Here is a 144,179-nt window from a genome sequence, read left to right on the forward strand (position 1 = left end):
AACTCTACTCAAAAGCTCCTAGACACCATCAATAGCTACAGCAAGGTAGCAGGATATAAAATCCCAGATGGATTGGGAAGACACGGACAAGGTGAGCTAAGTGGTATCATGGTACTCCCACAGATAACCCTGGGCCAGATCAGCATAGCCCCCTGGACAGACTGACCCCCACTCAGGGAAAAAAGAGAAACTGAATAATAAGCAATAAGAACAATAAAGACACATATTACACTTATCCCAAAACCAGGCAAAGACACCTCCAAAAAGGAGAACTATGGGCCAATCTCCTTAATGAACATTGATGCAAAAATCCTCAACAAAATAATGGCAAACCAAATTCAACAACACATCAAAAAGATTATTCACCATGACCAAGTAGGCTTCATCCCAGGAATGCAGGGGTGGTTCAACATATGAAAATCAATAAACATAATAAACCATATTAACAGAAGCAAAGACAAAAACCACTTGATCATCACAATAGATGCAGAAAAAGCCTTTGATAAGATCCAACACCATTTCATGATAAAAGCGCTAAGGAAACTAGGAATAGAAGGAAAGTACCTCAACGTTATAAAAGCTATATATGACAAACCTACAGCCAGCATTATACTTAATGGAGAAAAACTGAAACCGTTCCCTCTAAAATCAGGAACTAGACAAGGTTGCCCACTATCTCCACTCCTATTCAACATAGTACTAGAATTCCTAGCCAGAGCAATTAGGCAAGAAGAAGGAATAAAAGGAATACAAATAGGTAAAGAAACTGTCAAAATATCCCTGTTTGCAGACGATATGATCCTATACCTTAAAGACCCAAAAAAACTCTACCCAAAAACTCCCAGACAACATAAACATAAACAGCTATAGCAAAGTGGCAGGATACAGAATCAACTTACAGAAATCATTAGCTTTTCTATACACCAACAACGAATAAACTGAGAAGGAATATATGGAAACAATTCCATTCACAATAGTCTCAAAAAAAATCAAATACCTAGTAGTAAACTTAACAAAAGATGTGAACTACCTCTGCAAGGAGAACTACAAACCCCTGAAGAAAGATACCAAGGAAGACTACAGAAGATGGATGCTCATGGATTGGTATAATCAACATAGTAAAAATGGCTATACTCCCAAAAGCAATCTACATGTTTAAAGCAATTCCCATCAAAATCCCAATAACTTTCATCACAGAGATTGAAAAATGCACCCTAAAGTTCATTTGGAAACACAAGGGACCACGAATAGCCAAGGCATTACTCAGCAAAAAGAGCAATTCTGGAGGTATCACAACGCCCAACTTCAAACTCTATTACAAAGCAATAGCAATAAAAACAGCATGGTACTGGCACAAAAAGAGACATGAAGACCAGTGGAACAGAATAGAGGACCCAGATGTGAATCCACACAGCTATTCCCACCTCTTTGTGACTAAGGTGCCAAAAATATACGATGAAGAAAAGACAGACTCTTCAACAAATGTTGCTGGGGAAAGTGGTTATCCGTCTGCAAGAAACTGAAACTAAATCCATGTCTATCACTCTGTACTAGTATCAACTCAAAATGGATCAAGGACCTTAATATCAGACCCAAAACTCTGAAATTAGTACAGGAAAGAGCAGGAAACACTGGAAGTAATAGGTATAGGCAAGGACTTCCTCAATAGAACCTCAGCAACTCGGCAACTAAAAGAAACAATGGACAAATGGCCCTTCATAAAATTAAAAAGCTTCTGGATAACAAAAGAAATGTTCTCTAAACTGAAGAGACCACCCACAGAGTTGGAGAAAATATTTGCCAGCTGTACAGCAGACAAAGGACTGATATCCAGGATATACAGGGAGCTCAAAAAACTAAACTCTCCCCAAATCAATGAACCAAAACATGAAAGCATTTGATGTCCCCACTGCAGAGGAACTAATACAGAATTATTAAAGCAATAGAGCTCTACATTAGAAGGGGATCAGGAACCAGTGTAAGATCACTTAGAAATGAATCAACTTGGGTTGTAACACATTTGTACATGACAGCAATGCTAGAAATCTCTCTGTACAGCTATCCTTAACTCAACTAGCAAAAATTCTTTGTCTTCTTCATTATGCTTATGTCTTCTCTTCAACAAAATTAAAGATATGGACAGAACAGGTTCTGCCTGGAAGTGGAGGGGAGGGAAAGGGGGGAGGAGAGGGTGAGGCTGGGGGTGGGGGGAAAAATGGCTCAAACGATTTACGCACATGTGAATAAATGAATAATAAAAATAAATAAATAATAAATGTATAACTAAAGTTTATAATGATGAGACCAAAATATTTAATGTTGGAAAAGGAAAATAGGCAGTTTAGATGGTTGAAAGAAGAGAAGTAAAACTAATCCTCATTTCTAGAAGTTTCCATGTTGTCTACTAATTCAGAACTAAGTAGGTAATTGCAAGTAGGCTTGATGTTGGAAAGTATCTTCTAGAATGTGGTAAAACTAGATGGAAAGACACCACGTGAAAGGATTGAAGAACCTGAGTATGGGCAGAAGAGAATATTGTTCCCCGATATCCCCAATACTACCCAACCCCAACCCAAAGGGGAGTCTGTGCCTATAGGTCAAGAGATAACTGGACCTCTAACTTTTCTGCAACATCACCTTGAGTTAGGGTGGACCAAACAGGATGGGTATGACAATAATAAAGAATAGTTTCTGGAGGAAAGAACATTTATACCAGAGAAAGGGAAGCAGGGCGTGCTGCCTGGACAGTTGACTTTCTCTTTTGAAGTCATTTGCTTCACTCACTTTCAGACCTTCATGACGGAGCCTTACTGCAGATGATAGAGCCTGGTGGGAATGAGCCTCCTGGCCCTTCCTGTGGGAGGAGTTAATGGGAAGAATGAGTATATGACACTGACCACGCCTAGGTGGTATGGGTGCATTACAGACTAGAGGCTAGCCTGCTCACTTTGCAAAAATGACATAAAGCACACATTAATCATCGCAGGAATTTTTCAAGGAATTTTGCCATAAAAACATTGGCAAATATTCTATCTTTCTTGTGAAAATGGGGGTTAATGTAAGAGTCCCTACCCATTTTTAAGAAATTGTAGTGGACTGTGGCGTAGAATCCGCTGGGACAATTCCAGACATTCCTGAAACTTATCTGAGTAAGATTAGCTTCCAGGCACATTGCTACTCTTATCTACTTTCACGGTCCGTGTTCTTCCTCTGTGTAAGAGATTATGGTGACTGTGGGCCAGTCTGCAAGTATGTCAAGGCAGAGAAGGCTCAAAAACACATGCCCAAGGTAAAACTTGAGGCATTACCTTCAACAGAAAGCCATTAACCTCCACACAAAGGAAAAATGTCACAGTTGTAAGATTAGGAAATGAATGCAGGCACAATCAAGAGTCATATAATAATTTCTTATTTCACACAAACATATCTTTTCCATTAATTATATCGCAATTCAAAATATAGTTTGACATTGTGTCTGCAATTGTTTTTATAATCAAGAACTTAATTAAGCTTCATATTTCTGAGGGAGAGGAGAATAATTCAAGCACTGAATTCCAGGGGAAAACAAATTTCTCAAGGAAAGGTAGAGGGAAGTATATCTGGAAAACAGGCAATTGTCATTTGTTCTCCATTAATCCTTTTTTTTTTTTTTGCAGTACTGGGGTTTGAACTCAGGGCCTCACACTTGCGAGGCAAGCACTCTACCACTTGAGCCATTCCGCCAGCCCTGTCATTTGTTCTCAAAAACATGTGCACACACAAGCACATGCCAACAACGTTTTTCTACACAACCTATCTACACAACATTTTTCCCTTTCATTGGGCTTCATACTTTTCCCTCAGCTGGAAGAGAGACAAACTTTTAGGGACTGAGTGGTCTCTAGATTTCATGATGCTTATTTATTAGGGTTGCTTTCTTCCTTATACTGCCAGGATTGATTATGTGTGTGGCTGACTAGGTAGGAGCTTGGGTGGCTCACAAGATATTCCTACCTGTACTTAATAATTAAAGGGCTATGAAACAACAATATCTTCCTCATGTTCCTCATATCATGGGGAACAAAAGATAAAACAAAACTCCTTCTGGTCACTCAGTAGGAATTAAGATATAGATGCAGAGCATGGTACAGCATGTCTGTAGTCCCAACAATCCAGCGATTGAGGAAGGAGGATCAAGAATTCCAGGCCAGCCATGCCAATGAATGAATGAATAAATAAATAAATAGAATCAACATATAAAAAGTCACCAATTTCAGAGCTAGAAAGTCCTGGAGAGATCACCTGGTCAAATTCTGTCATTGTTCAAATGAGAGTCTGATCCATAGAGCAAGGGGACTGGTCCACATTTTTTTTTCAGTTAGTACATCATTGCCTTGTGTCAGCAAGTGAAGAACAGGATCAGGAGGACAGGTGTTCCTGTGACAGACATTTACAGAGATATTCACAGGCTGACCCAAAGGAAAAATGATCCTTCCTCTCACTCATCATCTTACCATCAAGATAGTACCAATGAATGCATCTATAGTATAAAAAATTAGTATAGTCTACCCATTATTAGTGTGTATATCTACTTAATCCTTTTTAATGACTCTTTTTAGTCATCCATACTCTGGGTATGACATGATTTTGTAGGGAAAGAAAAAATAATTTTCCCCCTTTTAAGTTCTTAAGGGGAGGGACTCCTCCGTGACAAAAGACAGACTAACAAGAGAAAACAATGAGAAACTTATTAATATGTATACTTCATGTGTGCAGGGGAGCTATGCAAAGGGGTGAGTAGATCTCAAAGTGGCTTATAATTCAGAAATAAATTCATCTTAAATTAAACACAAGAAAGAAGGAAGGGTATAATCAAGGTTAGTTTATGGGAGGTGACCAAGAAATGCACCAAAAATAAAGGGCAGGTTGCTATAGAGATTTAAGTCAACACTTTCTCCATTAGGAAAAATTTCTAAGTGATTCATTATTACTTTTTCTTGAGAATGTTTTTAGAGTCTTTCTTAGTTTTTGACTTCTTTGTACTTCCTAGTTCACTCATTTCTTCTAGTTGTAACTAGATTTTTATTGTAGTGTGTGCACATGTAACAGGTGTAAGCAAAAATTCCTGAAGTGAGAGAGATAGGCAGTTCATAAAATTCTTCTACTTCCAGATATTAATAGTTTCAAACAGTGATGGGCACTAGAAGTTGGTGCCTTTCCCCCTCAGCTTTACTAAGGTGTAACTGACAAAAACAAGTGCATATATTTACACTATAAAAAGTGATGTTTTGATCATGTTGTAAAATGATTAAACCAAGCTGATGAAAATATTCATCAGCTCACATACTTACCATTTTTGTGTGATGAGAACATTTAAGAGTCTCGATAATTTTCAAGTATATATTATTATCAGCTATAGTCACCATGCCATGCAATAGACCTCCAGAACTGATTCACCATGTCAAATTGAAACTTTGTACTATGACCAGTTTCTGCCTGTTCATACCCACCACCCTGCCCCTCTCTCAGTAACAACTCTCCTATTTTCTACTTTTATGAGTTCAGTGGTTAAAGACTGTATATATTAAGTACAATTAGGCAGCATTTTTCTCTCTGTGTCTGACTTATCTCACTTAGTATGGGCATTTTGACAATATTAATTCTCTTTATTCTTTTTTTGGCAGTAGTTAGGGGTTGAACTCAGGGCCTCATGCTTGCTAGGCAGGTGCTCTACCACTTGAGCCATGCCACCAGCCTTTTTTGCTTTAGTTATATTTGAGGTAGGGTATCACTTTATGCCTTGGCTGGCCTGGATTATGATTCTCCTATTTGTGCTTCTCTACATATCTGGTATGACAGGTGTGTACCAGTGTACTCAATCATTGGTTGAGATGGAGCATCATGAAATTTTTTGCTGGGACTGACCTTGACCTGTGATCCTCCCAATTTCCTCTTCCTGAGTAGGTAGGATTACAGACTTGAGCCATAGAACTCAGCCTCCTGTTTAATCAGTTTTATAGATTTTCATTGAAAAATCTTTCATGTCTTTGGTTGAATTTATTCCAAATATTTTATTTTGTGATGCTATTGTGATTGGGTTGTCATATTGGTTACTTTTTTGGACAATTTCTCCTTAATGTACAGAAATTCTACAGATTTTTGTATTTTTGTTTTGTATCCCAGAACTTCACTGAATTTATTAGTTCTAATAGATAATATTACAACTTTACCAATTTTGATGTCCTTTCTTTCCTTTTCCCTTCCCTTCCTAATTGCTCTGTTTAGGACTTCAAGTACTATATTTATTAGAAGTGACAGAAGTGAGCATCCTTCTTTTGTTCATGATTTTATAGGAAAAGCTTTCAGCATTCCACTATGGAAAATGATGAGTAAATGAACTTTGGCCTTTATTATGTTGAGGCATACTCCTTTTAGACCTATTTTGTTGATAATTTTTTATCATAAAAGGATGTTGAATTTTGCCAAAGATCTTTTCTATATCTATTGAGATGATTGTATGATTTTTATCCTTTATATTGTTAATGTAATATGCTACATTTATTGATTCACATGGGTTAAACCATCCTTGAATTCCAGGGATATATTGCATTTGATTATGGTGTAGGATCGTTTTATGGTGTTATTGAATTTGGTTTGCTAATATTTTATCAATGATATTTTCATCTGTATTAATTAGGGATATTAGCATGCAACTTTCTTTCCTTGTAAAATACTTGCCTGACTTTGGTATCAGGGTAGAGTTGACCTCATAAATGGGCTTCCTGCTCTTCAGTTTTTTTTTTAAGTGTTTGAAAAGATTTGGCATATATTCTTCTTTTATTGTTTTGTAGAATGCATTCATTAAGGAATCTGTCTTGAGCTTTACTTCATTGAAAGGTTTTTAATTAATGATTCAGTCTCCTTATTTGTTACTGTCTACTCAGATTCTCTACTCCTTCACCATTAAGTGCTAGTGCTAACAGATTGAAGTTTAAGGATGGATACAGAGGAAACCTGCAGGAGAGCAGGTTTATTAAAGCAAAGTGAAATATATACATCAGATGGGAGGAAGGCTTAAGAAGAAGTGGCTACCCTGTGGGTTCCAAGATCTCAATCTTTTATTGGGGTCATGGAAGTGGTTATTCTCCCCCAAAATGTTAATGTATCATTAACTCTTGGAGACTTGGTAATGCATTATCAGCTCCTTTCACACATTGCAAGGTTGAGTTCTGGGATTTGTATGGGCTGACAAGGTCATTTATGTTACATAGGTGCAGATCAGCAAGACCCTACTGTGTACCACAACTTTTTCCATTACTGTCAGTAGTCCAGGATGTGATTTTTAAAAATCAACATCCAAACCACCTTTCTCAGTCATCAGGTCTCCTAACTCCCTGCTTAAGTTCTATAAAATTGGTAGGTTGCATGTGTTTAGAAATTTATCTGTTTCTTCCAGGTTTTCTAGTAATTTTGCTTCATGGACTTTTATGATACTTTGTATTTCTTTTATCAGTCATAATGTCTCTTCTTTCATTTTTGATTTTACTTATTTTAAGTATTCTCTCTTTTTATTTATCAAAAATCAACTTAGTTTCATTATCTTTTTTTATCATTTTCTAGTCTATATTTAATTTATTTCTACTCTGATCCTTATTATTTCTTTCCTTGTGGGCTATCCCACAACAAAATAAGGAAAATTTGTTCCTTATTTTCTAGTTTCTTGAGGTATAAAGTTAAATTGTTTATTTGAGATCTTTCTTTTTTTGATTAATGTGTGCATTTATCACTTTCCTCATAGAACTGCTTTGATTGCTTTCTGTTTATTTCAGTATCTTGTGCTCCCCTTTTCATTTGGCTGAAGATGTTTCTTGATTTCCCTTTGTTTTCTTTTCTTTTTTAAAATTTTGACCCATTGGTTGTGTGCGAGTGTAATTTTTAGTGTTTTCATATTTTGAATTTTATCATTTTCTTCTCATTATTGATTTATAGTTTGCTGTTACTGATTTTTAGTGTCATACTATTGTAGAAAGATACTTAGTATAATTTCAATCTTACTAAATTTATTAAGAATTGTTTTATGAAATAACTGTCCTGGAGAATGTTCCCTGTGTACTTGAAAAGAATGCATACCCTGATATTATTGGATATAATATTATCTGTGTATGCATCTGTTTGTGTCTGTGTGTATGTCTGTTATGGTCACTTGTTTTATTTATTTTGTTGTTCAAATTCATTGATTTCCTACAGGTTTTCTGTTCAGAAGATCTATCCATTGTTCAAAGTTAGATATCAAAGTTAATTACTATTATTATATTACTGTAGAATTATACTTTCATTTCTGTTCATATCTGCTTTATAAATTGAAGTGTTACAAAATTGGATGCATATATGTATATTTGTTATATCTTCATGATGAATTGAACCTCATTGCACAATGACCTTTACTTTCTCCTGTAACAATTTTTTCACTTAAAGTTTATTTTGTCTTATATAGGATAGCCACCCCTTATCTCTTTGGTTTTGATTACATGGAATGTATTTTCCCATCCCTTCACTTTAAGCTTAAATGTGTCCTCAAAACAGAAGTAAGTGTCTTGTGGACAACATATAGTTGGATTTTGATTTCTTTTTCTTTCTAAATCCATTCAGCTACTCTGTTTCTTTTGATTGGAGAATTTAACCCACATACATTTAAACCATTGAAAGCTAAGGCAATAGTCCTGCTCTTTTATTAGTTATTGCTGATTTTTAGTTGCTTCATTCATTCTTCCTTCTCCATCTTTCATTGATATTTCACTTTGATTGATATTTCTTTTCTTTCATGCATTCCTTTTCCTTTGTAGCTACTATGAGGGTCACATAAACCATCTTATAGTTGTGATACTTACTTAAACTGATAATAATTCACCTTTGATCATAAGCAAAAATTACTCTCTAACTTCTCTCCCACATTTGTGTTTTTGGTGCCAATTATAGTTTTTATACAATTTGTCTATTAACAAGTTATTGAACTGCAACTAGTTTAATACTCTTGTCCTTGAATGCAAAATTATTTAAGCAGCACCATTACAGAATAATGAGTAAAAAAAAAAAAAGAAAAGAAAAAAAGAGAATTCTATTTTTGGGGGTGGGGCAGGACTGGGGTTTGAATTCAGAGCCTTGGGCTTGCTAGGTAGATACTGTATTCTCTTATCCATGCTCCCAACCCTTTTTGTTTTAGTTATTTTTCTGCTAGGTCTATTTTGCCTAGGATCTGCCTCAGATCATGATCCTCCTGTGTATGTATGCCTCCTTTATAGTTTGGATTATGGATACATGCCAGCACACTTAGCATATTTATTGAGGTAAGGTTTTGCTACCTTTTTGCCTTGGTTAGCCTTGAACCCTGACCTTCCTAATCTCTGCTTCCTAAGTAGCTGGGATTACAGTTATGAACAACTGCATCTGCCCTAGAGTATTTTTTGGTGTGTGATAGTAGGGTTTGAACTCAGGGCCTCGTGCTTGCACTTAGTCAGTCTTAGAGTATAGTTAATTTGACTAAATTCTTACCTTTAAGGTGAGTTGAGTTTTGTTAATGTTCATTCATTTCAACTTGAAGAACTCCCCTTAGCATTTCTTGTAAGGCAGATCTTATATTGGGCTTCGTGTATACAGATATTCATTCCCTTCTCCAAAATTTAGGGAGTTTTTTGGTCTTTATTTCTTTAAATAAACTTTCCACATCATCTCTTTTTCTGCTTCTTCTTGAATTCCTACAAGACACATACTGTTTTACTTGATGGTATTCCATAAGTTCCATAGGCTTTCTGCACTGTACTCCATCCATTTTTATGTTTATTTCTTTAATTTCAAGTGGCCTCTTTCAGCTCACTCAGTTTTCTTCTGTTGATTGAATATGCTGTCAAGTTCTCTATGGAATTTTTCCATTCAATCATTGTGCTCTTTAGCATCAGAATTTCTGTTTGGTTCTTTTCTTTATGATTTCTATCTCTGTTGATTTTCTCATTTTTTGTGTATATGCATCATTTTCCTGATGTAATTTAGTATTCTTTTGAGCTCAATGAATTTCTTTTAACTAATTATTTTGAATTCTTTGTCAAGTACTTCATAGATCTCTATTTCTTTAGTGTCTATAACCAGTGCTTTATTTTGTTTCTTCAGTGATGTCCTGTTCTCTGATTACTATGACCTTTGTTGACTTGTTTTGGATTTGGAGCATATGAAGAAATAGCCACCTATTCTAATTTTTATGGATGGGTTTCGTGGGTGGCCTTGTTGGTAGAGTCCTGACAGGCTGTTAGGTATCTAGGTTAGGAAATGAGTGGGAATGTTCCTTGGTTCCACAGGTGCCTGAGTCTGTGTGGTTAACCCTGAAGCCAGGATGTACTGAGGGTGGGCCTGGAAGCCTGCTTCTGCTGTAGTGGACCTGAGCCCTGAGTTAATGGGTGCTGACTTGTCACTGAAGTTGTGGGGGGGACCCTCAGATATACAGGGAGGTTACCTTCTCTTTGGGGATGGGAGGATGGGATCCAACCTAAAGCCAATGTCTCTGAGGTTTTGCCTGGTGCTGGGATGGGTTTGGTATTTTGGTGCATAGTGATTCTGGAGCTTGACACTACAGGTCCTGGCCTGGAATTGGCTTGAGTCTGTGGGATTGGTTCTATGTACTGGGTCTTCAATGACAGCCTAAAGCCTGTGTCCAAGGTGGACCCAGTAGACTGGATCCTTGAGAGCTAACGAGGAATTATGGTCCACTGGGTTAGCTATAACCTGGGTCTGCTAATACAGTTCTAGCCCCTGAGTCTACTAGGGCCTGGACCCATGGATATAGAATTAGAGTCTGGGTCAGCCTAGAACTAGAGTAGGCCTAAAACCTGAATCTGCAGGGGTCATCCTTGAGTCTGGGTAACAGGGTTGATACTAGAGCTTGAATTCTACAGGCACCAGGCCAACAACATGCTCTTCAGAAGTGGGCCTTGTCCCTGGGTCCACTGGAGTATAGCATTGTGGGGGTCAACATTGCACCCAGTTCCACTGGGGCCAGCTTGATGTCTCAGGCCTCAGTGTTTGGCATGGGACTGGCATTGGGAGGTCTAGTGCTAGAATCCATAGCAATGTCTTATATTCACTTTACTCTTCTTCTGCTATATGGAGGATATCTCTTAACTCAAGCTTGCCAGAAGGGGTCAAGAATAATGTTAATCTGTCCTTCCTATCCTCTTCAATGCATCCTTTTATATTTATTTGCTATACCCAGGTGTTGTAGGAGTATTTCACCTGGATTCCTTAGCTCTTGTAAAGGAATTTTTGTGAATGGGTAACTTGTTCAAAGCCCTCAGAGTCTCTAGTGGCAGAGTCATCCTCTTCTTGGGATGGAGAAGAGAACACCCTTACAAATGCATGGCTGCTTTATAAAGCTACGTGAATTTTCCTTATAATAGAGTAACTTCTACTCTGTTTTCAGAGCTTTTCTTGTGCCTGCAGTTTCCCTCATTAATTAAAGTAATTCTTATAATAAAAAGACCTATATTGGAGTAGTGTATTCTGGTCTTCTATGATTCATTTAGGCTGTTATCATTATTATTGAGATGGGGGGGTTTCCCTGTGTTTCTCTGCCTGGTTTAGAACTTTTGCCTCAGGTGATCCTTCCTCCTCATCATCTTGAGTAGCTGGAACTATAGGTGTATACCACTATGCCTGACTTGATTTAGACAACACAATTATTTAACACTTAGGATATATCTTCTTCCTTTCTTTCTTCTTTCAGTTCTACATATAACACTGGTATGTTTCTAGAAATTAATTATAAGCACTTTTAGTTTTCCCCTAAAAGTATAGATTTATGTGTGAAATGTTTTAATCAAAGCTTGTTAATATTCTCAGGGATTTGATACAATATATTAGCATCTCTTTATGAAAATATGAATGTATTTGCTACCACTCCACCCTAGGAAGACCTGTTCTCAATGATCTATTACTATTTTAAGACACAGCCATTTCCTCAGTAATGGAATAACAAATTCAATGTTCCTTCTGTGCCTCTGTAGGCTAATTGCATTGTTTCTTTTTGATCTTCTTGTTCTGAAAACCCTGAGGGTCATTTGAAGTAGACAGGGATCAGAAAGAACAGAGGAGAGGGAAAAAGATTTAGAATAGAGGAGAGAGCCAATGACCAAGGAATCAACCTTTGGTTGTTATCAGTTCTGTAATCAAAGCAGCACCCACTATCTAAAGGCAAAAGAAAAGGATGCAGTGGGGTATTACTGGAAGAACAGCCAAGTTGGGCAAGTGTAATAATATGTGCCATGACTACCAGAAAGACACCATTTTTTACTAAGAGGGGAAAATCAGAGAGAGAGAGAGAGAGCAGCAATGACTGAGAACTTCCTATTGCCCTATGGGTGTAGATTCCAGTCCATTCCTCTTGAGAAAAATAAGATCTCTTTAAAGCTCAACTAAGCCACAGCTCCAGGGTAACATTTAACAGCTTACACTGTGCCTTGAGTCTCAAGCAAAGGCAAATTTATCATTTTTTCCAGCCATGCCATTCTCAGGAAGCATTTGCTTCTTTTAATTGCTCAGCTAGGGTTCACTGGGCATAATTGAACAGCTACCTGATTAGAAGGCACAGGCTGAGAAGGGCAGGAGCCAGCTGTCATGAGTCTCCTACATTTTGAGTGGGTTCCTCCTACTTGCTTTCTCCCTGCTGAGGGAATGGAACTGAGCCATTTGCTCATACTGCCTCCACTGGGGATGAGGATTGGAAGTCCCTTTCACCCAACCAGCTAGCCAGCAGCAGGAAAATAACTGACCCAGAGTTTCTCTTTCAGTACCAGATGTTAACTGAAAGCTTTGAATTTTGGGGATTTCATTAAATGTGAGAATCACACCTTCTTCTCACCACCTGCAAAGAGCTGCAGCCTCCCTGAGGAAAAAAGGTAGCAAGACTTGCTGGGTGCCTCTTCCCTGACTCCCTGCTGACATCTCTAAATAGGCTGATGCCAGGAAAGGGCATCTAATCCTGAGAATCGGGAAGCATTCACAGGAAGGGGAGAGATGTTTTCTGTGAACATTTGTCTCTGCCATTGCCACAGTTGTACTTCCAGCAACTAAAGTTCATTTGCTTCTGGAATACAATTGCCTTGCAGTGCAAACAGCTGCTCCAGCTCCACTTTGCAGACAGTTTTTAAAACATTACAGATGGAACTTTCCTGGCCCACACAAATTTTCCTTTGTACCACATTTGCTAAAGCCAGTCTTTCAATGTTGTGCATCTTCTACTCTTTGTGTCATGAAATGGTAGAATTTTAGAGCTGAATGGAGTAGGTATGAGAATAGCCTTACTCGCATGGATTTATTCACTTATGATGGAAGTAATAAAAGTATAACCACCCATATGAGATTTAAGATTTCAAAAAGTAAAGCCAATTAAGCATATGTTGTATTTGATTTAGCGCAATATTTCTTTTAACTTCTTTCTAGTATCTTTTCTTTTGCTTTAGGTTATTTTTCAGATAGGGTCTTGCTTTTCTTAACTGGGAAGGCCTGGGATTGCAATCCATCTACTTATGACTTCTATATAGCTGGGATCACAAGGACATACCGCCACATCCAGCTTATTTGATGAGACAGGGTCTTGCTAACTGTTTGCCTAGGCTGGCCTTGAACCATGACCCTACTGATCTCTGCCTCCCAAGTAGCTGGGATTACAGGTGTGAATCATGTTGCCTGGATTCTATCTAGTAATTCTTCACGGTGATTGTAAAGATGGTCCCAAAGCTGGGAGAACAATACAGTTACTCATGGTTTGAGGCTCAGTTTGATGATAGCACTGCTTTTCTACAAATAAGAAAAGCACTTACAGACATTACAGACTCTGTTCTGCAAATGCTTAGTAAAATATTGCCCCCCAAGAACACCCAAACAGGAAACATTTGCTTGTTGCTTCCATAGGCTCAAGCAGCTTTCTAGTGATCCTTTGAGGAATTAAATAGGAAGGGGGAAATTTTTTCTCCAAAGACTAAATGAATCTGGTCATCTGCAATGCGTATTTAGAACCAGCCACCTAATTTGTAGGATCTAATTCCAAATGAAAAGTATGCAGAATTTCAAGATAGTGACAGCAGGATCTAAACGAAGCACAGAGGTGTTCTAAGAATACAGCCCTATGTGATTGTATAGGCTGTACAACTATGATCCTGGTCCTCTTTTGTCCTCTGAAGTTCAGTAGTCTTGATCAATTTAAGTGAACAATTTCCTGTCATAAATGTAGGGAGGAATTTTAGAGACAGATTATGTAGAACTAACATAATGTGTTTGGGTTTTTTTGTTCGTTTTTTGAGACAGTGTCTTTATGTAGTTCTGGCCTGGATCATATTAGTGATTCCCCTTCCTCAGCCTTCTGAGTTCTGGAATTACAGGTTTGAACCACCATGTCTAGCAGAACTGACATAATTTACAAGTACAATTTCATTTGATTTAATTAGTACAGAATGAACTTATTTCATTAAGTGAACCCTCTGTCTTCTCCATATCTTTCTGTTACCAAGAACCATATCCGACGACAAGTTTTGAAGCTATTTTTCTATACTACTAATAGAAATGAAAATTAGTTGTGCATTTTCACTTCTAGATAATCCATGTCTTTTCTTCTCTGTCTCTAGTTTTACCCTCTCTCAAATTTAATTTGGTTCTTTTGATTTTAAGCAGCTTTTCTCCTTTTCAGATTTCTTTTGCTTCGTGTCTACAACAGTGTTTCTTAATATTTTTAGGTCATTTTTTCCTAATTGTACCCCCATGAAATATGAAATTTTAGAACTACAGCTATACTTAATTCTGTTATATATACATATGCACATGACATATATATCATGTATCATATGTACACACACACATATTTTACCCCATCATTTTTTACCCCATTAGATTCAATGTTTGTCCCTTTAAGGGAGATACTTCTTTTGAGAATGCATGTCTTAAGGTCATTTTAACTCTACTCACACATTCTCTCTTTTAAAAAAGAAATAATAAAAAATAAAATGAAAAGTCTAAAACACTAGCCTTTGTGACCCCAAACCTCTTAACGAAGCTCAGAGTTTCACATCACCAACTAAGAAATTAGCCTACAAATATTTGTGCACTTTGATAGGGTGTGCTGTGAATCTATCTGCATTTTAATTAAAATTTCATTTTCTTGACTTCTAAGGTCAATTCTATTCATTGCTACCATTTGAAGGCAATGCTTTTAGAGATATATAATAACAAAATTATAGCAAATTATTGTCTGCAACCATGAAAAGGAAATGATATCATGTAAGTTCTAGAAAAGTGAGCTTGCTTTCAGCTTGTCACCTTGGAAAGAAATTGACTGAGTGATACTCCCTAGATATATAGAGGCATATGATAAAGCCAGCTTCTAACACAGAATGTCTTTTTTGCTATTGTTGTTGCCCAATAAACATAGCAAAGAATACTGATGAAGCAGAGCATCCATGGATCATAGGAACATTATCAGTGGGCTGGAGGAAGATCTGGAACAAAAGTTACTTGTGGTAGAAGGAAAAAAAGCACAAAGTAATGACTCCAACTCTGGTCAGATTTATAGGTAAAGAAAGTATAGTTAAAAAGCAATCCCTCCCTCCTGTCCTCCCTCCCTTTCTCTCTTGCTTGCGTGAGCTCTCCCTCTCTCTTGAAACCATGAGCCAAAATAAACTTTTCCTCCTCAAAAAAAATAGTATAAAACATTAACATGAAGTATCACTTTTCTTAAAGACAAGATAAAACTTTTTCAGATATTTTAAAATAATATTATTCCATTGGTTGATAAATTATCTTTGCTATTACATGACAATATGGCAAAAAGATTAAAGTAAGCACAAAGTATTTACTTCTACATAGCAATTAGTTAACTATGGAATGAAGTTTAACTCAGCTTGGAATAGATAGCATAATTTAAAGAAATTTACTCTCTTGGAATTACATTACTTGGACCAACTTGAAATTATATAGCTAAAGTAGGATAGCTAAAAAAAAAAAAATAAAGATCAGTGACATTATCTTACCTTGTTAGATCATCCTTTAACAAAAACCTACTGGGAAGTTAAGGTTCTCATAAACTCTTTGACTTGGCTGAATAGAACATCATGATTGTGGAGAGATAGAGTTGCAAATCCAGCATCAAAATTACCTTGACTGTCTTAGATCCTTTAGAAAAATATCTGTTTGCTTTTAACCTTTGTATCTGACCTAACATTCTATGACTCTTAGGTAAACCTCACTAGGATATGTTGTCAAGCTCAACAGACCACTGACTTCTACCAACCATACAGCTAAGAATGCTTTAAGACATTTGAATCCTATAGGAAAGATTTCCCTGCTTTATTGTAACCTGTCTACCTAATGCCCTTATTACTGAATTTGTTCAATGTATTGATTTATGACTTTCTTTATTCATTGGCTATAAAAGTTCATGTACCTATTTCACAGAAGAAACATATTATTTAAGGGTAACATGAATCCATGTTCCTGGGCCATGGTTACTCATATTTAGCTCAGAATAAGCTACTTTCTTATGTCCTTCAAGCAGAGTTGTTATTTTATGTCAATCCTACCATAACAACTTCTGAAATAAGGAGAGATACAAGTTTTCTTTTTCCATCTAGGGAGGGACTGCATAACAACCAATTAAATGGCCAAATGATAAAAGGTATAAGAGAAACAAAAAGTAGAGCTTATAGAGAACATGTGCTGGCTAGACAGAAAATCAAGAGACATGTAATTCCTGATGTAGAACCCCATAATATTGTGCATTGCTTATTCTTTTTTTTTTGGAAGTTTTAGCAAGGATTTATTTTAGTATACTAGGATAGCATATAGATAAGGGGGTGGTGGAGAGAGAAACATTTCCTGTTCCCCATGCAGGATATGGGAACAAAGACTCAAAATAGTGGCCCCCATCTGTTAGTCTTATACCAGGGAGCACAGGGGGGATACATGTGGTCAAAGACAATGGATCTGGGTGGCTGAGATGGCTGTTAAAACAGGGAGGGGTTGTCCTGGCCCACCCAAAACATAAGAGACAAGAGGCGTGCTTTAGAAATTCCCTTTTCAGGACAGCGTTATCCTCCACCCATAGAAGTACCTTGCAACTTGTTAACATCACAAAGAGGAAAGCAGAAGCAAGTAGTTCCTTTATGTCTCCCTGCTCCTGTAACTTAGCTTCTAAAAGCTTATTCTTGATTTTATGTCTTAATTCAACAAATGGTCACTGAGCATTTATTGTGTGCAAACAATTAAGCATCCTATGAGAATGAATTTAAGATATGACAGATATTTTCTTCTAATACTGCTGTTAGAAAGTAAGGGCTCACTGTACAATGCACATGCCAATAGTGTGACACAGGTTTTTATAGAAAGAAAAGGCTGTATTGTGTGGCAGACTGGCAAGGAGAGCAGATGCTACAAACTCAAATCTGCCTCCTCATAGGTTGAAGTGGGAGAATTTATAGGAAAAGAGAAGGAAGAAGTTGTTTGTTGGTTGGATGGGGAGAAAGAGAAGCCTTAGGATTCTTTAGTGAAGGTATAGTTAGCATGCCTCCTCACAGGTCACATGTTTTTTGGGGGAAGGAAGTTATCACGTTTTGCTTGGGGAATTTTGAACTTGTATTGTCCAAAGGTCATTGCACAGACAAGCTGAGTTCGTCTGTATTTGGTCGTTCTTGGAAAACTGGTTTCAAACTGTCCTTGAGTAGATTCTACAGGCTTTTCCTGAAAGAAAACTTAAAATGCTTTGTTATTTAAGGAATTTATGTCTGGGCATGTCCAGGCCTCAGCCAATTTCACTGCCTTCTACAATATTTATACCTATTTACAAGGTTTTATCTGTACTACTATAAAGGTACCCTACATCATCCTACTTGTTAGCCTCCACACACACCTTTAAGAATCTTTTATAATTAGCTCAAATGACTCTGAAAAAGGCACATCCAGAAACTTACATAATGATTAACCTTACAAGGTTCATTAATATTCAGCAGTTCAGTATTATTTCTCTAGTCATATTAATCTTAGGTTAGGAGTACGAAAGGAAGCAGGCAAGGTAAAGCTGGACAGTTTAACTGAGAAACATGTCTTTCTCAAAGAGATTCAAGACCTCCTGCTCTTTTTTTAACCCCTTGATGTAAGATCTATGATCTTCACCTTTTGTAGTATAAGTAAGGTCAATTCAGTTTTTATCCAATTAATTGTTTAAACTCTATTTCCTGCTATTACTAATAAATTATTCAGTTCCTTCCTCTCAATGGCTTCCACCACCAGCAAATAATCCCAGAACCTCAATGGGTTTCCTCAGATCACAGTATATTGTGGGAAGGAAGGTTTCACTAACCCATTTATGGTTCCTGGGTTAGAAAATAAAATACACAAGAAAGATTATCAGGTGAAAAATCACACAAATTTATTTGATAAATTTTACGATATATATGGAACCTTCAAACAGAAGTGAAGAAAAAAAGAAATAGAAAAAATCTCTGTATATTCTGTACTAAATCTGATGAATAAGTAGATAGTTGTCGACAATCATGAATGGGCAAGAAATGATCGGATCTAGTAATAATAAACTGGGGGAACTTAGCATGTTTGTTCAAACTCTTTTCTGTGTCTCTATCTTTGGAATCAAGAACTTTTCCTCCTTCTGGGAGTCCTTGTGGAGTGAATATCTAATGAGGAATTTCTGTGTCATGCAGGCTCACTTCAGTGGAGAAAGGAGCAAGGGGAATTGTAGTTCCTATGATCTGCTTCATCGGAAAGGTTGGTGGGAGATCAAAGGCAGTCCTATTCCTGACATTTTCTCATTTTCCTTCAGTTTTAAACTATTCAGCATGTCAAGGTGTTATATTTTGGGATATTGTATTCTGAGCTCCAGTAACCACATTTCTCATTCTGAGACTAGGAGTCTGATGGTTCTAGGTGTCCCTAGTATGTGACCTTCCCTTGTGATCCTAATTAAAATTTCTTTTTTGAGAAATGAAACCATCTGCTCTGATACAATGTCTACCTCATAGATTGGCAAGCTACATCCAGCCTATGACTTGTTTTCTTTATATGACCCATGAGCAAAGAAAACTTATTGTTCATTTTAAAGTATTGTCAATAAAAGCAAAAACATAAAGAATATATGAAAGTCTTTATGTGACCCTCAAAACCAAAACATTTTCTATCTGACCCTTTCAGATAAAGCTTGTCAAACCCTGGTCTACATTAACGTGGATTTACTATGCCACTGTCATTATTAACATAACCAAACTCTTCCAGGAAGATTCTACCCAGGAAAAGAAGTCACAAATAACTTTATCATCAGTTACAAGAATTTACAGAAGTTTTTCTTTAATAGAAAGCAGCATCAGATTATATTCCAAGTCTCTGAATTTCTTATCTCAAAATCTTCCTCTGGCTGTGTCACAAATCCTCAAATATTATATCAAGATCTTTGCCCAATATTAATCACTCTTGCTACCTGCCCCCCTTGAAAGGCATGCCTTAAACAAAACTTTGAGATTTTGATAAATTAGACTTTACTCTTCCTTCCCCACACCCTGTTGAAGTAGTGATTTGTTCCATAACAACCCAGTCTGAGTGTATGAGGACTGATCTCACGGTGCCATGAAACCAAAGAGAAGCAGACAGATCTAGTATTGCACTGAGCGCAATTCGTTTGGGGGCTTACTGAGGGAATTGTAGTCATGAATAGCAGCAAGATAAGGTGGGCTCCTACAATATGGATCACGATACGGTGTAGGACAAACATGACTTAATCTTAATTGGAATTTTAAGCTAGTATCAGTCAGTATATTCCTGGAGCCAGAGTCTAGTTGCAAAGCTCTAAATATCACTCTAATGGTTTTGTCTATTTAGTGTGTTTGGAAACTAAGCAGGGAAAAACACCTAAGGTTACCCTGGGACAATTATGGCAGTTCATTTCAAGATGGTTAAAATTGTGTCAAGCTGAGTCCGTACTTGGTATCTCTTAATGTGATAAACAAAAGATTCAGTCTTGTCTTACTGATAATATTTTTTCAGGTGATATTAGAGGAGCATTAAAAAAAAACATTCTGATATGTGTTAAGGACAATAAGGAAGTCTTTACTCAGGATTATTGGGATAGGTCAACACTATAGAGAGAAAGGGACTCAGCCCCCAACGGAGCAAAAATAGTTGAGGATTTGTAGTCGATGAGAATAGTAAGGGGATGTCTGGATGGAAAATTACTATGTGAGGTAATCAAAGATAGCTGAAATTCTTTTTAAATCTTCTTTATAGGATTCTTGCTAAAAACATGCCAGGGTGACCAAATATGAGGGGTGAGTAATGAATAATCTGATCTGACATCAATAGTGATCAGGTGCTGAGGATGTGGATTTTCTTGACAAGGATGGGGCCAGGTGCAGGCCTCGTCAAGAAGAGGTCTTGAAGAACCCTCAAGTTTGGTCAGGGTAAGAGCCTCTGATGGGAGTCTACATTTTCTAGCTGCTTACTAGACAACTATTCTGCTTCAGTTCCCTCCTTATAGATATCCTATATATATTATAGGAAAATATATTATCTGAAGTCATGTTTTTATTTTATGCCTCTGATACCATAATGTAAGTTCCTTAAGGACAGAGATTATGTCTCTTTTTTTTTCCATTTATTCATATGTGTATACATTGTTTGGGTCATTTCTCCCCACTATCCTCCACCCTTCCCTCTCCCCCACAATCCCCTCACTTCCCTCACTTCCAGGCAGAAACTCTTCTGCCCTTATCTCTAATTTTGTTGAAGAGAGATTATAAACAATAATAAGAAGGACAAAGCATTTTTGCTAGTTGAGATAAGGATAGCTATAAAGGGAGATTCCTTGCATTGCTTCCATGTGCATATGTGCTACATTCTAAATTGATTCTTCTAGAACTGACCTTTTCTCTAGTTTCTGGTCCCCTTCTCCTATTGGCCTCTGTCACTTTAAAGTTTCTGCATTAGTTCCTTTGCATTGAGGACATCAAATGCTATCATGCTTTTTGGGTTTCTTACCTATCTTCATATCTCCCTTGTGTGAGATTATTCTTAGTTTGTTGCTGTATCCCCAGTGCTTGGATAAGATCTCATTGCATTGTGTTATCTTGATTGAGATTTATCAAATTAATCTTTGAGTTGTCTTGAACAGGGCCACAAGATATCACCAAGGAAAACAATCTCTACCCAGTTCTACTCATCCTTGTCTATTGTTGTGCTTCTTTTAATAACCCAAATCCTGTGTAATCTGCAATGGAGGCTCTCACCGAAATTTGTTGAATAGCAGCCATTTCTAAAGTGCTTCCTTTTAAATGAAAATCTAAAAGTCCTCTTATTAGTTTTTTTTTTTTTTAAAGTATGCTGGGATTGCTAAGGTCTGTGGTAAGAAGAAGTCTTCTATTCCTGAAATTGTGAAGAAGGATCATGCTGGTTCAGATCACACACCTCATACTGCTAAAGTCATGACCACAGTGTGTGACAGTTGCTTAGTTAAGATGGAGGAGGTATCCCATTATAGTGTTTGGTGCTACCCAGGGTTTTAGGTATCTCTGGGGGGAGGGTGGTAAGTGGAGACCACTGTAAACTTCATAATGTGGGTTGGCACACATTACTGACTCAATACACTCAAACCTCTCCTTGTCCATACCCATTTCTACACCCTATCCTTCTCCCCACCTTTTACCCCTACTCTGCTCTTATAAAACAAAAATGACATATTACATTTGTTTCTTTAATGTCCTGGAAATTTTGCTTAGTAGGTTATTTTAATTTACTTTTTAAAGATGGTGGTTAATTGAAGGGATTTACCCCATTGGGGTAATGGAAAGAATAAGGTTTCAAGTTCTTTTGGTACTGATACAGAACTACTCTGCCTTAACAACATACTCTCTGGAGTATGTATGAAGTATCTGTGAAGTGTCTCTTTGTATTACTCAAAATATGTATCTTCTTCCTAACACTGCATAAGCAAAGCCACACCTGCCACTTTGCTCTTTATTTGTCCTCTCATTTCTAAGCTTTTATTTTTAACCTTAACAAAAAAACATTCTATGTCTTCACTTCTTAGTAGATACTTGTAGGGATGAATTTGAAGAGATGTTGAGATTTTTGTCAAATGACTTTGTTAAGAAAATAACAGCAATAAATATACAGGCATCTCATCCTTGAACATGGACAGTGGTAAATGTGGTTTTGCCACCTTGCTTAGTTGGTTGCAAAGAATGTTGCCCATGGTAACACTGTGGCATGTCTGAAACCCACACTTAATTTTTTTTTGTTTTGTTTTATTATTCATATGTGCATACAAGGCTTGGGTCATTTCTCCCCCCTGCCCCCACCCCCTCCCTTACCACCCACTCCACCCCCTTCCTCTCCCCCCCTCAATACCCAGCAGAAACTATTTTGCCCTTATCTCTAATTTTGTTGTAGAGAGAGTATAAGCCATAATAGGAAGGAACAAGGGGTTTTGCTGGTTGAGATAAGGATAGCTATACAGGGCATTGACTCACATTGATTTCCTGTGCGTGGGTGTTACCTTCTTGGTTAATTCTTTTTGATCTCACCTTTTCTCTAGTTCCTGGTCCCCTTTTCCTATTGGCCTCAGTTGCTTTTAAGGTATCTGCTTTAGTTTCTCTGTGTTAAGGGCAACAAATGCTAGCTAGTTTTTTAGGTGTCTTACCTATCCTCACCCCTCCCTTGTGTGCTAAAGCTTTTATCATGTGCTCATAGTCCAATCCCCTTGTTGTGTTTGCCCTTGACCTAATGTCCACATATGAGGGAGAACATACGATTTTTGGTCTTTTGGGCCAGGCTAACCTCACTCAGAATGATGTTCTCCAATTCCATCCACTTACCAGCGAATGATAACATTTCGTTCTTCTTCATGGCTGCATAAAATTCCATTGTGTATAGATACCACATTTTCTTAATCCATTCGTCAGTAGTGGGGCATCTTGGCTGTTTCCATAACTTGGCTATTGTGAATAGTGCCGCAATAAACATGGGTGTGCAGGTGCCTCTGGAGTAACCTGTGTCACAGTCTTTTGGGTGTATCCCCAAGAGTGGTATTGCTGGATCAAATGGTAGATCAATGTGAAACCCACACTTTAATTATCATTTTTAGAAATGGGTGTCAGAGAAGGTAAGATTGAAGAAAGATATATAAAAAAAGTACTTATCCAGTATAGTACTATGATAGAATAGCTGGATATTCAAATCTAAAATATGCAGGGTTATTGGAAATCATTGCATTCATATCCTTTCTCCCATTAGCTTACTGAACTAGACATAATGTATATGGGAAGTTTACTTATGTTAAAGTATTTCTTAGGACCAAGGTCCAAACTCCTAGGTTTCATAGGCCAGGTCTGGCCACCAGCCCCAATATACCAGATACAAAAGATGGGTAATGGTGAAGGGCAGAGAAAGAGTTAATTGCATGGAGTGGGCAACTGTGGGAAGAGGAAAGGTACATTTCAACCCATCTTCCCCAAACAGACATTTGTTTTAGGTTTAAATAGGAGGAAGAATTGGGGGCAGGGAAAGAGGTATGAATAATCATTAAACAGTCCCAGTCAGGGGCAGAGGTTATAGGTGGTCTGGCCACCATTGTCTCAGGATTGGTAAGGCAGAGTCATTGTTGTCTGACAGGTGGTCTGTCATCTAGAGGCTCTGCTATTCCTTTTCTTGGGGACAGTTTCCTCCATCTCTTCCTGTAAGGATGTTATCAGTCTGTCCTGTCCTTTCTGAATTCCAAGGTGTCTGCAGGAGGCAATGGCTCAGAACAAAAGACACAGATACATAATGGAGGTCCAGGATGCCTAGCTTTTATCTTGCTTTTATTTAATTTGCGGTCCTAAGCAAGGAGTCAGTGCTCCTCAGCAAAAGCAGTTTAAGTACCTGGCATGCTTATTCTTACTGAAACTCTTTGCCCAACATCTCTCAGCATTAATAATAAAAATCAGGAATTGAAACAATGGGACACTGCAAGGTAGAAAATCTCTTAAGCAGGTCTTAAATTTTAAAATTTCTCTCTCTTTCTCCCTCCACCCCTGAGAATTCACCCCCAGGCCTCATGTATGCTAGGGTAGGCAAGGCAAGCTAAAGTTTCTTATAAAAATAGTAATAATGAAAACAAAAGTCAAATAGATTTGTTAACATTTTGTACAAAAATTAAGTATAGCTGGGTAAGGTAGTAGATGCCTGTAAGTACAGCGCTTGGGAGGCTGAAGGGGGAGGATCTCAAGTTTGAAGTCAGCGTGGGCTACACAGGGAGACCCTTTCTCAACTACCCTCCCTCAAGGGAAAAAGCCAAATATTTATTCCCTGAGGCCAAAGTACATTATGGAGTGTTTAGATGAAGAATCAAATATGCAGACAAATTGTAAGAACTTGCAGGGCAAGTTTCTAAAATAGAAATAGCAGTTCTAGCAAAATTAGGATGGGCAAGGGAGCAATTCTATTAGAGAAAGATTTTCCCATCTTCCTTCCTTCCTTTCTAAACACTGCTCAGAACTAGAAACACTCCTTTGCCCATTCTAAGAGGGACAGTGCTGAACCTTTTGTTGAAAAGAAAGCTCATGGCTGGCATGAACTAAGAAGTTGTCAAAAGCAAGGACAAGAAAGGCTACTGATTTTATATGGCAGTTCTTGTTCAATTATTACTATTATTTAAAATTTTTTGGTAATATTGAAACCAGAATCTTTTTGTGAGATGGGGTCTGCTGCACTGGCTAGGTCATAACTCTTTTTAGCTCAGCAACAGAGGGGTCTGATTCATGCCAAATTCTTTGTCTCATGAAGAATGCATTTCATGTACGATGGAGAGTGAGTATATAGCAAGAAGATTTTTAAGAAAAAGAACACTCCCACATGAGGCAGGGAGGGGTCCTGAACAAGTTGCCAGTGAAGTGACTTTGTCTTGGTTTTTATCCATCTCCTCCAGAGCATTGCTCAATTTCTATGCTAATTAGGTATAAAGAAAGCGACATTATAATTGGCTGTGTCCACAAACTGATTGGTTTAAACTATGGGGATTTTAAATTCCTGTTAGTTTTCATAGTGTCCTCATTCTGATCCATCCTCTTTTTTCCCCCTTACCTTTAAGTTCATAATTTTAGCTAATTATCTAGCCTATTTGCTCAATATTTCAAAAAATTTACAAATGTTTAACTGGGATGACCTGTCATCCCAGTCATGCAGGAGGCAGAGGTAAAAGGATTTACCTTTTGGCCTCTGGTCCAAGGCTAGTCTTGGCAAAAGCAAGACCTATCTGAAAAACAACTAAATCAGAAAGGATATCTGGCTCAAGTGGTAGAGCATGAGCTCAAAGCCTTAAGTTCAGACTCCAGCATTGACAAAAAAAACCCATAGCAAACAAAAAATACAGACAAAATGGCTAGGAGCACTTGCCACATGAGTGATAAACTTGTTTTAATCCCCAGCACCAGAAAACAAACAAACAAACAAACAATATTTTACTAGCAAAAATTTTAAATATACAGAGAACTTTCAAAGAATGGTAGGATGAACATCCATAAACTCTCTACCTAGACTTTACAATTACTCTTTTACGCTATTAATGTTATGCAGTATTACCATTGATCCATCCCTGTAACCATCCATCAGTCCGTCTTCTTTCATCGATACATTTCATGCTAAGTTATAGAACTGAGTGCTTTTCACCACTGCGCATTATAGTGTCTGCGTTATTACTTTGTTAGTTTTTGTTCATTTACAGTTCTGGTTACAAGAAAGCTATGTAAAGAACTTAGGTATTACCAGGTAGATACATAAAAAGTGTTGCTATCCATAGCTTTTGCATATTGATTGATTTATTTACTTATTTATGTTTATTTATTTAGTGTTTTAGGGGCTACTGGGGATTGAATTTAGGAGATTGAACTCATGCTGTCTGTATGCACTCTCCCACTTAGCCACATCACCCACCATCCCTGACTTTTGCAATTACTCATTTACTATCCCCTATTAGGTTATTTAATGCTTATATAATTATATCCTATCATTTCATTAAGCCCAATGAACATACCACAAAACCTGGAAAAGCATGAATTTTTTATTCTAAAGCAGTTCTCACCTTGAGTCCATTTACTCTACAGTCTATCTCCTGCCCAACCACAAGTGATCAATTTTAGACTTACAGCAAACTAACAATCATTTTATATGTAACAACAAAAACACAGCAAGACTTAGAAACCTTGATTTAGTATCTCCATAAATTTAGTTTGAACTTTGGGAATGAAAAAATTAAGAAAGACATTACCAAAAGTCTACTGGAGGATTATGATCCACTGAGCCATTTTAAAATGTAGACTCCCACCATTCACTTTTCATTTTGGAGTTGTGAGATGGATTACTGCTTGATTTCTAAACTGTGTACCTCCCTCTTTCTAAATTCTGTGCTTGCTTCTCTATGTAAGTTTAAATTTATCTATAAGAACATTCTGTTGGAGGAGAGTACACAGGATGGTAATCAAGAGCACAGCCAGCATGGTTGTAGGTGCTGATTCCACCCTTTAATTTGTGATCTTGTGAAAGTTGTTTACCTGTACCTCAGTTTCCTTCATTAGTGAAACAGAATGATAACTGTGCCTCACTCCTCAGTTTTCTACAGGGTGAAATGAAATTGTCCAGAAAACCCTTAGCTCAGGGCCTTTCTAGCTCACAGCAAACTTTCAATGTTAAAAGTAATAATGAGAAGACTGGGGCTGTAGCTCAGTGGTAGAGCACTAAAGCACTTGCCTAGTGTACACAGGGTGCTGCATTCTATCCCTAGTACCTAAAAAAAAACCAAAAAGTAATAATTAGAGACAACTGGAGGGGGTGGATAGGGAATGACTGCTTTATGGAATAAGGTACCGAAGCAACATATGTTAGGAGAGAGAGATGCTCATTCAATAGGCAGGATATTTCTTTCAAGTTTCTGATGGTGATATCTTTGAAGCCATTCATCCTTTAATTTTTCACTCTCCCCAAAATTTAGTATGCTTAACTAGACACTGTGTTTCATGCATAGGGTATTGAGATATGATTTATATTTTCTGTTGTTTTTCTTCCTATCGTTGTTCAATAATGTTACTATTAGGGATCTAATTAATATTTTATTTTATGGCTCTAATATAGACTTTCAGCTAAATTCTCATTGAAAAGAATAAATGGCTATTAGAAATAGTCATTTGATTTACATTCATCTTCTGCTGGTTATGTATAATCATTTGTTTTGATTGAAAACTCTCTAGTTTATTAAAATGATTATCATGAATATAGATTGTTGTATTATGGGTCCAGTCTTGCTCAGTATTATTTATTGAGTTCAGTGTTTTGAAAGGCTCAGAACACTCAAGCAAGAAATAAAATGTACAATAAAATGACTATCATGAGCCCAAATACAATTGTCTTAGACGATCAGCTTTTCTGTTACCAACTTTATACCAGCAGGTTAAATCAGCTTTGTCCTGTTCATTTCTGTATTCCCACAATCACAGCAGCAAATGGAAGGTGTGTGGTAAATATTTATTGAAGTGAATTTAAATAAATTATATCAGTTCTGTTTTTAAGAGAGTGGCCATTATCAAGTACCAAACATTTGAATAAAAGGAAACTATTCCCATTAGAGTAAACATGATTTCTTATCTGCTGTGGGATATTGAGAAAATTTTGAATTGAAAAGTAAGTTGTAAGTTGTTTGGGAGAGGAGAAATTGTTCTAGATTATTAGATTAATATTTAAAAAAAACCCAGGCTATGGTAAAAGGAAAGAATCCAATTTTTTTCTTAAGTAGAAACATTTTAAGAGATTGAAATTCAGTAACAAATATTGCTTAATAAAACATACAAGAAATATTGTGTGAGAAATAGAAAAAGATTGTGTCCTAGTTTATTGCACACATTTTGAGCATGTTGTCATGCTCTTTAAATTTTCCTATCTGTTCATCCATTAGTATTCCTACCCATCTATCTATTCAACTAAAAAGAATTACTGAGTTCTAACAAAGGGCATGAACCAGACTCATCCCAAGTCTTATGAACCTTTCGAGTTGAAATAGGAGCAGACCAAATTAACCATGTGTATGTGAAAATAAGATAGGTGCTTGAAAGGAAAAGAATATGGTATGGCTTGTGGTCAAGGCCCAGTATCAGAAAGAGATACTGAGTAGAAGTCAGTGTGGTTATGAGCTTTTTCCAACAATATGAACAGGAAGAACATACAGACAGGAAGTTGTGAATGTCGAGTTCCTATTGTAGGAGGGAACGGGCACATTTGAGGAATTCCAGGAGAGCTAATGTGGTAGGATTCCAGAGAATGAGGCAAAGAACACATAGAATGGGCCTTCAGAGGTGGGCAGGAGCTTGACAAAACAGTCCTTAAGGACTTTCTGTTTTGCTTATCTTTGGAGAAGATAAACCCTAAACTAAAGGGTTTAGGCAGAAATGGAACTTGAGGACCATAATCAGATTTGTATATTGAAATAATCAATTTTTTAGTTTCATTTTGAAGAATGAGCAATAGTAGATTTGGGGAGACCTAGCAATAGGTTATCACAGTATTCTAGGTAAGACAATTTGGCAGGCAGACTATTTTAGGGACTATGAAGATTGAAAGAAGGGGGATTTAAAGGATATTCATATAATAAGACTTTGATGGGCCTTGACAATATAACACGAGGAAGAGGGAGAGTCACAATTTCCCTAAATTTTCTGTTTATATATGTGGGTGAATAATTTCTCTATTTTACTGACATAAAAGATTGACACTGGACGAGAAATGGATTGCTTTTCCCTGTGCATAGATTAGGGATCATGAAATTGTTTTTTGGTTATGTTGTGTTTAAAGTATATTTGAGGTATACATATAGAGGCATTGAGTAAGCAGTTACACACTTAAGTTAGGAACTAAGAGGGAAGGCCTGGGATAAAGATCATTGGTATATTAATAATATTTAAAAGTTAAAATAATATAAAGTTAAAGCACATGAGATTCTAAAATTTAAGAAAACAAAACATTTAATACCTGTGTAGAGGAAAAATTTTCAAAGAAACTCACAGTGACCAGAGAAATAGGAAGAATAGTAGGATGAGTCTGAAAGGCCAATGGAAGAGCATTTAAAGAAAAAGGGAGGAGTTAATTCTATAAAATGCTGCCAAGAAGTCAAACAACGTGCCTTTCATTGAATATTTCAGTAATATCTTTTTTCATATGGCAACTGGGAATCCTGAAGATATTTTAGTGTACCTAAATGTCAGAGAGAATCTATACAAGATAGAGAGATATTAATATTTAGAATTTTTAAGAGATGGTAAGTGGAATCCAATGGACAGATGGATGAACTGTTAGGCAGAAGAGGAATAGTATCTCTATTTACCAGAGAAAAGAAAGACTGTTTGATGTTCACTATTGTGAGGATGACGACCATTGCCTGGTCATTTTTATTGCTCTTTTAAGACAGGAAATACGTATCAACTCACAGTAAGAAGAGAAGAAGGGGTAAATTAGAAATTTAAGAACAGGGAATAAAGTGTGAAATAGTTGTTGCAGAAATTGGGAGAATGAATTAACTAGATTCATACTGAGAGCCCATTTAATTTTGGCAGTTATATATAGGTGTTCACATAATCTGTACCAAGCAGTGCTGGGCTGTTGGGCCCAGTTGTGGAGAAAGAAGATAACAGAGGTCTTTCAGAGATGGTATTTGACAGAAGGAAGTGATGAAAGAGTGGAATGAAAGCTATTGCCTAAGCAGACCATGGACCTTTAGCTGGATAACGGGGAAAAGTGAAAAAGTAAAAGTCTGGGCGAAGGTAAAAGGTTTAATCCACAAGAATACCAGATTAGTGAAAGCTTGCAATAAGAACGAATGAGAAAAAAATACCCAGTTAAAAGGAGGGAAAGTTGTATTATAGGCTGCCATTTTTTAATTTGTATTTTTGACAGGGAGCAATTTTAAGAAGTGACCAGTTCCTGGTTGTGTCTAAGGAAATAGGTAGCAAAAGTGGGGTGGAAGAGGATGCTATCGGAGGTATGACAAAAAAAGACTGACAGGTTATTGCATGCAATGTTGCAGAGGCTATCCTAGATAGCCTGGGAGAGTGAGGAAGATTGCAGTCAAGTTATAAAATCTTTAATCAGTGGGCCCAAGTGGGATGGCATAATCAAATAGCATAGACTTTAAACACCAGAACTTTCAAGATGGAGAAATAAACATGCATATTGAACTCTGATAGGCCCTAACTATGACAAATACTTTTGTAATGGTCTATAGCACACTGGTTATTATAACAAAACAAAGAGAGCTAACTCTTCTTGGAGGTAGGTCTAAAGATTACTCCCACAGTGAAGAGAAGTTTTAGCTGTTAGTAGTCATTTGAACTATTGAAGTTAATTAGCAATTCCTGTAATAAGACGTGTGCTGCTTCCTATGTTCAGGTGTAATTTCTGTATATTCAAAGTGTAATTTCTTTAACGTAAAAAGATTTTACTATTAGGAAACACATGCTTTCTCTCTTTCTTTCTCTGTCTCTCTCTTGTGTGTGTGGTACTGGGGTTTGAACTCAGGGCCTCATGCTAGGCAGACACTGTACCACTTTAGCCACTCACCAGCCCAACGCATGCCTTCTCTTTTCTCCTGGTCTGTGTCTTTTTTTTTTCTTGCTAAGAATCTTTTCATTGTCATATTTACTGTTGTACTCAAGATACATTGTGACATTTACAAAAGTGCTTACAATATATCCTAGTTGAATTTTACCCTCTCCATTGTTCTCCTTTATCCCTTCCTCCCCCCATTCCTAGAATAGTTTCAACATTTTTCATTTTTCCATTTTCATACACGAGTACATAATATTTCTACTACATTCACTCTCCTACACCCTTTCCTTATATCCTCCCCTTTCCCACTGTTCCCTGGTTTGTATCTTAAATAAACAATATCCCTAACCAGATTCACCATTTTCATGCTCAGTGCAATGTTTTCAATACCATCAAGTAAAATGAAAAAGTCCCCAGAATATAGGACGTCTTTAGGGGATTGCTTGGGGGAACACCTGGGGACCTTGTCCCTGGCCTGCCTATCAGAGAAGAGCTCTGTCTTCATAATTAAATAGGTTTCCCATGCAAGTGCATTTCTATACATTGTCTCTATGGGATGCAAGCACTTAATGAGGAAATGCTTTGCTTGCTGCCTACTTCCTACCGTAGTTGTGGTTTCTGGCAAGTAATTTATTTAGTCACTGTGTTGTTTCTGAGTATTATAGTCTTCTTTACTCACTCCTAATGTGTAAAGTGCTTAAAAAACCTCACAACCATCAAAGTAAAAGATGCAGCTCAGTGATTCACTCTCCAGCATTGCCACAAGGCTCAATAATCTATAGATCATGTAATAATTTCATTTAGCAGTACAATAAAAGTCAAATTAGTTTCCATGAGACAGTTATGTATGATAATCTGGATTACTGTGGCCTCCTATTGACTGTATTAGCATTGTAATGTTATTTCCCCTTCTAGGATTCTGGTGGATTTTTTCTTTCAGTTTATATTTATTGAATCATGAAAACTGAATTCTTAAAGTCTTGAAGAAATGGATATAAAAAAATTAATGTGCAGTGATAATGAGCTCAACTTCCAATGTATCACTTTTTTCTCCTTTAAAGTAGTTATTTTAACTGCCAGATTTTCAAAGGATGGTTGAAAATGTGCCTCTGTCAATTTGCAGCTGAGAACTAACAACTACGATCTGTGTCTTCACCTGTTAGGGCTAGCCTTTGCCAGTCTTTGTTATTTTCTACAACGTCACCATCCACGTATATTGCAATGGAAATTCCCATAGAACGTAGTGTGCGTGTGAAATTTGAGGGTTGGGTGTAAGACGGTGTGTTCTACATGGCAAGTAAAAAAGAAAGTACTTTTTAATGGGATTAATCACTTGTTTCTTAGTGTTTCAAAGCATGGGGCATATACGGCTTTTTAAGGCCTCTAGCAAAGTATAGTTAGCTGTTTATAAGCAGCTCTTCCTTTTTAAGTTTGACACTATTTATAGTGATCTGTTATGGCTAGAGAGGTTGACAACTAGGAGGAAAGAAAGCATTCCACTTTAAGAAAAAGCTCAGTGCTATGGAACTTCAGTATTAGCTACTATAGACTTATTATAAAATCCACATATAAACTATTGACTCATACTCAGCCAAAATGTAGTTACTTTTTAATTTCTAAATAGCAGACATTCTCTCATCTGCTTCAGCTCCTACCTTGGAGCCCCTGCTATGCCAGCTTACTCACCACCATGCTCTGGCACACGCTGAAAGTGGTTTTTCATCCTTCTTACTTGCAACTGCCTCGCTTCAGTTCACAGACAGCATCATCTCAGTACCCTGTTATCTTAGCACGGTCGTGTGTGTCCAACTCAGCGAAGCCAGGCACCACAGAACATCATTTCAGGGCTGCGAGACTGGACTCTGCAGCAGCAACCCACTGAGAAGGATCCTTTGGGGGCATTTTTCATTAGGCAGAGAGGGAAATAAAGAAAAGAAGCAAAATATTCACTGTAAATGCTACTCAAGAGATGTTTATGATAGGAATGAAAGGATGTAGGATGGTAAAACAGGTCCTGACTGGGGGTTGGTACCAGTTAGATGGGGGAGGATATAAGGAAAGGGTGTAGGAGGGTGAATATGGTGAAAATACTATGTACTCATGTATGAAAATGGAAAAATGAGACCTGTTGAAACTATTCTAAGAATGAAGAGGGGAATAAAGGAGAATGATGGAGGTGATGAATGTAACTAAGAAAAATTGTAAGAACTTTTGTAAATGTCACAATGCACCCCCAGCACAACAATAATATGATAATAAGAAAGGAAAAGAAGAAAAGACCTAATAAAGGAAAAGAAGAAAAGATCTAAGAAAGAAAGGAAGAAAAGAGATGAGGGAATCAGAGTGGGAAATAGCAATGGAAGAAGAGGAAACACTAAAAAAAAATTACAGAAGGAAATTTGATTCTGTTCTCTATCTAAAACTTCATCTTCTTGAAGGATTTACCCTTCCAGAAGGAAAACAAAACATGACAATGCCTCACTGATAGTCTGTAAAGATTGTAACTTTTCTGTTCTATGTTCTGTGTAATTGCCAGTTAGATATACCCAATCCAGTATAAATGTTTCTTTTGTTAAAAATGTATACAAATAATAAAAAAAAATTGATTCACAACAAAGATTGAAATCACATTATGAAATTAATAATATTCAGCTTTCAAGCAATTAAACACACATAGAAAGCAAAAGTGAACTATATATTGCATGTAGCATTAATGTAAAATCTTGCCAACTAATAAAATAGTGAAATCTACTGTCATGAGCATATACAGTATATTCTCTTTGCTTTAGTCTATTCCAGACCTTATCCTGGTTCCATTTTGTTTGTTAATTATCTATGCTGTTCTTGATTTTTGTCAAAATGCACTATTTCTATGATTGTGACTTTTAAAATACATGCAGAGAATTCTCAGTCTATCTGCAATTGCCAAAGAATAAGGATTTCAAGGCATTTTTCATCAATTGTAAATTCATAGCCCTCTTTATCTCTTTTCTGATTTCCTATTTTGTGTTAGCGACTGTTTCTTTCAATGCCTTTCCTGTAAAACGCCTGTCGCAGGTGCTTGCTTCCCCTTAAATGACAGCTTTCTCTGCTCTTGACATGGTGGTTAAAATTATACAAACTTCCTCATCTTTTTGTAAGAGGAAAACAATTTTTGACTTGGGTTCTAGTGAAAAAGCCCACCCCATTAAGCAGAAATCAATGGCTTGTTACAACTTTCCCTGCTCTATTGTAAATTAATTCTTCTTTAACATTTCCTCTCTACCTCCAGCAAGCAGCTCTGTTGGTACCAGTGATTTTTCTGTTAAGAATTTTCATGCCTCAAATGTGGGTTATATTATCATGGGACAATGGTTATTTCATGTATAAGGCATGATGCTAAGTGTGATCCCATTGGTCTTCTAGGGGAAATTCAGTTACTCAGAAGTCATAAAATGTGCCATTAATTACCATTAATGGCAATTGAAAATGGGTCCTGGAGATTTTGAGAAATCTATGCAACACTTGCTCAGAACAAAGAAAATACTATCTTTGGTTGCTCTTCCAGATAGCTCAAATTCTATGCTTATATAAAAAAATTTAAATTCAACCTGGATCATGTTCATTTCCCCAAACAATATGGTAAACTAAGGCTAAGTAGCATGTACATCATGGAGAAAATGATTTCTTTGTTTTAAATGAAGTCTGGTGTTTAACATTGCTGTTTGATTTTCCAGAATTCATAAAACATAAACACCTTTGATAAATAAACATTTGAGAGATCAAAACAGTTGTTGCCACCCATAGGCTGGAATTAATATGGTCTTTCATCTGAAAGATATACTTTCCTGGGATTTCATTTTTAGGTATTCATACAATAGGTCCGGGGTTGAGCACAAGAACTCATATATTGGAAAATTGCACACATTGCTCTGAGGATTTTCCTTCCTTTCTCCCTCCCTTCCTCCCTCCCTTTCTTTTTGGTGGTGCTTGGGTTAGAACTCAGGACCTTGCCCTTGGTAGACTGGTGCTCTATTACAAGCTACGCTCCTAGCTACACATTATTCTGATTTGCACACCTCATCAGTCCTTTGCCTAAGATTACTAAGAATAGACTCTGAGCCAGAGACTGGGGATAGTACATTCTAGTAATATTTCTATTATGTCATTGAAAACAATAATATGAACATATGCTTTGAGGATGAGGTATTAAGTCAAAATAAAGACTCATGCACCAGATGAGACAATCAAGACTTGGGAAACTTTAGAAATGGAAGGATTGAATGGGTACAATTTATCATCACTGGTAAATTGAGCAGCTCTGGGAAAGAATGGGCCTAGAAGTGGAAGAATAAGAGTGCAAAAGTCAGAGGAACAGTGAGAGGAAGATTTGAGAACAGTGTTGAAACAGCAGGTAAGACACAGACCTTTCAAGACCAATGATCAGATAGATTCCAGCAAGAATAGGCACAGAAGGGGAAGCCAAGGTAGCAGAAAGACACTACAGGCAGCATCAAAAGATTTAGAAAATCAAAACAGTCAAGCAATGCCCTTATCACAAAATCCATAGAATTGGCATAGCTGCCAAGACTTCTCCCACCGTCTCCCTGTTTTTTAGCAAGGCTCATAGAGCTTCCAACATCAATTTGGAAGCTTGGTCCCAGACCAGAATATTAAGTTAAATGTTCACACATCAAACATCACAGTTGATCTCTCTTACATATCATAAAAGAGCTTAATATTGAGTGAAAATTTGGAACACATGAGAAAACTAATATAAACATTATTTGAGAAAGTATAAAATAAGATTTTAGAGTAGATGGTTCCCAAATTGGTACCTTAATCAGAACACATGCTACCTTCAAGAAGAAAGTAAAATTTTCTAATAGTCAAAAGTAATTTACAAGAGGCCCAGAAATCAAACATTAAAGGAACAGAAATGAAAGAGTAATATCAAAGAGTAGAACCAAACCACTGCAAGTTCAAGCCTAATGTATTCATGGGTAGAAATCTGTCACATCCAACAGCTAGTTTTTCTAAACTAAAATCTCCTCACAGAAAGAGAAGTCATGAATAAACTATTCTGACTCAAGACAAAACCTGTGAATTGATTAAAATTTTCTAAAGAAGTGAAAAGATTGCTGATTTCTTTCTTTCTAGTCACTGGGTGCAGAGTCAAAAGGACAGCCAGTCACTGTACAAAGTCATATTTACCTTATACCAGTCACTTTGTTAGACATTAGGGAACATAATAATAAAATGTCATCAGTGTTTTTGAGGAGCTCAACTCTCAAAGAAGGGACAGAACAGTCAACAATTAACTGTGATACAGTGTGAGAGACAGATTATCGTGTTGTGGAAATAATTAAATGCTGTCTAGGGAGGGGAAGGGAGGGGAAAAGGTGGAGTAGTCCACAGGGAGGAAGTGACAATGGACACTTGGGAAGATGAAGGAGTCTCTCCAAGTTTACACACAGAAGAATGAGGGAGAGAACAATCCCAGGCATAGGAACCAATGATAGGAAAGAGTAGAGTGTAAGGCACATTCCTGGAATAGTGTGTCTTCTAGTGTGCTTACAGAGGGGGTTGTAAGATAGCTTGTGTCCCCAGGTCAGTGATCCTCATTCATGAGTATGCTTTAGGGCAGTATGGGAGAGACAGGGATGAAGGATGGAGGATTCACATCTCTGTCTTTTCTCTCCAGTTAAAGAACATTGTGATCTTTTTCAAATTCCCTCTTCATTTGGGCCTCAGTTTCCTCATCTGTACATTGGGAATGATAAACATAATTCCAGGCTTATTTTTTCTAAAAAAATTCTTTTCATTATGATACATTTGTTGTATAAGGGGGATTTGTTGTGACAATTCCAGGTATGCTTACATTGTACAATAATTCCAGTCTTATGGTATGGTTTTAAGGATCAAATAAAATAATGTATATAAAGAACAGAGGAGTATCTGTCATCTATAAATATACTAAATAATGTTAACTACTATCAATATTATTTTGTAATAAAAACTTAAATTAGTTAGATTTGAATTGGTATAATGAAACATCTAACCCAGGCTACTTAGAATGTAAAAAAAATGGTTTATTTTGGCTAATGGCTCATTTTTCTAGAAGCTCAAGTCCAAAATCTGGCCACCTCATTGGTTTGGGCCTTGCCACGGGCAACATTTCACAGTGGGAGAATGTGTTGAGTGAATGCTCACATCTAGAACCAGGAAATAGAGAGAGACAGGACACGTGGGGTCCCATTATCATTTTTGAGGGCATTCCTCAGTGATGTAAGGATCTACAATTAGACTCCACTTGTTAAAGTTCTGCATTATCTCCCCAAACTGCCAATTCTGAGGACCAAGTCTTACGTAGATTCATATTCAACTCAGGGCAAACTTGGAAGGCAAGATGACATTGCCATTAATGGTATTTATTCTGGAATCAGACAGACTGAAGATGAATTTAAGAATCACTATCCTTAGACACTTGAAAGTGTTACTTATCCGTATCTGTAAGTTGAAGGCAGTAACTATGAAGTCTGGAGTGCAGAATGAAGAGATGCAAAACACATAGCCCCTGCCACATAACATGTCGTCAATAAGGTTAGCTATTAAAGTACAAGTGAGAGTTGTAGGTGTTTGTATGGATTAAGTAGAAAATTAGATATATTTATTGTCTTGTCAAAAGTTATCACAAGAAAGCCAAAATGAGAATAAAATACAAAGAATTTATTTTGGCTTTGGGAAATAAATGGCTAATTCTTTAGTGGTGGTGATGGTATGTGAAAAAAGAATTTTCAAATATTTTAACTAATTTACCCAAAATTTCATAATATGAAAATGGTGGCATCTATTTGTTTTCCATGTTCTCCTGCCTGAACTCTAGCACACCTTACTGCACTCAAAGTAAGGCGGTATTATTTGTGGTGGTGGTAGGCAGAGGTCTAGCTCTTCATGACCAAGACTTAAAAGTAGGCTCTGCCAGCAGAAGGCAGTAAATTAAAGTGTTATTCCACCTTAAATACTCATTTAAATGGTTCACTCTCGTTCTACTGGATAGATGTCTTTATAGAAACATCTCTCAGCTGATGTGTACATTTGTCCTGGAAAATTTGCAAGAAAATTGATCACTTCTCAAAATTGAGGTAATAAAGGCAAGACACAGGCTCATCAAGTGGCATTGAACAGTGTGACATTCTTCTTCTGTCTCATAGTCCTACAACGTCCTCTTAAGAGTGGATTTAGGCTCTCCTGACAGCGAGAAGCATCCTCCCTTGCCATTCTTGAGTTGTTTATGTCACGTCTCAGGGCATTTCTTAAACTCACTTTGATGGTCTCAGTCTCATGGTTAGTCCCATTTCAATGGCTGATCCACAAAATTGTCTAAATTAGAAAAAAAATGAGCTAAAGAAAAGGTGAGCTGATGTTCTAGGTGGATGTAAGTGTAGGGGGCCTAGCAGGTATTGGAGGCAGGAGGGAAAGTATCACGTGGATGAACATGTGTAGTCACTTCTTCAGCTTCTATTTTAGATAGTTCCTCTTCCCTTCATTTCCACGACCCAAAGTTCAGAAACACTGGGGTTGAGAGAAGCCAGAAATTTGGTGGGGTTGGGGGTGTAAGAAATCATACAAAAAGAAGGGAGTATTTCTGCTTCTCATATTTTCAACCTTATGTTATATAACCATCTGTGGAATCATGGGTCAGCCCATGTGTCTCCAGCCTCTTTTGCCTGTCAAAGCTATTTTCTAATGACTTGGTTTGGAATTTTATGTCATCGATGATGGGAAACTCAAGGTTTCCTCTGGGAACTAGGTGCTTTGTGGGTACTTACATTTTCTTTACTCATTTTTTTTCTTCTCACCCCCTATTTTGGATAATTTCACGTTCAATTTTCACTCAGTTTCTCCTACCATACTTCTTAGCTCTTAGCAAAGCCCTATTTTTCTGTTTAGTTTCTTTCTCAGTTCTTTTTTTTGGCAATACCAGAGTTTGAATTTGCTAGGTGAGCACTTTGGCACCTAAGCCATGCCCCCAGTCCCTTTTGCTTTTAATTATTTTTTCGGATAGGGTCTTGTACTTTTGCCCAGGGCTTGTCTCCAACTGTCTGCCCCTAGCTGGGATTACAGATATGTGCTACCACACCCAGGGTCTTGCTAATTTTTTTCCCCAGGCTGCCCTTGAACCTCTACTTCCTGAGTAGATGGAATCACTAGTGTATACCACTGCTCCAGCCTTCAATATCCTTAATTTTTATTTATTTATTCATTCATTTTGGGGATTACTGGGATTTGAACTCAAGGCCTCATGCTTTCTAGGCAGGTTCTCCCTAGCCTATTTTGGTTTAGTTATTTGTTTTGCACGAGGTCTCATGTTTTTGTCAGGAGTTGACTTGGACCATGATCTTTCTACTTTGGCCTCCCCTGTAGCTGGGATTATAGTCATGGGTCATCATGCCCAGCTTTTTTTTTCTTTTTTTTTTTTGAGATGGGGGTCTGGCTAACTTTTTGCCTGGACTGGCCTTGAGCCAAAAGTCTCCCAATATAGGATTACAAGCAGGAGCCACTAAATTCTCTTAACTTTTAACAATCCCAGCTACATAAGGTGGCTGTGTGTAGCAGACTTTTTGACGAAAATCAAGAGTAATGAATTAGGTAACACAGAAGCACAGTAGAGTCAAGAACCTGAAACTAAAGCTTCTCATGCCTTTTCTCATAAACCCTCAGGCATCCTCACAACCTTCCCCTGCTGCCTTAGTGCTTCTGGTCCCTGGCCTCTTGTTGTACAGCCAGCGCTGCCCACATGTCATTTATTTCCATGTCTTTTCTTCTTCCCACCATGAGCTTCCCAGCTCCTGGAAAGCTCCTTTCTTCTCTTATTTTATTATACATAGCAACTTAGCTTTCTCTTCATCTTGTTCCCTCCATTTCTTGAAATTTAAAATCAGAATGGCCTATCAAATCATTTTGGGAAGTGAAAACTAACTCAAAGTGATTTTCCTGCCTTACAGTAACAAATATTTTGGTAGAGTCTTAATTGGGTTAAAATTTAAAAAAAAATTCCAGCCTATGGGGGAGGTCAACCAGTGGGCTAACATATGAAAAATATTTGTCTGTTTTAGGTTTTTCATGTTGTTGTTTGTTTGTTTTTTGGTAATGGAGTTTGAACTCAGAGCCTCATGTTTGGTAGGCAAGTGGTCTACCACTTCAACCATGTCTCCAGCTTTTTTTATTTTGTTATTTCCTTTTTTGCTTTATGTTATTTTTCAGAAAAGGGTCTTGTGCTTTCTGCCCAGCCTAGGCTTGAATTGCAATCCTCCTGCCTAGGCCTACTGAGAAGCTTGGGTTACAGGTGTGTGCCACTATTCCTAGCTTAGTTTGTGAGATAGAATCTCACTGAATTTTTGCCAGGGTTGGCCTCAAACTTCAATCCTTTCTGTCTCTACCTCCCAAGTAACTGAGTAGTTGGGATAACAGGCATGAACTGTTGCACACAGCCTAGTTTTATTTTTTCAGACAATGTAAATCAGGAAGCATGAAAATTTAAAGAAATATTTAAAAGTTCTTCACTCTTGTTTTAAGAACAAAAGGTTCAAAATGCTTCTGAGTGTGTATATTTTGAAAGTTTGTGTTAAATACTTTTCATCCAATTAAATACCTTCTCAGAGTTCAGATGTGACATGGACATGAAAAAAATAGTAGCCACCTTTGCTCTAAATGAATGAAGTGAATGAAAAAGGAGAAATAATAAGAAGGAAGGACCAGGTAAATACGTGGGTCAGTGTATATAGTCAATGAGGAGCAATGGAAAGGTGCTAAGAATTCCTTTTCTAACCTAGAAAAAGAAGGTTCTCCACAAGTTTTTGGAAAAGGTTGGGCAAACAGGAAAACATTGATGTATCTGAGGATGTTGGTTCTTACAGTCAACAAAAAAGGTGGAAAAGAATGACTTTATGTATGCCCCAGAAATATCCTAGAGCTTACCCTGCCCATCTACTCATGATTTACAATTGGAAGGCTTGGAGAGCTCCTCCTTACATTCAGGAAGACTTTGGTTAGTCGAAAGAGCAATTTGTCTGAAGCACACTCCAAAAGCAGAGGAAATCTTGCTATTCCAAGCATGAATGCCCCGTAACCTAATATTTCTATTGAATTTATGGATAGATATTATGAATACATGTTGGGCAGTTGGGCACGTGGCTGGGTTAAGGGTTCTTCCAACTATTGATCTCAGCACAATAAAGAGTATGTGATGCCACTGGAAATTTGATTTTTACGTGATGGAGATATGCTGAATCATCGATTATACTTATACCCCAAGTGTTTCAGGGATATTTATAAAGCTGAGGGGCTAAATCAAATCAGACTTGGAGGACGCAGAGAAAATATTTGCAGCAAGCATCAGGGGGTCATCAAAAATATGACCTAAAGTAGTAACATTCTGGAATACTCCTGGGTAGACCACGAAGAAGCTTAAGACTACTTCCAGTCTGCTTGACTTAATTAAATTCATAGAAATTAAATTCAAAATGAATAATTTTAGCAATGCAATATATAAAAATGTTTTATGAATTCTAAAGCCTATGGATAGCTTTTAAAAAAATCTCAAATACCGGCAAATAGAATACGACTTTTGCATATATATTTACTTGGATATTAAACTTGGAAAGATAAAAAATAACTTGGTAGTTTGAGAATTCTAAAATTCTTGATATAAACTGCATCAAGTAAGAAACTGGCAGATAAATGCTGAGGTATGGAAATCTATAAATGTATGAAATTCTTCAGTAATTCTTCAGATGGTAAGTGTTAGGATTTAGAGATAGAGAAAACTTACCATTAAGATGCAAATATTGATGATATAAACACAATTGTGCTCTCAAGTTCTACCTGAGAACATCCCAGGCTGAATTTCTTTTCTGGAGAAATCTGGCTTTGTTGTAAACATTCTGCTGCAGGTGAGTGAAGGTATGAAATGCATTCACAAGCCTAATCACCCTTTCTGGTTTTATAACCACACTGTTAGGCAGTGTGTTTCCTTTCTGGACCAACTCTTCTGGTCAAGTCACGTAAGAAATCCTTGAGAAATGGATATTATCAGAGTGTAAGGCATTGGACTTTGAACCAAGAAATCCATAGAATAGACTTTACTTGCTGTTACTAGTTGTATGACCTTGGGCAAACCAATACTATTAGGCTAAATAGTATTAATAATTCCAGTTTATTATATGCCAATATTCTGCTAAATATATATTCTTATATCATTAATAACCCCTTGAAGTAAACATACTTTCATTGATATGGGGGAAAAATTGAGGATGAAATTTAGAGATACTAAGAAAATTGCCTCAGGCTGCAGAACTAATAAAAAGCAGAAATAGGATTTTAATTGAGACCTGTTCATTCTGAAAATCTGGAGGTGGGGGAGATTTGGATTTTTTTTTTCTTTTGAAACAGGTTCTCACTACGTAACCCAGGCTGGTCTTGAACTTGTGATCCTCTTGCCTCAGTTTCCCAAAAGCTGAGATTGGAGGCATGCACTTAAAAATCTATGCTTTTAATCATATGCTATACTGCCTTCCAGAAGAAGTGTACATCTTCCAAATCAGCTTAAAAACATACATTAGGACCCAGAGTTTTATTTTTGGTGTTTGCTATTTACTAGCTTTTGTCCTTTCCGTAAGCAACTAATCCTCTGTACATCTCAACAATCCCATCTGCAAAATGGTGATGATAATTGTGCATGCCTCTTGATGGATGTGAAATGTAAGTGACACACTAGAAGAATTTGAATACCTAGGAAGTAAAATGCCAGTATTAACTATTAGTTTCGCTGGCACATAATTTATATATATAGCCTGAGAAAGGTGTGAAAAATAGAACTTGATCATTGAACAAATATGTAGCACATTAATATCTAAACATATTATACAAACTGCACAAGGTTTTAGGAAAGAAAGTCAACATTAAGAACATTTGCAAAATTCTCTGTTCTAAACAATACTAATTTTACAGAGCAAAAATACTTGCCTTCCTGGAACCTTTCTTTAAAACATTAATGGTCATTAGGAATTTGAACTCCAAAGGGGAGCAAAACTCTACTGAAAGTTGGTTTTTACTTAGCAAAAGTGATGACTATCAGATTGTACTGTCTTGTGTCTTATCAGAGTGACTCTCTTGTGTTTTTTTTTTAATCATGTGTAAGTATGGCATCAGGTAAAGCATATTTTTTTCTATTTTGGGTAAAAATATTAAATGATGAATTACTTGTAGTTCAGTTTCTGATTATTGTCTTTTTAAGTGTGTTCCAATGGCTTTAAAGATATTGTGAGTCTATTCATTATGACTTTTTTCCTTGTGGCCAAGAGAGACTGTATTAATACTTCATGAGAACTTATTTATATTTATAAATTCTCAAACAACATGAAGCTTCAAAGCCAAGAGTTTGAGTTTTAGACTTTTATGTGATTCCACAATTGGTGCTAGAAATGTTGGAAAGTTAACCATCCTCCCTTAAGTGGGAAGTAATTTTTATTTAAAATCAATAAATTAGTAATTTAACAAGTAATATTTTCCATATAACTATTGCTGAGATCCAGTTAGAAGGTAAAATTTGAAAATACTTGGACAAACTTACATAGTATATGTGTCACAGAATCCCAGATTATTTTCTGATACTAATGTAGTATCTGAAACTTAACTGCAAGATAAAATCAAGAGAAGCAATTCTAAATTTGCCCAAGGTCATAGTCTGAAACAGATATAAAATCTGGAAATTCCAACTGGATCAAAGCCTAGTAACCACTAAAATCCAATAGTGAATCACACATTGTATATACTATATGTCTGAAAATAAATTCAGTAGTTTAACAAATATTTACTGATACGTGGAGGCATTTCCTTCCCTGCTTGTCCTAAGATCCCTGAAGATTATTGCTACTTTTAACTTGCAGAACATAAGCCCTATTGGTCTTTGGATTGAGCAGATAGACACTCTACTCTTTATCCTACTCTAGGTGGAGTATACTGTTTCAATTCATTGATGGTGGGCTTTGCCATGGACTTGATTTGGTTAAAAAGTGTTGTCAGATATGATCCAAGCAGTCTTGAAACGTTCTTCTGCATCACAGCCAGCTCTCTTTTGCTGCCATGAGAACAATGTGACTCTAGCAGACCATTTATCCCAGAACAACAAAAGACATTTCAAGCAGAGCTATCCTTGGTGATCATCCCTTGAAACCTTGGTAACTGAACCAACTTAGACAACTTTCAGACTGGCAGCTAAAACCAGAGCCACCAAGTTTACTAAAATATTCAAAGCATAATAACGAAAATTCGTTGTTGAATGCCAATGAGTTTTGAGGTGTTGCACTATGCAGCAAGAATTGACAGATAAAATTATGTTGACCAAACACACATAGTTAATAATCAGGGAAAGATGATATTTGCTTATATATTGCTTACAAATCTAGTTAGAAAACCAGAGACATAAACAGCTGATAATCTAGATTGTACAGTTTAGAAAATTTATTCTCTTAAAATTTCCACAAAGAAAAGATTCGTGAGAATTGTCATGTAAATACAGCATTTACAATGATAAAATAACCCAGTTTCTTCACTGAAGGCAGTGGGATTGATACTTTAAACATAGGTGAGGCAGCTCTGAATCAGTGATGGGCAGATATGTGGGGCAATTGCCATCACTAGTAAATTCAAGGAGAAGGGACCCAAAGCAATTATGCTACCCTTCCTCCCAACAGTACCTGGAGGAAATCGCAGACTTCTGAAAGCAATACTCAAGGGAGTGATAGCCAATTGATTACAGTTGGATGATGAGCTCAAATCTACATGTCTCTCTTCATCTTTGTAGAAAATTTATCAAGAGATATTAATTCTTTCCCTTTGTTTAGGACACTAGGTTGAAAAACATTTTATATTAGCTAGAGATATGAGAAATCATTCATTTTTCTGAGAAGAGAAAAATGGCTCCTTTTACAAAAGGACAACCTACTTCACCTGAAAGATTTCATTAATTAGTAATTTAGTCAATAAACATTTATTGAAAATCTCCATTTGCTAAATACTGAAGACCAAAAGATGAATGACATACAGTCTCTGTCTTTGAGATGCTTAAAATTTAAAGGCAGTTGAATATACAAAGAAAAACAAAAACAACTTTGACAAATAATGAGAGTATACTAAAGCAATGTTTTTTTTTATTTTTAAAAAAACTCAGGGAAGCATTTGGTAGTGAAAGTGATGAAATGACTGTCTTCAAGCAGTTTCTGGGCTTTCTAGAATCCATAAAACACATTTGGTGGCTTTCTCTGGCAGGAAACAACCAAGTACAATAGTCACCCATTTTCCATGGTTTCACTTTTCCTGGTCTCAGTTACCCAAGCATCATCATGGATTAATGATTCCTGTCCTGATGTATATCTGAGGGCCAATGGGTAGCCTAATACTACATCACAAGCCAACCTCATTTTCTTCCTACATTTCAGCATGTAGGCATTGTTTCATCTCATATTATCTCAAGAGGAAGGGTGAGTACAGTATCAGAGTTTTTAGAGAGAAAGAGATCCATATTCATGCAACTTTAATTATAATGTATTGTTATAATTGCTCTTTTTGATTATTAGTTGTTAATTTTTTTACTATGCTTAATTTATGAATTAAAATTTATCACAGTATGATTGTTAGATTTCTTTTGCTGTGTTAAAAAGAAACCTGAGATAATCACTCTGTAAGAAGAGTCTTGGCTTCTGGTTGAAAGTTTTCAGTCTATGGCCCCACTTCTTCTGGACCTGTGGAATGGCAGAACATTATGGTGGAGAACACAGAGTACAGCAAAGATGTTCACCTCAAGGTAGCCAGGCAGCAAGAGAAAAGAGGGGCTAGAGTCTCAATATCACCTTCCCAGGCACACTGATAGCATAACTCCTTCCCATTAGGCCCTCCTTCCTAAATGTTCCACTGCCTTCTAGAAGCACCATGGGCTAGTGACCAAACCTTTAACCCATATCTTCAGGGGATATTTTAGATCCAAACCACAGCATTCCTCTACCCCAGCCTCCAAAAAGGGTCATGGCCATTTCATAATGCAAAATACATTTAGTTCATAATCAAGAGTTCTCAAAATCTCAACAGTTCCAGCAATTGCAAAAGGAAAAAGCAGGAAAATATGAAGAAGGAATCAGATCAAAGCAAGTCTGAAACCCATCAAGGCAAACATTAAACCCTGTAGTTTCATGTTGGCCTTCCTTCCATCACTTTTAAAGTCAGCCTTCCTCAAAGTCTCAAGGCATGGGCAAAATGTAGTCAAGTTCTTTGTCAGAACATAATATGAATGGCCTCTAGTCCAATTCCCATTAAAATCTTCATTCCTATCTGAAACTTCATGAGTGCAGCCCCTACTGTCCACATTTCTATCAGCATTCTTACTAGAGTTCCAGAATAACCCATTACTCTCTGCTTACAATGTTCTAAGCTTTCTCTTGTCTGCTTTTCCAAACGTTTCCATTCTCTTCTTGTGAACCAATTCCAAATAACATATTTCCGGTGATGTGACAAAATACTTGAGAAAATCATTTATAAAGAGGAGATGTTCATTTTGGTTCATGTTTCAGAAGTTTCAGTACATAATTGCTTGGCTCCACTATTTCTGGAACTGTGGTGATGCAAACATCATGACAAGGAGAACATGATAGAGCAAAGCTGCCCACTTCATGGTGGCTTGGAAGGAAAGAGAGGGTAGAGGGAACTATGGTCAAGGGTATACCCTCAATGATCTAACTTCCTCCCATTAGGCCATACCCCCTACAAATTCCATTACCTCCCAACAGCACCACAAGCTGGTGACCAAGTTTGTAATACTTGGCTTTAGGGGATATTTAATTTCTAAAGCATAATACATAGCTATGCATATATGGGAAAAGAAGAGTGTGGATATAAGGTTAATGCTATGCACATTTCCAGGCATCCACTGGTGGTCTTGGGATTTATCCTCCTTGCATTAGTTGTATTTGTATGTCATAGATACTGGCAAAGATTCCCTAGTTCAGAATGGCTATTATGAAAGTTAGATTCAAGAGATTGAGGGAAATAACAGTCCTATGAGCACCATTCCTAGAAGTTCTTATAAGCCACTTCTGGTTAATTGGGAAAAACTTCCTAACATCTTCAAAGTAGTTTCTTTCTTCTTTCCCTATTCTCAAGAACTTTTTGCTTTAAAAGAAATGTGACTATCCCTTAAGTTTATTGATTTTTTGTGATCTTAATTGAAGGCACCCTTTCTCCCTCTCTCTTAACACTTATTTAAGATCACAGGTATGGTTTGTATAACTTTGATCACTATTACTTCTACAAAATCATTCTTTCATAATGTCCTGCTTCTATGAGTCTCATGCCATGGGTTTTTCTAACTTCTAATGCTACCTCTTATTGTTACCACTGGATGTGTCATCCAATAAGGATATGCTTCCTTATGGTTCAAATTTCCCCTTGTGATGCCAAGTCTTGTCATCATCCTCGGAACCTAAATGTCCAACATACTTTAAACTGTTAAGCTTTGCATCATATGCACGGTTCTACTTTACTTCTCTATGGCTTTTCTTTCCCTGAGAATATTTTTTACCTTGTGCAGAACTGTTTTTAACTCACTAAACTGTTTTTTAACTCACTAAATGCTCTATAGTACTCCCTTGCTATCATGCTTTTCAAGCAGGTTCAAGAGATCCTTGCCTCTTATTTGGACAATTGCTGCAGCCCCTCATAAGCCTCTCACATTTCATCCTTTTCTCTTCCTAGTCATCCTCTATGTTGCTTTCAGAGTGAGCCTTTTAACAGTAAGAATATGGTGACCTTATTCTTCTAACTTAAAAGCCTTCTACAGCTTTCCATTGCTCTTGGGATGCAGCCTACGTTTATTAAGTTGTTTTTATAAACAGAGCTCCTACTTATTTTTACAGTTTCTTATGGTGCTTCATGAACTCTTACATTCTATGCATTATCTGTTTTGTAGTTCATTTAAACATTACAATGTGCTATACTTTCTCATCTCAGGGTGCCTGAACACATTTCTTGAAGTTCTAATATTTATTTCTTTATCCAGTTCCTTGAGTTAGTATAACCTAAGCCTTATTGTCCTCAGGCTGACATTACTCACCAAAGGAGTCACTATTTTAATTTTTCTAATAGCTCCACGTATACTTTTTATATAGCATTTCTCAGGATTTGTTGTAATTATTTAATTATGTCTCATTTCTACTAGACTAAGTTCATACAGAAATGATTGTGAATGTCTTATTGATTCCTGTATTTCCAGAATGTAGCCTAATACCTGAAACAAGATGAAGGAAATAAATATGCAACAAACAAATGATTACATGATTTTTATTCTTGCTTACTTTTAGTGCAATAGACCTGTAACTCAGTGCTTCTAAAAGGGGTTAAATTGATTCATTCTGAGTCATAAGTCCATAGGAAATGTTGGTAGTCAGGAAACTAGGAAGATAATTTGGGCATAGTTGAGAGACCTGAAGTCCTATAGTAGTTACCGTAAGCAATAAAGGTGATGCCCCTTATAGTATACCTTTTCTCAAGTACTTTGACCTGAGTGCCCTCTTCTCAACTCATTGTCAACTTTCTATCAAGGTAAGTAAGGACAGCTGGCAAATGCCTCAGCTAAATCACCCAGATACAGCATATCATCTGCAATTACACTGGCAGCAAAATAGCAACAATTGAGGGAAGATTTTACATAAACAGAATAAAAGAAACCCTGATGTGTCCACGGATGCATATTCTATTGTACTTAAAAATAAAGTATTCATTACTATCAAACACAAAAGAAATGGCAGAAATTCATGTTGAAAGTGGAAGGTTAGAATTTGATGGGCTGAGTCTTCTGTTATTACAAACACCTTTGTAATAACAGAAAACTAAAGGGGTTTCAACGTGTGCATCTCCTTTCTTAGTGAAGAGTGAGAGAACAAAAAATCTGTTTCATTCTTATTTCAAATTAAAGGTGTACTATGTTGACACCTAAACACACATGGAGAAATGCTCTTAAAATCTGATCTCTAAAATGACGTACAACTGTTAGGATAAAATCAAGTCTTTTATAGATAAATAGAAGGAAGTGACCTTGAGGACAGAATGTACTGATTCATGCATCGAAGAGCAAGATTTAAACAGCTTTTATGTAAGGGATGTTATGTTTTACATTTTAAAAACAGTATATCACTATGAAGTTTCTTTCCCATTGTCACTTAGTGACTCTAGTTACAAATAGAGAAAGGGAAATGGAAAAATACAGACTACACTGATAAAATAATTAAATAGGCATCTGGGATGTTACTGAGCTCCATCTGCCAAACAGCATATTCATGATTCATGTAGCTGCTGCTATTGCCAGGATGAAGCATCCCACACAGCAGATATGGACTTTGGCCTCAACAAAAGAATGAAAGATCCCTTCAGCTGCCTCTCAGGTATACAGAGAGTGTTCTTTGTGGCCAATGATGGGACTACTATCATATTTCCTATCCACACAAATATGAGTTAAAAAACGAGTGAGTGACCAAACACAGCGAGAGAGAGAGAGAGAGAGAGAGAGAGACAGAGAGAGAGACAGAGAGAGAGAGAGAGAGAGAGAGACAGAGAGAGAGAGAGAGAGACAGAGACAGAGAGAGAGAAAGAGATTAAGAAGATTTGTTCTGAAAAAGGTCTAATACTCTGATGCTCAGTGACTTTCTCATATGGGCTTCCCTTTCTCTTGGCCCTACAGAGTCCTCTCTTAATACATTTCTTTAAAGCTTCTCTTTAACAGATCTCTCTGTTTGTTCTCAATTTCAACCAGCAAAATTTACTTTTTCTTAATTCCACAATGTTAGCCATCTAAAGGGAGGAAATTGCTCTGCTGCATATAAACATCCCTAAATGAGGTTCTGGATCCCCTTCCTTTAAATAGTAATGGAGCATTTATTACAAGCACATAATTCTGGGTCTCACCCCCAATTGATTATGAAAGAATGTCTGCAGGTATATTTCCAGTCTCCCTCTGTGGTTCTGAGGCTCACCATAGTTTGAGAGTGCTATATTTTGATGATGAGAGAGACAAGATAGTTTGTGTACCTTAGCTGAGATTGGGTTTGTCACTTGAGGAAGAGTTGTATTAATTCATAAGTGTGCCTCATATTATAGATATAATAATGACTAACAGTTAACATTTATTGAGTGCTTAACATTTGTCAGGTACTGCACTAAATATGTGTTGTTCTATTTATTCTTTACAATGTAACTAAGAGAAAGGTGCTGTCATCAGCCCTACTCAATGAATAAGAATACTTTCTGGGAAAAAGATGTTAAATAACTTGGGTGAAGTCAAGCACTACTGTAATCTGGCTCCCCAAATCATTTTATCTAATCATTTCACTGTATTTTCTCCTAGAAAGAAATAAGCAAAGATTTTGTATCTGTGGGTCAGGTCCAATGAGATTATATAATCCTTGCTCTTGTTAAGTCATATGAAGAAAACAAGATTGATAGCCCCCCAAAGGGAATTGTAACCTAATAACTTTTCTAGATCATCTCTTAACCTTAGGTCTGATTCATTTTATATGCTCTAAATAAAACACCACAGTTTAAAATTTCCTTCTTTGAAGTATCTTCTTTTTTCTCTATAATATTATACTTCCCTATTTCCCCTCTCTATGATAGCTTTTTTTATACAATTCATTTATAGAAAGAGTATTTCTTGAATATTTACTATGTACCAGACACTATAGTAATATTAGGAATGCAGTAAGGTAGCACAGTTTTAACTTATGACTTCAAATAAATAAGAAAACAGAAATACTTCCATATGATGCTATGTGTGAAGATGTAAACACAAGGAGTTGAGATAGAAAGTCCCTGGAGGAATGAATTTTAATTAATATGCATTAAGAAGTTTTGAGGAGGTGACATATATGCCAGACCTGAAGAAATTGAATCGAGGGTAATGATCGCATAGAGAAAGACAATTAAGCCAACTAAAAGGTTTTGATAAAACTTTGAATTCCAGAGAAAACTTTATAGAAAACACATGGGGCTGATGTTTAGTGAGAAATGGTGAAATGGTATATTCTGCAGGGGGGATTAAATAAACTACAGTTTCTTTTGAGTTGGAAGGGAAGCCACTCAAAGGTTTCATGTAGGGGAATGACATTATTTAATTTACCCCTTAAAAGGATCTCTGTTGTTCATATGTGGAGAAGAGATTAGAGAAAAGTGAGTCTCTGAGAGATCAGCTGGTAAGCAATTTTAGTAGTCCAGATAAAGGATGGTGATGGCCTGACTAAGGGGATAATTTTGGAAATAGAGGAAGTGGATGACTCAGAAATATAATGAATATCTGTAATTATCAGGATATGAACATGGATTGAACAGAGGGCAAAGGAAGAGAAAAGAATTCATTTAATACCTTTGAGAATGCTGAGATGGAAAATTTAGAAATAAGGAGTCTTCCTGGGGATAGATGGGGGAAGAATGTGAAAACAGGATTCATTATAAGAATACTTTATTTTAATGAAACTTGAAGTCTCTCTGAAAAAATCAAGTGCACATGGCTATTGGATATGTAATTCTATAATTCTATAATAGAAATACAATTTTTGGAACAATCAGCATAAATATTCTATACAAGTCCACAGAAGTGAATGAGATCATCTAGTTACACAGATGTATTTAAGATGGAGCCCTGAGGGACTCCAGCATTCAGCAGTAAAATGGAAGAAGTTGATACCAGATAAATTTAAGAAAGAATGGCCCTAGAGGTAAGAAGAAAACAAATAGAAGGTGTTGTCATGGACGCCAACATAGGAGTGTGTTAGCTAAAAGAGGATGTGGTCAAGTACATTGAATGCAGGTCAAGTAAAACAAAGACAAATGATTTGTACATTCGATTTAGCACTATGGTTATCATCAGTGACCTTGACAAAAGCAGTTCCAGTAAAGTAGGAGAGAGTACAACTAGATTCAGTGGGTCAAAGAGTAATAGAAACAGAGGTTGGTTTCAGGAAACTACCTTAATCCAATGCATTGAGTCCAAAAATTTCAATTGTATAAAATGTGAATTGTTGTTATTTCAAGGTTAATTAAATGACCTGTGTGACTCTCATGCTGGTAGTTCGAAAGGTCTGTCTGTGTGATCCATATCCACCCAAATCCTGGCTGCATTTTGCCACCACCTAGAATTTGCCCACTCCTATTCAAATGCAGACAGAGATGATACTAGTCCCTCTAGCTGTTTGGACTCTCAGGACATCTCTTGATATCAGGCTGATTAAAGCTGTGATGACAGAATATTGAGAATGTGGTGTCTGCCTCCCACCATCTTAATACAATCCTACCATTTCTCAGTCTAGATACTCCTGCCACTCTCCATTTCAAATAAGAAACTCTGGAGATTGAAGACTTGTCAGAAAACAGAATCAAATTGCCAGTTGCTTTATATCAAAATCTGAGTTGCAAATTTTTAGTGTACATAAAAAATCTTTTTTGCTACAAGAGAAAGTAAAGAAAGGGTGAGAGTTGGAAGTGGAGTTAAGAGTTTTTTTTTTTTGGTTGATTTATTTTGTTGTTTAAAATGATTTATTTTGTCGTTTCACATTAGCATGTGAAATGCTAATGGAAAAGGTTCAGTGGATGGTCCTTCCATAGGAATGCAAAACTGCTGATATCAAGGAAGATAGTAAGAATCAGCTGTAGAAATCAGGGTAACAATCAACTTATCTTGGTTTGGTTCAGGATATCAGATCCAGAAAGGGCAGAATCAGAAGGAGGTAAAATTGCTGATCTGGCAAAATATGGGAATCCTGCAATCAACTAGCGCAAGGGCTTAAAATTCTGAAATTCCTTATTCTTTTATACATGTTTTTCCTCCAACAATTATCACAATGTTCTTATTGTCTATTTGACAATTAATGATAGATAAGGTCCAACAGTATTATTTCTTGACTCTTTCCAGTTCTGCTCTCCTGTACTAGACATCACTCAGCACTCTTTCCAGTTCCGCTCTCCTGTATTAGACATCACTCAGCACTCTTTCCAGTTCTGCTCTCCTGTATTAGACATCACTCAGCACTCTTTCCAGTTCTGCTCTCCTGTATTAGACATCACTCAGCACTATACTGTCTAGAACAAGGCCCAGGTGGACAAGGGCTCCATCAGTTGTTGTATTTCATTTGTGAATTTTATGTATAAAAGATCTTCTGCCTGCCCACAAATAAAGGGTTTCATGATCTCTCTCACTCTCTTTATACAGATGGTTTTTGGCTGTCCTTCTGGGAGTCATTTTCTCTTTTAAGAAAAAAGTACTTTTTGATTTTTCATAGAAAGAGGAAAGAGGAAAAGGAAAGAAAAAGAGGAAATTTATTTTGTACCCTCCCACACCTAACTGAAGTAATGAACCATCAAATATTTTTATACTTTTATGCTTTTTTTTAAAAAAAGAGTATTATCCAATTTCAAGATCAACTTTAAAGTCAACAAAAACATTTTTGATGCTTCTGCTTCAACAAAAACCTGGGTTAGTTGAAATTTGCCTGGACAATCTTCATAGGAGATAAGCTAATTCTTCATTTATTGTTCATCCATTCATTGTAAATTTATGGGACACTACTAAGTGCTAAGGACAATTGTTACCATTTAGGTATAAAGATGAAGAAACCACTTCCCTTCATGGATATTGAAGACACATATTAATAAAGTCATCTTATAAGCAAATGCGAAGTTGAGATAACTGTGGTTGCCCAAATGAGGAGACTTGGTTCTGGTAATGGAGCACAAAGAAACTTTCCTTAGGCTAAGTAGGGATTACCTAGGTAAACATGTAGGCATTTTCTAAGCAGAGGAAATAGCATGTGTAAAAGTCACTGATGGAACAGAACATGAAAACTATGGCGAACCAAAAGATTGGTGGCACTGTTTGGAAAGACTGTTGAGACAAGCAAAGAATAAGAAGAAGCACAAGAAATTAGTGCCTATGAAGAGCTTTGCCTATTCTGACAAGGCAATAGCTATTATTCCAAGATCGTGAACTATTTTAACTGTACACCCCATGGAGAAGAAAAACATAATTTGATTTTTATTTTCAAAAAGGTCACTACAACCGCAAAATCACAAAAAAGAGGAAGGGTATTGGGGGTAAGTGCCATAATTTAGGTAAGAAGAGACTGTGACAGGATAAGAGAGTAAGGTTTGATTTGTAGATAGAGGAACTAGCAATATTTTTGGTGGACTAATTAATAAGAAGGAGTTATGTGAAAACATTACCTAGTTTCCTACTTGTATTGGAGGATGGTAGTTTATAGCTCTCACTAAAGGAGAAACTTTGGAAGAAAACCATATATGGCACCAGAGAAAGAACATACGTCATGTTATAAACATACAGTGTTTGAGGTACCTTGGATTGAGTCAAGAGAATAAATAAAACATGTAATTGTGACGAGCACTGGAGGTTTATGCCTGTAATCCTAGCTACTTGGGAGGTTATGATTGGAAGGATACACAGTTCAAGGTCAGTCCAGACAAATAGTTCTTGAGACCTTTAGATCAAAATGGACTAGAGGAGATGTGGCTCAAGCAGTAGAACATCTGCTTTATAAGCATGAAGCTCTGAGTTCAAACCCCAGTCCCACTTAAAAAAAAAGAATGTAATTAGACATACAATAAAATGATAGTTTATATGTATATAGACAGTATTTAACATGTTGCAGGTTTTTAATCCTAAGGAATTGAATATTTCAACTCAAATGTGTTCTGGAAATTCAAGGACAGGGCTTAGCTAAAAGTAAGAATTTGTGAACTACATGCATTTCAATAGAAAATCTATTTGTGGTTTGGATAAAATTCTCTAGGAAGAGAATATCAAATGAAAAAAGAAGTGATTAGGGATGATTCTTGAGGAGCTCTGATGCTGAATGCCCTGTTGATGAAAAGGAATTGCCAGAAAGGTAAAAGGAAAAACAGAATTCTGTTGTTATACAAAAACTAAGGGAAAACATTTTTTCAAAAAAAGGAAAAAGTTATCATTTATACCAAATGAAACTAAGGAATCAAGAAAGATAAGAATTGAAAAATATCTGTTGATCATTATGTTAGTGTGACAAAATAGCTGAGATAATTAACTTTAAAAAAGGAAACATTTATTTTGGTTCATTGTTTCAGAGATTTCAGTCCATGGACAGTTGGCCAGTTATTTTTGAGCCTGGGGTGGCACAGTACATCATTGTGACAGTAACTCTGTGTGGCAAAGGAAGCTATTCACCTCAGAATGGACAGAAAGCGAAAAAAAAGAGAGGAAAGGGCCAGGGTGCCAACATCCCCTTCAAGGGCATGTCCCCAGTGATCTCAAACTTCCTCTAACCTCTTAAAGGTTCTACCACCAATACCAATACCACCAGGGGATGGGGACCACACCTTTAACACATGGGATTTTGGAGGACATTTCAGATCCAAACTACAATCATAGTGACATGCAGTCAATGTGTCCTTAGTAAGAGCTCTTTCAGAGGGATGAAGCATTAGATTCCACCTTGGAGGGTGGAGATGTGAGAGAAAAGTAAGAAATGAGAATATAAGAACAAGACAACTCATTCAAGAATTTGGTTCCAAAGATTGCAGGTGTGGCTCCAATGGTAAAGCGCCTGCTTAGCAAGCATGAGGCCCTGAGTTCAAACCCCGGCACTACCCCCCAAAAATAAGAAAAAGAAAAAAAAAAAGAAGGAAGAATTGACTCCAAACTAATTGAGGTAGGTAAAGTGGTAGTTACAGGAATGGGAATTTTAGTGAGCATGTTCTTTTTAAAAGGGAAAACATTTGAATGCATGAAACAGCAGCAACAGTAATCATGTAAAAACCAAAAACAATGGATAGGATTTTCTAGAGACTGACAGGCAAGGTATAAAATAGAGAAACAAATCAACAGTGCAATTGTTCTTGAGAAGTTAATTGGAGTTATTAGTTTTTTATAGAAGAGTGACAGATATGGAAGTTTTGTTTGGTATCTTGAAAATGAAGAATTTTCTGTGTAATAGATTACATTTTATTGGTAAATTAGAATGCTTGGAGAAGGGAATGAACAGTGAAGAGACTATAAAAAGATCAGATAGCCTTGGAGGGTTATGGAATGGGTTGAAGAGAGAAATGTGGTAGGTAGTGCTGAAGGATGATCTGATGTTGTCATACACTTACAGTGGATGCCATCATCTGTGTTCCTTGTCTCTTATCAGCATGAGTAACAGCTGCTCAGAGATAGGCATGGAGAGAGTGGACAATTGGTATATTAGGTATAATTAGGTTTGATCATGAGTAATCAAAAATCTATACACCCTCAAAAAAAAAAAAAACCCAATGACAGTATTGCAAGTAGCTTAAGGAGAAGAACCTTTCTCTCTCTGAACATTCAGTAAGTTTGGGAGTGGCTCATCTTTGACTGTTACTGAACTCATTTCATCCTTTCTGGGTCTGCTGCGTGCAGTTTTCTTTCCACAAGAGGGTTTCTGCACTCCAGTTGTTATCCTAAATTTTAGTGAGCTAGAAGAGGAAGGATGAAAACAGCATAGACCCTTCCTCCAAATGCACTTCCTGAAATTGCACACTTCAGTCATGTGATACGCACTTGTAAAGAATATGTTAAAAAATTTGAAATTTATTCCAAATATCCATATGTAAAGACAGTATTCAAGTTTTCTGTTACTATGTAAGAATGCAAGATTAGGTATTGGAGGGAACTTAGAGGACTTTCTCAGGATAATCCAGGAAGAGAATTTTTTAAGGCTGGTGGTAGTGGTCATGGCAAAAGAAGGAAAGCTGGATAAAGACAAAGGCTGTAGTGGAAGTGAGATTTACACTGGAGTTTGAGAGGTGCAGCAGTTATGAATTATGTAATAGCTGAGGCATGGGGACAATGTCGTTGTCAGTGAATGAAGAACTTAGATGCATGTTTGTGTGAGTCAGGTAAACTGATGTTAGTGTTTCCAAGAAGAGCAGGAGTGAGGAAGGAAGCATGTGCCAAGTACTGAAGTTTTTGATGAATGAGAAGTTATCAGAAGCATGATAAATGATAGGAGAGAATAGAAAAGGACAATATAGCTGAATGCTATGAGTCTTAAAAACAAAGGTTTTAAAAATTACATTGGTGTATTAATGATGTGAAAGCAGCAATGAGTAGCAAGGATGATTCTAGACCCAACTAGAGAGATATGGAAAAAGAAAAAAAACCAAAACACCAAACCTGTAAGTTCACAGGATATGAAAGAATCACTAGTCTGGCATCAGTTAAGGTAATGAGAAAAGAAATTAAAATTGGAAAAATATTTGTTGATGAGTGTGTTTCTTGGTCATTGAGCCATAATTTTCTTAGGGAGAAAGTGAAGGGGCAGAGGCTAGGATAAAGGAGGATTTCAAAAAAAATATGGAGATGGCCATGGGGAGAGGATTAACAGAACTGTCTCGTAAGAGCAGGGAGAAGAAGAAGGTACATGCTCTTTCTATAGTCACCTTGCTGTGGAAGAACTCAGAGCCCTAGTGGCCAGTGGACTTCTTATTCTGAAGTGACAGCAGATCCAAATAGCAAAAGACAGAGATTCTGCATGCTTCAGAGTCCAGATGAAGGTGGAATCATAGCTGAAGTCTCACTGGTTGCTTGGCCTGGGAGTTGGTAATTCCAGGCATTGTTCACTACCAGTTGATTGACATATTAGACACATTCAAACCAACCCTCACCAAAATACTCATTTTAAAAATAAATTTAAAAGTCTTATTACTAAAGTAATATATTATTATTATATAAAATGCAGACATGTATCAAAAAATTTAATCACTAGTATTAAAATATAGTACATGTTAACATTAATGTTTCTTGATTTTTTTGTTTTTTGGTCAGTACCAGGGGTTGAACCCAGGGCCTTGCACTTGCTAGGTAAGTGCTACTTGAGCTACTCCCCCAGCCCTTTTTGCATTGGTAATTTTTGATATAGGTTCTTGCGTTATGCCTTGGTCTGTCTACATGAGAATTCTCCTATTTGTGTTTGTCTGTGAAGTTGAGATGACAAAGCATCCAGTCATTGATTGAGATAGGCTCTCCTGAACTTTTTGTCCTGTCTGACCTTGGACTACAATCCTTCTTATCTCTGCCTCCTGAGTAGCTAGGATTGCAGACATAGCCACTGTGTCTAGTGTTTTGGTTTTAAAGTAATGAAATTTATTAGAAGTTTGCACACTTTATATTCTTTTTTAGTTCTGCAGAGCTGTGAATATTGTACATTTACACTTCAGTCATTGTGCTCTAAGTTAACGATTATCAAAGATTAGGGTGAGCTTTTGCCAGGCTATCCATCACAGACATGATCTGTTTTATATAAAATTAATGATGAGGAATCATCATCCAGTGGTGACATTTTCTTCACAAAGGTTGACATTGTGATACAGTTTCACAGCATCATAAAAAGTCAAAGCTGAAGGTAAAATTGGAAATTGTTGCCTAAAACCTTTCTTCATTCATAGGAAAACCGAACCTGGAGCAGAACTGGGTCCTGTTCTCAGCCATTGAACTAGCTTATGGCAAGAGATTTCTCTTGTATATGAAGACAGAGCTCCTTCTTCAGTTCTTCACTTCTATACCATCTCCTGTCACCTCTGAGCACTGATCTGAGGTCTGTCACGAGTCAGGAAGGCAGCAACCCTCTGTATCAACTAGTGACATCTTTGTTTCTCCATTTAATCATTCCTGTGTATAAAGTTATCCTCCCTCTTATGACTCATCTTCAGCACAAGTTCCTTACAGGTCGTGTTCTGACCTGGTTCACTTGTTGCAGACAGAGTAGATCTTTAGTAATTAGTGCTGAATGAGCGTAGTATGAAATAAATCTGTTCCCTTCCCTCAGGTGGAGTGTGATCAGAATCTTAAAGCAACATGTATTATTTGACTTTGCAGAGCAGTGAACAAGAAGCATCTGAGTTTGGAGGACTGCTATTCAATTAGAGGCACAGGACTAGTGGCCTAAATGGTGGCAATGCCTAGGAAAGTGGGCTGTTTAGGACAAGGTATGGTGGTCAGCCAGAAGGGGCCTGGGGAGACTGAGGCCAGTTCAGGAAAGACTCCTGTTCTTTATAAAGCTGAAACACACAGGTTAGTTTGACATATCTTTGGCTGTTTTTATTATCTCTGTAAACCAAAGTTCTGAAGTGTATCAGGGCTCAAAGCCAGACTTTCACTATGAATAATGAACTTAAATGAGGCCTTTTGTGTGCTTATCTGATGATTCATTCTAATGTAGCAGTCTTTTGGGGCTATACAGAGAAAAACACAGGGTGTGTTCAGGTGGCATTTTTGATTCATGGCCTTTCTTTTATGATTTATTATTCTGACATACCCAATTTAAAAAGCAAATAGTTTGACTCCCAGTGATAGATTATTTTTCTCCTGTGAAGGAAACCATGTTGACTATCCTGGAAGAGGTACTATCAGTGAGAAGGGAGAGATTTCTTTCCTCATGAGCCATCCGAAAGTGGGTAGACTCTAAAAATTAGAGGCATTTTTATAGGTAAAAGAACTTTTTCTGGAAGCTTTATTCATTTCAGAAATAACTTTGCATACCAGCCTAAGTTAATGTCTAACCTTTGACTAAACCCAATGGATAGGCAATAAGCAAAAAGCAACCCTGAGTTCTTATGCAGCGCTAACATGTTACCAGAAATGACTCACGAACAGCGCAAAGGCCTTGTAAACAAATGCACAGTAAAGTCAAGCAACAATGTGCGAAGAAGAGTGAGAAAGGGATCACAGTGGAATGGAATTTATCAAGGAAACGGCTTCAGAGGAAAAGGATGAGGCATTGGACCTGATCTGGATTCTAGCATGCAGAGAGTCAGTCCCTAGGAGATCAGGTGTATAGGTGCAGTTGCAGAAGCTCTAGTGTTTTGAGTTTACTTTCAGAATTCTAAAGAGAATAGGGAAGAGAAGAGAATTATAAAATGTTACTAAGAGTTTTTTTTTATTTCGTGGAGAATACTGTGATAATACGAATTCTACCCAAGTTTATCTATATATTCAATTCAATTCCAAGCAACTACAAAAAGCCTTTCTAATAACTAACATTTACTGTGTATATTTAAAGCATACAATGTGATGTTATGGGATTTATGTACAGAGAAAAAATCCATAGCAGTTTTTGTCTATCATCTTACCCAGTTACCTATTTTGTAGTAAGAAGAGCTAAAATCTACTCATTTAGTATGGATCCCATAAATGATAGATTTTATTTCCTATAATACTTCTGTTCCACATTTGATCTTCAAACTTGCTCATGACACATATTTGCTACTTTGTATTCTCAGACCTGAACCTCACCATTTCTTCCTGGCCTCCTCCCCCAGGACCCATTGTAACCATTTTTTAAATTTTGCTATCGCTATATATTTGATTTTAAAAAAATTTAGATTCCATGTATAAGTGAGCTTATGTAGTATTTTTATTTCTGTGTCTGGCTTGTTTCACTTAGTATAATAGTCTCCAGGCTGAGCCTTGTAAATGCAAGATCTTAGTCTACTCCATTGTGTACATGTACCAGAGATTTTTTTATCCATTCAACTGCAATGAACACATTGTTTCTAAATCTTGGTGACTGAGAAATGCTAGGACCAACATAAGGGTGCAGATATTTTTACAAGGTGATTATTACCTTTCTTTGAGTACATGTCCAGAAGGGAGATTGCTGTCATATAGGAAATTTATATTTCATTTCTTTTTTTTTTTTATGGATAGTTTTTTTTTCTTTTATTATTCATATGTACATACAAGGCTTGGGTCATTTGTCCCCCCTGCCCCCACCTCCTCCCTTACCACCCACTCCGCTCCCTCCCTCTCCCCCCCACCCCCTCAATACCCAGCAGAAACTATTTTGCCTTTATATATTTCATTTCTTTATAAACCTCTATACTGTTTACCATGATTGTACCAGTCTACATTTCCACCAAAAATGTACAAGAGCTTTCTTGCTCCACATTGTTGCCAACATTTACATTTTGCCTTTTTGATTATAAATGTTCTAATGGATATAAGATGATATCTCATAGTGGTTTTGACTTACGTTTTCCTGATGATTGATGATATTGAGTACCTTTTTGAATACCCATTGGTCATTTTTATTCCTACTTTGGAGAAATGTTTACTCAGGTCTTTTGCATATTTTCAGTAAGTACTATGGTTTGGATGCATGCCCCTCCTCCAGTGTTTATGTGTTAAAGGTGTGGACCCTAGGATGGCACTATTGGTAGGTGCTAAAGAACAATTGGGAAGTGGGACTTATGGGAGGTCCTTAGGTCAATGAGGGTGTGCCCTCAAGTGGATTGTGAGACCCTGATCAATCCTTTTTCTGCTTCTGGGATCATGTGGTGAATGGTTGACTCCACCAAGTATTCCCACCATGAGTGTTCCCACCAGAGGCCCAAGATAGGGTTACTTGATCTTGGACTGGAACCATGAGAAAATAAACAATTTTCTCTTTATAATTTAATTACCTCAAGTTTTTCACTGTAGTGATAGAAATCTTACTAGCATAATCAGGATTTTCCCCCATAATTGAGTTGTATGACTTCTCTATAAATAATTTTTGAATATTCACCCCCTATTAAATCTATGGTTTGCAATTGTTTTTCACAATCCATAGGCTGTCATTTCATTTTGCTGATTCTTTCCTTTAAAGACTTGATAATTGGATTATAAACTTTAGAAGAAGAATGGGCCAATAATAGCCAAGAATTTCTGAAGAAGAAGCAGAGAAGGGTTTTTGCTTTACAGGTAATATGACTTTTTATGAATTTATAGTGTCAAAGTAATGTTGTGATTCTTGAGATAAGTGAATTAAGCACAGGTATTTAATTGAAAGCTGAGATCCCATTGCTGTCTTTCTGTGTCTATGTTGGAGATAGAATATAAGGCTAATCTGATGTCAAATACCAACTTTAATAGAAGTTGTAAGTACTTAGTTGGTGAACTGGATTGGTTTCATACTCTCCAAAAGCAAATACACATTCAATTAGCTGCCATTTCTTTAAAAATATACCTATAATTTTTAATTTTAATGTTTAATTATTTCCTCATTTGACTTAAAACACATAATTTGGAATTTAGATAAAGTCATGGAATGTCCTTACTTAGACATTTTGAATGCCAGTTCCCTAGAGAACTTAGTCAACTCCCTATGACAAAATCAGCTGCTATATTCTTTGAATTCCCAGCTATCTGCACAAATATTCATAATATATTTCTTTCTTTTTTTCTATATCTGTCTTCCCTTCTAGAGAGTAAACTCATAAAGAGAAGAGACATTATCTTTTCAACTTTGTGTCACCTGGGCTGGACAGTGTATTTGATTTACAGTAAGCATTCAATAAATATTTATTGAAAGAATGAATGGGTCTCTCTGAGATGCTTTACATAAACTGCTTTCTGACTGCAGGGACAGGTCCTGGAACATTACTTAGGGAATCATTTCCAGCTCTGTTTTAAAATTCAGTGATGAAATGGGAGTTGGGGATGTTCAAGATCAGACAAGTAAAAACAAATAAAAATCCAATTCATCCAGAAAACATTTCCTTTTCAATTGAAAGCATTTTAAAGATACACCATTCATTCTTAGTACTAAGCTAGTCATTTCAGAACAGCAAGAAAACAGTTACATTTTATGTTACTGCCTTAGCACAAAACACATTAATTATATTTGTGTGAGCAGGAAAAAAGGTACCTTGAAATTTCAAACAAAGTGATTTCTCAATGACAATAGGTGAGCCAATTAAAATCAGACAGTGGAAAGAAAAGTTGGCCAATTCAATTGCTTTGTGATAGACATTTCTGAGAGGGCTGCAGGTAAAATAATTGTATGTGTGCATCCTCTGTTTCAACTTAAACAAGGCTAGGAGAACAGGAGCCCTGACAAGAATATTGCATGAATCAAGTCATCAACTGGCCCAATGCATTGGCTGGGATATACCTATGGGGCTCCGTCCCTCTTCCCATGGCTAATCACCAGTTTAGTCATTTGTCCATATATGCTCCTCTCTATGCCACTACATGTTTTCATTAATGGAGTTCAATAACTTTCAGCACGTTTTTAATTTTAATGCTCACTTTTCCTTACTAGAAACCTCTACTAGGTAGGATTTTACATGTTGTAAAATTAGTAAATGATGTTTATAATTCAAAATTGAACTCTGAACATCTTTTAAGTCATTAATTTAGGTAACTGGTATACTTATAAAGATATTGTACAATGGTACTTATTTGGTATATTCTACTTTCTATTAGCAAAAGCATGTCTATCATGAGAACATACTGTTTAATAACCATTCTGGATAGCACAGACTTCCAAAGCTAAGTAGGTCTGTGTAGGGGTGATGAACAGAGACTTTGGAATTAGATTATCTGGCTTTGAATTCTACCAAGTCACTTACCAACTTCCTGTGTTGGGCCCAATGCTTAACCCTTCTGTGCCTTTGTATCCTCATCTGTAAAAACGGTGAGGTTGGTAATCAGAGTGCCTACTCACCAAGTTATTTCAAGATTTGAACAATTTACTTTACGCTAAGGCATTTAGAATAGAGCCTAACACATAGGAAGTTTGTGTGTGTTTCTTTATTATTGTTATTATTTTAGTTTCATTATAGGCTTTCGCAAGATACTATATTGTCTTAACCAAAGTATTCTCCAATTTACACACTACTTGGGAGATTCCCAAATACAGAAAGTGGAGAACCAGGGTGGAGTCAAACATGTACAGACTTGACATTGTAATGTATTTGAAAATAAAGCAGGCCTATCTATGAGTCACAGAAGCATGTTAGAAAATGCCTTTTCTACTTCTTTCTTGGTATTACTACCCCTATAAGCAATGAAGAATATTTTTTGTGTTCTACTTTTGCTAATCAATTAAGAGCAGTGGTCAGCAATTTTTTTTCCTAAGAGTCAAGAGATTATGAATGCTCAGCTTTCTTGGCCTTGAGTCTCTGTACTCATCTGATAATGTATATGAGAGCAGCCATAAAGAATAGGCTTTTAAAAGTGTGGGTGTGTTCAAATAAAACTCTATTTATACAAATAGGCATTTGCTGAATTTGGCTGATAGGTTATAGTTTGATGACCCCTGACTTAACAGCTACATAGGTCCAAATTCCAGTTTTCAGCCATTCTGTTAACTGTGCTTATTTTGATTTGGTGCAAAGTGAAGGGCCACTGATGACAGCCTTTGTCTCTTCTTTCCTGATGGTAAATTTTCTGGCTGTTTAGTCATATAGGATCAATAGATGAGCCACAATTCTAGGGTTGGATCTTTGAGAGCTCCACCTCCTTTTGCCCCTCCAGATCCACTCATCATACATCTATGATCATTTTGAGTGGCAGGGTAATAATGGTAAGGATGACTGCTGGCCAGTGATGACAAGAAGAGTGAATTTCCATATTCTCTGGCTTTTAGGTCTGTTCATGAATGGAGGATTCCAGTTAAGAGACCAAAGGAAGAAGTTGGTCACTCATGCCTGAAATCCTAGCTACTAAGGAGGCTGAGATCCAAGGATCACAGTTGGAGGCCAACAACTGTGGCAAATAGTTCATGTGACCCCATCTCTAAAATAATGACAGCAAAATAGATTAGAGGTGTTGCTTAAGCACCTGCTTTGCAAGAATGATGCTCTGAGTTCAAATCCTGGTCCCACTGAAAAACAAAACACAACAAAAAAAAGTGGGAAAGAAGATGTTATGTGGTGGTTTGAAGTGTTGTGGGCTGGTGCCGAGCATCCTTGCCTTCACAGGCCAGGGAACTGGCTCATGAGGCAGCTGAATGATGAGCGAAAGCTGGTATACAAAGTAGGATTTATTAGAGAGAAAGGAAAAGCTATAGCTAGAGCAGTGCAGTGGAGCCCAGAAACCAGTAGCTTGCTGCTCAGGTGAAGATGAAGGTTTTTATGGGTGTTTTAACTCTGGATTAGATGGGTTCTTTTCATTGGCCATGGATTCGCGGGCTTTCTTATGTGTGAACTGGTGTGTTTGCCCCTTACTGGGGGAGGGGAACAATCTTGAGAGCATTTTGCTCATCAGCCCTGTGGCAGATCTATCAGAACCTGTACCTCCTCTTCAGGGTACAGAAATGCAGATTAACACCTTCCTCTCAGGATGCAGGAATGTAGGTTTATAACTCCTCAGGATGAAGGAATGCAGTGCTCTCCATGGGGGGGATTGGCTACTCACTCATCTGCCTTAGGTCTCCAGACCCAACAAAGGGAAGAGATGGAGGTTAGGGTGTTTTGTAGTTACATCCCCTAATTCCTTTCCTGAGATTACCCTAGGGCTGCTGTATTTCTCCATGGAAATGCTACTTCTCTCAAGAAAGGCAACAATACTATCGCACTCTTTCCTTCTTGGTTTCAGAAACTCTGTGCTTACCTCATACCTTTGGGTTTGTGAGAGATAAGCCCTAGAATATTAAACTCCAGCTAATAATTCTCATAACCCTACACTTGAAGGTAGTGACTTTGAGAACAAATCCCATTGAATTTTCTTCATCTCAATGTACCATTGCTTTTCTGTTGGGATCTTAGTCAACAAGACTATCTTCCAGAGCCAATCCCAGAAGAGCAGAACTGATATAAGTAGGATCAGCAGCAATATCTCCTGGTTCTTGGCATTTATTTTGTTACTGGTCATCCTTGAGACTTGGGATTGGCGTTGACTCTAAAGGGAAGTCAGTGTGTACTATCCCAGTCTATGAGTTAAATAACATGCTGGAAAAGGTTTTGGAAGAATTACTGAGAGGGGGAATTAACAGAAAACTAGCATCAGTGCAGAGGAGTGAGGGCAGAAATGAAGTCCCTGGGGAACACAAATATCTAATCAAGGGTTGATACAAAAAGAATTACCTTAGTTTTAGGCCAGGCATCCTATGAAGATTAATTTTAACTGGAAAATAGAAAGAAAACACAACTTTAGCACCAATACAGAGTCATGAGTTTGTGTAGCTGGGTCAATGAAGTAGTGCACAGATCAGTGCTTCGTCCTTGCCTTAAGTGTGGTTCTAAAGTATACCTGTATAAAATTGCCTTCTTCTATGCCATTAGAAAAGATTCAATCCCTGTCCACAATATCCAACAGATAATATGCTAGCCCTCTCTAGGACTCTGCCCCACAGTGTTGAATTGTAATTCTTAATAGTGTAACAGGTACTTAGAAACTCCTTTTGTTAAAACGCACTGCATCCTTACTTGGGCCCATAAATGAACTAAAAGCAGGAGAAAAGCTTGGCATCCCTGCCTTCATTTTATATTTGTGTTTGCTCTGATCCATTCACTTTGCATCCACTGTGGAATCCAGGAAGGACAGGACAGATGGATAACCTTCGTATAATGAGTGATGGAGGAAACTGCTCCCAAGAAAAGGAATAGCAGAGCCTCTGCAGGACGGACCACCCTCCAGACAACAATGACTTGCCTATCCTAACCAGACTGCTTCCCTCAAGTGATGGTAGCAATAACAACTTCCTTGGAATTCCCCCAAAACCAGGAACAAAATGATGGTCAATCAGGCCATACATTGACCAGGACTGTTTAATAATTTTGTATATCTTTAACCTCCTTCCTCCAATTTTTTTCTCTATTTTAACCTAAAGCTCATGTCTGTACCCTGAAGACAAGCTGAAGTATCTACTTTCCCTCTTTCTGTGGCATGCCCATGCCATGTAATAAACCTCCTTTCTCTGCTCTTCAGCAGCTCTTTATTTGGCGTATTGGGGGCCTGACATGTGGAACCCCTGGAGTTTGAGTATGAGACCTAAAACTCTAGTTTTGACATGTCCTGCTACTGGCTGGAGTGCAGTCATTTTCCAGTACCAAAGAACTAAGAGTCAACAACCCCTGTGTATTGGTCAGAGTTCCCCAGAAAAACAGAACCAAGCATAATTGGCTTATGTGATTATGTAGGCTGAAAAGTTGTACAATGACATCTGCAAGCTGGAGGAAAAGGAAAGTCAGTGAAATTCCAGCTGAAATCCAAAAGCTTAAAACCTATAGTCCCAATGGTATAAATTCCAGTCCAAGGGCTGAAGAAAATCACTGTCCCAGGAAAAGGAGGCAAATGGAAAGCAAAAGGGGCCATTTCCTCTTTCCTGTGCCTTTTGATCTACTCAAATCCACAATGAATTGGAATATGGTCACCAACCTTGAGGGGAGAAATCTACTTTACTGAGTCCATTGATTTAAATGTTAATCTCATTTAGAAACACTCTCATAGACACACCCAGAAATTATATTTAGCTGCTAAAGTGGCTTAAGTGGTAGAAAGCCTGACTTGCAAGTGTGAAACCCTGAGTTCAAACCCCAGTAAGAGGGTGAATATGGTGAAAATATTATGTACTCATGCATGAAAATAGAAACATGAGACCTGTTGAAACTATTCCAGGACTTGGAGGAGAGGGAATAAAGGAGAATGATGGAGGGGGTGTATTCAACTATGATATATTGTAAGAACTTTGGTAAATTCACAATGTATCTCTAGTACAACAATACTTTTTAAAAAAAATACTATAAAAAAGAGAAATGATATTTATTTTGAATATACCATGGCGCAGTCAAGTAACATAGAATACTCTCTTTTGCAAATTCTTACCTTCTATTTGAGATCAATTGCTACTGTGTTCTTTCATCTAAATTGGACCTCTTGGAATTAACCCACAGCCTCCAGGCTGTACTTGCCTTGAGCAACCTCTGTAACCAGCTTACTTATCTCAGAGTCACATCCTACAAATCAAGGAATGGCTGGGCATTGTGACTTAAACCTGTAATTCTAGTTACTTGGACAATGGAGATTGGGAGGATCACTATTGAAGGTCAGCCTAGGCAAAATGTTCCTAAGACTCCATCTCAATCAATGGCTTGGTGCAGTGGTGTATACCTATAATCCCAGCTGCACAGTGAAGCACAAATAGGAGGATCGTGGTCCAGGCTGTCCCAGGCATAAGCAAGACCTTATCTCAAAAATAACCAAAGCAAAAAGGGTTGGTGGAGTGGCTTAAGTAGGAGAGAACCTGTCTGGCAAGCATAAGGCCCCAAATTTAACACAAGAAGGCGGGGGAGCCAAGCCTTCAGTAACAGGTTTCACCTTGATTCACTGTATGTTGCCCATGATAACTACTTCCCACTCTATTTTTTATTTTGTATTTGATTTGTCTGAAAATGCACTTTGCATCTTGACTTTGAAAAATCCATATATTATACAAGTAAACACCTACAGACACACAGAAACATATAGAATGTAAAATGCCCCTTGAGTTCTAACAATATTTTGATAAAAACAACAAAACTGAAGTTTGAAGTGTCTAGGAGTCAGAAAAAAAGCATTACTGAGAGTCAGAATACAGAGCTAGTTGTGGTTTTAGTCTCTACAAGAGAAATGCCTGGCCAAAAGTAATATATGGAGAGTGAGAAAAGTACAAACTAATGGGTGGCTGGTTAAATTCATCTTCAATAATTCATTTAGAAATGAGTTGCAGAGTAAAGCCTGAGATATCTGAAAATGTCAAGAAGAGGGACCTATTAAATGACTTTCCAACCATTACCTTAGGTCAAGGAGAAACATCAGCTTGAACCATGAAAGTCCTGGCTCTTAGTTTTCAATTTTAACAACAGGATGATATGCCTTGTTCTTTAAGGTACAGTCCCCATTCTTAGAGGAATAAAAAAGAAGCAAACCCAGAGATAAACAAATTTAATCCAGATTACTTTGGCTTTACCTGTTAAAAGGCATTCGCTTAGTAGAATTCACAGTAGGTGTGAATTATTTAATGCCCATATCCTTCCCAACTTTAAGGATTTTTTTAAAGCTAGGTATCAAGACCATTAATAAGTGATAAAGCATTTGTAAACCCTTAGCAAATGAACAGTCAAGGGACACATTAATAAAACATCTTTAAAAATCTCTGTCTCTGGACTGATTCTCGTCATGGTGTCCCAAAGCAGATAAGTAGAGCCAGCTGCTCATCTTCTTGCTCTTTGCATTACCCAGCATGTCTTTAGCAAGGTGAGCCAGAGGGCAGAGGCCAATGCCTTTTAGGAAGTTAATGCCATCTTTCACACAGTTGTATGCACCCCTCCAGCCCATTCAAAGCTTAGAAGCATTTCCAAAATAAACAAGTCCTTAGCTTAAATATTTCTGCTGGGTCACTAAATATAAATTTATAGATGGACCTTTTGACATTTCTATTTGCAAAGCAAAACATTCAAGATCTTAGGAGAATCAAAGGGTGAAGCATTTAGGAAGGGCCAAAGAAAATCTTCACCTTCAGGTCATAGTTCATAACCAGCCAAGGCTAAAGGAGCAGTCAGGGTCACTGAACACCACAGCTTTGAGGCAGTTAAGTGGCTTGACTCATCTTTTCTTACTGTATAATGCAAAAGATGTAAAAACATTTTTTCCTGACATAGCATCTTTCGTCTTAGCAATGAAGAATAATACAGGCACAAGAAGGAACCAACTATTAGCATAGCAACCTGTCACTGCCCTTGGGGAGTCAGTTGTCAAGAAATATCAGTGTAAATAAGACCAACAGGCAAGGTCAGGATTCAGGAGCTGCAGGGCACTTGCTACAATCCTCAGAGAGAGCTTATCCATGTGTTGTGGCATGTGGTTTGAGATAACCTGGTAAGGATTTCTTCATCCAACAATTTCCCTATATGTCATGGTACAGAGTGATCATTTTAGGGATGCAAATAATTGTGTCATTAGTAATATCCCCATACATGTATAGAACACCAGCTACATGCATGAACTTGGAGGTATAACATATGCTTACATCTGCTTTTGCTGAGGAATGCTGACAACTTACTTGGGACCATGAATTACTAAAGGCAAAATAAAAGCTTGATACCCCAGCCTCCACTTTACATCTGTTCTTTTCTCTGAGATTTTCTCTCCTGCAGTCACTTTGTTGCCATCTTGGAATCCAGGAAGAACAGAATTACTTGCCAGGTGTCAATGACTCTTATTATAACAAGGCCCCACCTGAATAATCCTGGCACAATGAGCTTCCAAACCACCTATGGCTGCCTCCTGCCACCCATGACCAAAGTAGAATAGCTGGGAATAACTTAAAATGCTAAGTTTCCTCTTCACACAGCTGCCTGTGTCATGCATCTAATAAATTTCCTTTCTCTGCCCATCACCATTACCTACCTCTTGTATTTGGCGTGTTGGGGTGAGTGGCTGAACCTGATCTATTTAACCCAGGAGTTTGGGCCTGGGACCTAAATCATCCTGTAACAGAAGCACTGAGTGGATAATAATATTATAGGACCCAGTCTGTGCTTCCCTTAAGATTTTGAGGCAGACTAGTAACAGGTAACTAGTAAACAGTAACTAGTAAAACTCCCACAGGACTCCACTCTCCTCAGCAAATGTTCACTCTATGCTGAACAACTTGTCCCCATCCAGTGCCATCTCATCTTTGACTGGACATCCTCTCAGTTATAAATTCCTTTTCAATTATAAACTCCTCAGCAGACATAAAGTCCCCAAAAGAGAAGGGATTCTCTTGGCCCCTTCAAACCAGAAAATGGCACATGGCTGGTAAAGGGAAATCTGTCCTCAATTTGACCTCTCGGGTAGAGCCCTCTCCCTAAGACCTTATGGCTATTGGTCACATGTCATACATCCAGTTAGAAGACTTGGGAATCAGCATAAGTGCATGCACAGAATGCCTCATTTTATATAACAAGACCATGTCAATCAAACCTGTCAATCACCCTAGCCCCTCCTACAAAGACTGCCCAGATTCCCACCCCCATTTGCTCTTACAACTTTTTGAACAAAGATCTAGGCTTTTGTGCCATCTGGCCAGAGCCCACCACTCTGTCTTTTGCGGCACCTATAGTTTCCTTTTCCTTTCAATTTAACTTTACTACTTTTTTGCAATCTGTGTCTCTGTCAAATGCTTTGTTCCCAGATGCAAGGACCTGAGATCTTTTCTACCACACTCATTTGAGACCTCCCTCCTATAACAATTTCACTCTATTTGTGGAGGAAAAATTCATAGATTAAACAAAGAAAGAAATGTATTCTTTGTTTAAAGTGGCATAACACTTCGGATAGAAAATAATCATATTAAGAGAAGGAGATCCAAGATGGTGACAGCATGAGCTCCATGACTCCAAAACCTTGCTGAGATGCTGGAGCCACACTTGGCAGAAATAAAGCAGTGAGGAGAATCAAAACTTCAACACCCTGAACCCCCAGCCTGTGGAAAGTTTCTCCACACAAGATTACATTGAGAAAACAGGAGGGCTGCTGTGCCACCAAATGCTGGCTCCAAACCTCCTTGGAAGACATTTAGCAGACCAACAGGTGAGCACCAAGAGTCATGCAGTATTCCCCCAGCTATCCCTGGGATAAACCAGCATAACCCCTTGGGCAGACTGACCTCCCTCCTTGGCCAAAACATACACACACACACACACACACACACACACACACACACACACACACAAAACTGAACAATAAACAAGGAACTGAAAACTAACATACAGCAGAGGGATGGAGTTGCTGAAAGTGCACCATAGAAGGGGGAAAGAGCAAGGAGCTGATCTCCATGTGAACTTTTCAGTAAACAAAGGCTAGATAGGCAGAAAGGCTGACAGCAGGCAGGTGATAAGCTGCTGCCTGAAATAGGGCAGCTATCGGTCCACAAAGCTCATCTCCTGAGCCAGTGAGCAACATCCAAAGTCAAACAACACTGCAAAATTGAAAAATAATCAGCAAATTATCACAACATGCTGACAGCAGGGGGCTGGCTGATGGATCACTGGCCTTGCCCCAGAGAAAGGGGGCAAGGAAAAGAAACAAGCCCCCAGTAATCAAGCACAGTGAAAACCCAGCTTCAAAGCAAGACAGCTGGTGGGCTACAGAGCTGATGCTGGAACCTGAGGACAACACACAAACTTTAATTACCACACCTCACTAAGGGAGGAGCTGACCAAGCAGCTGCCTATAAAAGACAGAAATAAAAAAAACAAAAAAAGCACTATCCAACCACCTGGCAAGACTATGACAGACAGAGCTTTTGTTTAAATACCAACACCAGGACTAAATGCTGGAGGAGTAACACCAGAACTTAAAATAAGACTAAAGTTCTGTTGTTCCTTAACCTAGAATTTTTGTTTATTTGTTCATTTTTCTGTTTGTTCTGTTTATTGTTTGTTTGTGTTTGTTCATCTCTCCATGTTGATTTCTTTGGGTTTTTTTTGTTGTTGTTGTTGTTAGTTTTACTATTTTGAATTAGCAAATAGGAAATTACACCCACCAAAGACAGAAATAACACACACACACTTAGTTACAAACTCAATACAGCCACAAAATAAAATTAACCAAGGGAAAGAAAACAGATGACTGAACCCACCAACTAGCCTATCAAGCACATAGTTGTACAGTACCAAGTGGAGCAATGGGAAGGCAAAAAAAGGATGGAAACCATTCTCCCTCCAAAAATAATTTAATATGGGATTCAGAGGGAAATGAAGAAAACAGATACCCAGTTCCAGACTCCAACAAAACAAAGATAAATGACACTAAGGAGCCCAATGATGCCCACAAGAACAATCTCAAAGAAGAAATCCTGCAAGTAATCACTGAGAATTTCATGGAGATATTACTAGGATATGGTTAACCAAAACATACAAGAGGCACTCAAGAAATTTCAAGACACCAAAAATAAAGAACATGAGAAGACACAGAAACAAATAAATGAACTCAAAGAGCCCTAAACAAACACCAAAGTGAAACAGTCAAAACTATAAATAGAGAGATAAATGAAGTAAAGATGAAAATAGACAATATTAAAGAGGAAGTGACCCATGATATGGAAAACCTCAGAAAAAAGATTGAAACAGAAACACAAAACACAATGGAAGGGCACTCCAGCAAACTAGAACAAGAGGAAGACAGAATCTCAGAACTTGAAGATAACATGGAAATTAAAGGAAAAACTGAAGAGCTATTAGTAAAACAACTCAAGACCTGTGAAAGGAATATGTAAGAACTCACCACTCCATCCAAAGACCAAACCTGAGAATCATGGGCATTGAAGAAGGAGAAGAGGTCCAAGCAAAAGGGATTCATAATATATTCAACAAAATAATAACAGAATATTTTCCAAACCTAGAGAAAGCTATGCCCATTCAGGTACAGGAAGCCTCCAGGACACCAAACAGACTTGACCAAAACAGAACTATCCCAAAACATATTATCATTGTAACAACAAGCACAGTGAATAGAGAAAGAATATTGAAGGGTATAAGAAGAAAAAACAAATAACATACAAAGGTAAATTCATCAGATTTCTCAACAGAAAACTTACAAGCAAGAAGAACATGGAGTGAGATCTTCTGGGCACTGAATGAAAACAACTTCAATCCTAGGCTACTATACCCAGCAAAACTATCATTCAAAATAGATGGAGCAATAAACATCTTCCATGATAAGCAGAAACTACAACAATATATGACCACCAAGCCACCGCTACAAAAGGTTCTCCAAGAAATTCTGCACACAGAAAATGAAAGCAAACAAACCATGAGAAAACAGGCAGCACCAAACTACAGGAGAAGAAAAGACAAGGATTCAGAGAGTAACATTAATTCAGCTGTACACAATCAAACCTTTAAACAACAACAACTAAATGACAGGAATCACCACATACCTATCAATATTAACACTAATATTGATAATGATATTGGACTTAACTCCCCAATCAAAAGACATCATCTGGCAAACTGTATTAAAAAGGAAGATCCAATACGCTGTTGTTTACAGGAGACCCATCTCATTGACAAAAACAAGCACTGGTTTAGGATGAAAAGCTGGAAGAAGATTTACCAAGCCCATGGCCCCTGAAAACAGGCAGGAGTAGCAATACTTATCTCAGACAAAGTAGACTTCAAACTTACATTGGTCAAATGAGATAAAGAAGGACACTCCATACTAATAAAAGGGGAAATAAACCAAAAGGAAATCGCAATCATCAACGTATATGCACCCAACATCAATGCACCCAATTTCATCAAACATACTCTGAAGGACCTAAAAGTATACATACACTCCAACATGTGGTAGTGGTAGACTTTAATACCCTCTATCACCAACTAATAAGTCATACAAACAAAAAATCAATAAAGAAATTCTAGAACTAAATCACACCACAGATCAAATGGACATAGATGATATCTACAGATTATTTTATCCAACTTCTGCACAGTATACATATGTCTCAGCAGCCTATTGAACTTTCTCCAAAATTGATCATATTTTAGGGCACAAAGAAAGCCTCAGCAAATATAAGAAGATAGAAATAATCTTATGCATTCTATCTGATTGCAATGCATTAAAACTAAAAATCAACAACAAAAACAACAGTAGAAAACATGCAAACAATTGGAAGCTAAGCAACACATTGCTTAATGATGAATGGGTCATTGATGAAATAAAAGAGGAAATTGAAAGGTTCCTGGAAGTTAATGAAAATGAAAACACGACCTACCAGAACCTATGCAACACAGCAAAAGCAGTCCTAAGAGGAGCGTTTATAGCCATGAGTGCATATATTAAAAGGACAGAAAGAGCTCAAATCAATGACCTAATACTACATCTCAAACTCCTAGAAAAACAAGAACAAGCAAATCCCAAAACAAATAGAAGGAGAGAAATAATAAATATAAGGTCTAATATTAGTGAAACAGAAACAAACAAACAAACAAACAAAAAACAATACAAAGAATCAATGAAACAAAAAGCTGATTCTTTGAAAAAATAAATAAGATTGACAGACCACTGGCAAACCTGACTAAAATGGGGAAAGAGAAAACCCAAATCAGTAAAATCAGAAATGCAAAAAGGAAGATAACAACAAACACCACAGAAATCCAGGGAATCATCAGAGCCTACTTTGAGAACCCATATTCCAATAAATTTGAAAATCTTGAAGAAATAGACAAATTTCTAGATACTTATGACCACTGAAAATTGAACCAAGATCATATTAATCACCTGAATAGGTCTATAACAAGAAATGAAATTGAAGCATCAATAAAGATTCTCCCAAAAAAGAAAAGTCAATGACCTGATGGATTCTCTGCTGAATTCTATCAGACCTTTAAAGAAGAACTAATAAAATCTCTCCTAAACTTTTCCATGAAATAGAAAGGGAAGGAACACTGCCTAATTCATTCTATTTAGCCAGTTTTACACTTATCCCAAAATCAGACAAAGACCTCTACAAAAAAGAGAACTATAGGCCAATCTCCTTAATGAACATCGATGCAAAAACCCTCAATAAAATAATGGCAAACAGAATCCAACAATGTATCAGAAATATCATTCACCATGACCAAGTTGGCTTGATCCCAGGGATGCAGGGGTGGTTGAACATACACAAATCTATAAATGTAATGCAGCACATTAATAGAAGCAAAGACAAAAACCACTTGATCACCTCAATAGATGCCAAAAAAGCCTTTGATAAGATCCAACACCACTTCATGATAAAAGCTCTAAGAAAACTAGAAATAGAAGGAATATACCTCAATATTGTAAAGGATATATATGACAAACCTATAGCCAACATCATACTTATGGAGAAAAACTGAAACCACTCCCCTAAAATCAGGAAAGAGACAAGGGTGCCCACTATCCTATTCAAAATAGTCCTGGAATTCCTTGCCAGAGAAATTAGGCAAGAAGAAGAAATAAATGGAATACAAGTAGGTAAAGAAAGTGTCAAAATATCCCTATTTGCAGATGACATGATTTTATATCCTAATGATCCAAAAAACTACCCAAAAACTCCTAGACACCATAAATAGGTATAGCAAGGTGGCAGGATACAAAATCTTCTTACAAAATCATTAGCCTTTCTATACACCAAAAACGAACAAATTGAGAAAGAATACATGGAAACAATTTCATTCACAATAGCCTAAAAAAAAAGTCAAATACCTAGGAGTAAACTTAACAAAAGATGTAAATGAGCTGTACAAGGAGAACTACAAACTCCTGAAGAAAGAGACGGAGGAAGCCTACAGAAGGTGGAAAGATCTCCCATGCTCATGTATTGGTAGAATCAACATAGTAAAAATGGCTATACTACCAAAAGCCACCTACATGTTTAATGCAATTCCCATCAAAATCCCAATGGCATCCATCACAGAGATTGAAAAACTACCTTAAGTTCCTTTGGAAACACAAGTGACAGCTAATAGCCAAGGCAATACTCAGCAAAAAAGAGCAATACTGGAGGTATCACAATACCTGACTTCAAACTATATTATAAAGCAATAGCAATAAAAACAGCATGGTACTGGCACAAAAACAGATATGAAGACCAGTGGAACAGAATAGAGGACCTAGATATGAATCCACTTAGCTATGCCTACCTTATTTTTGACAAAGGTGCCAAAAATATATGATGGACAGAGAAAAGACAGCCTCTTCAACTAATGTTGCTGAGAAAAGTGTGTATCTGCCTGCAAAAAACTGAAACTAGATCAATGTTTATCACCGTGTACTAGCATCAACTCAAAATAATATCAGACTCAAAACTCCTGAAGTTAGTACAGGAAAGAGCAGGGAATATTCTGGAAACAATAGGTATAGGCAAGGACTTCCTCAATAGAATCCCAGCAGCTCAGCAACTAAGAGAAAGGATGGACAAATGGGACTACATAAAATTAAAAAGCTTCTGCACAACAAAAGAAATGGTCTCTAAACTGAAGAGACCACCCACAGAGTGGGAGAAAACATTTGCCAGCTATACAACAGACAATGGACTGATAACCAGGATATACAGGGAGCTCAAAAACTAAACTCTTGAAATCAATGAACCAATAAAGAAATGGGCAACTGAACTAAACAGAACTTTTTCAAAAGAACAAATTCAAATGGTCAAAAAACACATGAAAAAATGCTCACCATCTCTGTCAATAAAGGAAATGCAAATCGAAGAATTCTACCTTACCCCTGTTAGAATAGCTATCATCAAAAACACCACCAACAACAGGTGTTTGTGAGGATGTGGGGAAAATGGGATCCTCATACTGTGCTGGTGGGAATGTAAACTATGCAACCACTCTGGAAATCAATATGGAGGCTTCTTAAAAATCTAAACATAGATTTGCCATATGATCCAGCAATCCCACTCCTAGGAGTATATCCAAAGGAATTTGACTCAGATTACTCCAGAGGCACCTGCACACCCATGTTTATTGTAGCACTATTCACAATAGCCAAGTTATGGAAATAGTCAAGATGCCGCACTACTGACGAATGGATCAAGAAAATGTGGTATTTATACACAACGGAATTTTACTCAGCCATGAAGAAGATTGAAATCATGTCATTCTCAAGTAAATGGATGGAACTCAAGAACATCATTCTGAGTGAGGTTAGCCTGGTTCAAAAGACCAAAATTCGTATGGTCTCCCTCATATGCAGACTTTAGATCTAGGGCAAATGCAGCAATGTTGTTGGACTTGGGTCATATGCTAAGGGGAGAGCACATACGGGAGGAATGGGGATAGGTAGGAAACCCCAAACTTGAAAGTGTCTGATGTCCCCACTGCAGAGGAGCTAATACAGTAACCTTAAACGACAGAGGTCACTATGGGAAGGTGACCGGGACGTAGTGAGGAGGTCAGGTAGAGATGAATCAATTTGGGTTGTAATATACTTGTGCATGGAAGCAATGCTAGGAATCTCTCTGTATAGCTATCCTTATCTCAACTAGCAAAAATGCTTTGTCGTTCTTATTATTGCTTATGTCTTCTCTTCAACAAAATTGGAGAAAAGGGCAGAACAGGTTCTGCCTCGAAGCGAGGGATTGGGGGGAGCGTGGAGCAGGGACAGGGGGAAGAAATGTCCCAAACAATATATGCACATGTGAATAAATGAAAAAGAAAAAAGAAAGAGCAAAAAATGAGTACTGAAATGGGTATTTCAAAGGTTTACAATTGATAATCTTGAAGGCATCATATGAAAATAAGAAATAGATTATCTTGATTTTTTTTTTTCATTTTTCTTTTATTATTCATATGTGCATACAAGGCTTGGTTCATTTCTCCCCCCTGCCCCCACCCCCTCCCTTACCACCCACTCCGCCCCCTCCCTCTCCCCCCCAATACCCAGCAGAAACTATTTTGCTCTTAAGAAATAGATTATCTTGATTCTTATTTACTTTGTCCTAATTTGTTTAATACAACATCTATAGCAAATTCCATTTCCTGGTAAAATTCTGCTCAGGTCAATAGAGGGAGATCAGAGAACTGCTCATTCACATGAGTGCTGTTTGAGACATACAGTTTATGCCCTCTCTGAATGAACTTCAGAGAATCTGGTCCATGTCTAACAAGTACATCCTTATTAAAATTATATTAAAAGGGCCATGAGAGAATGAGGCCTTTTCCCACTCTTAACTTCTCCTGTTGATCCCTTTCATTTGTGGTAGGGCTTGGGTTAGGATTAGAGTTAGTGTTGACCCTGATTGTTTTATTTATAAGAGGAAATTTCCCAATGGATATATATATGTATCATCAAACCAGGAAGTCTTTCACTTTGCCTCATTTGGTCAGTGCTATAATTTGAATCTGAAGTGTCCCCAAACCTTCTCAGCTTGGCACTATGGAGAGGGGGTAGATACTTTAAAAGGTAGAGCCGAATGGGAGGTCTTCCATTCATTGTGCCTTTGAAGGGGATGGTGGCATCCAAGTCTCTTCCTTTTTTCTCTCTATGTTGCCCTGGCCATAAGGAAAAGGTTTCACTCCAAGCTGCTCCCACGATATGCTGCCTTGCCATGGGCCCAAAGCAACAGGCAACTTGGTTATGGACTAAAGTCTCCCAAATTGTGAGCAAAAATAAGCCCTTTATGATTGGTCACACTCCCTCAAAAAGTCTCCCTTTTCTTTGTGCCTTGCAAGCTCATGAGTGTTTAAGGGGCTTGCTCTTGGTTTCTTTTCCCTAAAACACTCGGATCACAGATATTTGAACTTTCATTCCTTTCCTTTCATCAGCCTCAGCTTGAACACCAGAAAAGCCTTTCTCCTTTATTCAACCCATGACTGTCTACCTCCACTACCTCCTCCTTTCACATACCCACACCACTTTCTGTCACTCTCTACCATGTCATGGTTTTCTTTTCTCAGAAATGATTACTATGTGTTAATATGTTTATTTGCTTTGTTTTTCTATCTTCATTACCTCACTTCCAACTAGAAATAAATTCCAAGAGAGCAGGACCCTGTTGAATAAATGTGAAAATTTATATGACAATGAACTTGAGATAGTCCCTACTTTAAAGAAATAGGTATAATAAAGAAAAGAAAACTTTCTTTCTTTTTTTTTTTTTTGGACAAGGTCTGACCATGAAGTACAAGCTGGCTTTGAACTTTTGATCTTCCTGCCTCAGTTCCCCAAGTGCTGGGATTACAGGCATTCATCATCTCACCTGGCCACCAAAATAGCTATTAATAAAAATGTGCAAAAGTATTGTCAGCAACATTGAGCTACCAGTTAAAGGAGTTCAAGGAAAAATAATTTCTGGCTAGAATGAGTAAGGACACTATATGATGGAAGTGATCCTTCGGCTAAGTGATGAAAGATCAGAGATTGGGGAGTGATTCTAGAGGAACACTAACCTCAGGTAAATATTTTTCAAGACACATAGATGATTAGTCTCAAAATTCCATCACCTGAATTAAGGAATAGAAACTAGGCAAGACATCCCTGACTTCTTGTGGGGGTAGGAGGGTGTTCCATTATTTCCTTCATGATGAGACAAAAATCTTCCTCATTATTCCAATGAAGAAATTCAAGGAACTTTTGTTTGGGAATTTCAAAATATTAAGTAACTTATCTTAAGGAAGTGTATCCTTCTATAAAAGGGAAAGTGTGCATAGCTTGCATATATCTTGTAATAAAACACTTGGCTACCTATGATAAAACAATGGGTTATTTCCCATGCATAGGAGATTGCCTCAAATAACATTAGGGATAATTTCAATGAATTTTAAATCTTATATTTCTTCTATTCAGTTATTATCTCCTCAACAACACATATACACTTTATATAAAGTCACTCACCAAAGAAAAGAAACAGCCAGCTGTGACTATAGATATAAAAGGCCTGGAAATTGTTCTTTGTTGCACATAAAGTTACAAAAAAGTTACTCTCTCTTCTCAGATAATATTTAAGCCCTGCTGGCATTCCAATCACTCACTTCTCATCCCTCGCCCAGCTATTTGCTCTTGTAATAATCTTGTTCTTCTTGTAGCAACACAATTCTCTCCAACAGCCTCCTATATCCTTGTAGGCAATGGGCTGTGTCTGTCCCTAGCTGCACAATGGAAGCAATGAAAAAGATCCTGAGGTATAGCATGCAGTGCAGAGACCAGGACAGAGGTTTTGACATATCCTCAATTACTTATGCACACTGTCAGATAAATCTTCCTGTAAAACCCCAACTACATTTTGCTTCTGTGCTGCCATAGTCTGATTTTTTTTCAAGGCAAAGTCCACCAAGTCATTAAAATAAATAAGGAGACCATTACTGCCTTACTTTCTCCTCTCTGAAAAACAAGTTAAGAACATAAACAACACACACACACACACACACACACACACACACAAAGAAAGACCAGTGGCACTGAAGATATCATCAGCGCCGGACAGAAAGATATTTAATTAGCGCTCCTATCTGTCTCTCCCTGCATGATACAAACAAATCAAGGAGCTTTGGAAGAATAATTAATTCAGATGTAAAAGCAGCATCAGTCTTTAAAAAGAGAGAAAAGAAAACAAAAGTTCCACCCAAATCAAACTAAAACAACAACAAAAACCAAAACCCAACAAAAACCAAAACCAAACAAGAAATAAAAAAAGAAGGAGGTGGTAGGTGCCTGGAGTGTTGGATTAACACGAGTTAGGCGCTTCAGAAATGTGTTCTGACCTCAGGATTCAGTTGGTTCTGATCCAGGGTCCTAATGTAGTTATCACATTAGGGGATGAAACATGGAAAAATGGGTGCATTCAAAGTATTAAAATAGCTTTCCCGTCTCACCTTTGGAAGCATGAGTGTTGGGAGTTCTTTTCCCAACGGTGAAGGTGGGTTTGCAATAGAAAAAAGTTATTTCCCACTGTAAATCAATGCATGCAGAGGGTCCCTAACCTCTCTACCTATCTTTAATCACTCCTTTCCATGGAAGAGAAGTACAACACTGACATGAGTTTGGAAGAAGCATCTGAGAGTGTTTAGCTCCATCTTTAGTCTTCTCCACTTGAGCACTGATTTTTGGCCGCAGGAAGTTTCTATTTTTTTCAACTACACGGATCCCTACAAGAGACTCCTTTGACTTTCATATTTCTTTCGTGAGGGTGATGGAGCATTAACAGCACCAATGTTAAGGCAGGCATTGTGGCTCAAACCTATAGTCCTACCTACTCAGAGGTGGAAATTAGGAGGATGGCAAGTCTAGACCGGTCTGGGCAAAAAGTTTGTGATCAGAGACTCAGTGCAAAGGTGCCTCCTGTCAAATAGGAGGACCATGATTCAGGTCAACCAGGGCATAAAGTGAGACCCTATCTTAAAAATAAACAACACAAAAAAGGGCTAGCATAGTGGCTCAAGGGGGAGAGCAGCTGCCTAGAAAGTGCAAGGTCCTTAGTTCAAATTCTAGTATCACCAAAGAAAGGTCATTGTATTATAAATATTAAATCACATTATCTGGATTTTAAAATATGCTTTGGATTTTAGTAATACAACCATATTTTGTTCTGCATTTCTTTGATGTCTCTTTCAAGTATTTGAATAGGGAAGATGGATGTATTGATTGATACCTCTTTGACCTTGCTGAAGAAATGTTTAGACACAATATAGATAATATAATGATTTTTTCTTTTATTACATTAATGGACTCTTAACATCTTTTTGACTTAAGGCAAACTAGGATAAAATTAAAAGCAATAGTCACAAAATCAGAAATTATTCTTTTAATATGTACTCATTTGAAGTTATAAAAATTGCAGAATTGTCTTAGGGAAGAATTCTAAAATAAAGAGAGGTAGGTCAGGAAGCCCTAGATGCATTTACAAGAAATGTCAAACAGAACATGCTATCATTTTACTTCCTGTGGCCTCCATCTGTTACATTTTCATCAATGATAGTTTGGAGAAATTTACATTTTTTCAAAAAGAAGCAACTTTTGCCAGGCCTTCTGCAATGGAAGACATTTGTTTCCTTTCTGAGAATTTTAAGTATAGTTTATTATCCATGTACTGAATAGGATTCCACTCACTGAGGCTGCAGGATCTTTCTTCTGACTGAATTTCCTCTCCCCAAACCTTTTACTCCAACTGGCTTTGCAGATGCTCTGTGTCAAATGAAGTTCAGCATTGTACTGTCTGCCCATTAGACTTGGTGCTTCAGGTCATCTTCTGATTTCCAAGTTCTTTCTACATGGTTGCTTTCTTTTTCTTTCTATCTATACACCTGAAGCCAATTATAACCTCCTCCTAAAATTGGTACTACAAACACATTTCCATGAGAGCTAGGCTGTCTACACATTTGGAAGGACTGATGACTACTGTGCACCAAAACCTTAAAAAATATTACAATATATACCAAACAACACAAAAGTACATATACATAAAGTTATTAATTGTAGTCTTCTTTGTAAATGCAAAGTTTTAGAAATAACCCAAGTGCCATGTATGGCAGCAGGATCGAATAAAATATGGTGTATCCACACAGTAGAGATCTAAACAGCTATTTAAAAAAAAAGAATGAGATCTCAATAAAATGAAATCGAAGAATTTATTAGTTAAATAAAAAAATGGTGCATACAATATTTATAATATGCTACATTTTTATAAGAAAAGGAAGGATATAAGAAAATACACATGAATTTAATAAGTTATGCAAAAATAAATATAGGAAAGAAGTAATGAGATTGGTTACTTCAAAGGGAAAGATAGAATTGGGGTAAAATATGGGAAAAATGAGAAAATGAGAATGGGAAAGGATTGGAGGGAGTCCTGTTCTTTGAGAATAACTTTAGTTAGCATTCTGACCTTTAGAGAATACTCAAAAGTGAATAAATAAATAAATTCAACATATTGCCACAGATATCCCAAATGGAATATAAGCAGTAACAAATGAACCCAAGTGTATCACAAAGAAATGTTATAAGTGCATTGAAATGTGAGGGAAGAAAATAGCCAATTCAAATAACTTTGAACAATATGATTATATATTCTTTAAGGCTAAAGACAAACATGAACTGTATGCAAATATCATCATCCTTTAGTAAATTTGGTTTTCAAAGAGTATGGATGAGTAATTCTGAAACTTTGTGTGTATACTAGAACCAAAACAACATGCTAATATTTTACGACTAACAAGAGCCACCTTTCTTCATGTTGGAGAGAAGGAGTTACAAAATAAGGAAAAGAGAAAGATTAGATTGAACTTTGTGGGATTAGACTGGAATTCCTACTCTAGAGGACAACAGGAATCAATACAAATTGTTTTTTGACATATATACACATATATGTAAATATATATACCTATAAATGGATAAATATAAAAATATACATGTAAGTGTATGTTCGTGTGTGTGTGTGTGTGTGTGTGTGTGTGTGTGTGTGTGTGTGCATATTTCCTGGCCCTGTCTGTTGAAAGCATCTAGGAGCAATGATATCTCAGGAGGTTAGCATACTTATCATAAAGAGTTGGACTTCTAAATGCATTTCTCCCATAAAAGAAACCAAGACTATAGAAATAGCTGGCTCAAGGATTGGAGAAGTAATAAAGCAAGTTGTGACTGAAATATTTTGTGGAATAAGAAAGCAAAAATGCTTGAAAAATGATGTGAGCATATTCATATAGCTAAGGAGCCAACCTGATAAAACTGTTAATGGCCAGCCACATATAGGAAATTTGATGCAAAAAATAATGGATTATAACCCAAAGAATACATTAAATATATATGATTCCATACTGACCTGAGTAAATATTTGAGGAAACAAATAAGTAAGGGAGGAAGAATAGTTCTTTTGTAGCACAAAAATCAATTAGTAACTGAAAATAACAGTTTAGTAGCACAGTGGAAAGTGTTGGAGACAAGACTCATTGGCAGATGATAAAATTAGTAGACAAATGTATAATGAGAATGAAAACATTTGCATAGTTGCAACATATCTCAACATAAGATATTCATTGCAAAGGGAAAGTGGTTAATCAACAACAGTAAAATCTGGCCACCCTATCTCTACTAAGTGATCAAAATTAACACCACCAATAACTAGTCATTCTCACATCATATACCCCCTATAATGATGCATTGGGAAGGTTTCATCACTTGTGCAATATTCCTGCCAAAGATGTGTGACCTCAACATAATCAAGAGAAAATATCCAACAAGCCCATGGGAAGGGAGAGTCTAAAACATAACTGGCTAGCAATACTCAAAAGTGTCAAAGTCATGAATAACAAAGGAATACTAAGAAACTATCACAGAATGGAGGTCACTAAACAGATTTGAATGTTAAAAGTAATGCCAAATGCTGAATTTGATCCTGGACCAGAAAAAGAACCTTGGTGGAAAAATTGATGAAATTTGAATAGTGTATGTATATTAGTCAAAAATCTCTGATTTTGAGTAATATCAACATTAATTTATGAGTTTTGATAATTAGACTATTGCTATGTAAGGTGTTAATATTATGTGAAGCTGCATGAAAGAACTGCATTGTTTTTACAATTTCCTCATGAGTCTAATGTTATTTCAAATTAAAAAATTAAAAATGCTATGCTTGATCTGCTTATTAATACTATTATGTAGGTACTAGTATTCTTACTTAATAAATGAAGAAATTGAGAGCCAAAGAGAAAGTGCACACATTAAAATTGCTAAACAAGTGAGATGGTAGATGCAAGTTTATTTTACTACTGTGAATAAGTTTTTACAATATTGGAAAACCTGCCAAATCTTTCCCTTGTTATTGAATTCTAAAGTTGAGTGGACTAAGTATCATTTCTATCTTTTTTTTTCATGGCCCAACATGCAACAAATAACAGTAATAACATAGTCCTACTTTAGAGAAACAGTAGAGGGCAAGAATAATTGCATGACATTACAACACATAAGATACTTATTGCATACATTAACACTTCTAAATTTACATATAATCAAAATCAGCTTACCAAATTCACCAAAGACAAGGGATGTCTCTAGCATCTTTATGTCCTGCATTAAGTGCCCAATTCTTGTAGTGCAAAGGCAGTGGTATGTCAAGGTTGTCTTGAACAGCTAACATTTTTTTTTGATGAGGGGAGTGTACTTCATCCCAGACTCTGCCAAGTGCTTTATACACAATATTGTATTTCATTTCCACAATTCTCTGTGGAGTTGTACCCAGTACAATCTCCATAATCATAGCAGCTATGTGATAGGTAGGAACTTTGTCCTATGGGAAATCTGAATCCAGGGTTTCTCTCTGACTACAGATCCTATGCTCTTCCCAACTGCACAAAAATGGTCTCTGCAAATGAAGATTAGTGCATTTGACTGTAATATGCTACCCTTTCTCTTCTTCCTCTGGTCTCTTTAGAAACTCTGTGTACTTCTAGTATATAATTATGACTGCTGGTTTCTTGAAAAGGTCAAGCAATGCCCCTCAAGGTGCATTTTCCATCACACACCATGCAAGCTTATCTCTTCCAGCTCTGTCATTTATTGTTATAGATTTCCTATATTTTCAATTATGTTCTTTTTGGGGAAGGTTAAATGAGATTGGAGGGCACCGAAGGGTTAATGAAATGATCTTAATGTAATTATTCATTATAAAACATCTCCCTTTTAGTTGGGGCCTTAGGTGATTTTATTTGGGAAAAAAACTCCTGGAGCTGCAGTGACAGAGCAAGCTGATAAAAGAAGGGAGAGAAGCCTATTTTTTAGTGATTTTGATCACAAGTGGAAAAAGCATGTTACTTGTCAAAGAGCTATTAGGAAACTCACTGAGAAATGAGGAATGGGGGAAAAAGCAACCAAAAAGAAAAACCAAGCCAAAAACAAAAATCCTAGCAACCTGTTTTGCTTTTTCCATTGTTCAGGAATGTTGGCATTTGCTTGTTTGAAATGACAGTTTGAAACAGAAGATGGAAAATACCTGGCTGATACTAGCTTTTGTTTTCTACCATGAGTCTGTGCATATGCACATATTTTGTACATAGCATCCTTGCCAAATCTCCCTCTCTCTCCCTCCAAAGAGGCTTGGTAATGACATGATTAGAACCCTTGGAACTCAAACAAAGTTGTGTCTTAATTGAAAGAAAAAAAAGTAAGGCAGAAGGAAGACAACAATAATGAATATGTGGGGCTTTCTTTTACCTACAGCCAAATGAATTTGCTCTATACTTAATCTTTATTACACAGCCATTGTGTTTCTACACAATGTGTTCTGCTTTGTCTTTGTTGTTCTGGGGCAAAATACATTTATATAACTCAAGCTGTTAAAGTCAAGAATAGAAACACAAGATTTCTTGGGATTATTTTTCCTCCAATGTGGAGGCATGGTACATCACCCTCCTTGAGCACACATCCCCTTTTCTACAGATGAATTGATGCTGAATAACCCAGAATAAAAAGCAAAGATCAAGGCAGAAATCTCTGTAAATGAGGGCACATGATATTTCTGATTGCTTTCTACTTAAAACCACCAAGGAGTGGATAGTCGGTAAATAAAGTTTTGGGTTCTAGTTGTAGTTATTTACATCTTTGCCCTGAGCCAGCTAGAACTCTTTATTTTTAAATTTTTGATTAATGCATATTGACTGCATGTATTAATTGGCTTCTGTGTTATATTTCCAGACATGTATACATCATGTGCTAATCAAATGCAGCCTCCCTTTAACCACCCTCTCTCCAGATGCACAATTTTCCCAATCTCTAATAGTCACTATTCTATGTTCAGGTAGACATATTTTTTTAGTTTTCACATATGAGAGGGAACATGCAGTAATTTTCTTTCTATGTCTGGCTTATTTTACTTAGTATAGTCTTCAGTTCCATCCTTTTTTTTTAAATGACAGGATTTCATTCTTCTTTATGGCTGAATAATATCCCATTGTGCATCTATACCATAATTTCCTTATCCATTCATTTGTTGATGGATACCTATGCTGATTCGATATCTTAGCTCTTTTAAATAGTGTTGCAATAAATATGGCATGCAGGTATGTCTTTATTATGCAGGTTTCATTATGCCCCAAAATGAGATAACTGGATCACATGGCAGATGTATTTTTAGTTTAGAGGGGCACTTCCATACTGTTCTCCATAATAGTTGTACAAATTTTCCTACCAACAATGAATGTGAATTTTTTTCTCATCAGCAACTATTACTTTTTTTTCCCTTTAATTTTTGACCAGTGACATGGGGTAGTTTTTGGTTTGCTTTTTTTTCCTTGATACTACTGATGTTGATCATATTTTGGTGATTGAAAAATAGTTCTGGGATTAAAACTCTCCTCTTTTGTATAATATGTTCTGTACAATGCTTGCTTTGGAGGCTAATCCTACCTACACGATTAACAGTATATTCTCAGTGCTTTTATGATGACACTTACATTTTATAAATAAAAAACTGGGACTGTGAGATTACCAGCATTACAAAGAAAGAACCTCACAAACTAAAGCAAACCAAACATGAAACAAAACAAAACAAAACAGTTTAAGTGATTTTTTTAACTGGGTGCAGGATCCAAATTTTAGGATTTAGATCACAAGTTTGAGATTGTGAGTTACAGAGTGAGATCCTGTCTCAAAACAAACAAATAAACAACAATCACCCAAACAAAAGCCCAAACAACAACAACAAAAATTCAGAATGGAACAAAATAAATAAATGGGACTAGGGCCTGACAAGTAAGAACATGTTAGTGAGATAAAGTAACAGAATGTTTTTGATCAGTTGTAGCAACTAGACTGTACCTACAAGACTCAGACAAACACTTCATCAAGTGATGAGAGTCATGGCAGATGTCCATCCTCAAATGTCGCTTTCTGGGAAATGTGCTCAGTGAAAAGAACTTCTTTGCCAATTTCATGATTCTTGCTGGCAGTAAACTTCAATCAATGGTAGGTTGATGTGGTTAAGAAAAGTAAGGGATATAAAGACGGTGCCCTTTGCCTCAAGTGAGATGCTTTTGAAGGTCCATGTGGGCATTAGACTCCTTGTGAGATCACTATTTCAGGAAAATGCTCCTGCCTAATCATACATTCAGTCAGGTGTTGATGTTGATGGTACCCTTTATTATTTATCTTGTGGATAAATCTCTATCCCAAAGTCAATTTCCCTTTGGGATTATACATAAGACACGAAGACTGGTCTAGAAAATAATTTTGTGTACCTTCTGCACTTTTCCATATGGTAACCATTAGTCAGATATGGTTACAAGCCACACTTCAAAGACTCAGCTAAATGTGACTAGTGACTAGAATACTGAGCAGCGGCTATAGAAAATTTTCAGCACTACCAAAATTTCTGTTGGAGTCTTAGTCTTCTTGGGCTGCCACAGCAAAATACTTCTTTATTTATTTATTTTTGCTTAATAGAAATTTACTTCTCACAATTTTGTAGGCCAAGAAATCCAAGATCAAAGTACCAGCATGGTCAGTTTCTGGTGAGAGCTTCCTCCCTGATTTGTAAGCACCACCTTTTCACTGTACCCTTACATAGAGAAGAAAGATAGAGATAGGGATGGAGAGGAGAGTGAGTGAGAGAGAGGGGTAGAGGAGGAGGGGAGAAAGAGAGAGCGAGAGAGAGAGAGAGAGAGAGAGAGAGAGAGAGAGAGAGAAAGAGAATAGACTTCAGATATTCAGATTCAGGATATTCTTTGTACCTTAAGCAAATAGTATTCTGGGAGTCCTCCTCCAGCTGCCAGTCAGAAAGGAATGCTGCTGTCTGTGGCTTGGCCGTGGATGAACAATCATTGACTTCTTTGTTGGGCATCTTTTTTCAGGATCAGCTCCTACTTTTATAGACATCCTCCTAAGTTCTTCATGGCATGATGCTTGTGAAAAACAACTGGTGAAATGCTAGAAAGTTCTGAGGAGATAGAAAGGAAAGGAACTTACTGAAAAGCCATTGTGCTAGTTAGTGTTTTGTCACTGGAACAAAATACCTTAGAAAATCAACTTTTTTTTTTTGGCTTCTTTGTCACAAAATACTTATTTTGTGATCAATCATTTGTTTTCCTCCACTGCACATATTTCCCCAGGAAACTTTGCATTTCTTTTTTTTTTTTTTTATGGGTATGGCCACTTTTTTTTTCTTTTTCTTTTTTTATTATATTCATATGTGCATACAAAGTTTGGGTCATTTCTCACCCCTTACCCCTCTGCTCCCACCCTTATCCCCCCAACCTCTCGCTACCAGGCAGAAACTATTTTGCCTTTATCTATAGTTTTGTTGAAGAGAGAGTATAAGCCATAATAGGAAGGAACAAGGGTTTTTGCTAGTTGAGATAAGGATAGCTATACAGGGAGTTTACTCACATTGCTTTCCTGTATATGTGTGTAACCTTCTAGGTTAATTCTTCTTGATCTAACCTTTTCTCTAGTTAATGGTCCCCTTCTCCTATTGCCTCAGTTGCTTTAAAGTATCTGCTTTAGTTTCTCTGCATTGAGGGGAACAAATACTATCTAGTTTTTTGGGCGTTTTACCTGTCCTCATACCTTCGTTGTGTGTTCTCACTTTATCATGTGATCAAAGTCCAATCCCCTTGTTGTGTTTGCCCTTGATCTAATGTCCGCATATGAGGGAGAACATATGATTTTTGTCTTTTGGGCCAGGCTAACCTCACTCAGAATGATGTTCTCCAGTTCCATCCATTTACCTGCAAATGATAACATTTCATTCTTCTTCATGGCCACATAAAATTCCATTGTGTATAAATACCACATTTTCTTGATCCATTTGTCAGCAGTGGGGCATCTTGGCTGTTTCCATAACTTGGCTATTGTGAATAGTACTGCAATAAACATGGGTGTGCAGGTGCCTCTGGAATAACCTGTGTCACATTCTTTTGGGTATATCCCCAAGAGTGGGATTGCTGGATCATACGGTAGATCTATGTTTAGATTTTTAAGAAGCCTCCAAATTTTTTTCCAGAGTGGTTGTACTAGTTTACATTCCCACCAGCAGTGTAAGAGGGTTCCTTTTTCCCTGCATCCTCACCAACACCTGTTGTTGGTGGTGTTGCTAATGATGGCTATTCTAACAGGGGTGAGGTGGAATCTTAGTGTGGTTTTAATTTGCATATCCTTTATTGCTAGGGATGGTGAGCATTTTTTCATGTGTTTTTTGGCCATTTGAATTTCTTCTTTTGAGAAAGTTCTGTTTAGTTCACTTGCCCATTTCTTTATTGGTTCATTAATTTTGGGAGAATTTATTTTTTGAGTTCCCTATATATTCTGGTTATCAGTCCTTTGTCTGATGTGTAGCTGGCAAATATTTTCTCCCACTCTGTGGGTGGTCTCTTCAGTTTAGAGATCATGAGAAAAATCAACTTAAAGGACAAAGGATTTATTATGGCTCATGGTTTCTAAGATTTTAGCTTATGATTGTCTGACTTCATTGCTTTCAGGCCTGTGGCAAGGCAGATACATTATGGCAGAAGGGCATGGTAAGGAAAGATGCTCATCTCACTGCTGTCAGGAAACAAGAGATGAAGAAGCCAGGGCCAAAATGTGCCCTTCCAGAATACATCTCCAGTGACCTACTTCTTCTAACTAGGCCCCATATCCTGGTTACCACATTACCATTAATGCTATCAATGAGTGCATTAATGCTAATAAATCCATGAATGGATTAATCCACTGATGAGGTTTGAGCCCTCATGATCTAGTCATTTCCCCAAAGCCATCAACTGGCAACCAAGCCTTTAGTACATGAGCCTATGGAGACATTTCAACATTCAAACCATAATGAATGGAGATAAGAAGAAGAATAGATTAAGTTGCTTTTAAAGACAGAGCTTTTCAACTATGTTAGGGAAAACTGAAAAGTAAGCAATATGAAGTTCTTTATTTGAATCCTATCTATGTCATTTATAATAACATAGACATATAAATGTAAGTAAATTTCTTAATTTCTTTGAGCCTCAGTGCCTTGTCTTTAAAACAGAACTAAGATGCAATTTGAAAATAAAATGAGAAAACGAAAGTTTAATTTAGCCTTATACCTAATACAATGTAGTCTGGCACCAAATATTTGTTCACTATTTCTACATTTTATTCCATACAGCTGCATAGGAAATAATTTTCTTAGCCATTCTCTTTAGATGTTGTCTTACTTTCATTTATATTTATTCAAATGTATAAATAATGATTTATATACTATCAGGGCACTAAATTAGAGAATAATGTAGTATACCAAAACAGTTTTGAATTTAGGCTCTGAAGTCAGATAGATGTATTCTTACTTTATTTGTAATATTTGCAAATTAGACTTTTACATGTAATCTTCAGTTTCTTCATCCCTAGAGAAAAGATAATTGTATCAATTCTCTTCAGGATGCTGCTAGAATGAAATGTAATACTGCTTATTTAGTGCTTAGATCAGTGTCAGGTAGTTTCCTTAGGTCTAGTAAGTATTAGTGGCTGTGATAAGAAAAAGGAGAAGGGGGAAGGAGAGAATAACGAGAGAAGATGAGTGTTTGAAAGTCATAGAAAACTTCATACTGAAACTATTTCTAGACCTTCAAACTTCATTTGATCCCTCTTCTGGTTGTAGCAATGTGAGGCTTGTGCACAGTTGGAGGACCCCTGGTTCTGGAGGTTGTATTAGTTCCTGGAGCAGCTGGGTGGCTTAATATAGTAGAATTTTACTCTCTTACTACCATTTTGTTCTGCTTTGACACCACTGATGCTGAATTAAGGACCTACCCTGCTTTAGTATGACCTTGTCTCAACCAACTAGTCTGCAAGGAACACATCTCCATAAAGGTCACATTCCCAGGTTCTAGGGGCTAGAATGTCAAGTTATCTTTGGATGGTAAGGGGAGAGAGATCCAAAAAACACAATCTAACCCATAACAGTGTTCAAATACTTGGGTGTTTACCAGATTCACCACCATCTTCACTATGTATTTAGACTAGTGATGCTAACTGAATCTCCCTTCTTTCTTCACAACATTGAGCATCAGAATGCCCATTTAACAGACTTATTGTAATGAGTAAATGAATTGCCTTATTTGGTGTGTGGTATATAGCAAATATTCAAAAATTTTGATGAACACAAAGTGTGTTCATTTTTTATAGCCCTTTCTTAACTAGTACACAAAAAAGAGAAAGAATTAACATCAGTTAAGATTCACATTACACTGCTCCATTTAAGAAACTACAATTTATTTCATCTTCTCACAATGTTTAGAAACACAGATATATGGCTACCAATTTATACTCCTCACAATTCATTTTTAAACAGATAATACTCATATGAGTATGAACACATAAACATACACTCATGTAATCATTCACACACATAAACCCATATATCCTACATGCATTTCTCTATATATAGTTAGAAGTACTAGACTAAAAATAGTTTTATACACTATTTTTATATTCTAATTTTCTTCCATGTGAATTGCTTTAGGAATTATATAGACTGCTCTATTCATATTGTTTCACTAAGACATTAAAACCAAAGGAACAAAACCCTCAGACTCTGGTTTGATTCATGGTTCAATAGAACAATTAAGTCAAAATAAAGCAAAGTAAAAATTCTACAAGCTCGGTTTTGGATTTAGAACATCTGTGCTGTGTGTTATGCGTCTTAGTTCACAATTCAGCCCCATGTAATGATTACAGTATTTTTGGTTTGTGTAAAGGATGGGTGGTTTTCCTGTTAGAGAATGATTATTTATTTGCTCTATTACTTAGAAAGACTTGTGGGTGTAGCAGCAAATTGGAATCAAAATGACAATTTGAAATGTCCTCTTTGTTGTTGATTCATCTTTGACTTTCAATGAACTGTGACAAGCACTGCAAACCCACCCGTGCCTCCTACAAGTGTGTATGTCCTCACAAGAGATAAATGACTCTGCATTCAACTGGATGCTTATAAATTGGCTCTCTGTGCCATTGTTAAGTGAGAAGGTGGGGACATAATATAGCTTAAGATAAGAGCAGACTTGTACTAGATACCTGAATGAAGCTGGAACAGTAACAGTTCTGCCCTGCTTTCAGTTAGATATGTGTGCATTGTATATATAGCATTTTTTAAAGCAAATGATCTCTGATGAAAGATGGTGTATTTCAGAGAGCAAATAGCACAAGTGGAAGGAAAACAAACCTGCCTGAAGTACTAATATCTATTTCCCCCTTTAGGGCATAAGAAGAATGTTATGGTTGCTGAGTTTCGGACCAATGAGAGCTTGGTTTCTATACTAAATTTTTGATATGGCAACTTTTTAAAAGATTCAAAATTAGCTTTATTTCTAATTTTCCTATACTTGCATTATGTAATCAGTTCAAAATATTATGAAAACATGTTTCTCATTTACCTTTCTCAGTCCCCTTTTTACAGCTCTCTGCAGCAATTTGTGCCATGTTCAGTAATTCCCTGACTTTTAAGTCCCTTGGTGCCTTAATTTTGGAATTTCATATTCATCAGTCTAGGTTTCTCATACTATAGACAACAATCTCTTTCCTCATGCTTTTAACTCACTATTTCAACCTGGATCCCTTATCAATTTCTATATTAGCATCACATGTTCTTTCTTTTTTTTTTTCTTAATGCTTATGTATTCTTTAATGCTTGAGGACACCTCGTATTCTGCAGCCCAGCTTCTCATCAAGTCTCTTGGCAACTCTGAGAGGGCAGAGGATGCTAAGCAAACTAGCAACATACATTTAAAAAGAAATAAATATTTGAAAAAAAGGAGTCATGGCATTTGTTCAGAAAAACAAAGTGAAGCATGTATTAAAAATTTATAAAGGGAGTACAGTGACTCACATCTATAATCCCAGCTACTTAGGAAGTGAAAGTTTGGAGGACCAAGGTTCAAGGCCTGCTAAGACAAAACCTTAGCAACACCCCATCTCAACCAATAGCCAGGTATGATGGTGTGTGCCTGTCATTCCTGCTACACAGGAAACATTATCAGAAGGATCACAGTCCAGGCTGACCTGAGCAAAAGTACAAGACCCTATCCAGAAAATAACCAAAGCAAAAAGAGCTGTGGGGTGTGGCCCAAGTGTTAGAGTGCCTGCCCAGTAAGCGTGAGGCGCTGAATTCAAACTTCAGTACCGTCTAAAATTTTCAGGGGCATGAAAGGAGTAAAACATGAAACATTGTGGCACAGGGGCACCACGCTTAGCATCACATTTTCAATGGTTAGATTCCAAAAATCCCCTCTGATGCTTATGGTGAGTCACACTACTAAGAGTATAGGGGAATTCCCATAAATAATGTTAGCATAAAATTAAATAAATATGACAGGTGATCATCTGAGATTCTGGATTGTTCTGCTCTTGTCCAGGACAAACACCTTTTGATCAGGTGATAAGAAAGACTGTCTCATAATTGCCCAGATATTAGAGAAAGATCTTAATAGAAAGGTGTGGGAGGGTGTGGAGAGCTTAAGCCCCTCAGGTGAAGAACCACTTGGTGAACTGAAATCATAAGTGAGGGGAGTAGCATGAGGTTAGTTTATGGCGGGAGGTGTGTCATGCTGGTTCTCCAGACTATTAGTAGAAATTTGGAATCTATGTACGGCATACTTGGAAATTATTTAAAGAGCTTAGATAGAAGAATAGTCTTATGCAATTCATTGCACTTAAAAAATATTTCTTCAGAGTATCATAAGAATAATGGATGGAGAGGGGATAGCAAGGACAGAAACTAGAAGACAGATGGTCAGAGAAAATTAAGTTTCTTGAGCAAAATGAAAAAGAAAATATTCATGAGTATTTTGTGAGCATTTAAATATTTTGTGAGCATTTGTAAAATGCTTTCAAATCACAAAGCAAAAGTATGAGATGGATGTGTCTAAGTAATTTTTTTCTTAGAAGGACTGCTTTTGAGGAAGAGGTAGACATCTCCAGGAAAGCCATGAAGTCACACACAATCGTGTTGGTTGTGATATAATTATATCACTTTTTAGCCAAGTTATGGAAACAGCCAAGATGCCCCAGCACAGATGAATGGATTAAGAAAATGTGGTATCTATACACAATGGAATTCTATGCAGCCATGAAGAAGAACGAAATGTTATCATTCGCTGGTAAATGGATGGAACTGGAGAACATCATTCTGAGTGAGGTTAGCCTGGCCCAAAAGACCAAAAATCGTATGTTCTCCCTCATATGTGGACATTAGATCAAGGGCAAACACAACAAGGGGATTGGACTATGAGCACATGATAAAAGCGAGAGCACACAAGGGAGGGGTGAGGATAGGTAAGACACCTAAAAAACTAGCTAGCATTTGTTGCCCTTAACGCAGAGAAACTAAAGCAGGTACCTTAAAAGCAACTGAGGCCAATAGGAAAAGGGGAACAGGTACTAGAGAAAAGGTTAGATCAAAAAGAATTAACCTAGAAGGTAACACCCACGCACAGGAAATCAATGTGAGTCAATGCCCTGTATAGCCATCCTTATCTCAACCAGCAAAACCCCTTGTTCCTTCCTATTAATGCTTATACTGTCTCTACAACAAAATTAGAAATAAGGGTAAAAGAGTTTCTGCTGGGTATTGGGGGGGGGAGCGGGAGGGGGTGGAGTGGGTGGTAAGGGAGGGGGTGGGGGCAGGGGGGAGAAATGAACCAAGCCTTGTATGCACATATGAATAATAAAAGAAAAAAAATAAATAATTATATCACTTTTATACTCTCCAAGGCTTAGGGTCCTATAGTAATTTGAGTTATATGGGTCTTACTCACAAAACTTCATCTAGATTCTCAATTTCAGGACTTGTTATTTTATTAACTGCGGTGTCTTTGTGTTTTAGACTCACTTATTTAGTGCTGCTATATTATCACATTGGCTTTGACAACATATGACTTCCCCTGTTGTACTAATGAGGCCTCCTCCTCAACTTCCATACTTCTTTGTGGAAGCTCCCCAAGTTTCACTGCCCCTGGGATGCTTCTCTCATTCCCATTATAAACTTATCCTGGCTTTAGTCTAATAACACTTAGTGAATTTCCCTCACTGTTACTGCAGTTTTGTTCTCCTGGAAATAGTAGTCCAAACCATTCTTTATGGGTTTTTAAAATGGGAAAACTAAGAGTATCAGTTGCAAAGCAGCCAACATTTGGGGTGTACAATGCAAAAGTATCTAATATACTGGTAGAAGGTAAGACCTTTGCTGTTTATTTAGGCAAATCATTCAATTCTTTACAGGTGTGCATTCACTCATTATTTCTGTTTATTTATGCTTCCTGCTATGATTTGGCTTTTTTTCCCCTTATCTTTCCATTGGACCCCAACCATAGTTCTATATGAAAACAAAAGATAATTGTGAATAACTGTCTTCCCCAGGTGAAATTATTTCATTTCACTGAAAATTTCTACAAGTACCAATTTGTATCCCATTTGTGTCCTCCATGATTTTTCTGCATTTTATTGTTGCTTATTAGCTTTTGATTAGCCTAAGAAGACATCAGAGAAAAAGGTTTAGAGAGATTTTTTCATCTCAGTTTCTGATGTATGATATTTTTGACGTGTTTCCAAACGCTGTTCTGTGTCTTCTCTGCAATGTTGTAAATTCAATATTATTCAATTACCTGTTTCTCTTGTTTGTTTGGTTTTTTTTTCTTTTGAGAAGAACAGCAGGTATAAATCTCATGTTCCATCACCATCGATGTTGACATTTCTGTCCATCTGTCTAATTGCTATTGACAATGGAAAAGTAGTTTTTGATTGAGGCACAATGTAAAGTAATATCGATTATAGTAAATGAACTTTTCAGTGGTTGCTTGAATCAATTAAGGAAAAAAATATCTAGAGTAACAAAGCCCATGTAACAAAGCCCAATTTCATGTTACTGATTTTAGTAGCCCTGGTCCCATGGCCTATGCTTAGATGGTTGAAGTCAATCCCTTCTTTTGTTTAATAGCAAATCCCATTGCTCTGAGCAGAAGGATAGTAAAAATGAGTATGCACTCCTGCTGTTCAAATAGAACAGAAGGAAATTAGAACAAAACCAGATTTTACTTTTAATCCTTCAAAATAAGAAGCTTTTCTGCATGCATTTTTTTTATCAAAGCAATATACATTTTATTCTAGGTTAACAATCAAGAAATCCTTATCAAGAGGATATCAGCAGTTTGCAGCTGCTGTCAACCCTGGAAGGAGGCTCAGCTCTGATTTTTCTGAGATGACTGATAATGATAGCATTGTGGGTGGATGAAGCACCTTTCACCCCAAAATGCTTTATGGAAATCACTCAGGCCAGCTTGACTGCTGATGCTGAGGCATCTGGGGACTTAAATGCAGCAACAGAAATGCCACATGGAGGGGAAATGGAAAGAAGGCAGAAGGCCACAGGGTAGGCAAGACCTTGTGGGTACAGATCCATTGAGGATAAAGAGGGTTGTTCTGAAGGCACACAATACCTCTGAGACTTGAACATGGGGATCTGAGGTCTGTTGTGCTAACCACGCTATGGGAATTTACACTGGGCTTTGATCTCAGGCACTCTGTCTCTGGCGTGTAACAGGAAAAGTTAACAGGTTCAAGAAAATTATTAATATAGCTCTTATCCAATTTAATTTCTGTTATATTTTCATAGCCATTTAGTTGTGAAAATAAAAAATAAGTAGGTTGGAATGTTAACATGCGTTTGAGTGCTCAATGCTTTGCCAATCAGTATATTTCTATTATCTAAAATTCATAGCTCACTTCTAATTATGCATTGTAGTTTGCAATATTATATCATGTAGTTCTTCATTTGAGCTTTGACCTTTCATGTGTCATGGGAAGGCAAGTTGTTGTTGCATCATCTCTGTGCTATAGATGTAGAAATTAAGGCTTATAGATTTGATTGACATATAAAACTATGAAGGCACCAATTGATTGTGCCACATCTATCTCATCCAGAGATGCCTTAGTCTAGAAAAATATCCTCAAATGATGATGGAAGTCTGTTACACTTTTTTGACATATGCCTCCAAAATATTTCCCAATAATAAGCTTCCACTGCTATGCCAGTGAGTCTGAAACTCCTAATCCTCTTTTCAAATATGAATTTTCTTCACAATCTTTATATATATGACTATTATAATTTAATTTGTTAAGAGTTTTAGAATTTGTTTCAGAATTAGAATTTCTGTTGTACAACTTGAGTGATTCATACTGGTTTTAATGGCAAGTTTCTTTCTACACCAGCAATAGGTAAGCGTGCATTTCAAAAAAAAAATTACTTACTGTGTCTAGGAACTAGAGAAAAGGTTAGATCAAAAAGAATTAACCTAGAAGGTAACACACACCCACAGGAAATCAATGTGAGTCAATGCCCTGTATAGCTATCCTTATCTCAACCAGCAAAAACCCTTGTTCCTTCCTATTATTGCTTATACTCTCTCTACAACAAAATTAGAAATAAGGGCAATATAGTTTCTGCTGGGTATTGAGGGGGTGGGGGGAGAGGGAGGGGGCGGAGTGGGTGGTAAGGGAGGGGGTGGGGGCAGGGGGGAGAAATGACCCAAGCCTTGTATGCACATATGAATAATAAAAGAAAAAAAAATACTTACTGTGTCTATATTATAGATTGCATAATAAATTTCAATCTTCTGTTTCCCAAAAGTACTGAACATCTTTATTACAAAATTTGATTTCTCCTAATATAAGACAATAGTTAGTGTAATTATATTATCCTACTGAATAACTCATCCACTCATTCTCTGCCCTGTCTTTCTGCAAATAAAATACTTGCCACAGTTCTAATGTGAGAGTGATCAAGGCATTTGTCAAGGTGATACGTCACATAATCTCTAGCATATGGATGATATTGATTTAAATAAAAACTTCCCGCTCACCTCCCTTAGCTCTATAACTCTTCATGACCACAAGAAAGGGCTGTGCTTATTGTGTTGTAGCCCTTGGTGATTGCCTGCAGATGGTTGAGCAAGTTGTACATTGTGCAACCCTACTTGATAATCTTGCATCTACACTGATGACAGTAGTCATGTCATTCAGAAACTGAGAGGCTATTTTGTACCTTTTGCTAAACAACTGTAATATTGTTATACAAGATGACCTAAGTATTTGTTTTCATAGAACAAGTATTTTATTAAGCATATTGTGTGATAGGCAGTACACGTAATTAAATAAAGTATATTAGGTAGTCACGTGATGAGAATAAAATAAAATGGGATGCTGTGATTGACCCAAAGACTCTTTTAGACTAGGTGGTAGGGTGGGCATCTCTGAAGATGTGACATTTGAGCTAAGTTCTGCAAGAAGGACCCAGTCAAACAGTGATCTGGGAAAGAGCATCTCAGGCAGAAGGAATAGGAAGTTCCAAAGGAACATGAGGGGAACAGGTATAGCTGGAGTTTAGTAAGCAAAGGGAAAGTACAGTGATAAAGCAGACAGTGGAGGAGCAGACTATGTTGTTACTAAATGACAAGAGCAAAGAGTTCAGATTTCATTTTAAATGCAATGTGAAGGGGGTGGAGAATTTTGAGCAGTGGAATGACATTTTGGGGATAAGTGTTTTAAAAAGATGCCTCTGGGTATGTAGTGTCAAATAAAGGGCAGGCAGCAGGGAAACCAGTTAGGAGTTTCTTCTCTTTTCTAAGTGAGAAGTAAAGATGGCGTGGCTGAATATGGTTGTTACGGCTCTTCTCAGGATATATTTGGAAGGAAAAGCAAACAGGATAACAAAAAAGATCTACTGATCTTTTATGTGTAAGAAAGTGAGACATTAAAAATAATGCTTGAGTTTCTATCTTGAGCAAGTAATAGAACTATGTTGCCATTTACTGAGATGTGGAAGTCTGGAGGCAAAACAGGTTTGTGTTTTTGAGTGGGCAGAATAAAGAGATTTTGTGGATATACTAAGCTTATAAGTCTTTTTACAGAGTCAATGAAATGCTGAGTACATTGCTTGAAATTCGTGTTTGAGAAACAAGGAAAGTGAATGTGAGAAGCATTCTTTGAATTATTGATTATTAGCTATGTAAAAATTCATAAGAAACTTACTGAGCATCTATTGATGTCAGTCACTGTGACAATGATTAAAATAGAGATAGAAATACCCACTCTTACTGATTGAAGTAACACATGATAGTAGAAAATAGAAAATCTGAGCAAAATAATCTGTGTAATAGAATAAGTATGTAAAAGATGTTGCGAGTATTATGAAGTCCAAGATAGTGGAAGAATTTCTAAAAGAGGTCAAGAATGAACTGAGTCTTAAGAAAAAGGTGATAGCTAGCTAGTTGAAGTAGGCAGGATAAGGGCAACCCATGAACGATAACATGAAAAGGAATGAGAACCTCATTTGTTAAAGAAGCATAGATTGACCATTTGATTTTAGCAGGTGTGACATATTTCAGTAAGGCCTGGGACACGGCACTATTTAAATCTTTTTAAAATATTCTTCTAAAGTTATTTGGAAGCAAGTAATGACCACAACACAATTTCCTTTTTAGAAAGAATTTTCTGGAAGCAGCTGAAAAGGTAGATTAGAGGAGACGATAGAGAGATTTTATAAACATGGCATTAGTTTTCTATTAATTAATAAGAAATCATTGCAAATGTAGTGGTTTAAGACATCCATTCATTACTGACAGTTCTTCAGATCATAAATGTGAATGGGTTTGAGTGACTCAGTTGCTAGGGTCCCACAAAGTTGAAAGCAAGTGTTGACTAGGATGTGTTTTTATCTAGAGGCTCTGGGAACATATCCAAAGCTGTGTCTCTCTGAGGAGCAACATCAGAAGTTTAATAGGATAGGAGGAGAATATATGTCACTAAGCTAATATAACCAGCCATCAGAGAAATAAACTCTGATACCAAAACTAGACTGGAAAATAAAGAAATATCACAAGAGAAAAATCTACAGATCCATATTGTTTATAAATATGAACACAAAAATCCTCAACAAAATAGAGGCAAACTGAACCCAGAAACATAAAAAGAATTATCCCCCATGACAAAGTGATTTTATCCCTAGAGTGCCAGGTTGCTTTAACATCCACAAATCAGTTAATCAATTAATGAGCCATACAAATAAAATAAAGAGAAAAATCCCACATGATATTCTTAATAGATATAAAAATTACTAGAAGTCAAAGGGAAATTCTTCAACTTGGGAAAGGCTAGATAAGAACAACTCACAAATAACATTGTAGTTAGTGGTGGAAGACTGGATACTTTCTCCTTAACTCTCTAAAATAAGATGACATAATTTTTTTTCCTGGCAGTACCAGATTTGAACTCAGGGTCTCATGCTTGCTATGCAGGCACTCTACACTTGAGCCACTCCACCAACCTAAGGTGACGTAATCTTATATGCAAGTAAAATTTAAGGAATACACTAAAAGTATATTAGAAATACTATATGTATATGCAATGAAAAATCTGAAGATAAAATTTTAAAAATTGCATTTATAATGCTATCAAAAATACTTAGGAGTAAAATTAACAAACAAGCAAAACATGGACTCTGAAAACTACAAAACATTGTTGAAAGTAATTAAACATCTATAGGAATAAATCATACAATATTCCTGAGTGAAAAGATTTCATATTGCTAAGATGGAAATACTCCTTATATTGACCTATGGACTCACTGCAGTCCCTGTGAGAACAAGTGATAAATGATGAAAGCACTATAAAATTTATTGAGGTAATAGCTGCACAACTCTATGAATGCATTTAAAAACCATGAATTGTTTACTTTATATGGATGAATGTGGTATAGCAAGTGAATTATATCTGAACGAAGATGTTAAGGGAAAACATACTTACAACAAAAGGATGGAAGAGGGTTAAAACTGCTTCTTAAAATTATACCAAAATATACTTAAAAAAATAGTAATCATTCAAGCCAAGCACCTGTGGCTCACAACTGTGATCCCAGCTACCTGGGAGGCTAAGACCAGGGGGATCATGGTTTTAGGCCAGCCTGGGCAAAAAAGTTCAGAAGATCCCATTTCAATCAGAAGCTGGGTGCAGTGGTGCATGCCTGTCATCCCAGGCTACATGGGGGACTGAGATCAGGACAATTGTGTTTCTTGGCCAGCCTGGGCAAAAAAAGTTTGAGACCTGATCTCAATGGAAAAGAAGCTAGGTGTCCCAGTCACAGCAGAGGCCTAAAATAGGAGGATCACAGTCTGGGTGAACATGGGAAAAGACCGTATCTCCAAAATAACCAGAGAGAAACAAAAGGGCTGGAGGCATGTCTCCAGTGGTAGAGTGCCTGCCTAGTAAGCGTGAAGCCTTGAGTTCAAACCCTAAAACCACTCTCCCCCCAATCATAATAATTCAAAATATGAAGGTAACCATAATTTCATCCAAATGTTCTTTTTCTTATAGTGTTGCTTTGAATTTTCCCACTATTCTGATATTCCATTTTTAAGTTATTTTAATTGCCCATACTTATAGGGTGCAGTGTGATAATCAATATATATGTACAATATATATAATGATCAAATTGAAGTAGTTAGCACTTCCATCTTCCTAAACATTTAACAAATTTTTGATTAACACATAATAATTGTACATACTTATGAGGCACAGTGTTACGTTTCCATACTTGTATAAATGTACACTGATCAAATGACATTAATATTTCCATCTCTTTATCATTACTTTGTGCATGGAGCCATCAATATCTTCTTTTCTAGTTATTCATAACACATGTAGTAAATTGTTCTATTTTAATTGGCCTCCAGATTATCACTCTAAAGAGGTGGTTCTCCAAAGGGAATATATAGCCCAGAGTGGAGTAGGTCCTCCTCTCCTTTTCCTAGATAGTCTCCTTGTACAGATACTGCTTAATATCTTATTAAATCCTGCTTCTCCTTCTGAATGCTCACAAAACACAACTTCATAAGTGATTTCTAAACCATGTACCAAAATCGATAGCAAACTCACCTTTACTAATTTGAATAATTCACCTTTTCCCACTTCTTGAAAGTTGTGTCATATGTCTCCCAATCTTCATACATTTCTAAAGTTCCTTATTCATAATTCAGAGATCTTAGTACCTCAAGCTCATTGAGAACACAGTTTTCTCTCTAAAACTTTTCACCCTCTAGTACTCCAACTCCTTCCTAACAGAATTCATTCTGTTGTGTCTACCTATTTGTTTGTTTATCTTAAAGCTTATTTTTTTCAAAAGCTAAGGAGTTCATGAATCTGTGTTTACAACTTTCTTTCTCTATCATTGTCATCAATACCAACTGAAGATCTTTCTTTTATCTTTTCCTTCAGAAAATAGCCTTGAAAGTCTCCTTTGTGTTGAATTTTGCCTCAGTTTTAAAAAAATTTGAGTCACTGGGAGATTTTTCTTTCTTATTCCATATTAAAATAACAATATAACCTTATTTCCATCCTATTATTTTGGAAACTATGAGTCTCCAAAACCCTCTTGTATGATTTCTCCCTCTTTTATTTTATTTAAAAAAAATTTTTGGTGGTCCTGGGGTTTGAACTCAAGGCTTCATACTTGCTAGGCAAGTGCTCTAACACTTGAGCCATACTCCCAACCTTAATTTTCTTCTCTTTTGTTTTTATTTCCTAAGATTTGATCTTTGTCAGATTAACCTCTTTCACTGCAAGGGACCTTTACACTCATCTTTGGCTGTGGAATGGATCCTGACAGTGCTAGCCATCATTTATTTAAGGTTTCTTATGTATCAGCTTCTTTCCATCAGCTTTACATGGATTATCATATCTAATCGTTATATTATAGGCCTATTATGGGATCTCCACTCTTCAGAGACAAAACCGAAGAGGGGGGGTGTTACATAACTTGCCTACTCTTACCTGGCTGGAGAATGGTAGAATTAGGATTGAATTCAGGGAGTCAGACTGGAGAGCTGATGCCCTGGTTCATGTCATTACACACCTTGCTTCCCCTCAATCCAGAGCTCCGTCCCTTATTCCAGAGGCCAGAGGAGTCCTGTGATTTTTTTTCCCCCATGTGGTTTTCTTATATATACAGTACATTGAGCACCATCCTTTGTTAGTATCCATTACATCAGGTGACCTTTTGCCTCTGCACCATCCTTACTGCTCCAGGTTACTCTAAGCTATATTAAAATAAAAATGAATGATCTTTAGAATTAGGAAGACTTGACCAGCTGAGTTTTGTAAAATGAGTTCAATTCCATGGGGAAGATCATTCCCAGAAGAAGGAATAGACTATGCAAAAGCTCTACTAGTGGTTTGGTAGGAAGGAGTTTAGGACATCTGAGTGCTGGACAGGTATATAGGGGAGAAAGATTTTGAATATGAAGGAGAAGTAAGTTATGAAAAAGAGCTTGTGATGCTACCTTTAAGCTTATTAAGAGGGGGTTGACCAAATCATTTGAAATTTTGAGAAATATTTCTAATTTTAATTTCTACTTATTTTTAGAAAGAGAAAAGGTATGCAGTGAATAGGGCTACATATAAATATTTAGGATATTTTCTTGCTGACAAAAGCAACAATAAATACATGTGAGTGAAACATATATATTTAAAATAGTCTATCATTAAAGTAAAAACAATAGGCTGGGAATGTTGGCTCAGTGGTGGAGTGCTTGCTTAGCATATGCAATGCCTTGGCTTCAATCCCCACTATAAAATGATGGTGGTGATGATAATAATATCATTATGTAAAAGTGAGGGGAAAAATAAAAGTAGGAAGATTAGAAGACAGATATCTTGGTAATAACAGTGGAAGGAAGAAAAAAGAAAAATAAAGGAAGAGAGAGAGGGAAGAAAAATAAAGAAAGAGAGAGAAGGAAGGCAGGAAAGGGAACAAAGGAAAGAACTTAAGTAGGAAAAGTAACAGAAGTAATGAGCAATGGATTGGATGGGGCCAAAACCAAGAGGGAGGAGTGAATGTCTAATGGAGAGCCTGGGCAGATTAATGTCCCATTCACAAGATTGGAAATAGGCATTTAGAGAGGGCCAAATTTAGGAGGAAATGGTGATTGCAAATTTATTCATATTGAAGTTGAATTGACAAATGGAGATGTCAAATATTCAGATCCCAGGATATGTGGGCTAAAATGGAAAGCTGGCATTTCTCTCATTTAGATCCATGATTTTAGATAATAGCTGAGGATGTGGGAGTGGGTGATATGGCCATGAAAGAGTGTTGGATAAGTGGAGAAAAGTGAGCACAAACTGTGGGAATATGAAATTTAAGAGATGAGAAGAAGGTATCCATTCACTTCAGACTATGTGAAGAGAAGGTAATGTTTTTTATGGCAATGGCTACATAGTTTACCTAAAGGTGGGAATGAAGACCTTTTCTTCAGTCTTGAAACCTCTTCTCTCACTCTCCCTCAGTTATTGCTGTCTACCTTCCTGCCAGGGGGCTGACACAAGGCATGTCTGTAAGTGTTCCTGCACTCACTGATTGTCCATTTTCCATTACTTACGTCACTGTTCAGATGTGACATTCCTCCTAATTTGGCTGGAATAGTTAAAATTCCAGGATTTTTCTTTTAACCACTTTTCTTACATATTTTTCCATTCCCATGGTATAAAAGCATGCTCCATTTAGGCTGTGTTAGATGCTGACCATACTTCTATATGGAAAGAATTCACTTATTTAATTCTATTTGCTTAGAGTTAGTGCTTTGTGATTGCAAAATGAAGACTGATAATGTAACAAGCAACTTTGTCTGCTACATTATATTGTTAAGGACAACAGCATTAAAACTAAAACTAAAATTGCATGCTCTCAGCCCTCATTTCGGTCTTTCTAGTTATTCCAGACATAAATCAGACAAATGAACTAAGAGTGTCTTTGAGATTCTTTCTTGGTGACCTTTTCACCAAGCATGAAGTTGTCTGGTGATGGCTGCTACGTTGATCACTTTGGTTGAGCTTACTGCATTTATTGTTGGCAATAAACAACTGCTAGGTTATAAATTTGTTCCAGTCTCTCATTACTCTATGATGCCATTGTCCCTATGCTTTCTATAATAATTTACTAATTACTTTTAGTGTTTATATATTCTTTCAATAAGTAGTGTGAGGTCTTCTAGGAGGAGTAATCATGTTTTATACTTCTCTTGAAAGCTGCCACTTTTTGACATAATGCTGGTTTTAAGGAAGGCATTCAATAAAACTTTTTGATTTATCAATTGAGGTACTGATTCTTTTCCACCATTATTATAAAAGCATAGTAGACAAAATAGGAACACTAATGCTATGTTTGCCTGTCACATATGGATTTTGTGAGGATCAAAGCTAGTATGAGAAAGGAAATTACTGTGGGACAGTCCTATTAGTGAGCTGTGTGAGATTAATGAGAGAAATTCAATTGAAACTGTTCTTTATTTTCTAAGATGCTTTCTTGCCTCCTGCGTTGGAGTTTCAGCTAAACAGAGGGAAAATAAGCAAGAAAACAAATTATGAATATACACTGAATTGTTTGGATCTGGTAAATTGACTTTGGAGTTATACTCCAGAAATAAGCTAACTCAAATCCCTTAGTAACTCCACAGGTTACTTAGGGAATTCTTGTGAAACTTAAAAGATTTTTGCTTGTTTTGCAAAATTTAATATAGAGGGAAACTAGTTTTGATTTTGTTTTGTGGGTTTAAACCCTCTTTCTTTATCATCATTAATAAGCACTTATACTTAAGACAAAAGCAAGGGCTTTGAGCTGTGTATCCCAAATCCTCTGCTGAGGTGCTTACAGAAAGTCTGGCTGCAATTCATTTGAGGACATGTATCTTTGTGAAGCTGAAGATGGGTTAGTTGTTGTGATAAAAAGCAAACATGGGGTAAGAACTAATGTGGAACAGGAATGAAGATGGCAGCATGCAACCTGGTTATGCAGTGCCCAATAGGTGCACACATCCCAATCCCAGTGCCCAATAGGTGCACACATCCCAATCCCAAGTACTGAGATAAAGAATGAAATAAGCATATTTGTATCTTTCATTTTATGTGTGTTACATTGTTCATGTTTAGTTAGTTAAGTTGTTAAGATATAAGTATTCACTAGGTTGTTTGGACCTATTCTTTTAATAAACTGAACTGTTAGATTTTTTTTGTTGTTGTTGTTCTGAAAAATTACTAACACATCAAAGGCACTGGAAACCAGGAATGATTGGAGACTTCTGGCATAATGCCATAATAAAATGTTTGACTTTTCTATATAGTCAAGTAATCTATGGCCACTTAATTGTTTATGCTAATTCCTTCGCTCTCCTATGAAGTTTTTATGAGACATTTTCTTATACAGTCTATCTTATTTAAATTCAGTCTCTTCTATGCATTTCTCATAGACCACCTGATAGGAAGCAATTTTGATATATGACTATTAGATGTTGGATTAAGAATACCATCATCACCTCTTTTGGCTTCAATCTCCCACTGTCTATGCAGTTAGAGTGTGGATTATATATGATATGCTCATACCGTTTCTAATCTACTAGTCTATAATGCTAGAAACATATAAGTCTTAATATATAATGAGAGCCATTCTGGTTATGTAATCAGGAGAGCCCCTGCCCCATGGTTAGAAGGGAGACAGTAAGTCTCCTTTCTGGAACTGATGCTGTATAGCATTTTATGTAAGGGGCTGCCCTGATTTAGGCACTATTGAAAATATAGGGTACCTTTGGAAGACCTTGGGTAAACAGGTGTCAGCACTAAAGGGACTCGACACAGTCATGAGTGGACAGTGTAGAGCAGACAATTCTTTATACTTTATACTTTTGTTTCGATATTAGAGTTGGAGGATGGGTACAGTGGAAGAAAATCACCACATTGTTTATAGCAATACACTTAGAACTCAGTCCTGTTCATTCAGTGTCCTACAATTCATGTCATATATATGAAGTAAAAGTCCAAAGCCATTTTCCTTTGATACTGAAATGCAAAATCCCACATTCCCTCCTTCAAACAGGTAGACATTGTAGCAAAATTGTGCATACAGACTGTCAGAGTTTGATCTCTAGATATTTACAGTGACATAAGATTCCCCAAAGTGACTTTTCTAATATTGCAATGACTGCCTTTATGCACGAATAAACTCTTAATTACAATTTAAAAATACTTTTATCATCCTGCCAATGCTATTTAAAGCAATATTGAGTGCTTTCTCAATAGATTATTAAAAAATAATAAAAGAGCATTGCCTAGCTGTGGTGTGCATTTTCTTTCACACTCATCACCCCCTTCACTCTTTTATGCTTTGAATAGTTCCCATGCCCTCCATGTATTGTATTAATATCTGTCACTTACTGGCCCTTTTTATTCTTTTTCATCTCCATCTTCTTGGTTCCTCTGTGGGCTGAACTTTAAATTATTTTTCTTCTTCTACTTTACTCACTCTGGGGTTTCTCTCTGATGTTTCCTCTCAGCACTTTTATATCTGTAACGTATTTATTGTTCCTTGCAGAGCCCTTCATTTTACCATGCTCGTTTATTTCCCAGAAACATTTATTAGATCTTTTACTTTATAAATTTTTCAATTTTTAATCCCTTTTTATGCAAATTGTATCTTTTAAAATTTGGCTCCTTTCATTGGCCTCATTTCTGATCTTCCTTTGGCAATGTTATTACAGCTTTCTCTCATGACTTTAGTTTCCTTTTTGCTTGATGACTCTGAAACGTGATCTTCACACTTCGTTTCACTATTTCCAAGATTCTACTCTGTCCTCCATCTCTATTCTTGACTTGATAATTTCAGGTAATTCATCCTCCTGTTTCACCTCTTTTCCTCTCCTACCTTCTTTTGTTTGGAATTGGTCCACTCCAAAGGAATTGGTCACTGAGAATGGCTCTCTTCATTATTTAAGGAAGATCAAGCTGGTATTCCTGAACACCTAATGCTTTACAATAAACAAGTTCTAAGAGGTAACAAATTCAGGGAGAAGGTGCAGGTCACCTTTGTGTGCTGAAAGAAGAGGTGCATGTCAGGTCATCATTTCATAGGTGATTTGTACTATACACATTCTATGGTTTTCTATAATCTCAGAAACCATTCATAGGAGGAGGTTTCCTAGTATTTATTATTTTCTCTCTCCACTGGAAAGTGAAGTCCAAATATCTGACTCAGACATTATGCCTAAACATAAAATGAAAATAGTCTTTTCTCTGATCTCAGTATGAGCTAACTTGGTATGGAGAAAAATATGGGAATAGAAAACCTGTTATATTCGAAGATATTTTCCATCTACATTTTAAAGGCATGCCTATTTCTTATTTAACAGTAGTCGACTCGTGAGTATTCTTCAATGTGGGCATTACCATTTTCCTTAGCACTGGTCAAGTGTTGATTTAGTACACTCTTCTCTGAGGTGATAATCTCTTGGGTCTTAGGGTCAGAAAGCAGATCCAGCTGCTGTTAGAGATGAGCCCTAGAGAAATCTTTGTTGCTGGTAGTGACAGGGCACTGTGGAGTCTTCCCATACAGTGCATGGCACGTTAGGCACAGCGTCCTACTATTGAGTGAAATAATCTGAGCTCCTGCATGAGTTATGGACCTTGGGCTGCTGGGCGACACCTGTCATTTCCCTCTCTAAGTTTTCTCATTCATAAGACAAATTGGTTGTACTCAGTGAAATCTAAAATTCCTTTAAGCTCTTTCTCCCTTGTCATAATGCTTCAAATACCACCATTAAACATTGATTTCTTTTGGTTTTTAAGGCTTTTAGGTTTTCAAGTATTCCTATTGAAATGTGTGCCTTAGGGGAGGAATAACACTTGAGAGTGTTTTTAACCCACACGTTTGGGGAGGTTTTGACTGATATTCTAAGGGACAGATCAGTTGGAAATATGATATGTGGTGATCACCAAACAAAGGGGGTTACTAGAGCAACAAGACACACAAATGAGGGGACAGAGGAGCCAACTATAGACAAAAATAAATCCCATAAATGCTAGGTCATTTTACTTAAAGTTTCTCAATTCCTGCAGAAAGCATAAGTAAATGACTCCTGGAACAGTTATTAATAGACCTATTTTCAAAGATATGAATTGACATACTTATATTGACATAGAGAAGAGGAGTGAACATGGGAACCAGTGATGTAGGAAATCAGAGTCCATACCCATTTCCTGGTTTCACACTATAGCCAGTTGCTTTTGCTTATTGGTTATTATTGTTTGCAAAGTTTGCTAAAGTGAATATTGTAAAATAATGCATTTCTAATGGATGGTCACTTTCATTCCTCAGCAATAATGTCATTACTTTTTCCAGTTTTCAGAGGAAGATCCTGAAATTTAAACACTCAGTATTGTGTCTCAGAACTAATATGATAGGTGTTTATAAATGTACATGGGAAAGATGTTTGTAACTTATGACAAAGCTGTGGTTTACAGCACTTTAAATCATGACTGCACAAGTACCTCCTTATTTCCTGTCTATTGATTTCCTATCACCTTACTGTTTTCTAATAATGTAATATTTAAGAACTTGATTTTGCTAATTGCTCTTCTTGTGTAGAATAACAGCACAGAATAATATGGCTCTCTTTCTTATCCTTACATTTCATCAGCAAACTATTTTCTGTGGGCCTCTTTCAGTTTCAGGTCAAACTGCCCCAATCTTTGATCTGAAAGTCAGGTTAAGAAATCTAGTTTGTTCACTTTGAATTTTAGCATTTCAAAACCTAAAGAGGCAATATTTCAAGTACCACATGTCACATTTTAACTAACACCCTAAATAGTTGAGCATGGTGGTGCATGCCTGTGAATCCCCGGAGACAGGAAGATCATTGAATTACAGGCCAGTCTATACTACATAGAGAGATCCTGTCTCAAAAAAATTCCCATATTTATTAATTTGTTATTCATTAAGCTATCTCTGGACTGAATCTTACAAAGTTTGTTTGCTTTCAATATCTCTGGCTGGTATTGGATAAATGATGTCACTTTTCTGACACCAATTTTCTGTAACCATGAAACAAAGGAGTTGAATTAGATAGAGTTTAAGATACCCTTTAGCTGCAACATGGCGGGCTTCTTTGGATGCCAAAACCTCCCTTAATTTGTTTTAAAAACATGGAGACCGATACTATGCCAAACACTGTGTAAGACATTGTAAATACAATCATGAATTAGCCCAGTACTAAGAAGTTGAGAAGCTGATAGAATGCTCATGAGAGTAGAAAAGCATCTATTTATGTTTGTTGCTTCATCTATTTTTACTGTACCTTGTCTACACACCTTCCCTTTTGTCTCATACTACCCACAAACACAGACATGCAATGCTGGCTAATTCTACATCTGTCTGTGGTTCAAGTTTCTTCAGCTTCCACTTCGATGCATGAAACCATAGTTAGAGGTACACTGAATGCTTGGCTTCCTGACATGGTTCAAGGGGGCTTTATGGTTGAATTTTATTTTTATTGTTTTCATAGTGCTTTAAGAAGTACAGAGATAATAGAGGTTTTGGGTTAGAAAAAGAAAAAGTAGGGGGAAATGAACAGACAATAGAACAGTGAGAAATGGGATGCTTTGGTGTGATGGATATGTCCATTCATGGTTTTCAGGCTGCTCCAATTCTTTCCCAGCCCATCATGCTTTTGAACCATTGAGTCTGAGAGCCATAAATTGGGATACAGTTGTCAGCTAACCTAGAAATCTATTAGCACCTTGATATTTGTAGTTTGTCATTACTTCATGGAACATTTATCTACTTAGCTTCCTTGAAACAGGCTCTGCTGGCTCTTACCACCTCTTACTCCTTACTCATCTCTCCTTATTGGTTTTCTTTGATAGATTCCTCCCGTCTTCTTGAAAGTTCTCATGACTCAGGATATGTTGATAATCCTACACTTATCTCACCAGCACCCTTTCTAAACCTCATACTCAAATATCAAACTGCCTACTTAACTTCATTACCTGGTGCTTGGTATAAATCTCATATCAATATCTGAACATCCATCCCTTGAAACTCCTTCACCCCATCCTTCACTCATTTTTCCCATCTCAGTTATGATCCCATCAATAGAATCACTTGAGCAAAAATCTGCAAGTCATTCTTGTTTCTAAATTTTTCTACTTCATTGACCATATGAAACATATCAACAAATACTATTGTCTCTACCACACTATGAATATTATAAATTCTTATCTTAACCTCATCCAAACCATCCTCATCTCTACCATGGATCATGACCATGGTCTTGTAAGTGGTTTATCTATTTAGAAGCAACTTTTTTTGCATTATAGTTCAAGTACTCTTTTAAAAATATACTACTGGGGCTGAGGGAATAAATCAATGGTAGGTGTGTATTTAGCTTGAGTGACAAATTCAGTATCTAGAATCATTCTGTGTGTGTGTGATTATGCTGTGTTTCCTCTTAATTAGAATCTTCCCACATTTTTCCACCTTTCTTGGACTAAAGACCTCTAAGGCCACATGTGATCTTGCCTGAAACACCTCCTCTTCCTCATCGCTCATCATTTTCCCTATGAAAGTGAAGGTTGGCTTAACCCTGACCTCACTGGTTCTTTTATTGTTCTTTTCACAGTATGCCATCCCCCCATTGTGACTCTGTGTGTCAGCCTGGCTAGGCTACTCCTCAGCTCTCTAATCAAACACTTAATCTAGATGTTGTTGTAGAGATATTTTGTAAACATGCTTTACATTTACAGTCAGTTGACTTTAAGGAAAGGGGATTAGCCTTAATAATCTGGGTGGGTGGGCCTCATCCAGTCAGTTGAAAGGCCTTAAGGGAAAAATTGAGATTTCCCTGAGGAGAGGAAAATTCAACCTGTAAACTTCTGCCTACACTCCCCTTAAAGAGTTTCCCTACAATCTTGTAAGCCAATTCTTTGACATAAATCCCTCCTCTCCACGTACATGTAGAATAGATAGTTTTGGTTCTCTGGTAGAACTTGATACACCCACCCCACTCCATTCCTTTCTCAGAGCTTTTGCTTTGCTGCTTTATCTTTATAGGAGGGTCTTTCCCAGATATTTTCATGGCTCGTGTCCTTACGCTTTTCATGACTTTGATTGTTACCTCCTTGCAAGAGACTTCCCTAATCACTGTTAGAAGGGACCCATGTGAATCCACACTAATCATTTTGTTTCATTCCCTGCTGTATTTTTGTAACATTTCTACCACCTAAAACTACATATTTCTTTATTTACTTGATCATTGTGCTACCCCCTCACTAGCTGTATCCCCAACTGGAACAATACCAGGCACCAGAGTATATAATGCATATTTGCTAAATGGTGAGGGAATAAGGCACTGTATGGGTTTACTGGAATTAAACTCAGAAGGAGGAAGTAGCTGAGAGAGTAGAGTGAAAACTACTACTACTTTTGCCAAGTTTCCAATCTTGTATTCTCTGCCCCTTAAAATACCAGAAATAGACTCAAGCTGGGAATGGTTATTCAAGCCAAAATAACCAATCACAAAAGAGAAACTCTCAAGGGAAGTGACTTTGAGCTAAGATGCAGTGACATCAGCTTGGCAAAGAGTAGGGGAACAGACCCAGCTAAAGAAAAGAACTTACACAGAAGCCTGGAAATGAGAAAGAACACACTGGTTGAAGGAGTAAGCTCAGGTTGCAAAAGTGTAGATTTTTAGAGTGTGTGTCATACATTTTAAATTTTGTCTATGGAAGACAAGAACATAGTGGAAGAGCTAAGTAAGAGACTAATATGTCAAAACAGGAATGGTGGCACATGCATGTAATCCCAGATTCTTGGGAGGTAGAGATAAAGAATATGTCAGTTTAAGGCTAGCCCATGTAAAAAGTAGGTGAGACCTCCCCATCTCAATGAATAAGCCACCACTCGATGGTGCGAGCTGTAATCTCAACTATGCAGGAGGCATAAGTAGTAAGATCACAGTTCCAGGTTGGCCCCAGGCAAAAAAACACAAGACCATATTCAAAAAGTAATTAAAACAAGGGCAGGAAGCATAGCTCAAATAGTAGAGTGCTTGCTTAACAATGATGAAGACTTGAGTTTAAACTCCAGCATACAAAAAAAAAAGGAGAGAGAGACATTAATTTTATAACCCAAGAAGACACTTTGAACAGAAGAGCAGAGATTGTAGAATGTCATGGTCCACAAGTGCCTTTCTTTCAACCTTCCCTAGAAATGATGTTGAGCAATTTGTCCCATATGTTTTAACCTTAGATATTGCAAAGAACAAAACCAATTTCAAAAAGTGACAAAACAATAAAAACAACAGCAAAACTTACCCAGTAACAACCAACAGAAATAAAGAAGGTAGGCTCATTTCACTCAGCTAGATTTGTCACTGCCAAAATTCATTCTGTCTTGAGGTAATATAGCATATTTATATCTAAAACATAAATAGGGTTTGGAATTAAAATATCTGTCTTCAAATCCCAACTCTGTCATGTACTGGCAGAGCTGCTTGACTTTCTGAAGGTCCTACGTCTCCTGTTTTAGATGAAGCTAATGAGAATAACTTTCTCACAAGATAACTCTGTGAATTTAATGTACAGAAGTCAACTAACAAAACACCAAAGTCCAGTTAAGTGAGTTATAGTGATCTGCACCGTGTGAGTTTATATGACATTTGCTGTCATGTGATCACCTTCTCATTGGAAACTATAGCCATGGGGTGGCTGGAGGTCACTTGTTATCACACAGGAGAGCAAAATAGAGGATCCAAGCAGGAAATGAGGTTACCTGACCAAAGAAGTGTAAAATGTCAGTCATCACCATAGGAAGAAAATGTTGATCCTTCAGAGAGGATATGACAGTCACAGGGGAACATATTGAAAAAAAAGAATATTCAAGTTATAGATGAGAGAGATATAAAACTCCATTCACACTACCAGTATTTTGGTGATTACATTATCTCCTTCCATCCAAATCAAGTTTAAAAGATGTAGGTCTTAAGGAATTGATCTTGAAACAACCGAATAATTTCATTGGTAGAGGCCTGGATATATAAAAAAAAAAAGTCACTCACTGAACAGTAAGAAAAAGAGGCTAAAAGAAAGAACCAGTGATGAAAATTCAGACCAAGTCAGATCGATTGCTTTTGTCACCATGATTGTATGACTATGCTGAACTAGTAAGAAGGATTGTGAAAGTGACATCAAAATAAACAAACAAAACAAAAGCCAGCATTATCTTCACTTCATATTATTTCCTTCTATATTCCCAGGACTGAATGTGAGATTATTCATTTCTTATGTAGTTCTGTTAACTTTGTGATAGTATTTGGTAAATAATCTCCCCAGGAGAAGAAGCTGCAGAGTCAATGAGAATAATGAAAACATGTGCTTTTAAGGGGATGGTGATTATATAATTATATACATATGTAAAAATGAGTCAAACTGTATGTATGTTTAGGATTTGTACATTTAGTAGAACTCAAGAGAGTTTTAAAGCAAGAGAGCTCCCTCTAAGTATTAAATGCAGAGCTACTTAGTTTGTCTTTTTTTGTGCATGTGCAGTGCTGGGGATTGAACTCAGGACTTTGTGTATGTTAGATGAGCTCTCTACTATTGAGCTATGTCCCCAACCACAATGAACCTTGGAGAACATACTTGTTAGAGTCAAGATTCTGGTGCTTAAATGAGCTAAACCTCTAACGCCCACTTGAGTGCATGATGGTTCTTGCTGTAAAAGCTTGTTTCTGTCTGTGTGTGTGATATTACTCCATAAAATTAAGATCCCTGTTATAGCCTTTCCATAGGCCCAGGCTTTCAGCATTTATTGAGAGTGGAGAGCACTCTTTTTGAGCATCTCATAAGTCCTCCTCCTTTCACCAGTGGGCGATATTCTGCATCTCTCTTGATCTTGGCCCACGCAAGAGAATGCACACTTATCCGTATTATTAAGTTGCTGCTGTACATAAACCTTCAAATGCTAAAAAGTACAGGTAGCCTCTAGGGCCCTTGTGTCATACTACAAAATCCTTCACACTCCACGATAGGTCTGGTGCTTTCCTAGAAGTTCTTTTCTCTCTTTTTAGCTCTGTTGAGGTCAGCTCAAGCAGAGCATTGTGTGGTGTGTGCTAATGACAGATTGGACTGAGAGAGAAGATGAGAAGGAGGAACAGTGAAGAAGATAAACTAAGTTCCAAAACAGTGACTTTTAATTGCTTTTGCCTGTCAAAATACGGTCGTATGGAAGGACAGCTAGGGTAAAAATGAACAGAGCACTATGTATTACTGAGACCAGCCCAGCAGCTGATAATAATGAAATCTTTCATGATTTGAAGTATTTCAAATTCTTCCATGGACTCCCCAAGTTATAACTTTACACTGCTTAAGTGTTTATTTGAGGTTTTATCATGATTAATGACTAGCATTTATATTGTACCTATAACACCAAAGGGTCCTTAGGCAATTCCAGAATGATGCATACACTCTAATATATAAACTAATTAGAGCAAACCCTCTGTCCCAACCAGATCTAGGGAAGGAATAAAAATGCACAGTAAATGCATCAAACTTAGTATAGTTGGTAAGAGAAGGCATAAATGCAATAAAATACCAATACTCATAGTGGTGTGCTGGAAAAAAACTATAATATTCCCCTTTCTATGGGATGTAAATGGAATTTTTAGGATGTGGTGGCAGATGTAGAAGTCACTGCGGACAAAACCCATCAGGTGTAATAGGGTAGGAAGGTTCAGGTTCTTTCTGCCAAAAAGTCCCTAAGTGGTCATGAAACTGAATTTAGGCTCAGCTGCTTTTTCCAGTGTTTTTGACTCAACCACTGAATTTAGAAATATCATCTAGGTCTTTGCATCTTGGCTTCCACATATGTGAAACCGATTTGATAATACTTGTGTTAAAGGTTGTATGGAAATCTTGTAGTAGTCAATAACTAGTAGTTTCATTCTTCCTTTCCCCTACTAGACCTTTGTGCAAATTCATAGTATACCAAATATACTTCTCTTACTGTACTTTTCGTATGTTTTTCTAATTGATGATATTATTTCCTTTTATATTCTAGATTGAGCTCATTGAGGATGAGGGCTTTGTTAAAGGAATGTTTGTCACTTCTTTGGTTAGTTTATTGCCTGCTTCATGCTAAGTAATTTGAGAATACTGAATGAAGAAAACTATTTAATGCCAGTGTCAATCAGATTTCAATAAGTAAAGCAAATCACCTGAGATAATCAACTTATAAAGAGACAAGGTTTATTTTGACTCACTGTTTTGGAGGATTCAGTCCATGATTAATTGGCCCTGTTGCTGTAGGGCAACAGGGTAGGAGTGCACGGTGGAGCAAGCTGCTTATCTCATGGTAAAGAAGTGGAAGAGAAAAAGAGCAAAGCGTGGTGTCCCATTATCCCCTTTACAGGCATATCCTCAGTGACTAGTAGACCTCCCTTTAGGCCCTATATTTCAGGTTGGGAGGTTCTACCATCTCCCAATGGCAGCAAGGTAGAGACCAACCTTTAACACAGGGAGTTTTGGGGAGCATTCTAGATTCAACAACAGCAATGCCTAAATTATTTTAAATAAGTTGCTCATTCAGTTAGTCATTTTTTCAGTTAAAAGGAATTAAGGTAATAGAATATTCAAGTGACTAAGATTTTATTTTAAGAGTAGATAAGGCTATAAGGTTGATTGGAAAGCTTCTCCATTGAGGATGAGATAGCTGGGCCTGAGGGAGAAGTGGTACACTCTTCAGAGCACCCCACAGTCATGATCACAGTCATGATCACATCATTTTCTCTGGAGATCTGGTCCTCCTGACTCTGGATGTGACAGGAACTTGAAAAGTCACATCCAGAATGACAGACCTCTAATGTCAGGATGAAATTATTTTCAGGGTGCAACATTTCCTAAGCTGAGACTGTCATAGACAGTAAGTTACAGAACTACAAACCAAATCTAGGTTCGGCAGATGTCAAACTGCATGCATACACTTCTTTCCATATACTTTTATTTGTTTGGTTTTGAGACAGGGTTTCCCTATGTAGCCTAGGCTGGTCTTCAACTCTTAATGATTCTCCTGCCTCCACCACCTGAGTGTTGGGGTTGCATGTGTGTACAATGTCCCACCTTTTCTCCGTCTCTTCTTGCGTCTGAGGGCAAATCCTTAGGGCAACAATTCTCATGGAACAAGTTACCACTGAAATGAATATTAAAATCTCATTCATCAAACCCAGGAATGCCATTTTACTTTTATATAATCCAGTACACTATGCTGGGGCTAAGGAACTCCATGGGGATTGCTACAATTCAAGGGATATCTGGAGACAAAGGAAGGAGTCCTCTGCTCACTGAGATCCCTCAAATCTTTTCAGAATTACAGTCATTTTCATCCACATAGTGGGGACATGGCTCCATATACAAAAAGGCAAAGATGGCAGATCTGAAGTAAAGCAGATAACCTAGGTCTTTCTGAGTACATGGCTTTGATGTGTCCATCTAGACATAGAAAAGAGAGGAGTATGGGGATAGTTGAGACACTGGTGACAAATGACATAGTGACCTCATTAGGTTCCTATCACCATGTACCAGGAGTTGTAACCTCTCCCAAATCACCAGTTCTTAAGCAGGAAAACTGACTTGTGATTGGCTAAATCTGATAGGAGCACAGTCATTCAACACAGCTTATTCCCTGGATATGGAGGATACACTCACCATCATGGTTGACTTTGACATCCAGGGCCTCATCATAATGCAGAACATGTTTCAAAATAGCCCAGGAAGGATATAAGACTTGGGGGGAGTGGCTGACATTCTCCCTTGAGCATAGTGGTCTGAGGTATTATTGGGACCATCTTTCCTTTGCTTGTGGAGTGTGAATTGAGATGAGGGAGTTTACTTCTTAAAATAAAGTTATCCATTTTAGGAAGATAGTCTAGAATAACACATCCTAAAGAACACTTCTGCTTCTTCTCACCTAAGACCAAAGGGTGGAGATGTTTCATTCTAACTTTGAACAAAGGATGTGTTTGATGACCAATACAACTAATAGTCATTTCACATCAAATACACTCATACACTGCTTCTCAGAGGGTTTGCAGTAAGGGAAACTACCTTACTCTTTTCTTCCTGCCTAAATCCTAAGCCTATTAAGTTTTTGTCTTTAAATTTGTATGTTTTGGTCATTTCTTTAATTCATTCTGCACACATTTTGAATTTTTGTTTTGTCCTTGGAAATTGTTCTTATTACTATGAAATGAGTGAGGGACAAAAAAAGAGGATTATTGCTTTCATAAAATTAATGTACTGGTAAAAAAGAAATAGTCATTAAGCAAATAAATAAAAAGATAATTTCAATGATAACAGGTGTTGAGAAGAAAATAGACCTAGAGTTTGGGATAGAATATGAGGGAGACTGTGACGTATTTCTTCATATAGAATAGGCTTGGAACTCTTCAATAGTCACTGTTTTTATACATAAGTCTTCAGTAAATAACAAGTTTACATCCCAGAGGCCCTTTGGAAATATTATGGAAACATTAATAGGTTCCACCTCTCCCTGGACTCATTTTCCTTATTTAAAAAGCACCATCAAATACTCATCTATGATTCATTTCCTGACATTTAATTATTGTTCACTAAATCATTTACCTGAAAAAAGGGAAATGATGCAAGGGGATTTTAGAATTATTTTCTTTTTTTTTTTTCATTTTTCTTTTATTATTCATATGTGCATACAAGGCTTGGTTCATTTCTCCCCCCTGCCCCCACCCCCTCCCTTACCACCCACTCCGCCCCCTCCCTCTCCCCCCGCAATACCCAGCAGAAACTATTTTGCCCTTATTTCTAATTTTGTTGTAGAGAGAGTATAAGCAATAATAGGAAGGAAAAAGGGTTTTTGCTGGTTGAGATAAGGATAGCTATACAGGGCATTGACTCACATTGATTTCCTGTGCGTGGGTGTTACCTTCTAGGTTAATTCTTTTTGATCTAACCTTTTCTCTAGTACCTGTTCCCCTTTTCCTATTGGCCTCAGTTGCTTTAAGGTATCTGCTTTAGTTTCTCTGCGTTAAGGGCAACAAATGCTAGCTAGTTTTTTAGGTGGCTTACCTATCCTCACCCCTCCCTTGTGTGCTCTCGCTTTTATCATGTGCTCATAGTCCAATCCCCTTGTTGTGTTTGCCCTTGATCTAATGTCCACATATGAGGGAGAACATACGATTTTTGGTCTTTTGAGCCAGGCTAACCTCACTCAGAATGATGTTCTCCAATTCCATCCATTTACCAGCGAATGATAACATTTCGTTCTTCTTCATGGCTGCATAAAATTCCATTGTGTATAGATACCACATTTTCTTAATCCATTCGTCAGTGCTGGGGCATCTTGGCTGTTTCCATAACTTGGCTATTGTGAATAGTGCCGCAATAAACATGGATGTGCAGGTGCCTCTGGAGTAACAGTCTTTTGGGTATATCCCCAAGAGTGGTATTGCTGGATCAAATGGTAGATCGATGTCCAGCTTTTTAAGTAGCCTCCAAATATTTTTCCAGAGTGGTTGTACTAGTCTACATTCCCACCAACAGTGTAAGAGGGTTCCTTTTTCCCCGCATCCTTGCCAACACCTGTTGTTGGTGGTGTTGCTGATGATGGCTATTCTAACAGGGGTGAGGTGGAATCTTAGCGTGGTTTTAATTTGCATTTCCTTTATTGCTAGAGATGGTGAGCATTTTTTCATGGGTTTTCTGGCCATTTGAATTTCTTCTTTTGAGAAAGTTCTGTTTAGTTCACTTGCCCATTTCTTTATTGGTTCATTAGTTTTGGGAGAATTTAGTTTTTTAAGTTCTCTGTATATTCTGGTTATCAGTCCTTTGTCTGATGTATAATTGGCAAATATTTTCTCCCACTCTGTGGGTGTTCTCTTCAGTTTAGAGACCATTTCTTTTGATGAACAGAAGCTTTTTAGTTTTATGAGGTCCCATTTCTCTATGCTATCTCTTAGTTGCATAGGGGTTTCATTGAGAAAGTTCTTACCTACACCTACTAACTCCAGAGTATTTCCTACTCTTTCTTGTATCAACTTAAGAATTTGGGGTCTGATATTAAGATCCTTGATCCATTTTGAGTTAATCTTGGTATAGGGTGATATACATGGATCTAGTTTCAGTTTTTTGCAGACTGCTAACCAGTTTTCCCAGCAGTTTTTGTTGAAGAGGCTGCTATTTCTCCATCGTATATTTTTAGCTCCTTTGTCAAAGATAAGTTGCTTATAGTTGTGTGGCTTCATATCTGGGTCCTCTATTCTGTTCCACTGGTCTTCATGTCTTTTTTTGTGCCAGTACCATGCTGTTTTTATTGTTATTGCTTTGTAATATAGTTTGAAGTCAGGTATTGTGATACCTCCTGCATTGTTCTTTTGACTGAGTATTGCCTTGGCTATTCGTGGCCTCTTGTGTTTCCATATAAATTTAACAGTAGATTTTTCCATCTCTTTAATGAATGTCAATGGAATTTTGATGGGAATTGCATTAAACATGTAGATTACTTTGGGGAGTATCGACATTTTTACTATGTTGATTCTACCAATCCATGAGCATGGGAGATCTCTCCACTTTCTATAGTCTTCCTCAATCTCTTTCTTCAGAAGTTTATAGTTTTCCTTGTAGAGGTCTTTCACATCTTTTATTAGGTTTACACTTAGGTATTTGATTTTTTTTGAGGCTATTGTAAATGGAATTGTTTTCATACATTCTTTTTCCATTTGCTCATTGTTAGTGTATAGAAATGCTAATGATTTTTCTATGTTGATTTTATATCCTGCTACCTTGCTATAGCTATTGATGACGTCTAGAAGCTTCTGAGTAGTTTTTTGGGTCTTTAAGGTATAGGATCATGTCATCTGCAAATAGGGATATTTTGACAGTTTCTTTACCTATTTGTATTCCTTTTATTCCTTCTTCTTGCCTAATTGCTCTGGCTAGGAATTCCAGTACTATGTTGAATAGGAGTGGAGATAGTGGGCATCCTTGTCTGGTTCCTGATTTTAGAGGGAATGGTTTTAGTTTTTCTCTGTTAAGTATAATGCTGGCTGTAGGTTTGTCATATATAGCTTTTATAATGTTGAGGAACTTTCCTTCTATTCCTAGTTTTCTTAGAGCTTTTATCATGAAATGATGTTGGATCTTATTAAAGGCTTTTTCTGCATCTATTGAGATGATCAAGTGGTTTTTGTCTTTGCTTCTGTTAATGTGGTATATTACGTTTATTGATTTTCGTATGTTGAACCACCCCTGCATCCCTGGGATGAAGCCTACTTGGTCGTGGTGAATAATCTTTTTGATGTGTTGCTGAATTCAGTTTGCCATTATTTTGTTGAGGATTTTTGCATCAATGTTCATTTGGAGATGTCTTTGCCTGGTTTTGGGATAAGTGTAATACTGGCTTCATAAAATGTGTTTGGCAGTTTTCCTTCCCTTTCTATTTCATGGAACAGTTTAAGGAGGGTTGGTATTAGTTCTTCTTTAAAGGTCTGATAGAATTCAGCAGAGAATCCATCAGGTCCTGGACATTTCTTTTTGGGGAGATTCTTGATTGCTGCTTCAATTTCATTTTGTGTTATAGGTCTATTCAGGTGATTAATTTCCTCTTGGTTCAGTTTTGGATGATCATATGTATCTAGAAATCTGTCCATTTCTTTTAGATTTTCAAATTTATTTGAATATAGGTTCTCAAAGTAGTCTCTGATGATTTCCTGGACTTCCATGGTGTTTGTTGTTATCTCCCCTTTTGCGTTCCTAATTCTACTAATTTGGGTTTTTTCTCTCCTCATTTTAGTCAGGTTTGCCAGGGGTCTATCGATCTTGTTTATTTTTTCAAAGAACAAACTTTTTGTTTCATTAATTCTTTGTATGGTTTTTTTGGTTTCTATTGCGTTGATTTCAGCTCTTATTTTTATTATTTCTCTCCTTCTATTTGTTTTGGGATTTGCTTGTTCTTGTTTTTCTAGGAGTTTGAGATGTACCATTAGGTCATTGATTTGGGATCTTTCAATCTTTTTAATATATGCACTCATGGCTATAAACTTTCCTCTCAAGACTGCCTTAGCTGTGTCCCATAGGTTCCAGTAGGTTGTGTTTTCATTTTCATTGACTTCCAGGAACTTTTTAATTTCCTCTTTTATTGCATCGATGATCCACTCTTCATTAAGTAATGAGTTATTTAGTTTCCAGCTGTTTGCATGTTTTTTGTCTTTACTATTGTTGTTGAGTTCTGCTTTTACTGCATTGTGGTCAGATAGTATGCACGGTATTATTTCTATTTTCTTATATTTGCTGAGGCTTGCTTTGTGCCCTAGGATATGATCTATTTTGGAGAAGGTTCCATGGGCTGCTGAGAAGAATGTATATTGTGTAGAGGTTGGATGAAATGTTCTGTAGACATCTACTAGGTCCACTTGATCTATTGCATATTTTAGATCTTGGATTTCTTTATTGAGTTTTTGTTTGGATGACCTATCTATTGATGATAATGGGGTGTTAAAGTCTCCCACAACCACTGTGTTGCCGTTTATATATGCTTTTAGGTCTTTCAGGGTATGTTTGATGAAATTGGGTGCGTTGACATTGGGTGCATACAGATTGATGATTATTATTTCCTTTTGGTCTATTTCCCCTTTTATTAGTATGGAATGTCCTTCTTTATCTCATTTGATCAATGTAGGTTTGAAGTCTACTTTGTCAGAGATAAGTATTGGTACTCCTGCCTGTTTTTGGGGGCCATTGGCTTGGTAAATCTTCTTCCAGCCTTTCATCCTAAGCATATGCTTATTTCTGTCGGTGAGATGAGTCTCCTGTAAGCAACAAATTGTTGGATCTTCTTTTTTAATCCGTTTTGTCAAACGGTGTCTTTTGATGGGTGAATTAAGTCTATTAACATTAAGCATTAGTACTGATAGGTATGTGGTGATTCCTGCCATTTAGTTGTCTTAGTTGTTTGAAGGTTTGATTGTGTGTACCTAACTTGATGTTACTCTCTACTGTCTTGCTTTTTCTTATCCTGTGGTTTGTGCTGCCTGCCTTTTCATGGTTAAGTTGGGTGTCACTTTCTGTGTGCAGGATCCCTTGCAGAATCTTTTGTAATGGTGGCTTTGTGGTCACATATTGTTTTAGTTTCTGCTTATCATGGAAGACTTTTATTGCTCCATCTATTTTGAATGATAGCTTTGCTGGGTAGAGTATCCTGGGGTTGAAGTTATTTTCATTCAGTGCCCAGAAGATCTCACCCCACGCTCTTCTTGCTTTTAATGTTTCTGTTGAGAAGTCTGCTGTGATTTTGATGGGTTTACCTTTGTATGTTACTTGTTTTTTCTCTCTTACAGCCTTCAATATTCTTTCCTTAGTTTCTGAACTTGTTGTTTTAATGATGATATGTTGTGGAGTAGTTCTATTTTGATCTGGTCTGTTTGGTGTCCTGGAGGCCTCTTGCATCTGTATGGGAATATCTTTCTCTAGATTTGGGAAATTTTCCATTATTATTTTGTTGAATATATTATGCATTCCCTTCGCTTGCACCTCTTCTCCTTCTTCAATGCCCATGATTCTCAAGTTTGGTCTTTTGATGGAGTCAGTGAGTTCTTGCATTTTCTTTTCACAGGTCTTGAGTTGTTTAATTAATAGTTCTTTGGTTTTTCCTTTAATTACCATTTCATCTTCACGTTCTGAGATTCTGTCTTCTGTTTGTTCTATTCTTCTGGATTGGCCTTCCGTTTTGTTTTGCAGTTCTGTTTCGTTCTTTTTTCTGAGGTTATCCATATCCTGGCAGTTTTCTTCTTTATTGTTGTCTATTTTTGTCCTGAGTTCATTTATCCATTTATTCATTGTGTTCTCTCTTTCACTTTGGTGTTTATACAGTGCTTCTATGGTTTCCTTTATTTCTTCTTTTGCTTTTTCAAATTGTCTATTTTTATTGTCTTGGAATTTCTTGAGTGTCTCCTGTACATTTTGGTTGACCCTATCCAGTATCATCTCTATAAAATTCTCATTGAGTACTTGTAGTATGTCTTCTTTTAAATTATTCTTGTGGGGTTCATTGGGTCCTTTGGCATAGTTTATCTTCATTTTGTTGGAGTCTGGATCTGAGTTTCTGTTCTCTTCATTCCCCTCTGGTTCCTGTACTAATTTTTTGCTGTGCGGAAACTGGTTTCCCTGTTTTTTCTGTCTTCCCGTCATTGTCCTTGGTGTTGTTACTGTCCCTGTACTGTGTGTAATTAAGTATTTTCTAGCTTGTAATAATAACAATGGTAATATTGAGAATGGAAGAGTGAGCTGAGATGGAAAGCAAGAAGTTAAAGAAAAGGGGAAAACAAATATACAGACAAGAGGGAGAAAGCAGAACAAGGTATCAGACAAGAGAGTTTCAAAGGTATAAACAGGGAGTGTTAGTGTACTAATCGACAGTAAGCTGAACAGACATTAGAGAGACAGAGAGAGGATTGAAAATCAAAGATAAAAAAATAAAAAATAAGTAAATGAAAGTAATATCTATATATAAAAATGAATTAAAATAAAATGGAAAATAGAAAATTAAAAAAAAAAAACCAAAAAACTTCCAAGTTTATATGCAATGCAGTTTCAGTCTTAGTAATTTCGGTGTCCGTCTCAATCTCCAGTCCTGGAGTTGGTGCCTCAGATGTTGTTCTGTAGTTGTGTCATCAAAGGGGATGCATAAAGTAGAACAAAACTACACACTCACACACACACACACACACACACACAAAAAGCCCCACCAAGTGTCCCCAGTTCAAATGCAATACAGTTTCAGTAAGTTTTTCGGCTTGCAGGTGTAATTCAGTTGTTCTTTCATCAAAGGTAGGGAGAAAAAGAAAAAAAAGCGTCTGGAGGCAGTTCTGAGAGTGGTATCTGCAACTGTGGCTTGCCTGCCTGCTGCTCTCAGCCCGTAGCTGGCGGCGTTATTTATGCAGATGTCTGGGGTGAGCTAGCACTCACCTGGTCCCACAGGCTTTGCTTGCTCAGAGTTCTCCTGTGCGGGAGCCTCTGCTACAGGCTTTCCCCTTTCCAAGCACTGGGAAAGGTGACCCTGCCCCCGCGTTGTCAGGCCTGCGTGTTTATTTACAGTTCATGTGGGAGGTGGGTCTTCCCCCCTCTCTTCTGAAGTTTTCCTCCCACTGCCACTTTCACAAGCTTTCCTGCTCCTGCTTACTGGGCGGTGCTGCTGCTCCTGCCGGCCGCCATGTTTGTTTACAGTTCACTTGGGAAGTGGGTCTTCCCTCCTCTCACCAGCTTTCCTGCTCCTGGTTGCTGGGTGTGTGCTCCGCTCCTGCCAGAGGCTCTCTGGCCTGCCCGGCTTATTTATTTACAGTCCCAGGAAGGATTCCCTTCCCCCAATCTTCAGCACTCAGGGCACCCCACCCTCTTTCCAGCGTGTCTTAACTGTTCTTATTGCTTATTGCTCAGTTTCTCTTTTTTTTTCCCCCGGGTGGAGGTCAGTCCGTCCAGGGGGCTATGCTGCTCTGGCCCAGGCTTGTCTGTGGGGCTACCGCGGTACCGTGAAGCTCACCTGGTCCGCGTCTTCCCGAGCCGTATGGGCGCCGGCCACTGGCGGCCCCGGGGGCCCTCCTTGTTTCTCCGTTTAATGTGAAGTGGAGATTCTCTGCACCAGCTGGAGATGTGGAGGGGTCAAAGTTATGCCTTTTCTCAGTGATTATGCCTGCAAAGTGTGTCTCCAGCGTCTCTCCAAGATTTCATTATAGGAGGGTCGCTTTCTGCTTCCTACCTCTAGCCGCCATCTTGGAATTCCCTAGAATTATTTTCTGATGATACAATTATTTCATCGGTAATAACCCAAAGTCCCTATGTAAATAAAGGAAAAAGGAAAAACAACAAAAAATTGTGACTACAACTTACTTATCAGCCATTAAAGTCAAGCCCTTTTTTGAACATACGTAAGTGCACATATGTGTGTGTATTTCTAAATTGCATAATTAACTTGTCAAAAAGGCGTTATGCATATTTCATAGCTGAGGAAATTGAATTTCAGCAGTTTTGTGGTTTGTCTAGGTCCATATAATAGGGTGGTTGTGAATTTTTTTCTTCTTGATTGCTAAAAAATATGTGAAATTCTTTCCAATGCCAACAATGGGTTCTCCAATTCTCTGACTTCCATAAATTCAGTTCAATTTTGAAATTAACTATCCTAAGTTAGCCCAGACCATGCAAATTAAGGACTTAGTCACACAAGATTTCCCTTACTTTAGACACCTGTTGTAGATAGTGTGCCCAGGCTACTCACATTCTGTCGGACTGACCACACTTGAGTTCTCACAGATTCAACAATTTCATTGAACACTTACTATCAGCACTTTATTATAAAGGATACAACTCAAAAACTGCCAAATGATGAGATGCCTGGGGGAAGGGATATGGAGCTTCCCAACCCTCTTAGGTATGTTGCCATCCCAGCACCTCAATGAGTTTAAGAACTCAGAAGCTGAGCTTATTTGTGTAGTTTTTTGTCTTGTTTTGTTTGAAGCTTCTTTACAGGGGCATTACTAATTAATTCAGTGGCTGTTGGTGATTGAGCTCAATCTCCATCTCTTCTCCCAGAGGTCCAAAGGTGAGGTTAAACATTCCGATCTTCTAATCAAGGCTTGGTCTTTCTGGCAATTGCCCCACCTAGAAGCCCACCAAAATCAACTAATTAGCATAAACTCAGATATAGTCAAAAGGGCTTGCAATGAATAAAAAAAGATGTTCCTATTATTTTTGACTCTCAGGAAATTCTAAAGGTTTCAGGAGCTTTGTTCCAGAAATGAAGGACAAAGACTAAATTTATGTTTTCCATTATAACACAGCGTTGAGGTGGGACTTACAACCAAATATATCTTCCACTTTCTCTCCCCTTAACAAATGAATTTTGGAAGGCTGGGAAAAAACAAAAACAAAAAACCACCTTTTATATAAAACTTTTGTTTTGTCTTACTTAAGTGACAAAGATTGAAAAAGATTTCACTGGGCTCTGAAGTCAGAATCTCTTTCCATGTTCACTCACATGCTTGATGCAGTTGGACTATGGCTGAGGGCTAGAGGCCATTCTTACTTTTTTGATGTGTGAGCCCCTCTAAAGTGGCTCACATGTGGCATCTTTCTTCATCAGAGCAAGCAGTGAGAAGAGCCAGTGAAAGTGTATAAGCAAACTGAAGTCACAATCTTTTTTAACCCAATCTTGGAAAAGACAACCCATCACTTCTCTTAAATTGTATTTGTTTGAATAAAGTCACTAAGTCCAGTCTAGACTCACTATGAGAGTTCATTGAGGTAGCCTGTCTACCATATTGTCCAACATATTGCCAGTAACTCTGTGGAGCTTGATGTACCAATCTCATTTCCAGATTTAGAAACAAAGCTATGTTGAGAGACAGTTTTGGAAAGGTGAACACCAGTAAGTTAGATCCCAGGATGCAACCTGCCTTTTCTGATGCCTAAGTGGAACTGCTAATCAGGCAACAGAAATCCAGCAATGCTAAGCTGACTGAATACATGTGAAATCTTTTCCTGTTTGGAGGTTCTGCCAAGGAGCCCAGCTACTCCTATATCTTTGACTAAAGAACACTCCTTCTCTGTCTGGGAAGGTCATTTTCTTGCACTGAGTGAGCAGCTTTGGAAGGAATGCAAATGGCATAATGAGGAAAAAAGGGGACATTTGCAGAGCCAGCCAGGTTCAGATGGCATGGTAAGAAAAGGGGACACTCGCATAGCCAGCCAGATCAGTCAAATGAACCCTGGTGATCAGTGGGGTCGTGGGTCACAGCCACATTCCTCTGACATGATAAGTAGATGAGGCATTGCACATGGTAATTAGATCAGTTAAGCCAGACCACAAAATGTGTTCATATTTTAAAACAACATGTAGAACACAATGAATATATACAATTTTATACTAAAAAGAAATCTTTTCTTTAGCTCTTCAGGTGAATTGAAAGAAGGAAAACCTGGAAAAATGCTCCTAGTATCTTAAAAATCATAGTTTCTATGGTCCTCTGTTATGACTGTACATTTTTGCATCATATTTGATGTGTGTCCACATTATACTAAGGTTTAAGATATTAACAAGAAGTTTCATTTCAAGTTTTTGTCCCTCTTTTCAGAACCAACTGAATTCTTTTTATTACTGCCTAAACAACATGAACATTTTTCCAGCATTTGATGGCTACCCTCTGATTACTCCAAGGTTAGAAAAGAAAAATGTCAGAGCCTTTCTTTCCATCCAATAAGCAAATGTCTTCCGGTTGATGTAATTATACCCTTGTCTGCCTGACTTTGACCTTTGCCCCTCCATTATTCCTATCCTGAGCCCCGAAAATAACCACCTGACATAGATGCTACTTTTTTTTTTTAATGTTAGGAGATGATTCTACACAGTTCTAAGCCTGTTTTATTTCTCCTTCAGGGATATAGCATGGTAATTACATCTAGAAATCTATTAAGAGATAAAGAAAAGGAAAATAATACAGGAAGAAAATCCTGAGAGGATATAAATTAATTGTCATATGTTTCATTAAAGTCTCTTAAGGTTTTCCAAAAAATTTCTGTTACTAACCAAATTCACAAGACAATCTAAAGAAACAGAAGCACCTGAGACCATTCATTCATCGATTAATTTTTCACACTTATTGAGTCCCTATACCAAGCCAGTCATTCTATGGGTATTAGAGAGAGGGTATTGACTAGGACGCATCTCTGAAGTCTTGGAGTTTCATATCAATAGGGGAGATTTTGGGAAACAGCAAGTACAATAAATATAAGAATAACTTTCTATGTTTTAATCACCTGATCAAGTGATTGATTGAATCCATCCATTTATCCAAGAATATATGCATATATCTGTCATACAGTCTGTTATATTTTCCTGTTCCATCTTCACTAAAAACTGATTAAGCAGTACTCTTATTATCCACAGTTTGAACATAAGAAAAGACTGATTTAAGTTCAGTTACTTACCATAATCACATCATAAATGAAAGAACAGCTTGAGATACTTTAACTTCACTTTTCTCATTCTATTTATTCCTTCCATTGTGTGATAAAACTCCTGAGGAAAATAAACTGTAAAGGTTGAAGTTATAAAAAAAAGCGAAAAAAGGAAGAAGAGAGAAAAAAATAGACAATGGCAAATAAAAGGGAATGGTTTCCAAAAATTATATTGTTTCACCACCACTGTTTTCTAATTATATTCTTCATTTTCTTACCCAGAAAGGAGCTTGTGAAACTTATCCCCAGCATTTCATTAAAAAAGAAAGAGAAAGGACTACATACAGGATCAGTCATCAGAATAAGTGCAGAACATTTTATACCTCACATCCTTATCTAACTGCTTGTTTTTGTTGAGACCACACGGAGACATTTACTAAGTGTGGATTTAATGATATAAGGAAGCTAAACAGAAATGTCCTATGCAAAAACATATTTTCTTTGAAGAAAGGCTCTGCTGGGTCAGCCCAGTTGGAAAGTTTACATCTTCCAAGCCCCAGATGAGCTAATTGTCTTTGGAGTCATGAAAGGTTGTTCAAGCCACAGCTGCACTCACTTTCAGAGGACCCATGCTGGAGGCTATCTTCTAAATGAAGAATTCATACTGTTAAATAACTTTTCTTCTTGTCCATTAGTGATCTGAACATGGCAGCAATTAAAAATTCTAGGTAATGTCTCCCAGCATCTGAACCCCACAACAGAAAGAAGCAAGAGAGAAATCCAGGAGAACTTTAAAATCATTCTATGAATGATATCTGTAGAGATATGGCAAGCTGAGAGAGGAACATCAGTTGCCTCTGCTGTGGAAGATAGTTAAAGTAATAATGCTTTGGCCAAGCAAAACATGAAAGAACTTGCTTTTGTGTTGGTACTAGGAGCAAATAGGCTTCATAGCCAAGAGAGTAGGCCTCTGATCCACAGAACCAGTTTTACATATTAACTCATAGAATACCAATGCTTCAGAGCTAGAAGAACTCTTGGTGACCACATAAGCTATCCATCTCTTTTTTTAAAACAAAACTCTGTCTTGATTTTTTTTAGTACTTTATAGCTATCAGTTGAGCATCTAGTTTTTGGCAACATTATTTCATATGCAAGATATATCCATGTGAAAAAGTAGGCAAAGAAGCTCACTTCTGACATGAAGCATATACTCTAGTAAATGTATGTAGGTGATAAGTAAAGGACAGTAAATATAATATACAAAATAACACTAGATGATGGGTAAAAAATGTAGTGTAATATAAGTGTGACAGGGCCACATTGGAACAGGTGATGTGTTGAGCTTTAAATAAGGTGCTCAAGGTAGACCTCATTGAAATAATCATGAAATGTTAACAAAGAAAATGCTATCAAAGACTTTCAAAAAGAGAGGGGCCTAGTCCAGTAATACATGGGGGGAGAACATTACAAACATTGGAAAGGCCCTGAGGCAGGAGCAAGTCCATCTGGCTCAAAGAATAACCTGGAGGCCAGTGCAGCAGGAGCTAAATGAAGACTATGATTAAAGAGGGAGAAGAAGCCATTGGGTAAAGCCCACACCCTATATGCAGCACAGATCATCACAATTTTTTATTTCATGGTATTGAGTTTATCTTTTATTCTGAGTGAAATGAGGAACTACTGAGAGATTGTGAATAAGGAATCTGGCTGCTGTGTTAAAAATAGACTGTAAGCTCAAAGGTAAAGCAGGGAAGAGAGGCTACTTACATAATCTACCTGAGAGATAAGGTGGCAGCCTCTGAGGAGATGCTGCGACATAGGATAACAATGGATGCCTGTATCTACAGGCAACATAATATCCTGAAAAATCCAATGTGGATTGTAAGGAAGAGAGAGGAATAAGGATGATTTCTTGGGTTTTATATGTGAGCTGTTAGATGAGTGGAATTACCATCAGCTGAGATGCAGAAAGAGACAAATTGAAGTAAAGATCAGAGTTGAGATTTGGATTTAATTATCTATTAGACATTGTGTGAACATGTCAAGTAGAAAGTCTTTTCCATGGAGAGCTCATGAAAACTGAATAAGTAAAAGATCTGAAAGAGAAGCTGCAGTGGTTGAAGCATGAGGAGTTAGTGGACAAAAGTTCTTTGAATGTGTGCTCACCTCCTTCCTTCCATGGTTCTAGAGCTAACTGTGAACATCCCAAAACCTTCATAACAAGTCTTGAAAAACAATTAACTTCACTTTCTTAATTAATTAATTAATTTATTTTTCTCATTTATTCATATGTGCATACATTGTTTGGGCCATTTCTCCCCTCCTCTGCTCCCTCTCACTTTCAGGCAGAATCTGTTCTGCCCTTATCTCTAATTTCGTTGAAGAGAGAGTATAAACAGTAATAAGAAAGACAAAGCATTTTTGCTAGTTGAGATAAGGATAGCTATATAGGGAGATTCCTAGCATTGCTTCCATATATAAATGTGTTACATTCTAAGATGATTCTTCTCGAACTGACCTTTTCTCTAGTTCCTGATCCCTTTCTCATATTGACCTCTCACTTTCCTCATTTATAAATGTAGAAAGTTGGGTTTTCCTTAGTTGCTCAAAGTACTTTGCAGACAACCACGTATTCCATTAATGAGAATCAGTTTGTACTCTGGCCTGTTGCCTCCAAATCCATTGTTTTTCTAGTAACTCTCAATGGTTTCATGCTGTGTTCTGTAGAACTCTCCTGTTCCCAGACTTAGGCTTTTATAGGCCAGTGAAATTTCAACTCTCCTTTTAAATTCCATAGGTGTGTTGTTAAATTTTAATATGTCCAAGTTAGAATCTGAAACAAAGAAACCCAAACTAACACAAACAATAACTAAAACCAAAAAGCAAAGATATAAACCACTAAAGTTATAACAGAAAACTATTGTCATCCTCGTTTCCTGTATAACAGGAAAAATTAATCGGAAGGAAGGCTAGCTGTTGTTAGGAAAGGATGATTGCCAGTTGATAGGTATGCCCTATTTACACCTGTGCTTGCATGTCCATTATCTTCATTAATTCCCTGTATTTCTGCAAGGTCACGAAAACTTCATCACAGAAAGTTCTACCTGCAGGGTTTCGTAAGCCATAAGTTTTTCTGAGGGGCATGTGGGACAAGTGACATGGTCAGAAAATAGATGCTCACCTTCTTATGGATGCTTCTGCTGTCATCTTTCCCATTCATCTTCCTCTGATAGATTCAACTTATTTTCACTTTGAAAAGGGAGCAACTGTGCCTGTTGGCAGACAGGTGGCTGCTGAGGAGAGAACATTTCTCCTGGAGGAAGGAGGGAGCAATGCTCCATTCCTCTGTTGATTTCAAAGGGCACATTGCCATCCTTCGCATTCACCAGATTTTAAAATTTCTCCTAAGCTCTTATACTCAATAGGCATGACTACCTCTTAGCTTTCAGCTCAATTTAATTCAGTTGTTCATAAGATTGTATTGAATGCATTTTGTATATTTATATATGTACTTATTTATTTGTATTGTGGTGCTGGGATTGAACCCAGGACCTCATACATGCTAGACAAATGCCCTACCACTAATGTACAGCCCCAACCCTGGGTTCAGAAAAGTTCAAACACCACTTGTTGCATGGAAGCCATGTGTCAGATACTATATAAGACACCATGGATTGAAACATATATGCCTTCTGGAAACATATCTTCTATTATAGTAAACCATGCAATGTACTAAAAGCCATCAGAGAAGTATACATGGAGTGTGTTGAGAGCATAGAAAGAAAATAGTTCATGTTTGTGTGGGGCAATGGGAAGCTTAATATCAGGGATAGCTACAGGGAAGACAGTAGAGTGGAGTTGGAATTTAATAGATAAGAGCATTTACTAGACAGAAATACCTGTCAGGATAAAGAAAAAGCATGAGCAAAAATGGAGAGAACAGAAATGCTCATATTAGAGAAAAGAATAATCTGTTATATTGGGAAATGCCTAGAAATAACACTGTCCTGATTGTGAAGGCATGTGTCAGATTATAAAAAGAATTTTCAGCCTTGTGGAGTTTAAAGTAAGAGAGTGATGGAAACATATCACTTTAGAAAATTGGCTGTGGTGGCAAAGAGCATGTTGGACTTTGGGGGAGCCAGATTGATGGCTCAAAGAATAGCTAGAATACTGTTAAAGCAATTTGGATGAAGATATATTGTGGTTCTAGGCTAGGCATTGTGGATAAAAGGAAGGGTAAAGATTCAAGATTTTGGAATCACCAACTCAAAGTAGCTATACAGGACCAGTAATCCTGTCCCTCCATTCATTTGAAAATAGCAAAGCACCCTAGTAAAATGTAAAATATTAGTAACCACCCCAGGCTGCATTCTAGAATCACTGTGATGGGTAGTAAAAGCCATCCTCAGCCAGCCGCTAAGTCAGACTTCATAGAAATTCTTAACACCAACAATAAAAATAATATAGCCCTCTAGAAAGTTAGAAATGTATTTGAACACACAGATTTTTATTAGTGTCACAAACTTTTCATCAGGCTTCCCACATTTGATTTGTCAGAGTGGTGATGTGATATGTCAATAAACAGCATCATTAAGATAGAGAAGTGAATCCAGGAGTTAGTGGTTTACTCTGAGGTTTACTGGCTGAGATCACATTTATGTAAAATACACTAGCTTTTGTCTTGAAATCTGTTTTGATTACTTTTTTTTTGGTCTAGAGTATTAGAGCTGGAACTGCCAGGCATGCAATCTGAAGCTGAGGTTCATTTCCATTCTCACATTTCACCTATGAGCATGAGATGATATGCTCTACCAAAGCCAATGTCAGATCAAGAGCTGATTTGGGAACAGGAGCAGCTGTCCTGACTCCAAATCTAGTGCCTTTGGTTTCACCTTTGTTGTCTGTTCAAGGAATTCATCTATAAAATCTCCTTCCTTTGAAGACTCTAACCATTATGGCATGTACCATTGAATAATCAATTTCCAATATACCAATTCCACTTCCTATTTCCACATTCTTCCAGTACTGTGTCCTGCAAATTCTTGATTTAATTTAATGAAGCTCTCTTAGGTTAGAATTGTTTTTCCTTGTGCTTTTCCTGCCTCACTTTCAGTTTTTATTTGGTTGATATTTTTAGTTAAGGGGACTGGCTTTTTTCTCTTACCCAGAAGCACTTTCATTGTACAGTGTTTTCTATTTTATAAGCATGTGATCAGAGAAAGCAGCCCTTCTGTATCCTACTAATTTAACAACTCAATCCCTATAGGGCAATCTTTCTCTAGGCCTGTTATTACCCAAGCGTATTATGTCACACTAGCCATTCCCTATTCTCTTCTTCTACAGATTTTTAATAATCACAGGTTTTAGTCCGAATGAAAACATCTAGACCATTCAACATTTCACTTTTCCAAACTTGAAAACAGGTCTCATTCATTTATTCAACTAGTAATTTGGGTGCCTATGCATTATACACTGTTCTAAATTAATAGCCAAAATAGATATGTGGCTAAAATAGATAAGTTTATTTGCTAGTGAGAAAGATAAGAATTAAACAATAATGACTCAAATACATAACTATAAATTCAGAAAACTAATGAAGTAAAATCAACATTTTTAGTAGGATAATATATTTATCCATGTAGGACATGGGATAGAGGAGAAAACAAGAGAAAGATTTGTGAGAAAGTAATGTTCAAGCAGAGAACGAAGGAGTGACACAGCTGAAGATGGAAAAGTTCGCAGGAACACTGAAACCCTGAGCAGGGCACAATATAGTTGTATTTAAAGGAATTTTGAATCATCGTAGCCAGAACCTGGTGAGAAAGGGAAAATGGAACGTGACAAGACTAAAAAAGGAAGGTAAATCATTCAGGGCCTGGGATGATATAGTGAGATCTTGAGATTTTTATTTCAGGAGTAATTTAAAGTCTACTAAGTGTTTTAAGCAAGAGAATGACTGGTCTTTCATTTTAGGAAAATCATTTCTAAAGTCTTCTTGGAGAATGGGCAAAGGAATGAGAGTTAGGAGGATCAATGGGGATAGCAGTTAGCAAGCTAATCTCTGCCATCTTTCAAGAGTAATGTTCCAGGATCTCCTCATTGCACAGTTCATATTGTTTGTGGTACAAATGATGTGCTCTGGAATTTTACAATGTTCCCATCCTTTCTTTTTTTTCTTTTTTCTTTCCTTTCCTTTTCTTTTTGCTCATTTTTTTTACTTCTTTAATACCCTAAACTAATTCCTTTTAGATTTTGAATCCATTCATTATATGATGTAAAACAGTGCATGAATAAAATGCTCTACATTTAAAAAGCCTGCTTCTACAATCATATGAAAATAGGAATAGGCTTTGGCATAAGTGTTTATTCAATGTCTCATGTTACACAATTCTCCTTTTTGCATCCACAATTTGAATTTATTTTTCTAACTTATTTTAATTGTCATTAGAAATGCATGCATTCTTGTAAACATAAAACAACAACAAACAATAAAATCAGCAAAATCCATAAAAATAAAACAAATTCACAAGATAATTGTGGACATTTTCCAGGAAGAACAGAGGTGTTAATGTTAAGGTGAAAGTTATTTCAGAACTGTTTATGAGGATAAAGTATAAGTAAGAAAGTTCAAGGGCCATGTAGTATCACATCTACTTTGTTTTATTTTATTAGCATATAATAGTTGTACAGGGAGACATATTGTGACATTTACATATGTGCTTACAATATATCTTAGTTAGATTTACCCTCTCCATCATTTTTCCTCTTCCTCCCTCCCCTATTCTTAGAAAAACTTCAGTAGGTTTCATTCTTGTATTTCCATATATGTATACAAAATACGTCTACCATATTCACCCTCATTCACCCTTTCTTTATGACCTTCCACCTCCCACTGGTACCCACTTCTGGAAACGACCTATTTTACTCTCATGCTTTTCATTTTTTTAAGGTATATATTGATAGTCCAACGGGGTTTTGCTTTGGTACTTTAGGCCTGTAAAATTCCATTGTGCATCTATACCACATTTTCTTAATCCATTCATCAGTTGTGGGGCATCTGGGCTGCTTTCAAAGCTTGGCTATTGTAAATAATGCTACAATAAATATGAGTGTGCAAGTGACTATTGTATCCTGGAGCACAGTTTTTCAGATAGATATATGCCCAGGAGTGATATTGCTGGATTGTTTGGTAGTTCTATTTTTAATTTTTTGAATACCTCTATATGGCTTTCTGTAGTGGTTGCACTAATTTACATTCCTACCAACTGTGTAGAATTTTTCCTTTTCCCCACATCCTCATCAGCATTTGTTGTTTGTGTTATTGATGGTAACCATTTTGACTAGGGAGCACATCCAATTTTTTAAAGTGAACTAAAATTTAGAGAAAAGGGAAATGTTGTTACCTAAGTCATTCAATGAGAAATGGCAAAGTCTCGGGCAAATATAGGTGTCCTGACTCCTGGACTGAGTTTTCTTTAGCTATTATTCATTCACTTTTTCCTTGCTTTCTTCCTTTTGGTTTCTTTTAAATCTCTTATCTTCTCCACAAACTGTCTCTGTCTTTCCACCATTGTGATTCCACTGCAAAAATCCAATAAGATAAGCAAAGCGATCTCCAACTAGTTGGCTAATGTTCCAGACTAATAGCTTTTCCCATTATCAATTGAATTGGAACAATCATTTTCCCACTCCAAGCCCACAGTTGTATTTGTAGAGCTATGTTTGACGATTAAAAAAAGGTTCATTCAGTTGATTAAGATTGGCTTATAAATTCTACTTTCATATACTATTATTTATACCGAAGAATAAACATCCCTAGCTTCTTGTTCGTTCCTCTTATTGCACAGACTGACAGAAATATCATTCTTGTAGTCAATGAGAATTCAATCACATCAATTTAAAGACTTTTATTAAGAACTTAATGGACTGTTTTCTCTCTCATTCTGGAAACTTAGCTCATTTCCCACAGGATAATTGAATGTGCTTTGTTGACTTTTGACAAGTGGGCTTTGTTCTACCCTTCAAACTTTGCCCTTTCACCCTGCATCCCTAATCTATAGTTTTCTATTTAATAGAAATACTTCAAGGCAAATATCTCATCATTTTAAAGACATCCTGCAAGTTTTCTTTTTATTAGCAGTATGCCAAAATTGTAAGCAACAAAGATTCATGTGTTATTAAAATGGGGTCCTTGTTGCTTAGAAACAGGGCCCCGAATTGTCAGGAGTGTCAGTTAGGGTCACGTGCATGTTGCTGAATGTCGTATGTGGCACCCAACAGCTACAGGTAGAGGTTACAGTACTAACATGTTGTCCCAGAGTATGAGCTGGAAAGTGGAAGTGGAAACCTTGCTGCTCAGTCGAAGCAGGATCGTGAGTCCATTGTGACAATCGTAGAACAGAGAACATCTACATTGCTAATTTTTGCCTGACTGTTCCAGGTAACCTTGGCTGCAATTGAGCTACTAGGCTCTCAACCCTGTAAACCAATTCTAACTATATATTCATTCTGTGACTGGCTCTGATTTTGATTAGAAAGCAATCCGTACATTCCTCTAAGAGTTCTGAGTTCTTTTCCTGGATAACACACATGTTATTTCTAGGCAGTCAAAACAGCTATCAAAAATCTGAGGTTTAATTGGACTTAAGACGATAGGTGTCTGAATCTGAATATGAAAACAATTGAATTGATCACCAGTAGCCCACATCTCTTACCTTGCATCACAGTTTGCTGCCATACAAAAGCTATATTCCAAACAAAAATCCTACTGATTAGCAGCAACGAAGTCTCACCACGACTCTCATCCTACCTGACTTAATCACCAGTGCCAGTGATCTTACAGGAGAGAAAGGGCAGACTTTTTTTTTTGGAACAAAGATATGTTAGGAGTCTCTGGGTACGTATGTGGAAGGTTTTCGCATTGAAGGAGACCACTGCTTTCTTTTGTCCATGGTTACACATATTGAGTGTGATCATTTAAAAAATGTATTTGAGTAAACAATTTTCCTCATTACTTATTCTTCAAGACCATTTGTGATCATGAAGTGTCCACTCCTCCAGAATTATCATGTGACTGAGTTACATCCCCGGAGCCTCCATTCAAGTGGTGTGTGTTCTTCTCTTCTCATTCTTTTTTTCCTTAGCTTTTACATTTTCTTAGCAGAGTCTGCACATGTGGGCTATTGTCCATTTCTAAAAGAAATATAGAAAGTTAATATGATACCTATTTTCCCTTTTCTTTTAAAATGAAACGCCAAAACTTAGAAAAGTAGAATACAAAGAGGAAGTTGAAATTGACATTTTATTCTTCTATCATGGTTTTGTTTTAAGGACATTCTGATAGAGTCAAATTCCTAAACTGAGTGTTATTCTTTGGAATCAAATACAAAATCAAGTATATCCTTTTATCTAAATTAATATAGATTATTTACAACTTGTTTGAGTCTTAAAAGGTTCTTAACATCTTCTGAAATCAATGAGGCTTCTGTCCCTATGGGACAAATCTTTATTTAATGTGATTTTGCTTCCCATTGCAATTGATTTCTGTGTTTCTGAGAATGGAATCAATGTGGAGCATCTGCAAACAGAAAGGCAGAGCATGATTTCATCCTTGCCTTATCATAAAAGACCACTCACCGAGTGGATGAATGTGTGAACCAGATCTGCAAATTACAGGTCTGGGTGAGCAATAGGGTTTTAGGAGCTGCTTATCTCTTTCCCTTTCCTTCCTTACAAGAAATATACTCACTGCTACTAATTCCTCATATATTCTGTGTGAGAACCAAAGGAAATAGACAAAAAATTATATGCCTCCAGCACTACCTTCAGTTTCTCTTCGATAAATGCTGTTGATTTTCCATAAATAATGAATCTCTGAGACCAAATCTATATAGTGCCTCACTATCACTATGAAAGGTCTGAAAATTAAATAATTGAATTGATCACAAAGATGTTCACACCTTTCACATTCAGCCTTGATGACTTTTTGTTTGTTTGGTTTTGGTTTTTTTTGCCCTGAAACCCAGAAGATTTTCATATTGAGCACTAAGGTCTACTATTTTTATTCTATGCTATCCCTGAAGGTGTAAAATAAGTGAAAGACTTCTTTTCAATCATTTGAGATTTTCCTTGACCATGACCTTAACAATTTAGAGAAGTTCATTCACAGGGTCAACTAATTTAAATATAAATCAACTTTTAATTCCTTCTTACTGTGTGCCCACTTTTGTGTTAAATGAAGCTTATTATATCAGTTAACCTCCACAGCAATTTTAAGATAAAACTGTATTATTTACACCCTAAAGATGGGAAAACTGATGGTGTTCTGCCTAAATTATTTCTTATTTTTTAAGGCCTTTTAAGCTCACAAGATTTCCACCCCTCCAAAATTATCCTAACTATGATAACTAAGTAAAGGTTTATGGGTTTTAGGTTAGATCTTCTCAAGTGTGAGATTGTATACAAAACTTTATTATTGTTTTTCTTATTTTTCCTGATTTATATTTTTCTAAAAATAAGCATGTAAAGGACAAACCATGCAAACACACACACACACACATACACACACACATATATATATATTTATATAATGGCAGATGTTTACTCATTTTCCCCAGTGCGGTGATATAAGAGATTAGAGATCCATTGTCTTTAAGTGTCCAGTGAGAATGTGAGGACACTGGGAATATCCAGTCTGAAATGTGTCAATGGTAGCAACTACTAATTTGAGTCTTTCTTCTCTCCTTTCCTCCCTCCCTTTTTACTTTACTTCTCTCCTTTCCTCCCTTCCTTATTTTTATGTCACCAAAAACATGATTGTTACCAAGACTCAAACTCTGATTTGGATTTGGTATTTTCAATATGAGGACAACAGATGGTAAAGTCTGGCCTAGTTAGCTGAGAATTTCCAAGAAACTCTCAAGTCAGAATATTACCACAATAAAGTATGCAAATAAGAGGACAAATCATATTAATGAGCCCTTGTACATACTTAAGTTGATAATGGAAAGGCAATAGTGTTTGCCATGGAACTTTGTTGAAATAGAATGTTTAATTAACCATAGGCCAGGTTACAGAAATACTATTCAAATAAACAACTAGATATCATTGTTTAAATTTTTAATTAACTATTTAATAGGGTTTAGAGAGGAAGAATAGAGATTTACTACTATAACTACCAAACAATCTGCAGATTAAATGTGACCAAAAGCTCATGAGGGGCTCACACTTGCATGCATGGGGGAAAAGACTTTATTATTTATGCTAAGAAATGCTTTACTTTTAAAAATTATTTCCTTAAATTTTTGTACCAATGGCTATTGCCTCAAAGTATAACAAAAATAATTTAGAGTTGTAAATCTTTCAGTTGACATTGTTAACATAGTGTAACCTAATGTGATCCCATACATCTTAACTATGTTGTAGTATCTTTTTAAAATGTATTTACAATCTTTTTACATATCCCATACATCTTAACTATGTTGTAGTATCTTTTTAAAATGTATTTACAATCTTTTTACATATATTTTAAAAGGTAGTTACAATTTTCAGCCCAATAAGCATATATTGATCTTTAATTAATGTAAAAATAGGAATCGCTATATTTAACTATTTATTTTGATAATCTGAGTTTCTCAACTATTGGAATGAGCTTCCTCAGAGTGACAGGGGAAACTTCACCTAAATTATAGTTCACAATGAGCACACTGTAGCAAAATAATTACCAAAATTATGTTGTGGTCACCTAGAATGAAGAATCCATTGAGGTCAAGACTCACAGCATAGATAAGGACTCCGCATGCACCTCCCTTTGTCAGTGCTAAACTGACTTTGGATTCCTGAAATGTTACCAACAGTGTTCGACCATGAGCCTCATGTTACACCATAAGTTTTAGGAAACAATTATGTCAATGGTGATAATGTGCATAAATTGACCCTTCTACTACATTCAGGACAGTATTATCCTCACAGAATAGACATTAATTTGGAATCTGGCTATTTGCTTTTTCTATTATTCATCTTCCAGAACCTTCACATGGAAGAAACTTTCTGGATGCTGATGGAATCTCATATTACACTGAAATTTACCAAGCAACTTACTTTATAGTGAAAGAAGCTAGATAATAAAGAAATGCCTATGGGATTCACAGATCTTACCTAATATATCATCTCTAAGAAGCAGCTGGTCTTATAGATTGATGAAATAGCTTATTAAAGACACAGTCACAGCACCAGCTGCAATACAATACCCATGAGTTTGCAGTGTTATCTTTAGCATGTGGCACAATAGTTGAACATGCCTCCAATATGCTCTGCTATTTTTCCTACAGCTTATATACAGAAGCAGGAATAAAGACACCAAATGGGGTGGAATCCTTTACAGTAACACCTATAATAGCAAAATGTTTGTTTCCCATCTCAATGACTCAATGGTGAGAATTTGGAAAAAAATTGGAGAGATGTTATCATCAGAGAACACATCAGTATTCCAATGAAATAGGATACTATAATCAAAGGCTCCTGAACGCCTGGGTAAAAAGGCAAGGGAAGAGTGACATGGTGAATTGTGCAGACTCAACCTTACCATTATTGCTTTTATTTAATGAAGGCAAGAAAGAGCATGAATTGAACCCAGGTGATAACCAAGAACACTTCTTCATATTATTACATGCAAGGACAAAGTTGTTGAGATCATAATGAAATCTCAAAAACACCAGAAAGCTAAGGGTTGATTATTTCAGGAATCAAATCTTTATATTCCACTGGATAAAGAACCCGGATTGGAGGGATCCAAGATGGTGGTTAGGATAGGGAATCAGAATTCCTGAGCTCCATGACTCCAGAAACCACCTCAAGACATGGGAGCTACACATAGGTAATTCTGATTGCTTCTAGCCAAAATAACAACCACCAACATATCAAGTGCACATAAAATTCAAGGACTGATCCTTAAAACAGCCTTTAATTGCACCTAACAGCCAGGAAAATCCTGGCATATCTGCCCTGAGGGGGTTAAAAAAAACCTAGGTCATTTCTGTTCTTTCTTTCAATAAGCAGAAGACAAAGCATGAACCAAAATCAAATTCTGTGACATCCTGGACCCCTAACACATGGAAAGCCTCCCTACACGCGGTGGTGCTGAACCCAGTCCTAGAAAGTCTCCACACTGAGAAAAATGGCAGGCCATTTCTTCCCACTGACCAGTTTCAAGGCTGCCTGCATAAACCTGCAAACCCAACAGCCTACTGTACCAACTCTACACACCTGCAGCCTCCTGCAATCCCTAATACTAGCACCCTTCACTACAACAAGGGAAATACACCCAAACACACAAAAAGGCCACAAAACCCAAAAGCCCCCACACTGCTTCCCCCTTCCACCCCCCTTTCCACCCTTCCTTCTAATGCCACTTTTACCAATTACCCATATTATCACCAAGGGGTTTTATATATAATAGGTAAACAACTGGACTGGCATTGAACCTATGAATTTGATATTACTAATTTATACCTCCAAGGCAGGGACAGAAATAGCACATCAATCTAGCTAACAATTAAGTTAGTCACAACAGAAAAATTGAATCAAGGGAAAGAAAACAGGCAATTAAGACTACCGACTAGTCAATCAAGAACATAGTTGCACAGCACCAAGTGGAGAAATAGGAAAAAGAAGAAGGGAAGTAAACTATACTCCTCAAAACAAAAACAAAAAAAGAAAGCAATTCAATAGAGGATTTAGTTGGAAATGAAGAAAATAGATATCCACTTCTTGACCCCCAAAAAACAATGAGCTCAGTGACACTCCCAAAAAAATCCCTCAAAGAGGAACTCATGGAAGAGGTTACTGAGAAACTCATAGAGAAGATCCTAGACATGGTTAACCAGAAAGTACAAGATGCACTCAAGAAATTTCAAGACACCACAAATAAAGAATTTGAGAAGACACAGAAACAGCTACATGAACTCAAAGAGAACTTCAACAAACACCAAAGTGAAACAAAGGACACTATAAAAACAGAGATATATGAAATAAAGAAGAGAACACAAAATATAAAAGAGGAGTTGAACAAAGATATGGAAAACCTCAGAAACAAGAATCAAACAGAAATCCTGGAAATAAAAACTCCCTTTAGTCAAACAAAAAACACAGTGGAAGGCCATTTCAGCAGACTAGAACAAGTGGAGGACAGAATCTCAGAGCTCAAGAAAAAAATAAAAATTAAAGAAAAACCAGAAGAACTCTTAGTCAAGCAACTCAAGAGTTGTGAAAGGAATATGCAAGAACTCAGCAACTCCATCAAAAGACTAAACCTGAGCATCAAGGGCATTGAAGAAGGAGAAGAGTGTAAGACAAAAGGGTATGGAATATATATGGAATATATTCAATAAAATAATAACAGAAAATTTCCCAAACCTTGAGAAAGATT

This window comes from Castor canadensis, chromosome 14 (genome assembly GCF_047511655.1).
Source record: "Castor canadensis chromosome 14, mCasCan1.hap1v2, whole genome shotgun sequence".
In the NCBI taxonomy this organism is placed as follows: Eukaryota; Metazoa; Chordata; class Mammalia; order Rodentia; family Castoridae; genus Castor; species Castor canadensis.